The 144179-nt window shown below is 45.4% G+C and overlaps 1 pseudogene; it reads left to right on the top strand.

The window, feature by feature from the left end:
- Window positions 1-51546: 51546 nt before the first annotated feature.
- LOC141735467 (leukemia inhibitory factor receptor-like) lies at window positions 51547-138010 on the top strand (annotated as a pseudogene).
- Window positions 138011-144179: the final 6169 nt, after the last annotated feature.

Raw genomic sequence — 144179 nt, 5'->3', positions numbered from 1 at the left:
TGCTGGGGCTGGTTCTCTTTAATATCTTTATCAATGATCTGGATGAAGGGATCGAATGCACCCTCAGTAAGTTCGCAGATGACACTAAGCTGGGCGGGCGTGTTGATCTGCTTGAGGGTAGATTGGCTCTGCAGAGGGATCTGGACAGGCTGGACCGATGGGCTGAGACCAATGGTATGAGGTTCAACAAGGCCAAGTGCCGGGTCCTGCACTTGGGTCACAACAACCCCATGCAGCGCTACAGGATTGGGGCAGAGTGGCTGGAAAGCAGCCCGGCAGAAAAGGACCTGGGGTTGTTGGTCGACTTGTGTCTGAATATGAGCCAGCAGTGTGCCCAGGTGGCCAAGAAGGCCAACAGCATCCTAGCCTGTATCAGGAATAGTGTGGTGAGCCGGACTAGGGAAGTGATCATCCCCCTGTACTCGGCACTGGTGAGGCCCCACCTCGAGTACTGCATTCAGTTTTGGGCCCCTCGCTACAAGAGGGACATTGAGGTGTTGGAGCGTGCCCAGAGAATGGCTACAAAGCTGGTGAGGGGTCTGGAGGACAAACCTTATGAGGAACGACTGAGGGAGCTGGGGTTGTTTAGCTTGGAGAAGAGGAGGCTGAGGGGAGACCTTATCACCCTCTACAACTACCTGAAAGGAGGTTGTAGAGAGATGGGGGCTGACCTCTTCTCCCTGGTGACAAGTGATAGGATGAGAGGAAACGGGTTCAAGTTACGTCAGGGGAGGTTTAGATTGGATATTAGGAAACACTTTTTCACTGAAAGGGTTATTAAACATTGGAATAGGCTGCCCAGGGAGGTGGTGGATTCACCATCTCTGGAGGTGTTTAAAAAAAGGGTAGATGGGGCACTTCGGGACATGGTTTAGAAGTGGCTTTTGTCAGGGTAGGTTAAAGGTTGGACTCGATGATCTTAAAGGTCCCTTCCAACCTCAGCAATTCTATGATTCTATGATCCAGTGAGTTGCCCAGCGCTAGTCACTCACCCCCACACCTTAGGACTTCCTCAACCAAGAAAGAAAGAAAGGTAATTGTAGTAGGTGACTCCCTTCTGAGGGGAACAGAGGGCCCTATTTGTAGACCGGACCCATCCCACAGGGAAGTCAGCTGTCTCCCTGGGGCCAGAATTAAGGACATATGGAGAAAACTCCCTTCCCTGGTTCAGACATCAGATTACTACCCACTACTGATATTTCAGGTAGGTGGTGATGGTAGGTACCAGAAGTCTAAGGGCAATGAAGAATGACTTCAGGGCCCTGGGACGGCTGGTTAAGGGATTGGGAGCACAAATAGTGTTCTCCTCTATCCCACCATTTGTAGGGGTTGATGAGGTAATAAATAGGAGGAGCCAGCAAATTAACTCCTGGCTCCGAGACTGGTGCATCCGGCAGGACTTTGGCTTTTTTGATCATGGGCTGATCTACAGGAAACCAGGCATGCTGGCAACAGGTGGGGGAAGCCTAACCCGAAGGGGAAGAAAGATCCTGGGACAAGAATTAGCAGGGCTCATTCATAGGGCTTTAAACTAGGTTTGAAGGGGGATGGGGATGAAACCAGGATTACAAAAGTGGTGCCCGGGAGCAGCATACCAGTGCTTCTGGGTAAAAGTGTTAGCAAGGTCTTGCAGTCTGTCTCGGTGATGGTGGGGGATGGTGATTTGTGTGGTAGCAAAGACATGAGGGGTAGTGATAATTTGGGAACTACAGAAGTGTCCGAGCATGATCAGATGCGAATTAGGGCTTGTCCCCCCAAGGAAGTAGCAGGACAGTTAGCCCAGCTGAAGTGCATCTACACTAATGCACGCAGCATGGGGAATAAACAGGAGGAGCTGGAGGCCATTGTTCAGCAAGGAAACTATGATATAGTTGCCATCACAGAAACGTGGTGGGAAGACACACACGAGTGGAGTGCGGTAATCGATGGCTACCAACTTTTCAGAAGGGATAGGCAAGGAAGGAGAGGTGGTGGGGTGGCCCTCTATGTTAGGGGCAGTTTTGAATGTCTGGAACTTAACAGTGTGAATGACAGCGTTGAGTGTGTATGGATAAGAATTAAGGGGAAGGCCAACAAGGCAGACATCGTGATGGGAGTTTGTTATAGACCCCCCAACCAGGATGTAGAAACTGATGAAGTATTCTATAAGCAGCTGGCAGAGGTCTCACGATCATTTGCCCTTGTTCTTGTGGGGGACTTCAACTTCCCAGATGTCTGCTGGAAATATAACACAGCAGAGAGGGAACAGTCCCGGAGGTTCCTGGAGTGTGTGGAAGACAACTTCCTAACACAGCTGGTGAAGGAACCAACTAGGGGAAGTGCCCTACCGGACCTACTGTTTGTTAACAGAGAAGGTCTTGTGGGGGATGTAAAGGTTGGAGGTCGTCTTGGGCACAGTGACCATGAAATGGTAGAATTTTCAATTCTTGGTGAGGCAAGGCGGGGAGCCAGCAGAACTGCCACCTTGGATTTCCAAAGGGCAGACTTTAGCCTGTTTAGGAGCATGGTTGAGAGTGTCCCCTGGGAGGCAGTGTTGAAGAGCAAAGGTGCCCAGGAAGGCTGGTCATACTTCAAGCAGGTGCTCTTAGATGCACAGGAGAAGGCCATCCCCATGTCTCAAAAAACGAGCCGACAGGGAAGAAGACCAGCCTGGCTAAGTAGAGAGAGCTTTGGCTGGACCTCAGGAAAAAAAGGAAAGCTTACATTCTCTGCAAAAGGGGGTTGGCAACTTATGAGGATTATCAAGATATAACGAAGCTATGTAGGGGGAAAATTAGAAGGGCCAAAGCTCAATCAGAACTCAGCTTGGCCACTGCAGTTAAAGACAATAAGAAGAGATTCTTTCAGTATATCAATAGAAAAAGGAAGACTAGGGAAAATGTAGGCCCACTGACGAATGAGACGGGTGCCCTAGTAGTGGAAGACACAGAGAAGGCAGAGTTACTGAATGCCTTTTTTTCTTCGGTCTTCACTGCTAAAGCTGCCTCTCACGAATCCCAGACCCTGGAGGCAAGGGGGAAGGTCTGGAGAGAGGAAGATTTTCCCTCAGTTGAGGAGGACCGGGTCAGAGACCACTTGGCCAAGCTGGACATTCATAAGTCCATGGGCCCTGAGGGGATGCACCCGCGAGTGCTGAGAGAGCTGGCAGATGTTATTGCTAGACCACTCTCCATCGTCTTTGAAAGGTCATGGGGAACAGGAGAGGTGCCTGAGGACTGGAGGAAGGCTGACATCACTCCAATCTTCAAAAAAGGCAAGAAGGAGGACCCAGGGAACTACAGACCGGTTAGTCTCACCTCTGTCCCTGGGAAGGTAATGGAGCGACTCATTCTGGATGTCAGCTCCAAACACGTTGAGGAACAGGAAGTCATTGGAAGTGGTCAACATGGATTTACCAAGGGTAAATCATGCTTGACCAATCTGATAGCTTTCTATGATGTTATAACGGGTTGGCTGGATGAGGGGAGAGCCATAGATGTCATCTACCTTGACTTTAGCAAGGCTTTTGACACTGTCTCCCATAACATCCTCATTAGGAAGCTGAGGAAGTATGGGCTAGATGAGGTGACGGTGAGGTGGATCGAGAGCTGGCTGTGTGACAGAACTCAGAGGGTTGTGATCAGCGGCACAGAGTCTAGTTGGAGGCCTGTAACCAGTGGTGTCCCCCAGGGGTCAATACTCGGTCCAATTTTGTTCAGTATATTCATTAATGACCTGGATGATGGGACAGAGTGTATCCTCAGCAAGTTCGCTGATGATACCAAACTGGGAGGGGTGGCTGATACTCCAGAGGGCCGTGCTGCCATCCAGCGTGACCTGGACAGGCTGGAGAGCTGGGCAGAGAAGAGCCTAATGAGGTTCAACCAAAGCAAGTGCAAGGTCCTGCACCTGGCGATGCACCAGTATAGGTTAGGGGTGGACCTGCTGGGAAGTAGTTCTGAGGAGAAGGATCTGGGGGTCCTGGTAGACAGTAAATTATCCATGAGCCAACAATGTGCCCTTGTTGCCAAGAAGGCCAATGGAATCCTGGGCTGCATAGGGAAGAGTGTGGCCAGTAGGTCGAAGGAGGTCATTTTCCCCCTCTACTCTGCACTGGTGAGGCCACAACTGGAATACTGCGTCCAGTTTTGGGCTCCCCAGTTCAAGAGGGACAGGGAACTGCTGGAGCGGGTCCAGCGAAGGGTAACTAAGATGATTGAGGGACTGGAGCATCTCCCTTATGAGGAAAGGCTGAGAGAGCTGGGACTCTTTAGCCTGGAGAAGAGAAGGCTGAGGGGAGACCTTATTATGGCATACAAGTATCTAAAGGGTGGGTTGAAGGAGGATGGTGCCAGACTCTTTTCATTGGTTCCCAGTGACAGGACGAGGGGCAATGGGCACAAGTTGGAACATAGGAAGTTCCGTTCAAATACACGGAAAAACTTCTTTACGGTGAGGGTGACAGAGCACTGGAACAGGCTGCCCAGGGAGGTTGTGGAGTCCCCTTCTCTGGAGATTTTCAAGACTCGCCTGGATGCAGTCCTGAGTAATGTGCTCTAGGCAATCCTGCTTTAGCAGGGGAGTTGGACTAGATGATCTCTAGAGGTCCCTTCCAACTCTGAAGATTCTGTGATTTTGTGATATAACATTTAACTAAGGAATGACATAGCCTGAGAAAACTGGAAGCTTGTGCCCCACGTTGGGCACCAATTAATCTGTCATGGTTTGGGCCAAGTTGGCCAATGACAAGATGACAGATGCTCTCCCCCACCTCTCACTCCAAGGAGAGGAAGAAGAGAGAGTGAGTTATGAGTTTAGAAAAAAACTAAACTAATGAAAAATTAATAATAAAATAAAAAAATATAATTAAATAGATACAATATAAATAAATATAGACAAAACCAGATCAATTTCCTAGGAAGATGTCACTGGCAGGCACCGGGAAAGTTCCTGACTGGACTCAGTGAAAAATGGGAACTGGAACACGCTGACCAGGATCAAAAGGCAGATGAGCTGACAGGGTCCTCCTCAGACAAAAGACATTGAACAAAAACAGACATTGGAGAAGAGCCAAAGATCCAAACCAACTCCTTTCATCCCTCAGCTTTTATACTGAGCATGACAGATGGGATGGAATACCCCAGTGGTCAGTTTGGGTCACCTGAACTGTCCACTCCTCCCCACAGGTGCGACCCCTCCACAGGGTAAACAACCAAGTCAGCTGACACTGGTTACCACAGCAACAAGGATAAGTAAGACCCTCTCTCACTGAACAGAAAGTTGGCTCTGCTCCACCCAAAACCAGGACACCAGTCTATGATCACTTCCAGAATTCCTGGCCGACTGGGGTTTCCCATTCGAGTTCACTGTGTGATCAGTGCAATCCACTTACTCCATGTAGCATCAGTTGCATGATGCGTGGTGGGGACCCTTTCTTTGAACATCCAGCCCAGCATCAGCAGTCGAGGTGCTAAGAGGAGCTGTGCTTCTGTACCAACTACTTCCGAAGCAGCTCGAACTCCTTCATATGCTGCCAATATCTCTTTTTCTGTTGGAGTGTAGCGGGGTTTGGATCCTCTGTATCCACGACTCCAAAACCCCAGGGGTCGACCTCGAGTCTCCCCTGGTGCTTTCTGCCAGAGGCTCCAGGTAGGGCCATTCTCCCTGGCTGCAGTGTGGAGCACATTTTTAACATCTTGTCCTGCCCGGACTGGCCCCAGGGCCACTGCATGGACTATTTCCTGTTTGATTTGTTCAAAGGCTTGTCGTTGCTCAGGACCCCATTTAAAATCATTCTTCTTCCGGGTTACTTGATACAGAGGGCTTACAATCAGACTGTAATCTGGGATATGCATTCTCCAAAAACCCACAATGCCTAAGAAAGCTTGTTTTTCCTTTTTACTAGTTGGTGGAGACATAGCTGCTATTTTGTTGATCACATCCATTGGGATTTCATGGTGTCCATCTTGCCATTTTATTCCTAAAACTGGATCTCCTGCGCAGGTCCCTTGACCTTACTTTGTTTTATGGCAAAACCAGCTTTCAGAAGGATTCGGACTATTTTATTCCTTTTCTCAAAAACTTCTGCTCCGTTGCCCCATACAATGATATTGTCAATGTATTACAGATGTTCTGGAGCTTCACCCTGTTCCAGTGCAGTCTGTATCAGTCCATGGCAAATAGTAGGGCTGTGTTTCCACCCCTGGGGCAGTCGATTCCAGGTAGTACTGGATGCCCCTCCAAGTGAAAGCAAACTGTGGCCGGCACTCTGCTGCCAAAGGGATTGAGAAGAAAGCATTCGCTACATCAATCGTGGCATACCACTTGGCTGCCTTGGGCTCCAGTTCATATTGAAGTTCTAGCATGTCCGGCACAGCAGTGCTCAGCGGTGGCGTGACTTCATTCAGGCCACGATAGTCCAATGTTAGCCTCTACTCTCCATTAGATTTTCGCACCGGCCATATGGGACTGTTAAAGGGTGAGTGAGTCTTGCTGATCACTCCTTGAAATTCTAGTTGGCGAATCAGGTTCTGGATGGGAATCAGAGTGTCTCAGTTAGTGCGATATTGGTGCCGATGCACCGCTGTGGTAGCAATCGGCACCTGCTGTTCTTCGACCCTCAACAACCCCACAACAGAAGAGTCCTCTGAGAGACCAGGCAAGGTAGACAACTGTTTAACTTCCTCCGTCTCCAAGGCAGCTATGCCAAAAGCCCACCAGTACCCTTTTGGGTCCTTGAAATACCCTCTCCTGAAGTAGTCATAGAATGATAGAATTCTCTAGGTTGGAAGGGACCTTTAAGATGATCAAGTCCAACCATCAACCTAACACTGCCAAAACCACATCCCTAAGCACCACGTCTACCCATCTTTTAAATACCTCCAGGGACGGCAATTCCACCACTTCCCTGGGCAACCTGTTCCAATGCTTGACAACCCTTTTGGTGAAGAAATTTTTCCTAATATCCCTAATATCCAATCTAAACCTCCCTCGATGCAACTTGAGGCCATTTCCTCTTGTCCTATCGCTTGTTACTTGGGAGAAGAGATTGACCCCCACCTCTATACAACCTCCTTTCACGTAGTCTATGCCAAGGATGCATGGAACCTCTGGGCCAGTCACAACGGGATGCTTTTGCCACTCATTCCCAGTTAGGCACACTTCAGCTTCCAATACAGGTAACTCTTGTGATCCCCCTGTCACTCGAGAAATACAAATGGGTTCTGCCCCTCTATAGCTTGATGGTATTAGGGTGCACTGTGCACCTGGTTGTCCCTTTCCTCCACCTGGCCGGAGGCAGGGCCCCTCTAATCCTGGTCCTAGTATCCGTTACTCACTTCTTGCAGAAATGACTTGGAAGTTCCCTCAAGAGGATCAGAAGCAAGATCAGGCCTTCTGCTCTGTCTGGGGAACTGCCTGCTGGAAACGGGGGTGGCACTTTTCCTGGAGGGATCCCCTTTAGTAGTTGTCCTTCCTTGCAAGTCCTGTACCTGTGTCCGCAGGATCCAAGTAGGTTGTCCATCCCACTTCCTCATGTCCTCCCCGTGGTCACGCAGGTAGAACCACAGGGTGCCTCGTGGTGTGTACCCTCTGTACTCTCTCTCTTGAGTGGGGAAATGCCTGTTCCTAATAGCTGAGATGCTGGCCCATACAGGTGGGGAGTAGGACATATTCTCTTCCAGTTGCTGGACCTTCCGGGACAGTTTCTCCACAGCTGAGACAAGGGCGGAAGAGAGACTTTCTTCATATCGCCGGAGCCAGCCAGCCACCTCATCCACCGTTGGTCCCTCTTCACCTTTCCGTTACATCACTGCCAGTGAGTTGGTGTGGGAAAGTAATGGAAGATCGGCAAGGAGGATTGTAAATACACTCAAGTGACTCGCACCTGGGGTGCTGGGAAACACATATATCATACTAGTTATTGTTCAGTCTTATGTGCTTGCAAGTAGAACATCTGCACTTAGATAACGTAAGTCTGCTATGGACTCAGGGACACCTTATCTAGCTGTTGAGAGTCCTGGCCTGTTGTTGAAGAAGATGAAAGCACAGTGGGAATACCATGCCTGCTTGAACCCTTGAAATACTGGCAAGAACAGGGAGTCTGCGTGCTCTCTCTTTCTCACTCTCTTGCTAACAAGGCCTCTCTTGCTAATAAGGAGTCTCTCCTGCTCTGCGGTGCCTGCCTCCCCTGCTTGCATGCCTCTGCCTGGGTGCTGCTTCGGAGATGCCCCAATCCATGAGGTATCAAGATTAAATGTGTTCTTTGCCTTTCATCCGTGGTTTTGTGGTTGTTCCTCCATCTTGCCTGCATCGGCTCACACAGTTGGCATATGACAATAGTGCGCTCCATACAAACTTCCGCCACATGGGCCTTGTGCATTGCACCTCATCAGGATCTGTGGGTAACTGTTGGCTGTCTGGGTCATAATAAATCATCTCCCGCACAGCTAATTCCCTCAGGTACTGGATACCTCTTTCCATGGTAGTCCACTTGCTTGGCTGACATACAACATCCTCACTGAAGGGGTACCTCTCCCTCATGCCTGACAGGAGTCGCCTCCAGAGGCTGAGGGCTTGGGCTTGGGTCTTTTTCCCAATCACCTTGTCAATGCCCCCTTCCCTAGACAGGGATCCCAGCTGCCTGGCTTCCCTACCCTCTAATTCCAGGCTACTGGCCCCATTATCCCAGCACCGGAGCAGCCAGGTGACAATGTGCTCACCTGGAAATCGTCTGAAATCTTTTCGCATATCCCGCAGCTCACTCAGGGATAGGGATCAGGTGATTATCTCTGGTTCTGCCTCTTCCTCCTGTTCTTGTGAATGCCCTGATCCATCGTCATCTCTTACTAAGCGAACTGATTTCTTGGTGTATTTCTTCTTCTGTATGGGGGCAACTGATACCAGCATGGGTTGGTTTTCTGGTTCAGCTGCAGTGCCTGCCACTGGGGTTGGAGTAGCCACAGTGCCTGTAGGTCTGGTTTCCATCTCTTCCCCCTGAGGGTGCTGCATAATATTGAGCTGTGCTTGGTAGATACTGGCCAGGGCCCAGCACAGTGCGAGAAGTTGTGCCTCTCTGAAATAGCCACAGCATTTTCCTTTCAAATATTCTATCACTTTATCAGGGTGCTGTAGCTGTTTGGGGGTGAAGTCCCAGACCATGGGAGGTGAGAAGTTCTCTGGGTACCTGCCCATGTTCTCCCATATGCCAATGCCACCCATGACTATCCAGCCTCAGGGCAGATCTCTGGGTGGTAGTCTTAAATAGTTGTTTAACCCTAAACAGGACCTGGAACACATTCAGGAGACATAACAATAGGATCATGCTGGTTTGAGCATCCCAAGGATATTCAAAATTCTCAAAAGCTGTCATACCTGGCCCGAAGGAGAAAAGGAAGGCAAAAGAGCTGGGGAAATATCCCCCGCTGTTTCCCCCATAGACTGGGTGTGATTATTAATAAATTCCAAGAGACAGCACCCAAGGTATGGGCAGGACAGCAATGCTGCATAAACACCCCAACATAACAGCCTGAAGAGTGATGTTATCATATCATAAGTTGATATTACACAAGACAGCAAAATGATAACCCTGATCCCTCTCCCAGAGGTGATAAACAGCATCGGGGGGAGTACATAGAGCATATAAGAATTTAGATAACACAGCCATGCAAACAAACAAAGCAACATTGTGACCAGTGACTATTTACCTAATACAATAAATGCATATAACAAATTTGTTTTAAGAGCTCTGATCAGATCTGTCATTATCTCAACCCTTTGAGCCCCAGGTTGGGCGCCAAAAAGGACTGTTGTTTTTTAACTCCAGTGGGCAACAAAGAACCATACAGCCACTCACTCAACCCCCCACAGCTGTGGGATGGGGGGGAGAATCAGAAGAAAAAGGCAAAAATCCTCGTGTGTTGAAATAAAGGCAGTTTAACAGAACAGCAAAGAAAGAGGAAAACAACAATAATACTGATAGAGGAATGTACAAAACATGATCAACGTACCACTGCTCACCTGCTGGACTGGGGAAGGCCCCAGCCCGCTCCAAGTGGGGGCTTCCTGCCCCCTCCCCTGGCCAGCTCCCCAGCTATATACTGGGCATGGTGTCACATGGTATGGAATATCTGTGTCCAGTGCCAGATCCTTGAGAAATTTAACCCTATCCCCACTGGAACCAGGACACAATCAAATCAGAGTAGGGTAATGAGAAATAAGAACAAAACTAAAAACACCTTCCCCCCACCACTCCCTTCTTCCTGGGCTCAACTTCACTCCCAATTTCTCTACCTCGTCCCCCCAAGCGGCACAGGGGGACGGGGAACTGGGATTGAAGTCAGTTCATCACACGTTGTCTCTGCTGCTCCTTCCTTCTCACACTCTTCCCTTGCTCCAGCATGGGGATTCCTCTCACGGGAGACAGTTCTCCATGAACTTCTCCAACATGGGTCCTTCCCACAGGCTGCAGTTCTTAACAAACTGCTCCACTGTGGGTCCTTTCCACAGTCTGCAGTCCTTCAGGAACAGACTGCTCCAGCGTGGGTTCCTCTCTCCATGGGGTCACAAGTCCTGCCAGGAGCCTGCTCCAGTGCAGGCTTCCCACAGGGTCACAGCCTCCTTCGGGCACATCCATCTGCTCTGCTGTGGGGTCCTCCACAGGCTGCAGGTGGATATCTGCTCCACTGTTAACCTCCATGGGCTGCAAGGGGACAACCTGCCTCACCATGGTCTTTACCATGGGCTGCAGGGGAATCTCTGCTCTGGTGCCTGGGTCACCTTCTCCCCCTCCTTCACTGACCTTGGTGTCTGCAGAGTTGTTTCTCTCATATATTCTCACTCCTCTCTCTTCTGGCTACTGTTGTGCAGCAGGTTTTTTCCCCCTTCTTAAATATGTTGTCACAGAAGCTCTACCACCGTCACTGATTGGCTCAGCCTTGACCAGTGGCTCTACTGGACATAGGGGAAGCTTCTGGCATCTTCTCACAGAATCCACCCCTGTAGCCCCCCCCACAACCAAAACCTTGCCACGCAAACCCAATGCAGTGACATTTTATATACCCATCTGTCGCGTTAAAAGGACTGTAGTTTCGATATTTGTCTGTCAGAGTCCCAGGACTTTCACTGATTTACTATCAGAGTCCCACCAAAGGACTTTCACTGAATCAGATTCACAAATAATCGAAATTAGTTACTTTATTGAGAGCGACAGTCGCAGATTTGAGATTGCCGTTGATAAATTCACTGACTACAATAGCGCTAATTACTTAAGGTTAATATTGCTAGCAAAAATAACGATAGTACAACAACCCGGGGTAACATTCCCCAGAGGGTGAAAGGCGCAGCGCTTACCCAGAAAGGCATCCCTGCCTGGGGTGGAGGAAGAGAAACAGCCTGTCGACTGGTCCGTCAGGTATCAAGTTTCTTCTCTCCCAATTTAACAGTCATTTTCTACATCCTTTTATCCCCAAAATTACGAGGTTTCCCTCCCCTAGGTGACGTGTAGTATGATTTGGGTGGAGAGACGAGTGCTATAGTCATATATGTTTAGCATGATCTCTAAAATCTTCATTAGCATATACAGAGGTGTCAACTTTAATATGCATTTCACAGGTAATGAGGCAAAGGTCAATTACCAGACATGGCAGCCTCTCAAGGAAACAAAGAGCTACACAAAGTCTCTGTTATCTTGATTTTACTGTCTCTGCTGATGAAAAGCAGGGCTGTCCTGGCTCCCCAAGACTACCCCGTCATTTATGTATTCTGTGATAGCCAGACAAGCCTTCACTCCCCTGGGTTGCACAAGAGATAGCAAAGCCAGTCTTAATTGCTCTTTGAGCACAGAGACTTCACCTCATTATCCAAATTCCACACCATCCTTTAAGCAGAGGAGATAATAACTGAATAGCAATATGATTTTTGTAAAACAAGAGTGGGAGTAAACAGAAAGATTGACTCCTTCTTGTCTTCTTAAGGTGTCCTGGGAGTCATGGCAGAATTATAAAATTTGTGAGAGGGACTGAATTTAGATGATCTTCACCAGTCCTTCTGATGTTACTAATGATTTCGGTGCCTACAAAAGAAAGAAAATATGATATAAAAGATATCTGGAGACTTCAAGGAAGCAGAAAGGAAAATGGTACTTGAGATAAATAAAGATAAAACCAACCATTTGCTGTAATCTTACAAGACGATTTTAGACAATCTTCTCTAGCAGCATCAGCTGCTAGAGCAGTAGATACCAAAACTTTGGTAGATGAAGTACCTCAGAGCACTGACAATCAGAATATCACTGAGAACACTGATATTAATGCCAATACGAGGAGGGAAATAGAGTAGGGATGTGTGTTTGTTTATTTTAAAATAGTTTTTAATCTCAGACAATGAGGAGGAAGACCAGAATTTAGGATATAAGGGACTGACCACTTGGGAAGATTACAAGAATGCAGCCAGAGTATGCAGGGATGAAACAAGGAAAGCCAAGGCCTCCTTGGAATTAAACCTGGCAAGCTCAACAGGAAGGGCTTCTACAAGTATATTGGAAGCAAAAGGAAGACCAGAGAAGTTGTGGGCCCACTGTTGAATGAGACAGGAGCCATGGTGACGGAGGATGTGGAGAAGGTGGAGTTACTGAATGCCTTCTTTGCTTCGGTCTTTACTGCTCAGCCCAGCCCTCAGGAGTCCCAGGCATTGGGGAAAGTAACAGGGAAAGAGGAAGACTTCCCCTGGGTTGAGGAGGAGCGAGTGAGGGATCAATTAGGTCAATTAGATATCCACAAGTCCATGGGCCCCAATGGGACGCACCCGAGAGTGCTGAGGGAGCTGGCGGAAGTCATTGCTGGGCCGCTCTCCATCATCTTTGAAACGTCCTGGAGAACAGGCGAGGTGCCTGAGGGCTGGAGGAAAGCCAATGTCACTCCAGTCTTCAAAAAGGGCAAGAAGGAGGACCCGGGGAACTACAGGCCGGTCAGCCTCACCTCCATCCCTGGGAAGATGATGGAACAGCTTGTTCTGGGCATCATCTCAAGGCACGTGGAGGAAAAGAAAGCTATCAGAAGTACTCAACATGGATTCACCCAGTGAAAATCATGTCTGACTAATCTGATAGCCTTCTATGATGGAACGACTGGATGGATAGATGAGGGGAGGGCAGTAGATGTGGTCTACCTTGACTTAAGCAAGGCTTTCGACACGGTCTCCCACAGCATCCTCATAGGGAAGCTTAGGAAGAGTGGGCTAGATGAATGGACAGTAAGGTGGATAGACAACTGGTTGAAAGACAGAGCTCAGAGGGTCGTGATTAGGGGCACAGAGTCTAGTTGGAGGTCAGTGACAAGGGGTGTTCCCCAGGGGTCAGTACTGGGTCCAGTCCTCTTCGATATATTCATCAACGACCTGGATGAGGGGATAGAGTGCACCCTCAGCAAGTCTGCTGATGACACAAAGCTGGGAGGGGTGGCTGACACACCAGAAGGCTGTGCCACCATCCAGAGAGACCTGGACAGGTTGGAGATCTGGGCAGAGAGGAACCTTATGAAATTCAACAGGGGCAAGTGTAGGGTGCTGCACCTGGGGAGGAATAACCCCATGCACCAGTACAGGTTGGGGGCTGACCTGCTGGAGAGCAGCTCTGTGGAAAGAGACCTGGGAGTCCTGGTGGACAACAGGATGGCCATGAGCCAAGAATGTGCCCTTGTGGCCAAGAAGGCCAATGTTATCCTGGGGTGCCTCGAGAAGAGTGTGGCCAGCAGGTCGAGGGAGGTCATCCTCCCCCTCTACTCTGCCTTGGTGAGGCCGCGCCTGGAGTACTGTGTCCAGTTCTGGGCTCCCCGGTTCAAGAGGGACAGGGAACTGCTGGAGAGGGTGCAGCAAAGGGCTACCAAGATGATTAGGGGACTGGAACACCTCTCTTAATGAGGAAAGGCTGAGGGATTTGGGTCTCTTCAGTCTGGAGAAAAGACGGCTGAGGGGGGGATCTTATCAACATTTATAAATACTTAAAGGGTGGGTGTCAGGAGGATGGGGCCAGGCTCTTTTCAGTGGTGCCCGGGGACAGGACAAGAGGTAATGGGCACAAACTTGAGCATAGGAAGTTCCACCTAAACATGAGGAGGAACCTCTTTCCTTTGAGGGTGGCAGAGCACTGGAACAGGCTGCCCAGAGAGTTGGTGGAGTCTCCATCTCTGGAAACATTCAAAACCCGCCTGGACGCATTTCTGTGCAACCTGCTCTAGGTGACCCTGCTGTGGCAGGGGGGTTGGACTAGATGATCTCCAGAGGTCCCTTCCAACCCCTACCATTCTGTGATTCTGTGATATACCGGACCATTATAATGTATTTTGTTTTATGTAGAAGTGAGACTTGCTCACTTACTAAAAAGACAAAGAAAGAAACTAAATAACTTCAGAAATAAAATACTGCTCAAGGATGTGTGGTTAAGATTTAATTAGGAATGGGGGGGGGTCAATAAATGAATATGAATACTGATTTAATGAAATCCACATAGCTTCAGTGGGCAAAGCGTGTCACTGTTTAAAAAGAAAATCACAGCAGGAGCCTGAATTCTTAAAGCAGTAATTCAGGCACTTTCATGGACTAATGGAAACCTGAGTTCTGGTCCTGCTTAAAGGGCTATTTATGTGAAACAGTAACTGGATTCAGTGCATAAACAGTCCTTGGAGCAGGGGTTAGAATTCTCCCCTTCTCTCGACAAGTATCCAACTTAACACATTTAAAATGTCATTCTCATCATCTCCCCCCATTTTAGTAGGAATCTGGATAAATCTGTGTCATTCGTGTTTTTTATTGGCTATCTTCAGGCATATTTTGCAATGAGAACACTGACCTAAGGCAGTTCCCTGCACTCAGAGCTCAGAGATTCAGTTATGAGAACCAAATGCTCAAGGGCAAGGCAATGTGTGACTTTGAAGTTGTGGCAGTGTGCTCCCCCCTTCCCTTCCCCCCCTCGCCCTCGCCCCCGCCCCTGGCTCTGGCTCTGGCTCCGGCTCAAGCCATAACCATCAGTGGGAGTTGTGATGAGTTGCACTTGGACTTTGGGGGATGGCTGGCAACACAGTCAAATCCACTGTCTGGACTGGGGACTGAGATATTTTGTTCCCATGGGAATATGACTATAAATCAGTTATCTTACTCTATAAATAGTGGACAGCCCAAGAACCCTTTGAGCTCTCCTGCATGGCAGTGGGCTGCACACCAGGATCTCCCCTTGAGTGGGGACGCTCGCTTAAGGTTCTACTCCTTGAGGTTGAGAGATTCCTTGCTGCAACAGATTCTCGGTAAGTGACTAATAGCATGCTAAACTTTGAAATCTTAGCTAAGTGATATAAGGATTGATTGTGCATATATAATCCTTTAGACATAAACCGTTGACCAAGTCTGGGACTAGGATTGGATCCAGCCGCACCTAGACTCCTCTCTGAGAAGGAGTTTAGAAAGCAAGGGGGTCCTTTCTGAACCTCGTGACTCAACGGGAGGGTCTCCCTGACAGCTCTGTCTGACCCTGTCCTCTATGCAGTAAATAATCAAGTGTACCTTTCCATCGAATCTTGTAAAACACTGTCGCATTCACTACTAACTTTGTTAAATCACTGTTTTATGTTAATAAATATTTCACTGCTTCTCTCTTACGAGTGAAATTAATCACTCCACCCATGACAGACCCTCCAACGGGGAAAATGACAGTTAGCTGACCTTGGTTGTTATAGCAATAAGTATAAGCAGGAGCCTCTCTGCATACCATTCCTTGTCATAAATTGCAACTAATCAGGTCGTCTCACTCAGAATGAACGGTATCTCCACAATATGCTGTTAATTTCAGAGGGTTTCAGAAAGTTCATTTAGTTAGAAGAGGCTCAGCTGCAAAGTAAAATTACTGAACAGAAAATTGGTTCTGTTTTACCTGAAACCAGGACAGTTTGTAATAGCCAGAGAAGCATGGAAATCTGCAAATAAAAGATACTGAGTACATCTCAGACATTCATATACTCTTAATATTGCAAGTCCCTCCGTTGGCTCCCCAGCATCAATGTATCACATTCAAACATACTTCCTTACTCTCTGCAACTTTCAGTGATTCTCCTTATTTAGCAATTCTTGCCCCTGTGGTGTTGGCTCTATTTCCAATGCCATACCATTCCTGTCAGTCATGTATTTCTGCTCACCAATTTATCAGTTAGGTATTGCCATGCTTTCTCTATTTCTATGAGATCCCATAAAGAAATGTGTCCTACGCTACAAAACTTAGTAAATTGATTCTTGTGTGATGCTTCAGATTTTCTGTGTTTCAGTCCATAGCCTGAACGTGTCTGATGAATGTCAGATGAATTTGAAGCACCCTAAGCTGTTATGAACTTTACATGCACTTCAGAGCTGATCTCTGCATCAACAGGAGCCATTCAACCAGTATTCCTGTAACTCGGCTGAGCTGCCAGATTCAGTGTATCCTGATTAAATGGCTAAAATCTTCAAAATTCTTCATGCACAAAGTTTCCAGCAAGCAACACCTTCTCGTCCCCAGGGAAAGAAATATTCCTTCTCCCATACTATTCTTGGACTGAGCTGTAAGCCCTCTCACTGCTTGTAACCAAATTTCTGTGCATCAGCGCAAAAGTAGGGAGACAAAGAGAGCCCAGCCAGGGAGGAGGTGAAGACACCTTACAAATATTTTTCAGGAGCAGGGACTGGGAGAATGAGGAACCACCCACTGTAGGAGAAGATCAGGTTTGAGACCATCTGAGGAACCTGAAGGTGCACAAGTCCATGGGACCTGTTGAGATTCATCTGCAGGTGCTGAGGGAACTGGCGGAAGAAATTGCCAAGCCACTATCCATCATATTTGAGAAGTCATGACAGTCCAGTGAAGTTCCCGCTGACTGGAAAAGGGGAAACATAACCCCCATTTTTAAAAAGGAAAAAAAGGAAGACCTGGGGAACTACAGGCCAGTCAGTCCCACCTCTGTGCCTAGCAAGATCATGGAGCAGATCCTCCTGTAAATTCTGCTAAGGTACATGGAAAATAAGGAGGTGATTGGTGGCAGCCAACATGGCTTCACTAAGGGCAAATCATGTCTGACAAATTTGGTAGCCTTCTACGGCTGCATTACAGTGTTGGTGGATAAGGAAAGAGCAACCAACATCATCTACCTGGACTTGTGCAAGGCATTTGGCACTGTCCCAAACAACATGCTTGTCTCTCAATTGGAGAGACGTGGATTTGATGGATGGACCACTCGGTGGATAAGGAATTGACTGGAGGGCTGCACTCAAAGAGGTGCGGTCAATGGCTCAATGTCCAAGTGGTGTTCCTCAGGGGTCGGTACTGGGACCGGTACTATTTAACATCTTTGTTGGCGACATGGATGTTGGGATTGAGTGCACCCTCAGCAAGTTTGCTGATGACACCAAGCTGTGTGGCACGGTCGACAAATAAGATACCTTAAGGTGTGGCCTTGGAGGACATGATGGCAAAATCCATTTATTAGACGCAACTTTATCCTTTCTGGGTGTATTGGGTCTTGCTGAGATGGAGTTAATTTTCCCCATAGCAGCCCTCATAGTGCTGTGCTTTGTATTGGTAGCTAGAAAGGTGTTGATAACACCAGTTTTTTGTCTACTGCTGAGCAGTGCTTGCACAGCATCGAGGCTGCGTCTCCAACATTTTCCCCTTATCAGTAGGCTGGGGGTAGGCAAGATCTTGGAAGGTGACATAGCCAGGACAGCTGACCCAAACTGATCAAAGGGATATTCCATACCATATGATGTCTGCTCAGCAATAAAAGCTAAGAGAAAGGAGGAGGAAGGGGGGCATTCATTATTATGACATTTGTTTTCCGGAGCAACCGCTACACATACTGAGGCCCTGAGGAAGTGGCTGGATGTTGCCTGCTGATGGGAAGTAGAGAATAAATCTTTTGTTTTCCTTTGCTTCCACATGCAGCACTCAGCCTGCTTCCACATTTATGGGCACTGCAGCACTCAGCATTTTAACATTCCTCATACTTTGGTTAGGCTGCTAGTTCTTCATTTAAAGGAAAATTGAGAACTCAAAAAAATCAATGCCCAGACATACTCTTTGCTGGACCTAAAATATATAATTATGAATGCATACAGGCATCTTGTGAACAGGGGAAAAGGCTCACAGGAAGCAACCTGCTGAACACAGGGCACTTGTAGTCAAAAGGAAATTGCTGTTGTCTCATTTCCTTTCTCAGTTTTGCAACGGGCAAGGGTGCTCCAGAGGATGTTTTCCATGTCCACAGGGTGCTCTGACCACCTCATTAGGCTAGAGGGCACTGTCCACTCCGCTTTTGAAGCTTGGTCGTCCCTTAAAAAACAAAAGTGAAGCTATAGAGACAGAAAAGACTGGAGCAGAAGTGAAGGTGATTATGCAAACAGTAGTGCCTGGGTAGGGAGGAGGAAGTGCAAACTTCTGGTCCCCACTCCAGGGCATGCATTTTTTGTGTATTCAGGTGCAGAAGCCATGTGTTTTTCACATAGAACAGTTAGGCTTGCTGAGGGATTTGCGAAGAAACTTGTATTTACCCATGACAGTCACACTATGATTCACCCTATCCCTTATTACAGGCAGCAACTTGACCCATCTTGTGAAATCCTACCACTTTCCTGGATTTCAGAGGAACACAACTCTTTGTTTTGAGTTATTCCAGAATGGCCTGATTCCTCCCACAGAGAAACCCTCACAAGAGAGCCCCGATAGAAAGGCTTTGCTGAAGTTTCCACTCCTTCAAAAGCTTAACATAAGCTGTGCCAGTAACAGGCTTTTCTTTAATGCTTTTTTCACATTTAATGCTTTAATGTGACCTTCAAAATCTTATTTTATTTATTTTTATATTTTAGCCTAACCGGTTCAGAAGACTGAACCTATAGCGTCTAAAATAATCCAAAATTAGTCAGATAACGAAGAATCTATGATATTCCATGAGCAGAAGAGGACCTCCATTGTACTATTTCTATATGACTTATTCATCCAGCAAAACCTGAGGTGCTGACGGCTTGTGAAGAGCAAGAGATGTGCATATCCAAACCTAGAGAAAAGAAAGTGTGTAGAGCTGCCTTAGGCATCAGTAATCTCTGCATCCACAGTGCTCTTTGGAGTGTGATCCTGTTGACATTGATTTTGATGACAAGAGCTTGAAATCCTTACAAAGCATGTCTTTCAGTGCTGATCTCGCAGGTTTGCAAAAGACATATAAAGACATAAAAGACTATGTTCTTTGTTTTCAGATGAAGTCACAGCGCTGTCTTGGGGTGTTCCAGCATCCTTAAGACATTTATCTGCGACAAGCGAGGGAAACAAGCAGTCGACTCAATATGAGTGATAAAGCAAGCTTCAGCTTTATTGCAGCTTCATCAGACTTTTATACTCTTATACTTAAATATGCCTATTTGTCTTACAACTATTGGCTGTGCGCTAAAGATTACATTATTCATACTCCTCCTACATGTGGTTTCTTGGGTCCAGGTTTGTTCCTGTTCTCTCACAGTCTACTTTCTCAAAGTTGTTTATCTGACTTAAGGAAGGTCAGCACGGCCTTCAGCATCTTTCTTATCAGCGTGACTCGGAATTCTCCATGCAGGCAGGCATAGCTTACTTCTGACAGTCCTGCATGGTGCCGTGCCCATTCTCATATAGCCATTCCTCAACAATTCCCCCTTTTTCTTTTTGTACTGATTGTACAATCAACACGGTATTGTTAACATGTAGTAGGTTGTGTAAAATACAATGATATGCAATTTTCACTACAATAATTATCGCTATCAAAATGCCAAGCCAGCGCAATACTTCTTTAATTAAAGCCTCTGTACCTTCAAAGTGTGCTCATGTCTCTCACCCCATCTCTGACCCGAGACAGCCTCCTTATATCCTGCACTGGACTGAGTGGAGAAGTACAGGCTAGAGTCACTGCATGCATGGCCAGTGCACGCAGCGAGTCCCACCAGACTCTCCTGCACTGGATCGAGTAGAAAAGTACAGGCCAGAGTCGCTGCACGCGTGGCCAGTGTATGCAGCGAGTCTCACCAAACTCATGATCCATCTCTGCTGACAGCGGCTGTCTGATACGTGACTACATTGTTGTAATCCCTTCTTGTTATCTTCTTCTGTGAAGGTCGGGTTCTCATGGATACACACATAGTTTTCAGAGCAACATATTCTACAACTGGTACAAGGGTACGATGCAAAGCAGCATTTACAGCTGATTGTATAATGCTTATTAAACACGGCAAACAGCATACTAAACATAACAGACAAATTCCTTCCACACAGGCAATGAGTATAATTTGCTTCAACCAACCCCATCCCCAAGTCCATCCAGCAAAGAGATTTCACCCAGTGGTCTCCACAAGTTGCTGGTTCGGTCGGTGCAGTTCCTGCAACTGGGCATGGATGGATTTGGAGTGGTCACTTAGATTCATACAACACAGTCCTTTAAAATCTTGACAACCATGTCTGTGAGCTGAAAGCAAAAAATCAGTAGCAGTTCTGTTTTGCAGCATCGCGTATCGAATACTATCTACATCTAGCAATACCTCAGAAATAGCTGTACTAGTAGCATTGTTAAACTTAGCCTTGGCAGCAAGAGAGTCCTTGTTATCAAGAATCCTTGGCAGCAAAAGAGTCCTCGTTAGCAAGAGCGCATGCGGACTCCCTGTTCTTGCTGGTACTGTGCTTTGATCTTCTTCCACAACAGGCCAAGATTCTCAAGCAGCTAGATGAGGTGTCTGTGAGTCCATTACAGGCTTATGTCATCCAAATGTTTTTCTTGCCAGCACCCGAGACTGAATAACAATTGGTGTGATATATGTGTTTTCCAGCACCCAGGTGCGAGTCCCTTGAGTGTATTTACAATCCTCCTCGCCAATCTTCCGTTGCTTTCCCATATTCCACCCCCTTGCTCAAGAGACCGCTTCTGCTGGGGTTCATTTTAGTCTCGCAGGGTATAACACAGAGCAATCTACTAAGGCATGCAATAACATATACACATATAGGAAAAAAAAACCCAAAAACATATCTCTATGGTACTGCTTTGAATCAGGTGTCCTATTTCTCTTTTTCTGATGCTTTCTCGTAATGCGTATGGCATACTTTTGTGCTAACGTGGCACATTTCCCATCTAATTGTTCCTGTTTGGTTTCTTTTCTTTTTTTTTTTCTTTTTTTTTCTTTTTTTTTCTTTTTTTTTTCCCCATCACTTACGACTGACATAAAAGTCTGCCTTTGCAACAAGAGCTCAGTTTCTCATTTTTCCTTAAGTTTCTCATTTTCCTACAGAGCATCCTATAGATTTTGGCTCAACTCCTTTTCCCAATCAACCATGATCTTATAGGCAAACAACAAACAACCAGCGATACACCCTGCACGGACGAGCCGTTTCTGAGAGTGTAAATGTGTCGGCTCATGAGAACTCCCCCAATATTTCAGGACTTCCATTGGTTCTACAGCCCATCCTGGTGTATCTGCCTGGGGCGCGCTCGCCTTACGTCTAAACATTGTGTATACACAAACTTCTTCACTTGACGGAGTGTCAGCCCTAGTTGCATACAAGAACAGTACCACACCGGGCAGAACACCTGCTCCAGTGGAGTCACCTAACGACACTGCACACAACAAAAAGCAAACAGTAGCACACATGCTGATCAGCAGGTATAAGCTGGCGCCCACACACACTTACACAGCAGACATACAAAACCAGCACTTCTATCTCAGGGAGACGACTGGGGAGGGGAGGGGGCGAGGCGGGCAATGGCAGGAGCAAACAGCTCCGGCTCTGTCCTTCTCTGCTGACATTCTGCCTCCTCCCTTGGCTTCAGGTGGAGCAGAGGGGATCAGCAGGGGATCGTCCCAGACCTTCGGACCTGGCCTGTTCGATCCCCCTCCCATGGGTTGTAATGCTGCAAAAGCCCCGGCTGCCGTGGCTCGCTCCGCGTTCATATCTTGTAAGGTCGATAACACCAACCACCATGTCATCGCTAACGGTGATGCCTCTTTGTCTCCTTTACTTATCACTTCCCACAGTTTTTTTCCAACAGCCTCCCATATTTCTGATTTAAAAGCTGTCTGGGGCTCTGGTGCGAATCCGTTCTCTCTGCACCAGGTTAACAACCTTCGGAGCATACGCTCATCGTATTTCACCCCTCTCTTAGAGGGGATATGCAGGAGAAGTCTTAATATAGCCCCTTCTTCTTTTGTTACTTGTTGCCCCATCTCCTGCCCTGGCTTAATCAGTTTGAGCAACTGTTTTGCTGGTGTTTCAATCCCTCTCTTAGACCATAGCTGCGCCTAAAGGGCTTACTCCCCGCTTTTCTAAAAAGCATTTTAAAATTTCGAAAGCTACCTCTCTATCCATCGCGCGTTGTGTAGACCTTTTTAATTATCCGGTCACTTGCAGCCTTTCCCTTTTGTGTAGACCTTCTTAATTATCCGGTCATTTGCAGCCTTTCCCTTTGGTAGCCTTCACTCGGACGGCGAACCCCTTCTTTATTATCCTGGGTCCAAGCACGGATCAGACACGTCTTGTCACTGATCTTCTGCTCCCTGGTCGCTGCTACCAGTGCTTCTCCGAGCTCGCTGTCCGGTGGAGAACAAGGAATGGGGTCCCTGTTCGGGCGCCACTTGCGACGAGCGAGGGAAACAAGCAGTCGACTCAATATGAGTGATAAAGCAAGCTTCAGCTTTATTGCAGCTTCATCAGACTTTTATACTCTTATACTTAAATATGCCTATTTGTCTTACAACTATTGGCTGTGCACTAAAGATTACATTATTCATACTCCTCCTACATGTGGTTTCTTGGGTCCAGGTTTGTTCCTGTTCTCTCACAGTCTACTTTCTCAAAGTTGTTTATCTGACTTAAGGAAGGTCAGCACGGCCTTCAGCATCTTTCTTATCAGCGTGACTCGGAATTCTCCATGCAGGCAGGCATAGCTTACTTCTGACAGTCCTGCATGGTGCCGTGCCCGTTCTCATATAGCCATTCCTCAACATTTATCCATGTTTCCACCACTTCAGAACATCAGAACTAAACCCAAAAATTGTCCAGGGAAAATGTGAGTCTACTGTTATCTTGTAAAAAAAAAACAAAACAGCAGAAAGTGGTTTCAAGAAAGATTTGTTTTCCTATCGCAAAAGTTTGTTAGGAGGACTCTTCTGGTATATATTTGTGAAGGTCTGTATAGCCAACAGACAAAAAAATGAGCAGGAAGAGGAAGTATCATGGAAATACCAGATGTCACTGCAGAAGCACTTGCCACAAATGCAGACGAGAGCTCCTGGGAGTGCTGGCTTCAAAAGAAGTAGGGAATTACAAGCAGTGGAAGAGATTCTATCTCCTAGAGACCGGTCTACCCAGGGATACAGGCTTACTAGGTTCTTTGCAAGTAAACTAGACTGTATCACAAAAGGTCTGAATCTGCCACTGTTTTCTTCTCTGAATGGAAATCATCTACAACAGCTTGCATTTTGCGAGTTGCTCAAATGAAACGGAGGGCAGGAGAGGCAATATTACTTGTAAAGCTCATACAAAACTACCCAAAATGACAGGATAAATGCATCTTAGAAGTATCATAGATACAAAGTATAACTACTGAATACTGAACAGTTGCTTAGTGTCCAAAGTGGTTTCACTTTTATCCCAAGTGGTTACTACTACAGACTAAAGAGCAGGCAACCAACCAGAAAACTTACACTTAAATACACAAAGTGTCCAGTGTTCATTTAAAAATAAGTCTTGTGCAAGTATTCAAATTTGAAGAGGTTTGGGGTTTTCTTATTCTTCACTCAGTTTTGAAGTGTCAGTGTATATGGCATGAGAAATAATTTTCACAGGCAATTTCTGTATTGGAAACTAATGGAAAGCATGGGGCTCTAGTGGTTAAGGGGGGAAGATGGAGGATTACTCTGAGGACAATGGTTAGGACTTTGCAAACCCAGCGGTTCCCAAATTTTGTTATAAAATATTGCGGTGGTTTTGTCACTGAGCATAGCCCAACGGGTATAATCAGTATAAAGACAAGGATCTGAATTTTAAAGGTGAAAGGTACCCACCATTCTTATTTGTTTCTGATGAAAGTGCAAGCACAAACAACAGTTCTAAGTTTAAATCTTCCCTCTGAAACAATGTCAGGGGCGCAGGGAGCCTGTATAAGCATCATTTCGACCTTTTCTCCCAATTTCTGCCTTTTCTCCCTGCAATTGTTTTTGCAGCTGTTCAATTCTTAAAGATAGCAGTAACTCAGTTGCCTTCCTGCTCTCTATTTCCTTCCCTAAATCCTACTCTCTCCTATTTCTATTCTCCCTGTCTTTATACACAGCTTCTAAATAAGTGCCTAACATCTTGCAGATAACTCCCTTATCTTTTCCATCCTTTGTGCGGCCCCTAATTGCTTTTAAGTGGTCTTCAACGACTTCCCAATTGTAACAATTATCACGAGTCCCTTCCTCTGAGAATTTGTGGCTGGGGTTCACTCCATGCCTCTGTGATAAGGCATTCCATCCTGCCAAGTATGCCAGGTGTCGCGGGCAGAGTGATTAATTTCACTCATAAGAGAGAAGCAGTGAAATATTTATTAACATAAAACAGTGATTTAACAAAGTTAGTAGTGAATGCGACAGTGTTTTACAAGATTCGATGGAAAGGTACACTTGATTATTTACTGCATAGAGGACAGGGTCAGACAGAGCTGTCAGGGAGACCCTCCCGTTGAGTCACGAGGCTCAGAAAGGACCCCCTTGCTTTCTAAACTCCTTCTCAGAGAGGAGTCTAGGTGCGGCTGGATCCAATCCTAGTCCCAGACTTGGTCAACGGTTTATGTCTAAAGGATTATATATGCACAATCAATCCTTATATCACTTAGCTAAGATTTCAAAGTTTAGCATGCTATTAGTCACTTACCGAGAATCTGTTGCAGCAAGGAATCTCTCAACCTCAAGGAGTAGAACCTTAAGCGAGCGTCCCCGCTCAAGGGGAGATCCTGGTGTGCAGCCCACTGCCATGCAGGAGAGCTCAAAGGGTTCTTGGGCTGTCCACTATTTATAGAGTAAGATAACTGATTTATAGTCATATTCCCATGGGAACAAAATATCTCAGTCCCCAGTCCAGACAGTGGATTTGACTGTGTTGCCAGCCATCCCCCAAAGTCCAGGTGCAACTCATCACAACTCCCACTGATGGTTATGGCTTGAGCAGGAGCTGGGGGAGGAAAAGGAGAGAGCACACTGCCACAACCTGAGAGGACTGGCTATGCGAGAGGTGACTTATGGTGACTGGCAAGTGAACATAGACCCTGATGAAATGCCATACAAATGACCTATGCTGAGGAAGTTTGTGCAGAGTGCACCATCAATGTATTCCCAGACATTGTCAACAATGATCTGTGGAGGATCTGATACTGATACACCAACTGTAAATGAAGTGGCTAACAAAGTATGACAGTATGAAGACAGTCTCTCGTCCCCTCGCTGTGGCAGCCGTGGAATAACTGGCTGAGAAAACCGAGAAAATGATTGAGAAAATAACCAAGAAAATGGCTGAACAAAATGAAACAATGACTGAGAAAATGGCTAAGAAAAATGAGAAACTGTTTGATAAACTGTTTGATAAACTGTCCAGGATGGAGGAAGAATTCCACTCCTCCCCTGAATGGACCCACATTGCAGCCGTTAGGAAAAGATACCCTCCTATGAGACTGACTCAAGAGAGACAGGACCCAATCCAGGAATTCCTGTGGCTTTGCCTCTGCAACTACGGAGAGGACATGAATAAGTGGGATAAAAAACCTACTCCAGCCCTGCAGGCTTGAGTCCTTGAGTTGCAAGGTAAAGCAGATGGAAGGAAGAAGTCTTCCAGGAGGATGGCTGCACCAGTCCATGGTAAGCAGTTCTCTGGTCCGGGTAGAAAGACATCTGCTAATTGTAGATATTGTTCTCAACATTAGGGTTTCCCTGCCTCCATCCAGGAGGAGGAGAGGGATAATAGAGTGTATTGGACTGTGTGGATTCGATGGCCTGGCACGTTAGAGCCACAAAAGTACAAAGCCCTGGTGGACACTGGTGCACAGCGTACCCTATTGCCATCGAATCATAAAGGGACAGAATCTGTCACTATTTCTGGTGTGATGGGGAGGTCTCAAGAACTGACTGTATTAGAGGCTGAAGTGAGCCTGAATGGGAATAAATGGGAGAAGCACCCCATTGTGACTGGCCCAGATGTTCCGTGCATCCTTGGCATAGACTACCTCAAGAGAGGGTATTTCAAAGACCCAAAAGGGTATCAGTGGGCTTTTGGTATAGCAGCTGTAGAGACTTGAGGACATTACACAGCTGCCTACCTTACCTGGCCTTTCAGATGACCCTTCTGTGGTGGGACTGCTGAAGGTCAAAGAACAGCAGGTGCCAATTGCTACTGCCACAGTGCATTGGCGACAGTATCGCAACAACTGAGACTGATTCCCATCCAGAACCTGATTTATCAGCTAGAGACCCAAGGAGTGATCAGCAAGACTCACCCTTTAACAGCCCTATATGGCCAGTGCAAAAGTCTGATGGAGAGTGGGGATTAACAGTAGACTATTGTGGCCTGAATGAAGTCACACCACCACTGAGTGCTGCTGACATGCTAGAACTGCAGTATGAACTGGAGTCCAAGGCAGCCAAGTGGTGTGCTCCAATGGACATTGCTAATGCATTCTTCTCTATTCCTTTAGCAGCAGAGTGCAGGCCACAGTTTGCTTTCACCTGGAGAGGCATCCAGTCCACCTGGAATCAACTGCCCCAGGGGTGGAAACACAGCCCTACTATTTGCCATGGACTGATCCAGATTGCACTGGAGAAGGGTGGAGCTCCAGAACACCTGCAGTACATTGATGACATCATTGTGTGGGGTAATAAAGCAGAAGTAGTTTTCCAGAAAGGTAAGAAAAAAAATCCAGATTCTTCTGAAAGTAGGTTTTGCTGTAAAAAGAGGTAAGGTCAGGGGACCTGCACAAGAGATCCAGATTTTGGGAATTACGTGGCAAGATGGTCATTGCCAGATCCCAATGGATGTGATTAACAAAATAACAGCTGTGTCCCCACCTACTAACAAAAAGGAAACAAAAGCCTTTTTAGGCATTCTGGGTTTCTGGAGACTGCGTATTCTAGGTTACAGTCAGATTGTGAAACCTGTCTATGAAGTGACTCGAAAGAAAAAGAGTTTTATGTGGGGTCTTGAGCAACGCCAGGCCTTTGAGCAAATTAAACAAGAGATTATGCATGCAGTAGCACTTGGACCAGTCCAAACAGGATGGGACATTAAAAATGTGCTCTAAACCACAGCTGGGGACAATGGCCCTACCTGGAGCCTCTGGCAGAAAGCACCAGGGTAGACTCGAGGTTGACCCCTGGGGTTCTGGAGTCAAAGATAAAAAGGCTCTGAGGCTGACTATACCCCAACTGAGAAAGAAATCTTGGCAGCATATCAAGGAGTGAGAGCTGCTTCAGACGTAATTGGTACTGAAGCACAGCTCCTCCTGGTGCCCCCATTACCAGTCCTGGGCTGGATGTTCAAGGGTAAAATTCCTTCTACTCATCATGCCACCAATGGTACCTGGAGTAAATGGATTGCCTTAATCACTCAGCGAGCTTGAATAGGAAACCCCAATCATCCAGGAATCATAGAAGTGATCACAAAGTGTCCCGAAGGCGAAGACTTCACAATGCAGCCAGAGGAGGTGGTGACTCGTGCTGAGGAAGCCCCACCATATAATGAACTCTCAGATAATGAGAAACAGTATGCTCTGTTCACTGATGGATCTTGTCATGTTGCAGGAAAGCATCTGAGGTGGAAAGCTGCTGTGTGGAGTCCTACATGACAAGTCACAGAAGCTGCTGAATGAGAAGGTGAATCGAGCCAGTTTGCAGAGGTAAAAGCCATCCAGCTGGCTTTGGACATTGCTGAACATGAAAAGTGGCCAATACTCTATCTCTATACTGACTCATGGATGGTGGCCAATGCTTTGTGGGGGTGGTTAAAGCAGTGGAAGCAGAGCAACTGGCAGCGCAGAGGCAAACCCATCTGGGCTGTTGAATTATGGCAAGATATTGCTGACCAGCTAGGGAAACTAGCCGTAAAGGTACGCCATGTAGATGCCTACGTACCCATGAGTCGGGCCACTGAGGAACATCAAAACAATCAGCAAGTGCACCAGGCTGATAAGATTTCCCAGACAGATTTGGACTGGGAACATAAAGGTGAACTATTTTTAGCTCGGTGGGCCCATGACACTTCAGGTCATCAAGGAAGGGATGCAACATATAAATGGGCTCATGACCGAGGGGTGGATTTAACCATGGATGCTATTGCACAGGTTATCCACAACTGTGAAGCATGCGCTGAAATCAAGCAAGCTAACAGGTTAAAACCTTTGTAGTATGGTGGATGATGGTTGAAATATAAGTATGGGGAGCCTTGGCAAATTGACTACATCGCACTCGCTCAAACCCACCAGGGTAAGCGCTATCTGCTTACAATGGTGGAAGCAATCACCGGATGGTTGGAAACCTATGACGTACTCTGTGCCACTGCCCAGAATACCATCCTGGGCCTTGAAAGGCAAGTCTTGTGGCGACATGGTACTCCAGAAAGAATTGAGTCAGACAATGGGACTCATTTCAAAAACAGTCCTATAAGTTTATAAAAAAAGTTTTTATAAATACATCAACAAAAAGAGAGCAAGGGAGAATCTCCATCCCTTACTGGATGCGGGGGGAAAGTTGCAACCAAGGACGAGGAGAAGGCTGAGATACTTAATGCCTTCTTTGCCTCCGTCATCAATAGTCAGACCAGCTATCCCCAGGGCATCCAGCCTCCTGAGCTGGAAGATAAGGATGGAGAGCAGAACAACCCACCCATAATCCAGGAGGAAGTAGTCAACGATCTGCTTCTGCACCTAGACGCACATAAGTCTATGGGGCCGGATGGGATTCACCCAAGAGTATTCGGGGAGCTGGCGGGAGAGCTCACCAAGCCTCTCTCCATCATTGATCAACAATCCTGGTCAACAGGGGAGGTACCAGATGACTGGAGGGTGGCTACTGTGACACCCATCTACAAGAAGGGTCGGAAGGGGGATCCGGGGAACTCCAGGCCTGTCAGCCTGACCTCGGTACCAGGAAAGATCATGGAGAGGATCATCTTGAGTGAGCTCTCAGGGCAAGTACAGGGCAGCCAAGGGATCAGGGCCAGCCAGCATGGGTTTAGGAAAGGGAGGTCCTGCTTAACCAACCTGATCTCTTTCTATGACCATGTGACCCGCCTTCTGGATGTGGGGAAGACTGTGGACGTTGTCTATCTGGACTTTGGTAAGGCCTTTGACACCGTCCCCCACAGCATTCTCCTGGAGAAGCTGGAGAATCATGGCATAGACAAGTATACACTTCGCTGGCTTAAAAACTGGCTGGATGGCCGTGCCCAGAGAGTTGTGATTAATGGGGTGAAATCCTCTTGGCGGCCGGTCACCAGTGGTGTCCCTCAGGGCTCAGTTTTGGGGCCAGTTTTGTTTAACATCTCTATCGATGATCTGGATGAGGGGATTGAGTGCACCCTCAGTAAGTTTGCAGAGGACACCAATCTAGGTGAGAGAGTTGATCTGCTTGAGGGTAGGAAGGCTCTACAGAGGGACCTGGACAGGCTGGATCAATGGGCCAAGGCCAACTGTATGAGGCTTAATAAGGCCAAGTGCCGGGTCCTGCATTTCGGTCACAACAACCCCAAGCAACGCTACAGGCTTGGGGAAGAGTGGCTGGAAAGCTGCCCAGCAGAAAAGGATCTGGGGGGTGCTGGTGGACGGCCAGCTTAACATGAGCCAGCAGTGTGCCCAGGTGGCCAAGAAGGCCAACAGCATTCTGGCTTGTATCAGGAATAGCGTGGCCAGCAGGAGTAGGGAAGTGATCGTGCCTCTGTACTCAGCACTGGTGAGGCCTCACCTCGAGTACTGTGTCCAGTTCTGGGCCCCTCTGTACAAAAGGGACATGGAAGGGCTGGAGCGTGTCCAGAGGAGAGCTACCAGGCTGGTGAGGGGTCTGGAGACCAGGTCATATGAGGAGAGGCTGAGGGAGCTGGGCATGTTTAGCTTGGAGAAGAGGAGGCTGAGGGGAGACCTCACTGCCCTCTACAACTACCTGAAAGGAGGTTGGAGAGAGGTGGGCGTTGGCCTCTTCTCCCAGGTGAATGATGACAGGACCAGAGGAAATGGTCTGAAGTTGCAGCAGGGGAGGTTTAGGTTAGATATTAGGAAGAATTACTTTACTGAAAGAGTGGTCAGGCACTGGAACAGCCTGCCCAGGGAGGTGGTTGAGTCACCATCCCTAGAGGTATTTAAGAAACGTCTAGATGTGGCACTTCAGGGCATGCTCTAGTGGCAGAGATTGTGGGTTGTTTTTTGTGTGTGTGTATGGTTGGACTCAATGATCTCAAAGGTCCTTTCCAACCATGAAGATTCTATGATTCTAAGTAATTGGGCAAAAGAACATGGCATTGAGTGGGTATATCATATCCCCTATCGTGCACCAGCTTCTGGGAAATTGGAGCGATACAATGGACTGTTTAAAAACTACCCTGAAGGCAATGGGTAGTGGATCCTTTAAAAATTGTGACAAGCATTTAGCACAAGCTACCTGGTTAGTTAACACCAGGGGATCCATCAATCAAGCTGGTCCTGCTCGATCAGACCTTTTACATACTGTAGAAGGGGATAAAGTCCCTGTGGTGCATGAAAGGAATATGTTGGGGAAAACCGTTTGGGTTTTCAGGCAAAGGCAAACCCATTCTTGGGACTGTTTTTGCTCAAGGACCTGGATGTACTTGGTGGGTGATGCTGAAGAATGGAGAAGTTCAATGTGTACCTCAAGGAAATTTGACCCTGGGTGAGAATACTTAATTCTGAGATGTATGATGTTAACTGTCATATAATACTAACAGTGTTTAATAAGTGTTTTTCAGGATAACATAGTAGTGATGAAACCTGAGGTAACTTCATCAAGTGGCGTCCAGCAAACTCTTTGAGGTGGACATGCTACCCGTGGGCACGAACCAGAATGAATTTCATACCATCTTTCCTGCCCTGAGAGTCTGCTATGATAGATGAAATCCTGCAGTTATGAACTAAATTAACATAACAAACTTTTGTGTATAAAGATAAATCATAAATGAGTGACCTGTGTGTACCTATATATGTGTGTGTGTGTATAGATTTGATAGATAAAAGTAATAGTGATCTGAGCACGATGCAAATGGTATGGAATAAGGGGTGGAATGTCCTGGTCTGTGGTAAAACAGAACCAATTTTCTGTTCAGTAATTTTACTTTGCAGCTGAGCCTCTTCTAACTAAATGAACTCTCTGAAACCCTCTGAAATTAACAGCATATTGTGGAGATACTGTTCATTCTCAGAGTGAGACGACCTGATTAGCTGTAATTTATGACAAGGAATGGTATGCAGAGAGGCTCCTGCTTATACTTATTGCTATAACAACCAAGGTCAGCTAACTTTGTCATTTTCCCCGTTGGAGGGTTGATGAGTCTATGATTTTATGATTCTATTTCTTCTCTACAAAATAGCGTATATTCATTTAGCCTGAGCAGGGAATGTGCAGGATGGCAGAAGACTCTGTCTTTGGGAACCTGAAATCCATCTACTTAGCCAAGATGGGACACAAGTCTGGCCCAGGACCTCCATACAAGTATCACAGAATCACAGAATTGTCTAGGTTGGAAGGGACCTTTCAGATCAGCTAGTCCAACCAGCAACCTAATTCTGACAAATACCATCACAGAATCACAGAATCTTCAGAGTTGGAAGGGACCTCTAGAGATCATCTAGTCTAACTCCCCTGCTAAAGCAGGATTGCCTAGAGCACATCACTCAGGACTGCATCCAGGCGAGTCTTGAAAATCTCCAGAGAAGGGGACTCCACAACCTCCCTGGGCAGCCTGTTCCAGTGCTCCTTGAGCGGGACAAAGCGCGGTTTGCATTCACGTGGAAAGGAGTCCAATATACTTTTAACCGACTTCCACAAGGATACAAACATTCCCCCACTATTGCTCATAATGCTTTGGCTAAAGTCCTAGCAGAGGTTCCTGTTTCAAAGGGATGTACAGTATACCAATATATTGATGACATCCTAATAGGGGGAGAAAACCAAGAAAGTGTTAAAGACATGATGGAAAACATCCGAAAAACATTACTTGATTTAGGATTGGAAATTCCAGACTCAAAGTGTCAGGGACCTGCACAGGAAGTTAAATTCCTGGGGGTCTGGTGGATTAAAGGAGATGCTTCTGTCCCTCAGGATACCCTGGAAAAAATAGAGCATGGACAGAATCCATCCAGTGTGAAGGAGTTACAGCAAGTTCTGGGAACTTTAGGTTACTGGCGTAAACACATCCCTGGCTTTTCCATCATTGCTCTCCCCCTTTATAATTTGCTCAAAAAGGGAAAATCCTGGGAGTGGACTGAACAACATACTAATACCCTGGAATTGCTAATAAAGGAGCTAAGGTTATTCCAACACCTTGGTCCTATACATCCAACTGACCCTGTCCATGTAGAATGGGGGTTCAGTAAACACGGTTCTCATTGTAATTTATGGCAGAAGGGACCAGCAGGACCAGAAAGACCATTAGAATTTAGCTCTCACTCCTTCAATGATACTGAGAGCAGATATTCAGACCTTGAGAAGGGTTTACTGTCCCTAGTGCGAGCGTTGCAACGAGCAGAGCAGATAAGAAGAGAACAGAGTGTGATCATTCGGGGACCTTTCCACCTCCTAGATGTGGTCTGTAAAGGGACAACACCACCAGCTGGCATTGCCCAGAAACCTACAGTTCGGAAGTGGTATGCTTATCTAGAAGGCATTAATGAAATCATGCCAGTCTCTGAAGGCAGTGTCAAAGTATCCAAGCTGCAAAAGGATATAGATGGTGCCCTATTGTTCCAATCCCCACCAAACAGACCATCTCCGATTCGGGAAGCTCCTCCTTTGAAGGAAGGCGGTGATCTTACAGGAGTGTGGTTTACAGATGCATCATCTCACCGGGAGAACAATAAGTGGAAGTACAAAGCCGTAGCACTGGAAGTAGCAACGGGAGAAAGAGCAACCGAAACAGGTGAAGATAGTGTACAAGTAGGGGAACTCAGAGCTGTCCTACTAGCTGCACAACATGGGGCTAGTTACATTTACACTGACTCATATGCTGTTTTTAAAGGAACCACTGAATGGATAGGCCACTGGGCAGCCAATGATTGGCAGGTGAACAGGGTCCCAGTTTGGGAAATCGATAGTTGGAAGCAACTGTTAGAAATAGGAGGACAGAGAACATTGCACATTGGTTGGGTAAAAGGCCATGATCGTTCAAACTCGATCACTGCTCAATTCAACCAGCAGGTAGATAGCCTCACGCGGCTGCAGCAAATTGACATTGTAGATGATGGTCGGGAATGGGAACGCTTACTCGAATGGTTACATGTTAAGTGTGGACACACAGGCCGTGCTGACCTGTATCAGGAAGGTCTAGCCCGGGGGTGGCCTGTGTCAGTTAAGCTGTGCGAACAAGTAGTAACTGCCTGTTCACAATGTCGCCTACGACTCAGCAAAGATCATCCGAGTAAGGCACCTCCCTTACACATTCGGGACAAGAAAACGTTGTGGCATTCCTGGCAAATCGATTATATTGGACCCTTGAGATCATCAGGTGGGAAAAGATATGTCCTGGTAGGAGTGGAGATTATCTCCGGCCTCACTATGGCCACTAGCTTCAAATCAGCTCCTGGGGACAACACAGTAAAAGGCCTAAAAGGGTGGTTCAGCACACTTCCCCTTCCCGAGGAAATCCAAAGTGATGACGGTTCACACTTTACCGCTATAGTGGTACAAGATTGGGCCAAGGAAGAAGGGATTTGGTGGGTATTTCATACTCCCTATTATCCCCAGGCTAATGGCATTGTTGAACGCACCAATGGATTGGTTAAGCGTTTAGCAAAAACTCATGAACCTAGTTGGCATTTGCGATTGGATGATGCCATCTATCAATTAAATAACAGATGGAGTGGAGACGGCTGTCCTAAAATGAAAGCTTTCTGTGTATCTGCCAATATCATCTCTCCAAAAGATCCCAATGAACAGGGAAAATACCTAGGAAGATTTCACCCTGGACTACCTGTGCTGGTGAAAATACCTCAAATTGGAATGGTACCAATGGTGCTAGTTACTCCCAAAAATCCCCATGCATGGGAAGCCAAAGATTGTTCAGGAAAGATATACCGGATTAGTACCCGGTGGATCTCTCTTTTTAACCCCGTCGGTCAAATAAGACCGAGCAGATTTTCTTTTCTTTTGTGTCTTACAGGAACCTTAAATGAACCGTACGTGGACAGACGGATTGGTCTATGCTAACCTTGAGTGCCTCCAGGGAGTCCTGACACTGATCCTGGCAGTAATATTATATTTATTGTGTATGGCTATTTGGAGGTCCAAATTCTAAAATGATGAACCGGCAGATAGAATTGATGCTATTCGGTTTTACCTTTTTATTCCCTGTTGTTTGTAGTCAAAGAGACCCAGAGTGGCCATGGCCTCAAGCTTTTATTAAACACAATGCGATGGCAGGTACAAGAAAGGGAAAATTGAGTTTGGCCACTGTAGTTCTACATGAAAACGAGATGTTCTCAAAACATGAGTGGACCTGGAATAGTTGATATCCAACCCTGAAAGGTAAGACAGGAGAGGAAATCCAAGTAGGATGTAGAATGATCAACGGTTCAAACCATGAGAAGGCCACAAGAATAGAAATCACAGAATCACAGAATCTTCAGAGTTGGAAGGGACCTCTAGAGATCATCTAGTCCAACTCCCCTGCTAAAGCAGGATTGCCTAGAGCACATTACTCAGGACTGCATCCAGGCGAGTCTTGAAAATCTCCAGAGAAGGGGACTCCACAACCTCCCTGGGCAGCCTGTTCCAGTGCTCTGTCACCCTCACCGTAAAGAAGTTTTTCCGTGTATTTGAACGGAACTTCCTATGTTCCAACTTGTGCCCATTGCCCCTCGTCCTGTCACTGGGAACCAATGAAAAGAGTCTGGCACCATCCTCCTTCAACCCACCCTTTAGATACTTGTATGCCATAATAAGGTCTCCCCTCAGCCTTCTCTTCTCCAGGCTAAAGAGTCCCAGCTCTCTCAGCCTTTCCTCATAAGGGAGATGCTCCAGTCCCTCAATCATCTTAGTTACCCTTCGCTGGACCCGCTCCAGCAGTTCCCTGTCCCTCTTGAACTGGGGAGCCCAAAACTGGACGCAGTATTCCAGTTGTGGCCTCACCAGTGCAGAGTAGAGGGGGAGAATGACCTCCTTCGACCTACTGGCCACACTCTTCCCTATGCAGCCCAGGATTCCATTGGCCTTCTTGGCAACAAGGGCACATTGTTGGCTCATGGATAATTTACTGTCTACCAGGACCCCCAGATCCTTCTCCTCAGAACTACTTCCCAGCAGGTCCACCCCTAACCTATACTGGTGCATCGCCAGGTGCAGGACCTTGCACTTGCTTTGGTTGAACCTCATTAGGCTCTTCTCTGCCCAGCTCTCCAGCCTGTCCAGGTCACGCTGGATGGCAGCACGGCCCTCTGGAGTATCAGCCACCCCTCCCAGTTTGGTATCATCAGCGAACTTGCTGAGGATACACTCTGTCCCATCATCCAGGTCATTAATGAATATACTGAACAAAATTGGACCGAGTATTGACCCCTGGGGGACACCACTGGTTACAGGCCTCCAACTAGACTCTGTGCCGCTGATCACAACCCTCTGAGTTCTGTCACACAGCCAGCTCTCGATCCACCTCACCGTCACCTCATCTAGCCCATACTTCCTCAGCTTCCTAATGAGGATGTTATGGGAGACTGTCAAAAGCCTTGCTAAAGTCAAGGTAGATGACATCTATGGCTCTCCCCTCATCCAGCCAACCCGTTATAACATCATAGAAAGCTATCAGATTGGTCAAGCATGATTTACCCTTGGTAAATCCATGTTGACCACTTCCAATGACTTCCTGTTCCTCAACGTGTTTGGAGCTGACATCCAGAATGAGTCGCTCCATTACCTTCCCAGGGACAGAGGTGAGACTAACCGGTCTGTAGTTCCCTGGGTCCTCCTTCTTGCCTTTTTTGAAGATTGGAGTGATGTCAGCCTTCCTCCAGTCCTCAGGCACCTCTCCTGTTCCCCATGACCTTTCAAAGACGATGGAGAGTGGTCTAGCAATAACATCTGCCAGCTCTCTCAGCACTCGCGGGTGCATCCCCTCAGGGCCCATGGACTTATGAATGTCCAGCTTGGCCAAGTGGTCTCTGACCCGGTCCTCCTCAACTGAGGGAAAATCTTCCTCTCTCCAGACCTTCCCCCTTGCCTCCAGGGTCTGGGATTTGTGAGAGGCAGCTTTAGCAGTGAAGACCGAAGAAAAGAAGGCATTCAGTAACTCTGCCTTCTCTGTGTCTTCCACTACTAGGGCACCCGTCTCATTCGTCAGTGGGCCTACATTTTCCCTAGTCTTCCTTTTTCTATTGATATACTGAAAGAATCTCTTCTTATTGTCTTTAACTGCAGTGGCCAAGCTGAGTTCTGATTGAGCTTTGGCCCTTCTAATTTTCCCCCTACATAGCTTCGTTATATCTTGATAATCCTCATAAGTTGCCAACCCCCTTTTGCAGAGAATGTAAGCTTTCCTTTTTTTCCTGAGGTCCAGCCAAAGCTCTCTCTACTTAGCCAGGCTGGTCTTCTTCCCTGTCGGCTCGTTTTTTGAGACATGGGGATGGCCTTCTCCTGTGCATCTAAGAGCACCTGCTTGAAGTATGACCAGCCTTCCTGGGCACCTTTGCTCTTCAACACTGCCTCCCAGGGGACACTCTCAACCATGCTCCTAAACAGGCTAAAGTCTGCCCTTTGGAAATCCAAGGTGGCAGTTCTGCTGGCTCCCCGCCTTGCCTCACCAAGAATTGAAAATTCTACCATTTCATGGTCACTGTGCCCAAGACGACCTCCAACCTTTACATCCCCCACAAGACCTTCTCTGTTAACAAACAGTAGGTCCGGTAGGGCACTTCCCCTAGTTGGTTCCTTCACCAGCTGTGTTAGGAAGTTGTCTTCCACACACTCCAGGAACCTCCGGGACTGTTCCCTCTCTGCTGTGTTATATTTCCAGCAGACATCTGGGAAGTTGAAATCCCCCACAAGAACAAGGGCAAATGATCGTGAGACCTCTGCCAGCTGCTTATAGAATACTTCATCAGTTTCTACATCCTGGTTGGGGGGTCTATAACAAACTCCCATCACGATGTCTGCCTTGTTGGCCTTCCCCTTAATTCTTATCCATACACACTCAACGCTGTCATTCACACTGTTAAGTTCCAGACATTCAAAACTGCCCCTAACATAGAGGGCCACCCCACCACCTCTCCTTCCTTGCCTATCCCTTCTGAAAAGTTGGTAGCCATCGATTACCGCACTCCACTCGTGTGTGTCTTCCCACCACGTTTCTGTGATGGCAACTATATCATAGTTTCCTTGCTGAACAATGGCCTCCAGCTCCTCCTGTTTATTCCCCATGCTGCGTGCATTAGTGTAGATGCACTTCAGCTGGGCTAACTGTCCTGCTACTTCCTTGGGGGGACAAGCCCTAATTCGCATCTGATCATGCTCGGACACTTCTGTAGAATCATAGGGTTGGAAGGGACCTCTGGAGATCATCTAGTCCAACCCCCCTGCCAGAGCAGGGTCACCTAGAGCAGGTTACACAGGAACATGTCCAGGCGGGTTTTGAATGTCTCCAGAGTTGGAGACTCCACCACCTCTCTGGGCAGCCTGTTCCAGTGCTCTGTCACCCTCAGGGTAAAGAAGTTCCTCCTCATGTTTAGGTGGAACTTCCTATGTTCAAGTTTGTGCCCATTGCCTCTTGTCCTGTCCCCGGGCACCACTGAAAAGAGCCTGGCCCCATCCTCCTGACATCCACCCTTTAAGTATTTATAAGCGTTGATAAGGTCCCCCCTCAGCCATCTTTTTTCCAGACTGAAGAGACCCAAATCCCTCAGCCTTTCCTCATAAGAGAGGTGTTCCAGTCCCCCAATCATCTTGGTAGCCCTCTGCTGTACCCTCTCCAGCAGTTCCCTGTCCCTCTTGAACCGGGGAGCCCAGAACTGGACACAGTACTCCAGGTGCAGCCTCACCAAGGCAGAGTAGAGGGGGAGGATGACCTCCCTTGACCTGCTGGCCACACTCTTCTTGATGCATCCCAGGATGCCATTGGCCTTCTTGGCCACAAGGGCACATTGCTGGCTCATGGTCATCCTGTTGTCCACCAGGACTCCCAGGTCTCTTTCCACAGAGCTGCTCTCCAGCAGGTCAGCACCCAACCTGTACTGGTGCATGGGGTTGTTCCTTCCCAGGTGCAGCACCCTACACTTGCCCTTATTGAATTTCATAAGGTTTCTCTCTGCCCAGATCTCCAACCTGTCCAGGTCTCTCTGGATGGTGGCACAGCCTTCTGGTGTGTCAGCCACCCCACCCAGCTTGGTGTCATCAGCAAACTTGCTGAGGGTGCACTCTATCCCCTCATCCAGGTCATTGATGAATATGTTGAAGAGGACTGGACCCAGTACTGACCCCTGGGGAACACCACTCGTCACTGGTCTCCAACTAGACTCTGTGCCCCTAATCACAACCCTCTGAGCTCTATCTTTCAACCAGTTTTCTATCCACCCCACTGTCCATTCATCTAACCCACACTTCCTAAGCTTCCCTATGAGGATGCTGTGGGAGACAGTGTCAAACGCCTTGCTTAAGTCAAGGTAGACCACATCTACCGCCCTCCCCTCATCTATCCATCTAGTCATGCCATCGTAGAAGGCTATCAGATTAGTCAGACATGATTTCCCCTTGGTGAATCCATGCTGAGTACTTCTGATAGCTTTCCTTTCCTCCACATGCTTTGAGATGACACCCAGAACGAGCTGTTCCATCATCTTTCCAGGGATGGAGGTGAGGCTGACCGGCCTGTAGTTCCCCGGCTCCTCCTTCTTGCCTTTCTTGAAGACTGGAGTGACATTGGCTTTCCTCCAGTCCCCAGGCACCTCGCCTGTTCTCCAGGACTTTTCAAAGATGATGGAGAGCGGCCCAGCAATGACTTCTGCCAGCTCCCTCAGCACTCTCGGGTGCATCCCATCAGGGCCCATGGACTTGTGAATATCTAGATGATCTAATTGGTCCCTCACTCGCTCCTCCTCAACCCAAGGGAAGTCGTCTTCTTTCCCTGTTACTTTATTCAATGCCTGGGACTCCTGAGGGCTGGGCCGAGCAGAAAAGACCGAAGCAAAGAAGGCATTCAGTAACTCTGCCTTCTCCACATCCTCCATCACCATGACTCCTGCCTCATTCAGCAGGGGGCCTACAACTTCTCTGGTCTTCCTTTTGCTTCCAATATACTTGTAGAAGCTCTTTTTGTTGTGCTTGATGTCCCTAGCCAGGTCTAATTCCAAGGCGGCCTTGGCTTTCCTTGTTTCATCCCTGCACGCTCTGGTGGCATTCTTGTAATCCTCCCAAGGGGTCAGTCCCTTCTTCCACTTATTATAAACTTCCTTCTTCCACTTGACCTTTTTCTGAAGCTCCCTGCTCAACCATGCAGGTCTCCTGCGTCCCTTGGCCGATTTCTTTCTCTTAGGGATGCACCGATCCTGAGCTTGGAGGAAGTGGTCTTTGAATATCAACCAGCTTTCTTGAGCCCCTTTGCCTTCCAGAGCCCTAGCCCACGGGATCTCTCCAAGCAGTTTCTTGAAGAGGTCAAAGTTAGCCCTCCTGAAATCCAAGGTTGTAATTTTACTTCTTGTTGTTGTTTTGTGGATAGTACCCATGATCCTGAACTCAATCATTTCATGATCACTACAACCTAGGGTGCCCCCAACCTTAACGTCCTCCACCAGTCCCTCTGTGTTTGTCAGTACCAGGTCTAGAAGTGCTCCTCTCCTTGTTGGCTCCTGTACCACCTGTGTCAAAAAGTTGTCATCAATGCACTGGAGGAGCCTTCTGGACTGTGCATGCCTGGCTGTGTGGTCTTCGGGGTGGGATATCGGGGTGATTGAAGTCCCCCATGAGAACCAGGGCCTGCGCTTGCGAGGCTACCTTCAGTTGTCTGTAGAAAGCCTCATCAGTCTCCCCATCCTGATCAGGTGGCCTGTAATAAACACCCACAACAGTGTCCCTCATATTTGCCTGCCCCTTAATCCTCACCCATAAGCTCTCAACCCGCTCTTCATCCGCCCCTAGTGAGAGCTCGATGCATTCCAAATGCTCTCTCACATAGAGTGCAATTCCACCACCACGCCTTGCTGGTCTGTCTTTCGTAGTTCCCAAATTATCACTACCCCTCATGTCTTTGCTACCACACAAATCACCATCCCCCACCATCACCGAGACAGACTGCAAGACCTTGCTAACACTTTTACCCAGAAGCACTGGTATGCTGCTCCCGGGCACCACTTTTGTAATCCTGGTTTCATCCCCATCCCCCTTCAAACCTAGTTTAAAGCCCTATGAATGAGCCCTGCTAATTCTTGTCCCAGGATCTTTCTTCCCCTTCGGGTTAGGCTTCCCCCACCTGTTGCCAGCATGCCTGGTTTCCTGTAGATCAGCCCATGATCAAAAAAGCCAAAGTCCTGCCGGATGCACCAGTCTCGGAGCCAGGAGTTAATTTGCTGGCTCCTCCTATTTATTACCTCATCAACCCCTACAAATGGTGGGATAGAGGAGAACACTATTTGTGCTCCCAATCCCTTAACCAGCCGTCCCAGGGCCCTGAAGTCATTCTTCATTGCCCTTAGACTTCTGGTACCTACCTCATCACCACCTACCTGAAATATCAGTAGTGGGTAGTAATCTGATGTCTGAACCAGGGAAGGGAGTTTTCTCCATATGTCCTTAATTCTGGCCCCAGGGAGACAGCTGACTTCCCTGTGGGATGGGTCCGGTCTACAAATAGGGCCCTCTGTTCCCCTCAGAAGGGAGTCACCTACTACAATTACCTTTCTTTCTTTCTTGGTTGAGGAAGTCCTAAGGTGTGGGGGTGAGTGACTAGCGCTGGGCAACTCACTGGATGGATCATCCTCTCCATCCTCAATCACCTGGTCCTCGATTTCCAAAGCCCCATACCTATTATGCAAGGGCACTTGGGATGGTGAGGGGGGCCGTGAGGGGTTGCGCTTGCCTCTCCGAGGAGGGATCTGACTCCACTCCCCCTTATCCCTTAAGTCCTCTCCTTCTGCCTGGTGACAGGAGGGAAGGGGATCATCTACTTCTGATAGAGCCTCTTCCTGCTGCCTTTGCCTCAGGGTATGGCTCCACCAATCTATTACATTTTCACAGTCTCTAATACTTCTTAACCTTTCTACCTCTTCCCTCAGTTCAACCACCTGCCTGAGCAAATCATTTACTTGATCACACCCTATACAGGCAGTGTCTCTGGCTCCCTGTGAGATCAGTGCTAGGCTCAGGCATTCGTTGCAGCCCGAGACCCACATTCTTTCTTGCAGCGGCTTTTGACTGTTTTGCGGCCATGTTCTTCTCTTGTGCCGGGAGGTGATGAATCTCTGCTGTCATCTTCCCGCACGCCCTGAGTCCGTGCCCCTGCACGCCGATGTTCCTCTGCTTGCGCTTGCCCAGCTTGTGCTCAGCTTAGACGCAAGGCTTTCAGTGACCTACCACTAAACCATATCACCAAGCTCTACGTTTACCCGTCTTTTAAGTACCTCCAGGGATGGTGACTCAACCACTTCCCTGGGCAGCCTGTTCCAATGCTTTGATAACCCTTTCAGTGTAAAATTTTTTCCTAATAATGAATCTAAACCTCCCCTGGCACAGCTTGAGACTGTTTCCTCTTGTCCTATCGCCTGTTACTTGGGAAAAGAGACAGACCCCCACCTCACTACAACCTCCTTTCCGGTAGTTGTAGAGAGAGGTAAGGTCTCCCCTCAGTCTCCTTTTCTCCAGGCTAAACAACTCCAGCTCCCTCAGCTGCTCCTCATAAGACTTGTTCTCCAGACCCCTCACCAGCTTCATTGCCCTTCTCTGGACCCGCTCCAGCACCTCAATATCTTTTTTTGTAGTGAGGGGCCCAAAACTGAACACAGTGCTAAGTACAGGGGGACGATCATTTCCCTAGTCCTACCCACCACAGTATTCCTGATACAGGCCAGGATGCTGTTGGCCTTCTTGGCCATCTGGGCAAAAGTATTTGCAGTTCTTTATCATCTAGGTTCTGAGAAAAACAATCTACAGCAACTTGGAAAACCCCTGTAGGAAAATGTAGGCAGAAAAACAAAAGGAAAACTGAGCAGTTACCTTTTTCTCCCTGTTCTGCTGTTGTTTACTGGGGAACAAGAGAGGAGCCATAGGCTTGCCAACTTTTCTGATTTTATGAGCCTCACAGTATATATTTTTTTAATTGTCTGACTCTTGAGACCGTGGGATTGTGAGGATTTCAAGTTTCATTTAAAAGAGAGGCTGGCATGTAGCTGTTGTGGCTTCAAAGAAATGTTGGAGGACAAATCCTAGACCTCAAAAGCTAGAGGCAAAAATAAAGATAAAATGAATCAAGAATCTCCTGGGTTTGGAGGGCCAGACCCACTGCTTCAAACCCTGGAGGGCTGGCAGTGTTGGAGACATTCAAAATACTTTTCTAAGAAGGATATTTGACCGTGTCACAGAGAGAACCTGAAATGATCAGATCAGATCCCTGACTTCATCTACTCCAGCAGCATATTCTTAATAGCCCATTAGACACCCCCACCCACCAGCCACTAAAGTATCTGTAACAACTTAGTCCCGACTACACCCTGGCAATACAAATAAAGGCGGATGTCAGGCGGAACTGTTATAGATTGAGGCCCAATAATTGACAGGAACCAGTCCAATTAATCAAATTAGTTTATTAAGCAAGCGGCAACAAGCAAAACAGCGCTGGGCGGCCGGGGAGTCTTTGCTCCGCCAACGGCGCACACCCCTTCCCGAAAGTAGTTGATTATATATACTCTTCTGGTTCCCGTATATGTGTCAATCCTGGTATATTCCGTGTCTGAGCGACGTGTTGCTAGGGGGTCGGTCTTGTCCCGCCTCCTGATGGTCGTGAGGCTGAAGGCTCCTCATCTTTATCAGTGTCCTTGGGGAGACTCTTTTCAGCTTATCTCACAACTTAGCTCTTCCCTTTGAAGTGTTAAAACACACCAGATGCCTGTGATTTAGGCCTTGAGGTGTCAAAGTGCCCCAGACAGCACACCGGATGCCTGTGATTTAGGCCTTGAGGTATCAAAGTGCACCAGATAACACGCTGGATGCCTGCGATTTAAGTATGTGAAGAGTCGAAACAGTGTAAGTTTTCACCAGCCTTTAAGAAAGCCTGATTTGGTTAACAAACATGATTCTATCTATTACAATCCCCCCCCCTTTTTTTTTTTTTTTTTTATTTACCATTTTGTTCATCAAATCTTTGGAGTTCAGCGTGACTTAAAACTAATGTTTCTTCTATTGCTGGTTCCTGATCTAATGACTCGTATTTAGCCCTGAGAAGCATTAAATGGGCAGCTTCCAGTCTGCCCTTTACAATTTCAAGTACTCTGTTCAATATACAAGGGCCAAATGTTAATCCCAAAATTAATAGTAGCATAGGTCCCGCAATGGTAGATAATAGCGTAGTCATCCATGGGGAATAATTGAACCAGGATTCATACCAACTTTGCTGTGCTTCTCTTTCTTTCTTTCTTTTTTCTAATCCTTCTCGTAGTTTTGTCATGGTGTCTCTAACTACTCCAGTGTGGTCTGCATATACGCAGCATTCCTCATCCAGAGCAACACACAACCCCCCTTGCTGTGCAAACAATAAGTCCAATCCTCGACGGTTTTGTAATGCTACTTCTGATAAGGATCTCAGGGAGGCCTCTAAAGCACTAATAGATTTCTCTACTTTTTCGAGGTCTTCATCTACAGCTGCTCTAAGGGAATTGAATTGTTGATTTTGTTGAATTAAGGAGGCTGTCCCTGTACCGACTCCAGCGACACCTAAAGCTACCAGCGTAGCCACTGTTAGGGCTGTAAAGGGTTCTCGTTTATTCAAATGATGTTTTGGGACTGTTCGATATTCATAGGCAAATTCCTCTGGGTGATATATAATCTTAGGAACTATTAACACTTGGATACAATAATCCTGGTTTTCATTGAATAATTTCAGCGATAAGCAAGGAGTTACTCCAATGGAGGAGCAGACCCATTTGGTATTCTTTGCTGGTAATAACCAGTCAGCTGGTGGTTTCCTATTTGAGGGGATCATGGTTTTACACAAGTGCTTCTTATTGTGGGGCACATTCCCAATGCACCTCCCCTGCCCGGTTACTTGAGCCAATGTAATTCCCTGGCTCTGACTGATTTCCTTTTTCCACAGACATTGTGAGGGGTTTGACCCATTGATTCGTTTAGGGTTAGCAGTTACCCCAATTGCCTCATAAAAAGGTGGCCGAATGTGATAGCACAGCCAGCAATGCTCTGTCAAGTTTGGATAGGTAGCATTCAATACTTGATAACTGGCTTGCACCAATTTCCAAAGAGAATTGCCCCTAGGTTCCTGGGTGTTAATATGTGTTGCTGTAGTTGTAGTAGTCCCAGTATCTGTTCCATTAGGTATCTCCTCATCTGACGAGAGGGATATTTCTCCCGCTAGTACTTCATTCGGTCCGACCAGATCAGGGTCATTAGGGACTATTTCTTTCTTTATGTATATGAGTCCCCCTCTATCGCTTCCAGGTTCCCAATACCGTATTCCCCATGTTTTTCCCAGAAGCCACCCCTCATCAAGAGGTTGCTGTACAGTTAATTCTAGATGGATGCAATTTCCGAGATTGATAATTCCCCCAGATCGATCACGCTGTGGGGGCCTGCATCCCTGAGGGCCCCATTGAACCGTCAAGTATTTATCCGGCCCTGCTACTGGGTTCCAATTTGAGGCGATCGTTTCACATCCCCAGTACGCACAATAATACTGGTTGGGAGCATTGCAATATGTTCTCCCAGAGTTGGAGCTTGGACACAGATAATACCCCATAAGATTTAAACAGGGTTTTATGGGAACTAACTCACATAAGTGTGTTTTAAATGTCGGTGCCCCAGGACTCGTGACAGTTTGAATCACATGATGATCTTCCCACCTACTTAATGTCCATTTAAATGGTTGGTGAGAGTATCCGTGTACACCTACAAGATTTAGTAAAATCAGAATTAGAGTGTGGCGAGAAGGGTGGAAACCCGGCCGGCTAGTAAGTTTAGTTTGAACACTCATTGCAATTACCCAGTCCTTTTCAGTGCTATCACTCCTCCCGGGGCATTTCGTGCGATTCCCTTGGTTAACACTGAGGCAGTCCTCCCAGTGGCTTTGTACAGTCCCACTCTGCGGGTTCTGTTCTCCACAGCTTTTTACTCCTCTGCCTCGCTCGCCGACTCGGTTGCTTCGAGCCACGAGGGGTATCATCTTCTCGGCAGCAGGGGTAGTCTTCAGGAGAATAAATGCAATTTTCAGGTGAATCGCACTGAACCCCTTTAAGTGTCTTGCGACAACATACTGTAATAATGTCAATTACAAATGGAGCAGGTTCGCTAGGGTGATAGCAATAGTACTCGGGTTTAATACCCCGTGCAAATATCTCCTGCCATTCACTAGATTGCTCCTGGATTTCACCATTAAATATTTTTATGGTTAGAGCCAATTTGGTGAGCTCACGCTCCTTGTCCCCACAAGGTTGGCAAACCCCTCGAGGGGGTATCCCGTAACGGCAATGGGTCCCCCTCCGTTCTCGACACCCTTTACAAATAAAACAAATAAAAAGGATAACAATTACAGCTCAGAATGTCACACTTGATTCTGATGTCCCCTGTATCACCGTAACCGTACCCCACCGATATGCTGTAGTCGCTCACTTGTACCACAGTTATATGTGTGTCCATTTACAACCTCCTGAAGGCCATCTTCAGATCTCCAGGAGGGCTTGTCACTTCCCAAGAACAGTCTTTTAATGGTCCTTTTACGCGGCTTGCATGAGTCCAGCCTCTCTCTGCTGTCCGGGTGGCTGTTTCTGTGGTGAGTAAAACGAGATAGGGCCCTTCCCAACGGGGGGTTAATGAGGACTCTTTCCATGATTTGATTAACACTTTGTCTCCTGGCTTTATGTTATGCATGGCTACATCCAAGGGGGGTCTCTGTACTACTAAGCCCTTATTCCGCAGCTTTTCTCTCCTAGCCATGAGTTGAATTATATAAGGTCTAATTTGTGAATTTTCAAGTTGGGGGTGGTCCTGCGGAATTTCTAAATCGTATGGCATCCCATATAACATTTCAAAGGGGGAAATTCCTACATCAGTTCGGGGCTGTGTTCTTATATTCAGTAGTGCTAAGGGGAGGCACTTTACCCATGACATCTTAGTTTCTAACATCAATTTTGTGAGCTGTTTCTTTATTTCCCCATTTACTCTTTCTACCTTTCCCGAGCTTTGTGGATGCCAGGGAGTATGATATTCCCATTTTGTCCCCAAAGAGGAGAGAGCTTCCCTTGCTATTCTTGAAACAAAACGGGAGCCCCTATCAGAGTCTATTACCTCAATGGATCCATACCTAGGGATTATATTTTCCAGCAAAGTCTTCACTACGGTTTGAGCGGTGGCTCTAGCTGTCGGGAATGCTTCCACAAAATGGGTTAGGTGGTCTATGATTACTAATAAGTATTTATATCGTCCCACCTTTGGAAGTTCAGTGAAGTCTAGCTGGATTTTAGCAAATGGTCTGTGAGCCAGTTCCCTTCCCCCCAGGGCTTTTTCCCGTAACTGATGTTTATTGACCCTTTTGCATGTCATACATTCGCTAACTATTCTCTTTGCTATATTGTATACACCAATGCACATATACTTTGTGGCAAACTGATCCACTAACGCCTGAGTTCCCCAATGGGTGTTCTCATGGAATTTCTGCATGATTTTCAAAGCCAGAGGTTTTGGGAGAACTTCCCGGCCATCCGGGAGTGTCCACTTTCCTTTTTCTGTCTCCGTGATTCCCATCTGAGTCAGCTTATCTTTTTCCTGCACTGTAAAACTCAGGATTGAGTGAATTTTTCCGTGTAGATGGCAATGGCTATACTTGGGGTTGCCACATTCATCATAAATTAGACATCTGCAAGGGACTGCATCGATTCCAAAATCCTTCCAACAGTCATAACATGGGAATTCGTCTGATTCCCTTCCACAATTTATACAGTCCTCCCGAGTTCTTTTAGTCTGGATCACCATTAATGCCGCTCTTTTTGCTTCCTGATCAGCAAGATTGTTTCCTCTGACTAATGGGCTTAATCCTTTTTGGTGTCCTTTTAAATGTACTACGGCTATTCCCGCTGGTCCTCGTAATGCTTGTAAGACCTGGAGTATTAATTCCTGGTGTATTAATCCTTTTCCTTGAGAATTTATTAAACCTCTTTCTTCCCAAATTTTTCCAAAAGTATGCACAACGCCAAAGGCATATTTTGAATCCGTATATATGGTTCCAATTTTACCTTTTAAAAGTTGCAAGGCTCTTAATACAGCATATAGTTCACAAGCCTGTGCAGACCAATTAGGACTCAGAGGTCCGGATTCTATTACACTAAATGTTTTTCCATCAATGATTGCAAAGCCTGATTTTCTCTTTCCTTCAACTACCCGGGATGATCCATCTACAAATAGCTTTTCTCCTTCTCCAAGTTCTTCCTCATCTAAATCTGGTCTGATTTTCGTTTGCTCCTCAATGTTGTAAAGACAATCATGATTTATTTTGTCACCCGGCTCCCCATACAAAAACTGTGCTGGATTCTGCACGCTTGTTACCGCAAGTTCCAGTTTGGGAGAGGAGATTAGGATGCCTTCATATTTTAGGAGTCGGGCGTCTGTTATCCATTTGTCAGCTTTTTGTTGCAAAATTCCCCTGATATTGTGAGGTGATAATACCCTCAATTCTCCTCCATAGGTAATTTTATGGGCTTCCTCTACCAAAAGGGCTGCGGCTACTACCGCTTGAAGGCAGCTAGGCCAACCCCTACTTACGGGGTCCAGGAGTTTAGATAAGTATCCCACAGGTTTCTTTCTTTCTGCCCATTCTTGTGCTAATACTCCAAATGCGGTCCCTTCATCAACATTGATAAATAGATAAAATGGTCTCTTTACATCTGGCAGGCTCAAAACTGGGGCATTTACTAAATCAGTTTTTAGTGTTTCTAATTGTTTATCATCATCCTCCGACCATTTCAATAATCCATCCTTAGTTAATTTGGTGTAGAGGAACTTCACCTTTTTGCTATAGTTCTCAATCCATTGTCTGCAATAGCCAAAGAGACCTAATAATTGCCTAACCTGTCTTTTAGTTCTAGGAGCCGGTAATGACAGTATGCCATTCACCCTTTCGGAGTCTAATTTCTTAGTTCCCTTGCTCAATCTGTGTCCCAGATATTTTACTTCTTTCTCAACAAATTGTAATTTTGATTTTGTTACCTTCAATCCTTGTAAACACAAAAAATTTAGTAACTTAATACTTTCCTGCCTCACTTTTTCTTTGCTATCACTAGCTAGGAGCAAATCATCCACATATTGGACCAGTGTGACTCCTTCACTTAACTCGTACCCCTTCAGGATTTGTTCTAAGGCTTGTCCGAACAAGTTCGGAGATTCGGTAAACCCTTGGGGCAATACCGTCCACCGTAATTGTTGTTTCCGATGGTTATCTGGGTCTTCCCATTCAAAAGCAAAGTAATCTCGGCAATCTTCTTTGAGGGGGCATGCCCAGAATGCATCCTTCAGATCTATTACACTATACCATTGATTATCGGGCCCTATTTGACTCAGGAGGGTGTGTGGATTCGCCACTACCGGGAATCTAGCTATTGTTCTCTGGTTAATTTCTCATAAGTCATGTACTAACCTATATTTTCCATCCGGCTTTTTTACAGGCAGGATGGGAGTATTAAAAGGAGACATACAGGGTTCTAGCAACCCCTTTTCAAGTAATCTTTGGATCTCAGGTTTTAAACCTAGCCTCCCTTCTCTAGGAAGGGGGTATTGTTTTATCCTGACTGGTATTTCTGGATTCTTTATTGTTACTGAAAAGGGTTCAATATCTAATTTACCTACTGTTTCCGGGGTGTACCAGACTTCAGGATTTATTTTCTCTTCATCTATTACTCGTAAGGGACACAGTTTAATTTTAAGTGTTTCATTTTCTACTTCTAAGCCAATTCCTAATTCAATTATCAAATCTCGGCCCAATAAATTATAGTCTGCTTCAGGCATGAGTAGCAGGGACCCCACCCCTACCTTAGAATGGGTTTCAAAAAACACATCCTTTATTACGGGTACTCCAAAAGGTTCTCCTTTTGCTCCAATAACCTGTATAGTCGCAGAGGATATTTTACATCCTTGGGGCAATTTTTGAACGGAAGATCTTTCTGCTCCCGAGTCCACTAGGAACTCAATTTCTTGTTGCTGGGGACCCACTTTTAGTTTTATCAAGGGCTCTGTTTTTTCTCGGGTTCCCAGCAAATAGAGCCCCTGACACCCCTAGTCTTCTTTGAACATTTTCTCATCCATCATTCTCTTTCTGCAGTCCTTTTTAACATGCCCTTTTCTTCCACAATAAAAACAAACCACAGTTCCCCATTCTTTCCCTCTTAAAGGTTTTTGGGTCTCCTGTCTTATCTGGCGAGTTTCAAACCCTTTTCCAGGGGTTGACGTCCTTTGCCCTTCTCTGAATGCAGCTACCAACATTCCGGCTTGTTTCTTATGTATTTCTTCCTCCCTGCGGACATACACTTTCTGGGCTTCCCTTAACAATTCATCCAAACCCCTATCCTGCCAGTCCTCCATTTTCTCCAGTTTCTTTCTAATGTCCGTCCATGATTTAGCTACAAATTGGGTTTTTAACAAGGCTTGCCCTACCGGTGTACTAGGGTCCAGCCCTGAATACAATTGGAGGTTCTTTCTCAATCTCTCTAACCATTCCGTAGGGGTTTCATCTTTCTTTTGATGTTCACTAAAGGCTTTGTTTATATTCTGTCCCCTAGGGACAGATTCCCTTATTCCCTGGACAATTATAGTTCTCAGATCTTGCATATGACCTCTGTCTATTTCGTTTTGGTTATTCCAATTAGGTCTCTGAAGAGGCCATTTAATATCTGCCACAGGACCCTGCTGGTGTTGTTGGTCCCAAATCCTCATCCCAGCTCTCCTGATCATTTCCCTTTCTTCTGCAGTGAACAATATGCCCAATATGGCCTGCAGTTCATCCCAGGTATAAATGTTGGGTCCTAGGAACTGGTCTACCCGTTCTGAAACTCCTAGGGGATCCTCTAACAAGTTTCCCATTTCTTTCTTAAATTCTCTAACGTCCCCGGAGTTCAGAGGGACAGAAACATATCCCATGCCAGGTTGCGCTCCCCCCATAGCAACTTCCCTAAGCGGATATAAGTTACTTTTATCCTCCCCCATCCTAGTTTGACTTCGAGTTACTCGTCTAGTTTCAGAAGAACCAGAGGGAGAATCTGTATTGAAAAAGTCTGGCGCTGTTGGGGGTGGTGAAGGCTGTGGCGGTGGTGCTGGTGGTACGTAAGGGGGGGGTGAGGTAGGGATTTCATCCTCATCCCGGGGTTTTTTCCTACCCCCCTGTTTCTTCTCTCTCAAGTGATATAGATTTATTCTCGTCTCTGACCTTATCCACAAGTGTGCATATTCACTCTCCTCCAGGCTAAAGAGTTCCTTAGAGTTAACATAAATATGTAAAGCCTGGCATATCCAATCTTCAAAGGACCCAAAAACGGGCCAATACAGGTGGTCACTTCTAATTTGTTTCCCACCCCAAACTTCCATACAATAATGTATCATTTTTGCTTTATCCTTACCCTGCCTAGAAGGGTAATCATCCCAATATTTAATCATTAATCCTAACGGACTGTCTGGCGGTATCTGGGGTAACCTAACCTTAGGCACCGACCCACCCATGGGATCAGAAGGCTTGCTTTTCTTCTGTCCCATCTTCCGGAGTGCCTTCACACACACACACAATCTTTTCCCCCTGTTCGTGGCCCAGTCCCTCGCGGGAGATGGGAACCGCACTACTAAGGGGTCCGCACTTGCTTCGTCCTCAAGTGGACGTCTCACACAGGCACACTCCAGGATACCCAACCCCAACCGAACGGATCACCGGCCTATACTTACTCACTCCTGAGTCTTCGTTCGGGTCTTCGTGCACAAAGTTTACGGGGTTGCCGGCTTTTATTTGCTTGCTGCCGAATTTCGAGTTTGTCGGTAGAGGTTTTGGGTGTAAAAACCCCCAACAGGGGCCGCTTACTCAGCGGGGCGCCCCCCCTGTGAGGTTTACAGCCAAATTGCCTCTATCCGAGTCACGGCACCAAATTTGTTATAGATTGAGGCCCAATAATTGACAGGAACCAGTCCAATTAATCAAATTAGTTTATTAAGCAAGCGGCAACAAGCAAAACAGCGCTGGGCGGCCGGGGAGTCTTTGCTCCGCCAACGGCGCACACCCCTTCCCGAAAGTAGTTGATTATATATACTCTTCTGGTTCCCGTATATGTGTCAATCCTGGTATATTCCGTGTCTGAGCGACGTGTTGCTAGGGGGTCGGTCTTGTCCCGCCTCCTGATGGTCGTGAGGCTGAAGGCTCCTCATCTTTATCAGTGTCCTTGGGGAGACTCTTTTCAGCTTATCTCACAACTTAGCTCTTCCCTTTGAAGTGTTAAAACACACCAGATGCCTGTGATTTAGGCCTTGAGGTGTCAAAGTGCCCCAGACAGCACACCGGATGCCTGTGATTTAGGCCTTGAGGTATCAAAGTGCACCAGATAACACGCTGGATGCCTGCGATTTAAGTATGTGAAGAGTCGAAACAGTGTAAGTTTTCACCAGCCTTTAAGAAAGCCTGATTTGGTTAACAAACATGATTCTATCTATTACAGGAACGACTCGGGAGTGTGCCTGAAATCCTGGATAGCTTCGTCCCAATAAAGCCAGGACTACCGGCAGTGCTGCTCCGACCGAGCCCGGCCCCAGCGGCAGGGCCAGGCCGGGCCATGCCGGGCGGCAGGAGGCGGCGGTGCCCCAGGGGGAAAGCCGGGGGTGGCGGCGGCGGCGGCGCCGGGCGGTGCGCAGTGCAGGCAGCCTGTCAGCCCCTCTCCTCCATCCCTCCTTCCTGTCGGCGCTGCGCACTGCTGCCTGCCAGAGCTGAGCCGCCCAGGACCGCGTCGTGAGCAGCCCCGCGGCCCTAGCGCGGCATGAGACTGCTGCAGGGCACGGCGAGGCGGAGGCGGGTGAGTGCCGCCCACCCGGGCCTAGCGGCTTCTCCCGACGGTGGCACCGTGGTGGCGCTCCGCTCGCACCTGGGGGCGGCCCGGGGGGCGCGATGAGAGATGTCCCCTCCATACCTCCCTCCGCCCGCCCCTGGGAAGGTGCCGGCGAGGAGGGGCGAAGGCGGTGGGCAGCCCATCCAGGACCCGGAGGAGGCCACAGAGGGTTGCCAAGACCCTCGCCTGCTTTCCTGCTAGCGTGAGGAAGAGGGGGGGAGTTCGCGGCTCTCCCTGCGGAGCGGAGGAGTTTCGCAGGAGCAGTCTCCCTCCGCAGCGGCTGGGGGTGGAGGACAGCTGGGGGGAGACCGGCGAACCCTGTCTGCCGCTGACCGGAGCCTGCGGCCATGTTTTGTCAACAGCTCATTCTGCTGGCCAGCAGGTTAGTTGTTTTAAGGACTGAACAGTGGGTAAATATTTATGCCTCTTTTTGTGCTTTTTTTTTTTTAAATTTTTAAATAAGTAGCACCCTTCAAAAAAGGGGAGCTTGGAAGGCGAATCCGGAGCCCCTCTGCGGTTGGAGAGCATCTGGATGCACTGTGTGCCTCGCCACACGCCGGCTGTACAGGGACACCAGTGCAGTGGCAGCTTGCCGTGTTGTGTCTATTTTGAGTGATTGAATTTCTGATATGTTTAGAGATTGTGTTTAAAAAAGATCTCTCTAAGCCTCTATGGTGGTTCTGGAAAAAAATGTTATTCCCTTGTTAAAATTCAACATGTGTAAGTAAATTTGATCTGGGCATTTTGTGTTGGCATGCTGTGTGTTGCATTAAGAATTGGTGATATACGTGGTTTTTTTTTTAATTGTAATCGATGGTGGATGCCTGAGAACTGTGATAAATGATTTAATCGCAAACAGGATTCCAATTAGAATTTATAATTTATTAAAGGAATAAAGACAAGCAAACAGCGCTGGGTGTGCCGGGGGTCTCTGCCCAACCAAGACACACACCTTACAGACCCCATTTTTGGTTTATATCTCCTATACTAATACATATTCATAACTGCCTCTAAAATGTTTGGCCCTTGCCAAAAATGGGTGTATCCCCCCTCTTACAGGTCACTATGCAGATAACAACAGGACCGGTTTAAGTTGGTATTCTAGAATGTTCACCAGGTGGCTCCTGCAAAACACAGACACGATAGACACACCGTCTCGTCTGCAGCCATACAGACAAAACAATCAAAGGTCACACTTCACCCTGTGGCCCTAACACTGTCCACACTGACACGAATCAGCTAAGCACATTTCACAGAACTTTGCTATAAATGGGAGTAAAGCTCTGGATAGATATTGTAATCATCTAGTGCTGGGGAGAGTTAGCTGTTGTGTAGGAATTGTCACTTTGATTCTCTTATACAGACTTTCACACTTAAAATCTCCATTGCAAAAATAGTCAAATATTCATATTCCATAATCAAGCTGGCCATGTCCTGTCAAATTCTCTTCAGGGAAGCATGGGCCTTGGGTAGCATTCTGCTGTATTTGAAATCCAGCTTGTTACCGAAGTAAGGCAATGTGACTTACCTTTGTCATCTCACCTGGAAGTCCATTCTGCCTTTTTTCCTTACTGTAAAAGAATTTTTTAAATTCTTCTTAAACCCTTAGTTCGACTCTACAGCATGAATCCAGACTGTTAATCAGACTTAGCAGGTTTAGTAGCTGTGGGGAAGATTAAGGTACATGTCATGCCATGTTCCCTCTCAAATCAGTATGTGGCAATGCCAGCTGAGACAGTATGTCATTTAACGTAGATCCATCAGTACAATATGTGCTTTATAAATAGCGCTTTCAACATCCTATAGGGAAGAATGCATGAATGCCTCAATCTGCAAAAAGTCTGCTTGTCCTTAACTTCTCAACCATTGTATGCTGTATGATTTTGGTGATAAAGATAAGCTTTGATTTCTGTATGTTTTTGGTGATAAAGGTAAGCATGCACATAGAAGTCTCCTGGATTTGGCCCCAATGTGAATCAAGATCAAAATAAAAATTATGTTTGACGAGGGGAAGGATTAGGATGTGGAAGAGACAGAAGCAAATGCAGGGAGTGGATCCACAGAATGAGTAGTGCCATATCTGCACTTGGTTGGTAATGCTCAGCATGAGTTGCCTGTCATTAGTTTAATAGGGGTCTGCAGGTTACTTCTGAGAGGCCTGCAGAGGCTACTAAGAAAAGACAGTCTAGCGTCAGTAGGCTGCAGAGCTATGTATCTAAACTGGAAAATGTTGTAGAAGTCCACAAATTGAAATCTTAAAAATCACTAACTTGGAAATGGTTTGGAGTATAGCTTTTAGGCAGTCAGTAGATCACCAAATTTTGTTTGATTTTGCTTTCTGTTTACTTAGTCTTTGCATCCTTTCTTCTTATCGCTGTTTCACCTATTCAAACTTTTATCGGCATTATTAAGGGATAACAGTTTCTATTGTGCGCTCTCCAAACATATCGGGTTTTGTCACTTAGAGCAATCAGTGGCAAGCACTATATATGAGTTAGATTGTGCAAAATCCCTTTACAGGTGAGCTGAGGAAAGGGAGAGACTTAACCTTTAGGTGAGGGCATGCTCACAGACTTGCCAAAGGCAAGTCAGGAATACACGGAAACAGCCATATGGGTGGAGATGCTCTCTAAGAAAGAGAGAAACTTATTTTCACAGGTGGCAAAGCTGCTGCTGCTACTTTAGCACAGAATTCATGGGGCTTTAATTTTCAAGTGCTTGATGAGTTATGATCTATGGCTATAAGGTCACATCTGTTTCAACATCATGCAGCTCAGGGCTTTAGTAAATGTCCCAAAAAAATCTGTATTTATAAATCTCCATATGTAATGCTCGAACAGAGTCTGTAAATCTATTAGAAGCAGCTCTGTTAGAGCATGAATATTATATTGTTTAATCCAGCAGGTAACTGACAGCAAGTTTTGTGCCATGTGAGAAGATGTATTTAAACTCAGTATGTTAGTAAGAATTCCACCTGAAAGATGAAATGGTACCCCAGGAAGCAAGTGTCTGGCAGTCTTAAACAATCCAGATTTTTATAAATACTGACTCTATCTTGCAGAGTGCAGGCTGATGCAAATAGATTATGTATTTCTGCAAATGACTCAATAGATGATGTGACCAGGTAAATGAGTTTCTTTTCCACTTACACTGTGTACTAGTGCTCAGAGGAATGCAGAGGATGCTAAATTCAGCAGTTCCTGTCGTGTTGATACATTTGTTGGATGAAAATAAAAATGATCTAATACATTTTTAAATGATGGTTTATATTATCTTCTAATGAGCTAATTCAATCTGTTGAATGGCAGCTTTTGGATAATGGAAGGGAAAACAGAAAAAAGAAATCAGGAAACTTCTTGGAATTAGTTTTGTTCCATTTTCAGTAATACGTATTCATCTAGGATGCAGTTATAATAGCAACTCTGGGATCTTAGATTCAGACTGATGTTGAAATACAGAGATGATTCAAGTGAAGGGACGTTAATTAGCAGTACAAGGAAAGGTCTGATGAGGGAGGTTTAAAGATATTCACATAGGTGAAAGGGTTGAGAACTCAGGTGAGATACTGGTGGCTCTTTGAGAGGGGATGCTGTTGCTCTGAGACATCGATTCACATGAAGGGAGACATGGAGAACAGGTATGAAAGTCAGTTTTACTCCTGTTACCATAACTAGCTAGAATTAGTTGAAATTATTTCATGTTTTGGTGCATCTTTTCCCCAAGATTTAGTTATAAATCCTTTTTGACTGTTAAATATCAAATTTCTGTGTAAAAATAAGAAAAATAAATTACTTCCTTCTAGATGAGGCTTGAAAGGTGATTGTGCTCTATGTCCCAAGGCTGGTTGATGTATTTCATTCTATAAACATTTTAATGTAAAAAGATATAAATAATCCTTGGGAGCAGGACCTGGAGCTTGTGGTCCCTCACTTCCAGTGAGTACCCTCTCACAAGGACACAGAGTCCTGCTCTGAGTCAGTGGTTACTTAAGCCGTGGAGAGAAATGCTATCTACAGAAAGTCTGGAGACGTCTCCATCCTGACTCGTCTGTTACTTTGAGTAACCTCTAGGGTGGTCAGAGGTGTTTCCCACATCCCAGCGAGTGCTGCAGTGGCTGGTCTGCCTTAGAAAAGGGAGCACCACTGCTGCTTTCTTTTTCTGACTATGTCTTTAAACAAAAGTGATGGCTTCTGCTTTTTCTGAGGAACCCAATTCTGTGGTTCTGCGCACAGTTTATCAGCAGACACAGGCAAGGTGCTTAAATTTAAATGCCTCCAGGTATCTCTTCCAGAGTTATTAGCACTGCAGTGATGGGGGGTATATAAATTCCTAGATGACTAGAGCTGTTTTCTTACCTGCCTTTGAGGGGTTGAGGGGCAGCTAGGATACCTATCACCAGCAAACGCAGAGGTTCCCGTGTTCTTTGCCTGCCTTACTTACTGACTTATAAACTAGCAGATGTTAATTAGAATAAATGATATCTGGAGGTTCTGAACTGACACTGATAAGAATACTCAGGGACTGTTTTTTCATATGCACCATCAGGTTTTTGCTGATAATTGCTGTCCTCTCTCCTCTGGAAAATTTGCAATCCCTAAATTTGCAGACTGTGGGAGCCTTCCTGCTGTGCGTCTATAAGGTCCTTGCACTTCCTGCAAATACCAGAAACTCTCAGCAGGGGATTTTGCTACTTGCTGCTGTCTGCCTTTCCCTGCTGCTGTCTACAGAGCCACTCCTAGTAGCAGGTTTCACTGCAAGGAGAAAGTGCTTAAACTAAAAATAACTCCTAACCCATTGGTATGAATGTTGGTCAGTGTGTAAGGTTTTGAAGGGCATATGTCTCCCCTCCTTTCCACGTGCAGTCTGGAGCTGGCATTGGAGTGATGTCAAAGACTGTTGCTGCAACAGAAGCAGCTTTCCCTTATCCCACAGGCAAACTGCTGAGTTGTCAGCTGTTGAGTCCAAATTATGCCTTTTACCTCAGGGAGCACAAGTTATAAAAGCACATGTCATGGAAACAAGGATGGCACTGTAGCAATTCCCTGCTCCTTCTGCCTCACTTCCTACCGTGCCAAAAATCAGACCCACAGCACAGTCCACAGCAGCGGATGGGCAGCCTGTGTTGCCAGCTTGGTGTTAGGGGAGCACTTGGGAGCAGGACAACTCCCTGCTCTCTTGGGTCATGTGTTGTCAGGGAGCAGTCTCCTTTATCACCTGTAAACCCAGCAATTTAGGGGCAGCTTCCTGCAAAACCAGAGTGCAGCCTTTCAGACAGGTTTAGCCTCCTGAAATTTCCTGAAGTCTTAAGTAGCTAAAGGAGGGCTTTCTTTGGGTTGCTTTTATGCTGCAGCATCTTTCTGTCCAGCCAAAAAGTTTTGCTGATATAGTAACATTGGCTAGAGAATTACTGTGGGGTTTTTTGATGCTTCTATATGGATGAGCAACATTATACCAGTGTTCTCTGCCAGTATAGCTTACTGCATTTTGATCATCAGGCGAAAGCACTTTTTTTGGGAATATTCCTAAAATAGAGGTATATATTTGTGCTTGCTGTGTACCTATAGCTGCACTCGTAATAGCTTTGTAATATTGACTGAACCTAGATAGTGTCATTTCAAGGTAGCCTGGTAGTTTGTAGTGCATAATCATGAAATTTATATAAAGCAATGTATTTGTACAATGTCTTTTGATGATAAACACCATCTGAAAAGTATGCTGGAATGCTTCTTATGCTTGTGTAATTTTGTCGTTATTGCTCAAGTTGCTTAAAGGTATAAAAAAATGCAAGCAACAGGGGTGGTCGAAGATGGTTTACACTGTCTATCTGGCTCAGAAATGGTCTGTGTTTTACTTCTGAGCCCCAGCCATCCATCTAAGCTAGTTTTGCTCCCTGAATAAATCAATTACTTCCCTCCAAGAGGAAATGCAGGTTCAGTCGACTAGATAGCATGATTAAACATTTATTCTGGATGGTGTGGATATGGCCTATGTCAAGCTTGGGTAGCGTGGTGAGCAGAGCAAGCCAGCTCTATCTATCTCAGTTGTCTTTATACCCTTGAATACCCCCAACGTTGTGCCCTTGGGTGTGCCACACATTTCAGCCTAAAACTTTAAAAACTACTTTTGCTTTATTTCAAACACTTTGAATGGAGACACATACAAAAAGCTGGTTTGGAGCCAGATGGTGACCTGGGACACTTGCTGCAAAGTGGTCTAGTCCAGACTTAGACGTGTTGGTCCCAATTAGTGTGAAGGCAAGCCAGTCTGCAGCGTTTAGGCTGGGGGTGAAGATACCTCCACATTGCAGTCCACCAGGGTGGTTTGAGCATCTCTGATATTCATGCTTTCTGTAACTTTACAAGTTGCATTTCAAATTACTCACAAGTTTGAGAGTTGCACAGCACATCCCACATATCTTGGAGAGCCCAGAGGAGAGGGAGATGAGGTATGTCTCTGCTCAGCATGGGGCTGGCCTGGGGAGGCAGCTGCCTTTTGGGGCTGTCTGGTGGTATCTGCCTTAGCCTGGCAGCCCTTCTTCCTTCCAGTTGGAATTTCGGTGGTCACCCAGAAGCTCTTGTGCCAAGACAGCTCTGCTGCTCATCATGTGATATATGGCTAACCATGGATTTTGCCCTTCTTGAACTGGGTGATCTAATGGCCTCTCTTAAGTATAAGATCAGTGAGGACAGAGCTTCAAAATATCTTTCTCAAATAATTTGCCTTAATAATACTGCAGGGCAAAAACGTTGCTTAACTCAAATACACTTCAGAAGAAAATTATAGTGGTTAGTGGCTTCTGCAGACTCTGAAGCCCAAAGGCGAATGTAAGTTTTAAATATTCTAACTACAACTGATTTTCACAATATTTCATGTTTTGGATCAAGTTCAGCACTTGTGGCAAAAGAGATGTTTGACCATAGAGGTTTTACAGCCACTCCAGAGCTAAAACTAAGGAGACAAGCTTTTAATGTTTAATCCTAGGCAGAGAGCAAGAGAGAAAAAAAACCAAATAAAATCACAGTTTTGTTTTATATTGTAGACTTCAGTGTTGTTTTAAGTTATGTATAACAAGCTAGGATTTCCTCTGGATCTGACAATAATAATATCTGTTCCCTAGAGTCTACCTGTTCCTCTTCCATTTCCCCTCCTTCCCATACTCCCATGCTCCATACTCTTCCAAAGGTCATGGCTATGAGAAGTCATAACCTGAGTATACAGGTTTCCAGGCACATAACTCATAATCTGCTAGAACAGAATTGTCATGATTCCCAATATAGCATAGCCTTTTCCTCCAAATTAAATGTGATTGGCCTGTTTCTTTTCCAAAATGCTAGACAGTTTTCAAAAGAAGATATTTTTTGACCAAATGTTGCCTCGTGTGTCAAATGACAGGATCAGTCTGGATGTCAATCCAGCAACTTGTCATCTGACCCTTATTTTAAATCCTACCTCAAAATTGATAGTTTGTCCTCTGTATTTTGTCTTCCTTCAGTATTTAAACAGTTTTTAATATAAGATCTATGCAAGATTTATACTAATCTAGTCAAACATTGGTGTAACATGAACCCAAGGCTTTAATCTGGGAACACTTATGTTGAGCCCACATTTAGAATTTTTTTAGGAATACATCCAATCTTATTTTTTATTTGGATCAGTTCACCCCATCCTTGAAGAGCTTTGCCAATACTTAATTAGCTTTACTGTTCACAATATGCACTTTTCAGTGAAGGTCTACTACATGGCATTGACCCTTATATCCGATATATTGCAAGCTACGTTTAAATCCTTTCTCTGTGTAGGTAATTCATAGAATAGCTTGGGTTGGAAGGGACCTTTAAAGGTCATCTAGTTCAACTGCCCTGCAGTAAGCAGGGACATCTTCAACTAGATCAGGTTGCTTAGAGTCCCATCCAACCTGATCTTGAATGTTTCCAGGGATGGGGCATCTACCACCTCTCTGGGCAACTGTTCCAGTGTTTCACCACCCTCATTGTAAACAATTTCTTTCTTATATCTAGTCTGAATCTGCTCTTTTTTAGTTTAAAGCCTTTATCCCTTGTCCTATCACAAGCCCTGCTAAAAAGTCTCTCTCCATCTTTCTTAGAAGCCCCCTTTAAATAATGAAAGGCTGCAATACAGTCTCCCTGGAGCCTTCTCTTCTCCAGGCTGAATAACCCCAATTCTCTCAGTCTTTCCTCATGTGGCTCTCATCTGGACCTGCTCCAACAAGTCCATGTCTTTCCTGTGCTGATGACTCCAGAGCTGGATGCAGTACTCTAGGTGGGGGTCTCACCTCCCTCAACCTGCTGGCCACACTTCTTTTGATACAGCCCAGGATACAGTTGGCCTTCTGGGCTGTGAGCACACATTGCCAGCTCCTGTTCATTTTTTATCCACCGGTACCCCCAAGTACTTCTCATCAGGGCTGCTTTCAATCCCTTCACATCCCAGCCTATACTGATAGCAGGGGTTGCTCCAGCCCAGGTGCAGGACCCTGCATTTGGCCTTGTTGAACCTCATGAGGTTCACACAATAGAAAACTGTAATAAGTAACCTCCTTAAACTAAATAGTTGCATTGGTTTAGACTTTGCAACAACAATCTATCTCCCAGACCCAAATTGCTCTAAGTAACCATTTGATTCTGCATATCAATGTCACAGTTTGGGACAGGTTGGCCAATGACAAGACAACAGATGCTCTCCCTCACCTCTCACTCCAAGGAGAGGAAGAGAAGAAAAAGAGAGTTACGAGTTCAGAAAAAACTAAGCTACTTTAATGAAATACTAATAAGAAAATAAAAAGGGAAATAATGAAATACATACAATACATATAAATACATACAAAACCATATCAAGCTCCCAGGGAGGCATCACTGGTAGGCTATTGGGAAAGTTCCAGACAGGCCTCAGTGACAAACAGGAACTGGATTCTAGATCTTGGTTCAGGAACCAACAGATCAGGATCAAAGGTAGAGGAACTCACAGGGTCGTCGTCGTCGTCGTCGTCGTCGTCGTCGTCGCCTCCTCCTCCTCCTCCTCCTCCTCCTCCTCCTCCTCCTCCTCCTCCTCCTCCTCCTCCTCCACCTCCACCTCCACCACCTCCACCACCTCCACCACCTCCACCACCACCACCACCACCTCCACCACCACCACCACCACCTCCACCACCACCACCACCTCCACCACCACCTCCACCACCACCACCACCTCCACCACCACCTCCACCACCACCTCCACCACCACCACCACCACCACCACCACCACCACCACCTAGTGTCTCTTCCTAGTGTCTCATCTAAACCTACCCTGCTCTAGTTTAAAAGAACTGCTCCTCATCCTATCGCTACATGCCCTTGCAAACAGCCCCTCCCCAGCTTTCTTGTAGGCCCCCTTCAGGTACTGGAAGGCTGCTATAAGGTGTCCCCAGAGCCTCCTCTTCTGCAGGCTGAACAACCCCAACTCTCTCAGCCTGAGGTATATATATATAGCACCATAGGAGAGGTGCTCCAGCCCTCTGATCATCTTTGTGGCCCTCCTCTGGACCCCCTCTAACAGGTCCATGTCCTTCTTGTGCTGAGGGCTCCAGAGCTGGATACAATACTCCAGGTGGGGTCTCATGAGAGCAGAGTAGAGGGGGAGAATCACCTCCCTCGACCTGCTGGCTATGCTGCTTCTGATGCAAGCCAGGATGCGATTGGCCTTCTGGGCTGCAAGTGCACATTGTTGTCTCATGTCCAGCTTTTCATCCACGAGTACCCCCAAGTCCTTTTCCGCAGGGCTGCTCTCTATCACTTCATCCCCCAGCCTGTATTGATAATGAGGACTGTCCCAACCCAAGTGCAGGACCTTGCACTTGGCCTTGTTGAACTTCATAAGGTTTGCTCGGGCCCACCTCTCCAGCTCGTCTAGGTCCCTGGCCCTTCTTGTAGATTGGTATCCAGTGAGCTGGGCCATCTCCTGTAAGCCAGGACTGCTGATAAATGATGGAAAGTGGCTTGGTGAGTATTTCCACCAGCTCCCTCAGTACCCTTGGGTGGATCCCATCTGGCCCCATAGACTTGTGTGTGTCTAAGTGGTGTAGCAGGTCGCTAACCATTTCCCTTTGGATTATGGGAGCTTTGTTCTGCTCCCCACCTCTGTCTTCCACCTGTTCAGGCTGGATACCTGGAGAACTGTTGGAGTGGGAGACGGACCCGGAGTAACGATGGAGTCTCAATATGAGTATGATCGTTCTCCCTTTATTCAAGTTTTCACAGAGTATATAGAGACAGGCAATAAGAGCACATGCTAGCGGCAGCTATATGATTGGCTTACAGTCTCCGTTCACGCGCTGTCCATGCAGTTCATTCACAGATCAGATTGGTTACAAGAATTCACATAGTAAATTGCTTAGTCATTAGCACAACATGTTTTCTACCTTCTCAGTTCCCGTTTTTCCCATGTACCAATTCCATCTTCTACCACCTGTTTTGCCCTTAATCTAATCTCTCACAGTAGGGAGGCTGGCTCACATGACCATTTTCTCTCAGACACATTCCTACAATACCCCCTTTTTCTTCTTGAGCCAGCCAGACCTTATGCATGGCATTTTCTATCATGTCAGTCACTTTGTGGAGAACACACGAGGCTACCATAATCAATAATAATATAACCAACAATAGCATGAGCCCTTGCTTTAGGAAGTCTGATAACCATCCCGTTATACCCCATGAGCTTAACCAATCATCGAAACCATTTTTGACCACTTTTAATTTGGACATGTTATCCTTCAGCTCCCGTAACTGCTTATGAATGGATGATGAGTGGTCGGAAAGGTTCATACAACACATACCTTCAAAATCTTCACATCCATGGCCCTGAGCCAACAGCAAAAAATCAATAGCCGCTCGATTTTGCAACGTAGCATGCCGAATGCTATCAGCATCAGTAAGCAAGCTAGATAGGATTTCAGTTGTAAGGTTTATCTGTCTACTTGCCCAACACCCTATCTTATTCAACATATTTAATGCCGTTGCTGTTCCTAGCGAAGGAAGAATACTTAGCCCTATTCTTTGTCCGAGATTCGAAAATGTTATAGGGTCGTCACAGGATGGAGTGAAGGTATGAACTGTTCTCTTGGCTCTGTGTTTACTGTGTGCTCTGCTCACTGTGTCTTTGGCCGTATGCAGGCCTCTGCTTGTAGATCTGCCACATCTCCCCCTTTTTTGTTTAACACCAGACCATTTATTAACAAGGTCGCCATGACTTGTGCTTCTACTTGTTGTGACGCTCTTAGCAGGTTATATACTAAACACAATTAAAAACAGAATCAAAAAGAACCCTGCTAAGGCAATAAATACCCAGATTCCTAAATTTAGCCCAGAAAGCCAATTTCTTTGGATTTACCCACGAGAAATCCTTCTGTAATATTTCAAATACATTGCAGTTCATTAAGTCTTGAATCTTTAGTATTTGAGCTTTTAGCTGATCATGTAAAGGACGAATATTTATTTTTTTTTTGCAACAACATGTCAAATTGTGATAACCAAGGGTCAAGGTCATCCTTTTTGATGGGGATATGTATGTGGCTTGGATCCATTCCAGAAAGCTGCTGACAGCACAAACAACCCTGGAAAAACAATCGTGGTGACATTTCAATCATCATAGTTACTGGTTTTGAAAAGGTATGTGGCAAAAATACCCACTCTAACGCAGTCAGGCTCTTTGCGAGTGCATCATCCCACTGTCCTATCAGGGCATAAAGTTGAAATTCTTGTAGGAAGGTGTTCAATGCATCTTGCAGCAGTAGTAGACTATATCTTATCTTGCAACATACTGTAATGCCTTCGGAGCTGTTGGGGTTAATGAACATAGAACTTATGGGAGGGGCGCGGGGGCAGACACAGTGCTTCAGGGCATCCCCTGTACCTTCAAAGTGTGCTCATGTCTCTCTCCCCATCTCTGACTCGAGACAGCCCCCCTATATCCTGCACTGGATTGAGTGGAGAAGTACAGGCTAGAGTTGCTGCATGCATGGCCAGTGCATGCAGCGAGTCCCACCAGACTCTCCTGCACTGGATCGAGTAGAAAAGTACAGGCTAGAGTCGCTGCACGCGTGGCCAGCGTATGCAGCGAGTCTCACCAAACTCATGATCCAGCTTTGCTAACAGCGGCTGTCTGATACGTGACTACATTGTTGTAATCCCTTCTTGTTATCTTCTTCTGTGAAGGTCGGGTTCTCATGGATACACACATAGTTTTTAGAGCAACATATTCTACAACTCGTACAAGGGTACGATGCAAAGCGGCATTTACAGCTGATCATATAATGCTTATTAAACACGGCAAACAGCATACTAAACATAACAGACAAATTCCTTCCACACAGGCAATGAGTATAATTTGCCTCAACCAACCCCACCCCCAAGTCCATCCAGCAAAGAGATTTCACCCAGTGGTCTCCACAAGTTGCTGGTTTGGTCGGTGCAGTTCCTGCAACTGGGCATGGATGGATTTGGAGTGGTCACTTAGATTCATACAACACAGTCCTTTAAAATCTTGACAACCATGTCTGTGAGCTGAAAGCAAAAAATCAGTAGCAGCTCTGTTTTGCAACATCGCGTATCGAATACTATCTACATCTAGCAATAACTCAGAAATAGCGGTACTAGTAGCATTGTTAAACTTAGCCTTGGCAGCAAGAGAGTCCTTGTTATCAAGAATCCTTGGCAGCAAAAGAGTCCTTCTTAGCAAGAGCGCATGCGGACTCCCTGTTCTTGCTGGTACTGTGCTTTGATCTTCTTCCACAACAGGCCAAGATTCTCAAGCAGCTAGATAAGGTGTCTGTGAGTCCATTACAGGCTTATGTCATTCAAATGTTTTTCTTGCCAGCACCCAAGACTGAATAACAACTGGTGTGATATATGTGTTTTCCAGCACCCAGGTGCGAGTCCCTTGAGTATATTTACAGTCCTCCTCGCCGATCTGACGTTGCTTTCCCATATTCCACCCCCTTGCTCAAGAGACCGCTTCTGCTGGGTTCATTTTAGTCTCGCAGGGTATAACACAGAGCAATCTACTAAGGCATGCAATAACATATACACATATAGGAAAAACCCAAAAACATATCTCTATGGTACTGCTTTGAATCAGGTGTCCTATTTCTCTTTTTCTGACGCTTTCTCGTAATGCGTATGGCATACTTTTGTGCTAACGTGGCACATTTCCCATCTAATTGTTCCTGTTTGGTTTCTTTTTTTTTTTTTTTTTCTTTTTTTTCTCTTTTTTTTTCTCTTTTTTGTTTTTTTTCTTTTTTCTTTTTTTTTTCCATCACTTACGACTGACATAAAAGTCTGCCTTTGCAACAAGAGCTCAGTTTCTCATTTTTCCTTAAGTTTCTCATTTTCCTACAGAGCATCCTATAGATTTTGGCTCAACTCCTTTTCCCAATCAACCATGATCTTATAGGCAAACAACAAACAACCAGCGATACGCCCTGCACGGGCGAGCCGTTCCCGAGACCGTAAACGTGTCGGCTGGTGAAAACTCCCCCAATATTTCAGGACTTCCATCGGTTCTACAGCCCATCCTGGTGTATCTGCCTGGGGCGCGCTCGCCTTACGTCTAAACATTGTGTATATACAAACTTCTTCACTTGACGGAGTGTCAGCCCTAGTTGCATACAAGAACAGTACCACACCGGGCAGAACACCTGCTCAAGTGGAGTCACCTAACGACACTGCACACAACAAAAAGCAAACAGTAGCACACATGCTGATCAGCAGGTATAAGCTGGCGCCCACACACACTTACACAGCAGACATACAAAACCAGCACTTCTATCTCAGGGAGACGACTGGGGAGGGGAGGGGGCGAGGTGGGCAATGGCAGGAGCAAACAGCTCCGGCTCTGTCCTTCTCTGCTGACATTCTGCCTCCTCCATCGGCCTCAGGTGGAGCAGAGGGGATCAGCAGGGGATCGTCCCAGACCTTCGGACCTGGCCTGTTCGATCCCCCTCCCATGGGTTGTAATGCTGCACAATCCCCGGCTGCCGTGGCTTGCTCCGCCTTCATATCTTGTAAGGTCGATAACACCAACCACCATGTCGTCGCTAACGGTGATGCCTCTTTGTCTCCTTTACTTATCACTTCCCACAGTTTTTTTCCCAACAGCCTCCCATATTTCTGATTTAAAAGCTGTCTGGGGCTCTGGTGCGAATCCGTTCTCTCTGCACCAGGTTAACAACCTTCGGAGCATACGCTCATCGTATTTCACCCTTCTCTTAGAGGGGATATGCAGGAGAAGTCTTAATATAGCCCCTTCTTCTTTTGTTACTTGTTGCCCCATCTCCTGCCCCGGCTTAATCAGTTTGAGCAACTGTTTCACTGGTGTTTCAATCCCTCTCTTAGAGAGGATCCCAGCGAGTATCGTGGCCGCAGCTTCTGTTTCCATAGCTGCGCCTGGGAGGTGAGGAGCGACCTCACACCGTTGTCTGCTCCCGCTGATGCGCCCAAGCAGCACGTCTCCCAGCCGAAGTTTCCCACTCCCCTCCTCTAGCTGCTTACCGCAGTCTCGGAGAACTCAGTCGCGCTGAACCATCCTCTGCTACCAGATGTTGGAGTGGGAGACGGACCCGGAGTAACGATGGAGTCTCAATATGAGTATGATCGTTCTTCCTTTATTCAAGTTTTCACAGAGTATATAGAGACAGGCAATAAGAGCACGCGCTAGCGGCAGCTATATGATTGGCTTACAGTCTCTGTTCACGCGCTGTCCATGCAGTTCATTGACAGATCAGATTGGTTACAAGAATTCACATAGTAAATTGCTTAGTCATTAGCACAACATGTTTTCTACCTTCTCAGTTCCCGTTTTTCCCATGTACTAATTCCATCTTCTACCACCTGTTTTGCCCTTAATCTAATCTCTCATAGTAGGGAGGCTGGCTCACATGACCATTTTCTCTCAGACACATTCCTACAGAGAACAACTGGTCTTACTATTAAATACTGAGGCAAAGAAGGCATTAAGTACCTCAGCCTTTTCGTCATCCTATGTCACTGTTTCCCTCTGCATCCAATAAAGGATGGAGGTTCTCCTTAGGTCTCCTTTTGTTGCAAATGTATTTACAGAAACATTTTTTATTGTCTTTTACCACAGTAGCCAGGTTAAATTCTAGTTGGGCTTTGGCCCTTCTAATTTTCTCCCTGCATAACCTCACAACATCTTTGTAGTCCTCTTGAGTTGCCCGCCCCTTCTTCCAAAGGTCATAAACTCTCTTATTTTTCCTGAGTTCCAGCCAAAGCTCTCTGTTCAGCCAGGCTGCTCTTCTTCCCTGCCGGCTCATCTTTCGGCACATGGGGACAGCCTGCTCTTGTGCCTTTAAGATTCCCTTCTTGAAGAATGTTCAGCCTTCCTGGACTCCTTTGCCCTTCAGGATTGCCTCCCAAGGGACTCTGTCAAGCAAGCTCCTAAACAAGCCAAAGTCTGCCCTCCGGAAGTCCAAGGTAGCAGTTCTGCTAACCATGTTCCTTAATTCTCCAAGGATCAAAAACTCTATAATTTCATGATCCCTATGCCGAAGACAGGCTCCAACCATCTCATCACGCACAAGTCCTTCTCTGTTCGCAAACAACAGGTCCAGCAGGGTGCTTTCCCTATTGGCTCACTCACAACAGGTCCAGCGGGGTGCTTTCCCTATTGGCTCACTCACCAGCTGTGTCAGGAAGTTATTTTCCACACACTCCAGGAACCTCCTAGACTATTTCCTCTCCACTGTATTGTATTTCCAACAGACATCTGGTAAGTTGAAGTCCCCCATGAGAACGAGGATTAGCAATTGGGAGACTTCTCCCAGCTGCTTATAGAATATTTTGTCTGCCTCTTCATACTGATTGAGTGGTCTGTAACAGACTCCCACCATGATATCTGCCTTGTTGGCCTTCCCCCTGGTTCTTACCCATAAACACTCAACCATATTGTCACCATCATTAAGTTCTAGACAATCAAAACATTCCCTAATGTACAGGGCTACCCCACTGCCTCTCCTTCCTTGCCTGTCCCTTCTGAAGAGTTTATAGCCATCCAATGCAGCACTCCAGAAGAACTGATCACTTCAATAAGAATTTAACAAGCTTCGGTAATAATTGTCTCCAGCTGATCTCTTCTTTTGAAGTAATGTGCATCAATTTTTACCATCTTTAATGATCGTTGATTGTTTGGGTTTTTTAATTTTCTTATTTGGAAAAAATAAAAAAGATTTGTCAGTTACATGCCTAGTACATATATGTACCTCTGATCTTTTTAATCTCTTCTGCTGTAGCTCACAAAGACTTTCTGTATGTATTGCTCTGAAGTCAAATATTTATGCCCCTGAGGCATTTACATTGTCATCTAAATACATTTTACAAATATGATCCTTGTAGAGATTCAGTGTCTAGCTCTTTAGTATGGAAGACTGCAGAAATGGGAAAAGCAGATTACTCTCTGTCCTGGTTTGAGGTAAAACAGAACTAACTTCCTGTTCAGTAATTTTATTTCTTAGCTAGGCCTCTTCTAACTCTTTGAAATTAACATCATGTTGTGTCAAAAACGGTTCGTTCAGAGTGATAAGACAGTTTGTGCCAAGGAATGGTATGCAGAGAGACTCTTGCTTAGACTTATTGCTATAACAACCAAGGTCAGCTCACTTCGCTGTTTGCCCCGTTGCAGGGTCGGAAGCGGAAAAGCATAGAGGGGTCCCACCTGTGGGGAGGAGCGGACAGGACAGGTGACCCAAAATTGACCAACAGGGGTATTCCATCCCATCTGCCCCATGCTCAGTATAAAAGCTGAGGGATCAAAGGGTCAGGTCTCTTTCTTCAGTGGCCGACATCTGAGGAGGACCCTCTCTGTTCATCTGCCTTTGATCCCAATCTGTGGGTTCCTGACTCCATCTGTGGAATCCAGTTCCCACCCGTGGCTGAGTCCAGTCTGGGACTTCCCCAGTGCCTGCCAGTGACATCATTCTGGGAGCTTAATATGGTTTTGTATATACTGTATTTATTTCATTATTTTCCTTTTTATTTTATTATTAATATTTCATTAAAGTAGCTTAGTTTCTTCTAAACTCGTAAATCTCTCTATCTCTCCTCCTCCTCTCCGTGTGCGAGAGGTGGGGGGAGAGCATCTGTTGCCGGCCATTGGCCAATTTGACCAAAACCACGACAATGGAAAAAAAAAAACCTACGTGGAACAGCGGCAACCAGAGGAGTGAGAATATGTGAGAGAAACAACTCTGCAGACACCGAGGTCAGTGAAGAAGGAGGAGGAGAAGGTGCTTCGGGCACCATAGCAGAGATTCCCCTGCAGCCCGTGGTAAAGACTATGGTGAGGCAGGCTGTCCCCCTGCAGCCCATGGAAGTCCACGACGGAGCAGATATCCACGTGCAGCCTGTGGAGGACCCCATGCCAGAGCAGGTAGGTGCACCCGAAGGAGGCTGTGACCCCGTGGGAAGCCTGTGCTGGAGCAGGCTCCTGGCAGGACCTGTGACCCTGTGGAGAGAGGAGCCCATGCTGGAGCAGGTTTGCTGGCAGGACTTGTGACCCTGTGGGGGATCCATGCTGGAGCAGTTCATTAAAACTGCAGCCTGTGTAAAGGACTCACATTGGAGAAGTTCATGGAGGACTGTCTCCTGTGGGAGGGACACCATGCTGGAGCAGGGAAAGAGTGTGAGGAGCCCTCACCCTGAGGAGGAAGGAGCGGCAGAGAAAACATGTGATGAACTGACCGCAATCCCCATTCCCTGTCTCCCTGCACCGCTCAGGGGGAGGAGGTAGAGAAAATCGGAAGTGAAGTTGAGCCTGGGAAGAAGGGAGGTGTGGGGGGAAGGTGTTTTAAGATTTGGTTTTATTTTCTCATTTCCCTACTCTGATTTGATTGGCAATAAATTAAATTAATTTTCCCCAACTCAAGTCTGTTTTGCCCGTGACGGTAATTGCTGAGTGATCTCCCTGTCCTTATCTCGACCCATGAGCCTTTCGTTACATTTTCTCTCCCCTCTCCAGCTGAGGAGAGGAAGTGATAGAGCAGCTTGGTGGGCATCTGGCATCCAGCCAGAGTCAACCCATCACAGCAAACCATGCGAATCTTCCTGTGAAGCCTGGCCTTGCCTCCAGAGATCGTACAATTTTTTTCCTCTTGAGCTCCACAAGGAGTTCCCTGTTCAGCCAAGCTGGTCTTCTGCCCCCTTGCTTGAGTTTGACTGTGCTTTTAAAAGGTTTTTTTAAATAAATGACTAGCACTTGTGGACTCCTAAGGCCTCAAGAGCAGATTCCCAGGGTACTCTGCTAAGTAGCTCCCTGAATACCTTGAAGTTCGCTCTCTTGAAATCAGTTTGAATCAGTTTATGTTGAGGCACTGGGTTACTAGCTGTGCTGCTATGAGAACTGATCCACAAGTGGACCATAAGTGCCTTGCAGGCACCTGGAGACCTTTGTAAGAGGAGCAGAGTGGACAAGGGGGAGTAGTATTAGCTTCAGACAGCTGGATTTGGTGTGCCTGCATGTCTTTTGGGTCCATGGCTCCAGCAAGGGCTGTGATCAGTGAGAGAATGAGAGGGTACCAGTACCATGAAGGAGTGAGCAGGCATGCATGTGGGAGAGAGAGTGTCTTGGTTTCCAGTAGCTGCGTCCGTTTACATGCATGCACAAGTGCAAGAGTTAATATTTATTCTTTATAGCCTGGCAATGGTCTCTCTTGGGTCTACAAAAGTTAATTAGGAAAGAGACCAACTCTGATACATATCAACTGTAGAAGTAGTCAATATTTGTATTTCTGAGTACTTAATCTTAATTCCTACACTTTGCCACCTTAAAAGGAGGATATGCATGTGTATGCATAAATGAAAAGCTGGAGGGGAATAAGGTACAATTAAAACAATATGTGAAAGAACAAGAACTCGCAAATAAATGCCAACTGCTGTGTAATTATGCATGGACAGACTTGTTCTGATAATGTCATACTATATTGTAGACCTTCTCTGGAGAGGTTGGAAGGGGAATGGCAGCACTTGAGCGCCTACTTGGGAGTGGAGCAGAGAAGAAACCATTTTTGAATGGGTTGAAATACTAGTGTGTAAATGACTCTGAGCAGTTTCCTTCTGTGCAGTACAACAGCCTAGAAGATCAAAATTTCTCTTTTGGCCAGTAGTGTCCCTTAACCTTCACCCCTTTGCTTTGTTCTTTGTTCAGATAATTAGGTGTTTTCCATCTGCATCTCTATGTGAGAAGAATATGTGCTTGTGAATTTGAGCTGACTTCCTAAGTAAGTCGGGTTTATCTGATAATGCTTATCTGTCCTCTTACCCCTGCAATAACCTTTGAACAAGCTGCCTAGCTTCAGTTCACTCAGAATGAGGAGGTGAGGTCTCAGCATACTATGTCCTTACAAGTTTGATGAAACTCCACAGCTGAATGGAGAGACCCTACTGAGGAAATGGCTGCAGAGTGAAGTCAACCTTTACTGGATAGCAATCCAGGCCTCTCTAGCGTGCTTTCTCTGATGTCTAATAAGGCTTAGGGGGTAAGCTTAAATCTGTAATAACATTTGGCTAATATGTAACAACAACAATAAGTCATTAACAGGCTTGCAGATATCCAAAACCTATTTAATCTATTTTTGGTAGTATTAGGATTCACTGTGTTTCTCAGAAGAGTTTGTTTTCTGTTGTTACCATCTGGAGAGCAGTGCTGTGTTCCTAGTAGTGATGAATGTGCTTGTATTTAACCACGTGCTTGGTAGCTAATTGATATGAGCAAGGACTTCCAAACTTGTGAGTTAGACAGCCAATTTTCCTTTGAAAGTGTCTTTGTTCTTCTGAAAATCTCACACTGGGAACATCAAATGCAACAGCTGGTTTGGGGACCACTCTCACATGTTGTACACTGGGCAATGCGTGGCAAATGACTCCAGTAGGACTAACAGTTTCCAAATTAGCCTATGGATTAATTGAAAACAGGAATAGTTCAGTGAGAACAAAAGGCAAAGTGTGTAAAATGTATATTTAGCTTGAAAAAACAAAAAGATGTTATCTAATAAATTCAGTTTTCCTTGTGGTAAAAATAAATCATTGATTCCTACAGCATCTCTTTGCTTTGTTCTGCTCTTTCAGTCCACTGCTCTACCTCTTCGGTATCACTGCTCTGCTTTTTTCTTTACAGCCTGGCTGTCTCAGCAGGAAAATTCTTCCCAAGTTTCTCTATAAGCCACCTGGCTTGTTCTTGTTTGGTGTTTTTTTGTTGACATGAGTAACCTGAAGGAGTCTTACATTGTACTTCCCAAATCCTTCTCAAGATTGTATCCATTGCTATGATTAAACTATTTGACATCTGCTTCTTCTGTATATTTTCATTTTGTTCTAAAGGCAGATCTTAAGGGTCTCGGTTTCTGTATGTGTATGTGCGCTGTGTTGTGCTGTCCAATGGATACTAAATGCTTTTGTAAAATTGCCCTTAAATTGTGATGCTTGTTCACAGATTTCTTAAGCAAATGACTTCAAACCTTTCTGATCCCTATCCTGTATGTAGTTGTCATGCATCACTACTACCCCACCCCCCAAGTCAGGAAATCCTTTTCAAAGAGTTTTCTCTCATCTCCTTGCCAGGTGAGGGTGCTTTTCATGCTAATCACTACCTGGAAGTACCCACCAGCTCTCCCAGTCTGCAGCTTGCTTATTTGTATTTCCATAGTGTTTAACAGTCCTGGGATTGGAAGAAAGGAAGAACTGGAAATACTGGAAAGCAGCTGCACTTTGGCCTTAGACTTAGTGAAATGTTTACTGCTTCAGCTGGGGTGCACCTCTACTCTTGGTAACATTTCTTGCCAAAATGCTTGCCTGTGTAGATGGTGCTCGTGACCAGGAGCTTTCAAAATGAGTTTGTGAAAGTGTCGGTCTTTGTGTTAAGCTTGTGTGTTGTGTCCTGACATCTCACTTCACCTTGCAAAGCAGAAGCAGCCTGGGGTGGCCGCAAGGTAATTGCGGTGGCTTTCCAGCATCTCAGAAGTGATGCTGCTGTTTGGCAGCTAGAGGAAGCAGTGAGGAGGGAGTTTTGCTCCTCATGGTTGGCAGGGAAAAAACCAACAAAACAAAGTTTGTCTCAAAGGACTGAAAATGTGGCCTTGTGCACTCCGTCACATTTACTGTATAATATCTTAACACCCTGTCTTTGTTTCCTTTTCCTCCGCTGCAGATTAGGAGGGTGCATTGGTGCAGATAGGCAACTTGTATTATTTTATCAGCTTCTGGAAAGAGAAATAGCAGATTCTTAGATTAATTCCTCAGAACTTGGGAAAGCCAGATTCCCAAATGGGATTGTCTTCATTTATAAACAAGCTTCAGTGATTCATGTCCTGCAAATCAACGTGGAATACTGCCATATCATAAAACAGAGGGAAACCCTGCATTTAGATTAATAGAGATATTTTTGTCTCAACTTTGTGAATTTTTTTAAGGAGATGGAAGAATGTACTCTATTGAAAAAGAGCCAAGCCTTCTCAAATAAATCTTATTAATTCTACTTCCAGTTTTTTTATTACTCAGCTAGCTTTAAAGTCAAAGATTGAAGGCTGTGGGATCAGCAAAGCTGTTCTAAAGAAAGCCAGTTCATCTTCTGTTTCTGTGTTCATTGTCTTTACTGTCAGCTGTATTGGCAATTTTCACAGAATCACAGAATGGTTTGGGTTGGAAGAGACCTTAAAGATCATCTAGTTCCAACACCCCCTGCCATGGGCAGGGACACCTCCCACTAGACCAGGTTGCTCAAAGCCCCATCCAGCCTGGCCTTGAACACTTCCAGGGAAGGGGCATCCACACCTTCTCTGGGCAACCTGTTCCAGTGCCTCACCACCCTCACAGTAAAGAATTTCTTCCTAATATCCAATCTAAATCTACCCTCTTTCAGTTTGAGGCTGTTACCCCGTGTCCTATCATTACACTCCCTGATAAAGAGTCCCTCCCCATCCTTCCTGTAGGCCCCCTTTAGGTACTGGAAGGCTGCTGTAAGGTCTCCCCGGAGCCTTCTCTTCTCCAGGCTGAACAACCCCAACTCTCTCAGCCTGTCTTCACAGGAGAGGTGCTCCAGCCCTCTGATCATCTTTGTGGCCCTCCTCTGGACCCGTTCCAACAGGTCCATGTCCTTCTTGTGCTGAGGACTCTAGAGCTGGACACAGTACTCCAGGTGGGGTCTCACCAGAGCAGAGTAGAGGGACAGAATCACCTCCCTCGATCTGCTGGCATTACTTCTTTTGATGCAGGCCAGGATGCAGTTGGCTTTCTGGGCTGCAAGTGCACATTGCCTGCTCATGTTGAGTTTCTCATCCACGAGCACCCTGTCGTGGTTTTGACCGGATTGGCCAAGCAGAACGACAGATGGCCCTCCCTCCCCTCTCTCCAAAGACAGGAGAGGAAGAGATAAGGAGATTTAGGAGTTTAGAAAAAGAACTAAACTACTTTAATGAAAATAATGATAAATAAGAAAATAGTAAATAATAATAGAATAATAAAAATTAAAGGAAAAAAGTATACAATATATACAAAACTGTATCCAGCTCCCAGGATGACGATTGCATCACCAGCAGACACAGGGAAAGTCCCAGACTGGAGTCAGCGACGGACAGGAGCTGAATTCCGGAACTAGAGTCAGGAGTGCTCGGATCGGGATCAAAGGCAGACGAACAGACAGGGTCCTCCTCAGACGTCGGCCATTGAAGAAAAAACAAGCCAGAGCCCCCTTGCCCCTTTGATCCCTTAGCTTTTATACTGAGCGTGATGCATATGGGATGGAATAGCCTGTTGGTCAGTTTTGGGTCACCTGTCCCGTCTGCTCCTCCCTGCGGGTGGGACCCCTCTACGCTTCTCCGCTTCCGACCCTCTAACAGGGCAAAACAGCAAAGTGAGCTGACCTTGGTTGTTATAGCAATAAGTCTAAGCAAGAGCCTCTGTGCATACCGTTCCTTGGTATAATCAGGTCTTATCAGTCTGAGAGTGAACAGTTTCTGAACAATATGCTGTTAATTTCAGAGAGTTTAGTCAGTTAGAAGAGGCCCAGCTAAAAAGTAAAATTACTGAACAGAAAATTGGTTCTGTTTTACCTCAAACCAGGACACACCCCCAAGTCCTTCTCCTCGGGGCTGCTCTCAAGCCATTCTCCTCCCAACCTGTATTTGTGCCTGGGATTGCCCCGACCCAGATGCAGGACCTTGCACTTGGCCTTGTTGAACTTCATGAGGTTTGCACAGGCCCACCTCTCAAGCCTGTCCAGGTCCCTCTGGATGACATCCCTTCCCTCCTGCATGTTGACCATGCCACACAGCTTGGTGTCGTCAGCAAACTTCCTGAGGGTGCACTCAATCCCACTGTCTATGTCACCAACACAGATGTTAAACAGCACTGGTCCCAGTACTGACCCCTGAGGAATGCCACTCGTCACTTTCCACTTGGACATTGAGCCATTGACTGCAACCCATTGAGTGCGGCCATCCAGCCAGTTCCTTATCCACTGAGTGGTCCATCCATCAAATCCATGCTTTTCCAATTTAGAGACCAGGATGTTGTGCGGGACAGTGTCAAACGCTTTGCATAAGTCCAGCTAGATGACATCGGTTGCTCTCTCCTTATCGTATATTCAGTACCTCAGCCTTCTCCATATCCTGGGTGACCAGGCCTCCTGTCTCCTTCTGGAGAGGGCCCACATCTTCCCTAGTCTTGCCTTTACCCCTGACATACATATAGAAGTTTTTCTTGTTATCCTTGATGTTCCTGGCCAGATTTAATTCTATCTGGGCTTTAGCTTGCCTAACCTGGTTCCTGGTCACTCGGACAGTTTCTCTGTATTCCACCCAGGCTACCCGTCCTTGCTTCCACCCTCTGTAGGCCTTTTTTTTTTTTGCTTTTGAGCTTGTCCAGGAGCTCCTTATTCATCCATGCAGGCCTCCTGGCATTTTTGCCTGACTTCTTCTTTCTTGGGATGCACTGCTCCTGAGCTTGGAGGAGGTGATCGTTGAATACTAACCAGCTCTCTTGGGTCCCTCTCCCCTCCAGTACTTTTTCCCATGTTACCCTGCCAAGCACGTCCCTCAGGAGGCCAACATCTGCTCTCCTGAAGTCCAGGGTAGTGAGCTTGCTGCGTACCCTCCTCGCTGCCCGAAGGATCTTGAATTCTACCATTTCATGGTCACTGCAGACGAGGCTACCCTTGAGCTTGACACTCCCCACCAACCCCTCCTTGTTGGTAAGGACAAGGTCCAGCATCGCTCCTCTCCTCGTTGGCTCCTCTACCATTTGAAGAAGAAAGTTGTCATCGACACATTCCAAGAACTTCCTGGATTTTTGTGCCCTGCTGTGTTGTCCTTCCAATAGATATCGGGGTGGCTGAAGTCCCCCATGAGGACCAGGGTCTGTGAACACGATGCTGCTCCTATCTGTCTATGGAGGGCCTCATCCGCTCTGTCATCCTGGTCAGGTGGCCTGTAGCAGACCCCTACCGTAACGTCCCCTGCCCCTGCATTCCCTTTAATCTTGACCCATAAGCTCTTTGTTGGGTCTTCATCCATCCCCAGCTCCATGGACTCCAGCTGTTCATTGACATAGAGGGCAACACCCCCTCCTCATCTTCCCATCCTGTCCTTCTTGAAGAGTCGGTATCTGTCCATTCCAATCCTCCAATCATAGGAGCCATCCCACCATTTCTCTGTGATGCCAATAAGATCGTAGCCCTGGAGGTGTGTGCACATCTCCAACTCCTCTTGCTTATTTCCCATGCTATGTGCATTTGCATAAAGGCATTTCAGTTGGGCACCCAATGAAGCTGGTTTCTTGGTTTCCCAGAAACGTGTACTTCTGGCATGGTCTTTCAGATAGGGGAATTTTTGGGAACCTTTCTGTTGGCAATAATAGGACATGTAATTTGATAAATACATTTTTATCTGGATATAGGAGTGTTTTCTTTCACTTTGAAGGTTAAATTAGTATCTTTGGGCAGAGCGTTCTCCACCGGCAAAGCAGAATAATTTTTCTTCTAGCGATAAGATTTTGATCTTGGCACATACTTAGCACCTGCATTTCTGCCTGGCTGTATTTGGGATGATGGCTGTTCAGTATTGCTGAAAATATAGTCTGACATCAGTCTCTACAGATTTTGGTGTTGTGCTATATAATCATTTTCCTTGAGAACTTTTAATGTTCCATTTGATGGTAAATTATTATTGTGATACCTTTAACCGTGGAGGAAAAACAAATAAATTTTAACTTGAGAAAATTTATTGGCAAACAAATTTCTTCTGTTATGTTTAATACATATGGTTTTAATGGTTTCATGGTTTCATCTAGTACCCTCTGCTTACAGTTTCCCTAAATCTTTTGTCTAAACCGACTTTTTAACCTTTTCTTTTTAGGTATCTGCTTGTGGAACGCAAAAATAGGCATGAAAAGTGTGGCCACTGATCCTCAATTCATAGATTATTTTTTTTAAAACCAAATCTGGAGGGTTGTGACTGGCAGATGAGACTGCTGTCAGAAAGCAGGCCAGAAAGATTTTTGATTTTTTTAAAAATCTGATTTGTTTGTTTGTTTTCAAAGTGATTTCCAAGCACTTGACAAGACCAGAAAACTCAAAAGTAGAACAAAGCTTTGGGGAACTGAGCTGTTACAATTGACTAAGAAAATACTTTTTTTTTTCTTTAAAGAGAATTGAGCATTTGGTCAGCTATGCTTTAAAAGATACGCAGAACCAGTTAAGCCAAGAAATACATAATATGGAACACAGTCAGTATGAGAGATACCAGTTATCTTCTGTTTTTTGCTTTGAGAGGTTAAGTCTAAAGACGTTGGGAATGTCTTGGCATGTCAGCATCAAACAGCTGGTGCTGCACTTATTTCCTCAGCTTGTCACAGAACCTTTACCTTCTTTACAGCTGACAAGGTTCTGAAGGAAAGTTGTCCATAGATATTTTCCCAGGCAAACATTATTGACTTGGGAGTACTTTTCCTCTCTTATTTGTCTGATCCACCGGTAGGTGCACTGTATGCATCAAAACATTTTTAAAAGTAATTTAAAAGTCCACAGTATATATTGAGCTATTTTAAATAAGGGCCACCATCCATTGGCTTCAGTAATTAAGAATCTGAATCTAATTGTTTCTTTGTTAGCTTATCTGCATAAAAAGCAATTTAAAATTACTTCTTTCTGACCACAGGCACAAGGGGCAGTTCCTCTGCACAACATAAAGCCCTGAGCAGAAGTCAGGACATCTCCATGTACTGTAGCTTCCAACAGTTATTGTGGAATCCTGTTTTTAGCAGCTGCTCTTAAATATGGGCAATTATATACTGAAGCCTGCCATGTTTTTGCTGTTGGCATGGCATGAATTTGCATGTGAATACATTTTTAGGTACATACACAATGTCGTTTTTTAGCATAGATTTATATGAGGCTTTTTCCTTATTTTAAAATTTCAAAAGTGAAAGATCTTTTCAGGAAAGGTCTTTAAGATGAATTTGCTGTGCAAATATACTCATGCTAAGTCAGGAGGTTTGCAGTCCATTTGAGGATGAGATTGGAGTCTGAAGTACTAGATAAACAGCTATGTGGCAGCTTTATACAGTAGTATCCGGGGCTGGATCCCAAGCTGAAATTGAGTCAACAAGGACTGAACATTGAGAGAAAAGCAAATATGGCATGGGCTGTGTAAACACATACTATGCATAGGTTTGCCTTAGAAAAGTTCCTTCATTGCGCTTGATAATGTTCAAGCCTCAGGGGCAGAAATATTTCAAAGTTGACAATACAGCAGATTTGTTCCACAGAAAAACATTCCAGGAATGATCAGAAATCTAGAAGCTGGGACTGGGAAATGGTGAAAAAAATTGGAGATGTTTAAGGGAGAAGCTAGTAGAGACCTGGTATCAGTCATCTTCTATGTAAAAGGTTGCTGCAAGGCAGATGGTAAACTGCGCTTTGTCTGCTGGAGATAGGACAAAGTAATGTGCTTAAAAGGGAGCAAGAGATAGTTGTGTAGCACATTGGGAACACTAATGATAGTGCCAGTGAAGTGACACAAATAGATTGCCCGGGGAGATGAGATTGTAATGGGATGTACTTTTGCTGTTGGTTTTTAAGATGGACTTCTATTAAAAATGGTTTAGTTACAGTTGCTCTTTCTAGTGGAGAGACTGGGCTGACCCCCTTCATCTCGTTTTTTAAAAATAATGACTTACAATGTAAAGACCTTTACACTTAGCAGCAACTGCTCCTGTTGCGTTCCAGCCAGTCCTGGTCAAGGTTTTGCCTTCCTCTGACAATGTTGAGTTCTCTTGTCCTAAATAAATGTCTGCAATTCCTGCATTGTCCTATGCCATTTTAAGAGTACATCTACCTAGAGGATAACATGCTTTTCATATCTCTCCAGAGTAAGGAAAAACCTCCATGTCTCATTTGAATTAGCCTTGAACTGATGGAAGGCAGCTTTCATTCAAAGAAAGTGAACTTCCTATTTTAAAATTACTTCAATTATTTTGTAACTTTATAATTAAAACAAGCCTATAAATGGAGATCTTTTCTCCTGACCAATGGCATTTAATTATGGGACATGAGACTTTGAATCGCCAACTTTTCAGCAAGCTGTAAAATGTGTATGAGAAGACAAGAGCCAGGGAGCCTACACTTCTTACGAAAGATTGTGGTTTACAAGACACTCATCATGCTCTGTGTGAAAGTACATAGATTCCTTTAGGTGCCTGACTGAAACAGAAACTAAAACTGTGCTTGAGTTAGGAGAATTTGGTACGACTTGAATTTCTTGTAATTCACTGATATAATGTTACTCTTAAAACTTCTGCAGTCAGGGGACTACTCAGTAAACTATGTATTGAAAGAATGTGCAGAAAATCAGAAAATTTTCTTGAACCACACACACGTGTAGTTGCTGAATCTACCTCAGAAACCTGTCATGACCAAACAGGTTTTGCACAATCCTGTACAGATAATGTGTTTAGAAAGTGAGAGGTTTGTGATTTAATTAACTTCACAATGCAGTTTTCTCTCCTTCAAGTGGCATCAGTGCTTTCCCTTTTTTCTATTCTTTCCTTGGCTTTTGCTAGCTAACAGGGGACTGTCAACTAATTTTGATATAAAACTTGAATTTTGATTATGGGCTTTTCTGCAAACCAGAAATGGCCTTTGAAGAAATACCTGAAGTACTCACAAACAAACAGTTATAATTTACACGTACATATCAAATGGAAATCAGTCATTTTGTACATGTAAACCCCAGGTCTGCCTAAGTAGTCTTCACGTTTTTGATGAAGTGAGAGGTTTGTGAGCAAAGTTTAAACCTGGAGCTGACGTGTCGGTTTTTCATTAGTAACATGGACAAATATGATATGAAGCCCCTGAGAGATGCCAAAATGCAGTGGGGGATTCTGGCACTGAGATTATTATAAGTGTTGGCAGGTTCTTGATTCATCTTTACCTGAACATGGATTTGTCAACCCTCACTCTTGATTTGGCCTTTAACAAGTTACACAGCATGGATATTACAGCTTAGGAATATATAAAAAGAAGACCCAAATGTGTCTGGGGGTAGTATAGCTTAAATTATTGTGTGTTTAGCAAGGTCTTCAGGTGGCTTGAGAACATGGTGAAAATAAAATAATTGTTAAGTTTTAAGGGTGTTTCTTCCCTCCAAATGTAACACTGACCTTTACCATAACAGCTCTCAGCTCCTGTGCTGCCTGGGCTTTTCCCTCAGTCTGGTTATTGCAGATAAGAGAAGGGAGAGAAGTGGCCCCTTGTGAACAGCTCTGGATTATTTGACATAGTGCCAATACATTTCTCTTTGCACAGTGCAGACAGATTGGTGAGGGACAGAAGAGCATTTGTGGCATTTGCAGCTGTCCCTTGAGGGAGACTTCCTAAAAAAAAAAAAAGTAATTAAAAATATATTTGTATTGCAAGGATGAGGGAGCATCCTCCTGGTGGTGCAGAGAACTTCAGTGAAGGGAGGCTTCTTTTAAAATTACAGAAACTTTTAGACAAAGTCTGTTATTCTGACAATGATGTACATCTAGTTTTGGAAGAGACTTCTAAGACAAGGTCAGGAGCCTTTCCACTTGAGACTTTTAAAAGAAGTAGCCTGGATAAAATGTGTGTTTTAGAAAACTGCTCTGTAGGAGAGACTGTCTCAGCTATGTTCTTAATATGAAAATGGCCCAGTTCCTGTTGTTTGTCACTGAGAGAAGGCCCCTTGCTGCCTGGGAGTTATGGTCTCTGTGAGGGTACTCAAGTCTTCGGAGCTTTCAGGTAGCAGGGAAACAATGCATCAGGGATTGGGTGGGCTTTAGGAGATGCTTTCCTGCAGTTTTCTTTCTGAGAACAAAAACTGATGGTGGCTGATGTGCGGGTGGAATTGAATGTGTTCCCCAGATCCCACTGAACAGTTGAACTTCTCTTTGGAAAACATGCAACCCATTAATCTTCAAAGAACACATTAAATGTAATATTCTAGATAATTTTTACCCTAAGGTAAATATTTACAGCAACAAGTATCTTTGAGTAGAGAAACGGCTCTCGTTTTTTTTCTTTTTTTTCCTGGGCGATCAGATCTGGTTCTGCAGTGTCTAGGGCATCCCATAGCTTTGAGTAGCAACAATATGAAGAGTGAGCAGATGGGAGAGGAAAGCAGATGGGAGAGGAAAGCAGATGGGAGAGGAAAACAGATGGGCTCTCCTGTCCCCTTAAAGCCATATCCAAAACAGGGGATGTTTCCATTCATGATATACAGGACCATTTGTGAATGTGACATTTCATCTAAATTGAAGAGACCTCTTCTAGGGGAATACCTATTCTGTTCTGGCCTCAGATAGTCCTGAAGCAGGCCTGTGGACAGTTGAATTTTACATGTCTGATTCTTGAGGTTATCTTTGAAATGCGTCGCTGAAAACATATACATGTGGTTGGGACAGTGAAAAAGGTTTACTCGTCAAAGAAAGGAAAGGAGTTGCTATGCCTGGGAGCAGCACTTGCTCAGTGCTTGTTCATTGCAGTATATGGAACAAAAAGTGGCGTTTGTGGAGCACCAGATGGGGAATTTCAAAATCGTTTTTGTTTTTAATTTTAGATCTGACCAGCTTGTTGGAAGCTGCTGTTCTGAAAACAAACAGTAGAAGAATGTGGAAGAATTCAAGCCTCCGCTGCCTTTTTGCACTAGCTATTTTATGTTTAAGAAGCTTAATATATAGCCAAGAGATAGGTGAGTTTATTGCAATGTAATTAGATAATTACTTTTTCTTTGTAGCTTCTGTACTGACACCATTTAATTACGTTGCTTTCCTACCATATGTATGTTCAAAAACCATCACCTCTGTGGTCCCACACCATCCTAGGGATGGAGGTACTACCAGGCCTGGTCTCTGCTTTCCAGCACCCAGTGGCATCTTGTAAACCAGTGCAAAGTTGGGTGTTAAATTCTCCATAATGCAACTGTGATAGTCTGCATATTTGGTTGGTGTAAATATCTTCATTGAGACCTTCTTGCTGTATATGTTGTCTGTCTGCGACAATTTCACACATTATCATTAATTACCTTTCTGTCATTAATTGCCCTCCATGTGGAGGGACAATGGAGGAGAGCAAAAAAACTCATTAAGTTTATCATCAAAGCTGCAGTTCTGCCCCTGGCCCAAAGCCTGCTTATTAGGCTAGGCTAGGAACGGCTATTGCGGAAAGAGACAGCTGCCTGTGTCATTGCACACAAGTATAAACCCAGATTTTAGTTACTTCTAGAAATCTGTCAGTCTGTGGCTGTCTATAATCAGGCACACAAATCATTCAACAGTTCTAAAATATTGGCCAGACATGCATGCAGTAAAAATGAAAAAAGAATGGCTGTATATGTGAACAATAGCAGTTATTTTACAGTTGGTCATTTCTGAACTGCAGTTTGTGACTGTATTTCTTATATGATTTTAGGTTCTCTGGGAGACCCCCAGAATTTGAAATGTGTAACACACAATTTATGTAAAATGGCCTGTACTTGGGTTGTCTCTTCTAAAGGAAGACATGGACAAGAAAGTGGCAGGACAATTAACCCAACTGAAGTGCATCTACACTAATGCACGCAGCATGGGGAATAAGCAGGACGAGCTGGAGGCCATCGTGCAGCAGGGAAACTATGATGTAGTCGCCATCACAGAAACGTGGTGGGATGACTCACATAGCTATAGTGCTGCCATGGATGCCTATAGGCTCTTCAGGAAGGATAGGCAAGCAAGGAGAGGCGGGGGTGTGGCCCTGTATGTTAAGGAGTGTTACGAATGCTTTGAACTTAATGATGGTGACAATGAGACTGAGTGTTTATGGGTAAGAATCAGGGGCAGGGCCAACAAGGCAGATATCGTAGTAGGAGTCTGTTATAGACCGCCCAATCAGGATGAGGAGGCAGATGAAATATTCTATAAACGGCTGGGAGAAGTCTCAAGCTCGCGAGCTCTTGTCCTCGTGGGGGACTTCAATTTGCCGGACATCTGCTGGGAATACAATACAGCAGGGAGGGAACAGTCTAGAAGGTTCCTGGAATGTGCTGGGGATAACTTCCTGACACAGCTGGTGAGAGAGCCAACTAGGGAAGGTGCCCTGCTGGATCTGTTGTTTGTAAATAGGGAAGGTCTTGTGGGGGATGTGAAGGTTGGAGGCTGTCTTGGGAACAGTGACCATGAAATGATAGAGTTTTCGATTCTGCGAGAAGCAAGGAGAGGGGTCAGCAGAACTGCTACCTTGGACTTCCGGAGGGCGGACTTTGGGCTTTTCAGGAGCCTGGTTGACAAAGTCCCCTGGGAGGCAGTCCTCCAGGGCAAAGGAGCCCAGGAAGCCTGGATGATTTTCAAGAAGGAAGTCTTAAAGGCGCAGGAGCAGGCTGTCCCCATGTGCCAGAAGACAAGCCGTCGGGGAAAAAGGCCGGCCTGGCTAAACAGGGAGCTAGTGTTACAACTTAGGGAAAAAAAGAGGATCTATGGCCTCTGGAAGGAAGGGCAGGCCACTCAAGAGGACTACAAAGAGGTAGTGAAGCTATGTAGGGAAAAAATCAGGAGGGCTAAAGCCCAGCTGGAGCTAAACCTGGCTTCTGTTGTCAAGGACAACAAAAAAAGCTTCTATAAATATATCAGCAATAAGAAGAGGACTAAGGATTATCTCTGTCCTCTAGTAGATGGGGCCGGCAACATAGCGACCAAGGATGAGGAAAAGGCTGAGGTACTTAATGAAGTCTTTGCCTCAGTCTTCAGCAGTAGGACCAGTTGTTCCCTGAGCACCCAGACCCCTGAACTAGAAGACAGGGATGGGGAGCAGAATGAAGCCCCCGTAATCCAAAGGGAAATGGTGAGGGACCTGCTTCAGCACCTGGAGGTGCACAAATCTATGGGGCCGGATGGGATCCACCCAAGGGTATTGAAAGAGCTGGCGGAGGTGCTCGCCAGGCCACTTTGCATCATTTATGAGCAGTCCTGGACAACCGGGGAGGTCCCAGCTGACTGGAGGTTAGCAAATGTGACACCCATCCACAAGAAGGGCCGGAAGGAGGATCCGGGGAACTACAGGCCAGTCAGTCTGACCTCGGTGCCTGGGAAGGTCATGGAACAGATCCTCCTCAGTGCCATTACACGGCACATGCAGGAGAACAGGGTGATCAGGCCCAGTCAGCATGGGTTTGTGAAGGGCAGGTCATGCCTATCAAACCTAATATCCTTCTATGATAAGGTGACCCACTTAGTGGATGAGGGAAAAGCTGTGGATGTTATCTACTTGGATTTTTGCAAAGCTTTTGACACCGTTTCCCACAGCATTCTCCTGGAGAAACTGGCTGCTCATGGCCTGGACAGGTGTACTCTTCGCTGGGTAAAAAACTGGCTGGATGGCCGTGCCCAGAGAGTGGTGGTAAATGGAGTTAAATCCAGTTGGTGTCCGGTCACAAGTGGTGTCCCCCAGGGCTCGGTGCTGGGGCCGGTTCTCTTTAATATCTTTATCAATGATCTGGATGAAGGGATTGAATGCACCCTCAGTAAGTTCGCAGATGACACTAAACTGGGCAGCCGTGTTGATCTGCTTGAGGGTAGGTTGGCTCTGCAGAGGGATCTGGACAGGCTGGACCGATGGGCTGTGACCAATGGTATGAGGTTCAACAAGGCCAAGTGCCGGGTCCTGCACTTGGGTCACAACAACCCCATGCAGCGCTACAGGATTGGGGCAGAATGGCTTGAAAGCAGCTCGACAGAAAAGGACTTGGGAGTGTTGGTTGACAGCCGGCTGAATATGAGCCAGCAGTGTGCCCAGGTGGCCAAGAAGGCCAACAGCATCCTGGCCTGTATCAGGAATAGTGTGGTGAGCCGGACTAGGGAAGTGATCATCCCCCTGTACTCGGCACTGGTGAGGCCCCACCTCGAGTACTGCGTTCAGTTTTGGGCCCCTCGCTACAAGAGGGACATTGAGGTGTTGGAGCGTGTCCAGAGAAGGGCTACAAAGCTGGTGAGGGGTCTGGAGGACAAACCTTATGAGGAACGACTGAGGGAGCTGGGGTTGTTTAGCCTGGAGAAGAGGAGGCTGAGGGGAGACCTCATCACCCTCTAGAACTACCTGAAAGGAGGTTGTAGAGAGATGGGGGCTGACCTCTTCTCCCTGGTGACAAGTGATAGGACGAGGGGAAACGGGTTCAAGTTACGTCAGGGGAGGTTTAGATTAGATATTAGGAGACATTTTTTCACTGAAAGGGTTATTAAACATTGGAATAGGCTGCCCAGGGAGGTGGTGGATTCACCATCTCTGGAGGTGTTTAAAAAAAGGGTAGATGGGGCACTGAGGGACATGGTTTAGAAGTGTCTCTTGTCAGGGTAGGCTAAAGGTTGGACTCGATGATCTTAAAGGTCCCTTCCAACCTCAACAATTCTATGATTCTATGATTCTATGACAAACTGACTTTTGCTACACTACCAAGTAAGTCCCCTGTATACCTGGTTGAAAACTACCAAAGTGTGATGAAAGTATAGTTATTCCTCAGTCACTGCCCATGGAATTTGTGATGCTATTGTTTCCCAGCATCTCCCCATGTTTTCTTCAGATGGTGCTCCCTCCACATGGTGTTAACTCAGGCAATGGTGGGGTTTCTGGCAAAGTCTTGTTTCATGCTAACAATTTTCCTGCCAAAATCTCCTGCTTGCTCTCTTCAAAGGACTGGAAGATACTCTCATTTACTCAGACTTCTCTGTGTGTCTGCCTAGCCCTTGTTCACAGTTTTCATAAGGGACATCTTCATACCAAGTTCAATCCAAAAGGAAATGATAGTTGGAAGAAGCAAATCCTGATGTTATGGGTTAAAGCAGTAGAATATACGACATAAGTCTTGAGATTCACATGTGGAAAAGCATGAAAAATCTCTTGGTGGCTGTCTTATAACCTTTATGAATTTAAAGCTGTCTGGAGAGCATTGTATTAGAGGAAACATGAAAAAGATTCCACAATTATAATAGCTTTTCTGAAGTGAGTGCCAGTTGAAAATTTCATGAAATGTTAAAAAAACCTGAAATCTGAAGTATGTTTTTCATTAATGAGAACTACATGTGCAATTCCACATGCTGTGGGTCTGCCAAATACTTATCATGTGCTAGGGATGAGTTCAAATTCTTTTTTCATCTTGATCCTGCCCCCAGTCCAGATATTTGTACTGTCTTTTTTCCTGTAAATTCTGCAGGCAGCCCAGACTTGTCTTTGGGGTCCCAGGGCTTGGCTGCACTTCTTCCACCTACATGCTTGATTTTCTGCATCTAGTTATTCCTCCTGCATTGCCAGCCATCATTTCTGTTAAAAAACCCCAACATGTATATGTGACATTGCGACCAGAGTTCAGGAGCGCAGAGTTCACGAGGTACTGCCCTCTAAACAAGAACAGCCATGTAACTGCTGCTGTTTCTCCTTAGCAAAGCAGAACAGACTTGGGGCCCTGAAGCAGAGAGAGGCTGAGGGCTGAGCTTAGTACAGACCTCCCTGAGGGAAAAAGATTTTGTTTTTCAGCTGCCTAAACATCCTCTAATAATATCTCCGTACAGGAGAGGAATAGCCTTTCCAAGCACTCAAGTCTCAGTTGGCCTTCACTAGCCCAGTCTTGCATGAATCTTAAAAGTTCAGCCCAAGCTCTTGACTCCAGCCAATGGGAGTTCTAGGGTCCTGTTCCAGTTCATAAGCGAGTAACGGTCCCTCAGCATTAAGTCTGGCATTGTTCTCTTTGCTTTCCTTCCTTCCATCATTCCCCTGAGAGGAAGATCTGGATTTTTCCAAACATTTTTCCTTTCTAGTTGCATATTAATGATTATGAGCAAAGGGACTTGACCCATTCATTATTGTTTCCTGTATGTATCTACAACCTCCAGACAAAGGCCAGATCACATTGTGCTGAGCACTGCACAAACATTATGTGCAGACTGTATTTCCATCTGGGATCTTAGCAGTTCTCTCCCCTGCCCTCTGCTCTTTCCCTACAAGCTGAGCAGCAGAAGGGAGCTAAAAGATTGTTCTGAGATGGGGACACAGATGGGTGAGCCTACTCTTTGCACCCATATGCCATCACTTTAGGAAGAAATGAAGGGAGAAGGAGTCAGGAAACATAAAGGGAGGGAGAGGTACTGTTGGGTTTGTGTTTTTTTGGATTTTGCTTATTTTGAAATACTGTGACTGGAGGTTTCAGAAATGTGTCTTTTCGTTAAAAAGTCAGTTTTTCACTTTGAGGTGTTCTCTTAACAACTGGGTAGCTGCATTATACAACTAGTGCAGAGTCTACCACTATGATAAAAGTGACTTGAAAGACAAGGGAATGCCTGTTAATCTGATACTAACCAAAACCCATGAAAGTCTTACTCCTTTACAGACTTGATATAGAGCTCTGTTATATGACAGAGAATTTGTGTTTTATTAGTGTCCTAGGAATAGGACTTAACTTGTCTTAGCTTCCTATCAGTTGAAATACCTGCTTAATCCTGTCTTTTCAGTGACCTACCTCCTCTAATGTGTTTTAAAACTAAGGAGATAAGGGTCGAGATTCCAGTCTCAGAGAGCTCCACCATGGTGACAATAACCACAAACAGCATTTCTGCTGATTTTGCTACCAAAGATTGTGAAATTCATGAGAAAGACATCTGTAAGCATCAGGTTTTATGTGTGTACATAAGGACTTTATACTATGATTAACAATGCTCCAGAAATGTATATGCTTGCAGTTTTCTTTGTCAGTGTTCCTGTATGTAAAATGTTGATGTGATGAGTCCATATGAATCTACCATACATAATAGGTTGGTTTTTCTTCCCCTTCAGGGGAAAGAAAACCTCTTTATCCATAGATCATAGCAGAGAAATCAAGGGCAGAATGTGAGGAGGAAAACAAAGTACAACACCATTACATGCCCCTAATCACTCTTTGCCTTTGTTTTCCTAATTGTAAATTAGGAAGAATTTGTAAACAAGTTCCTAATCTACATACTGAAGTACCTGGATGGAGCATAAAGTGCATTTGCTCAGACTTGACTTGGGAAAGGCAGAATAAACTTCCTAGTGCCTGTTCTCCCATCTTAAATGCTGAACTGCTACATAATTAAGTAGTTTATTCCTGCAATTTCACAACATTTTAAAGGCAGTTATATCATATCTCACTCCTGACAGGATCATATTTTCTTAATATATGACCAATTTATCGATTCTGTTGAAATGTATATGAAACTGAGCAAATACGTTTGTGCTTGTGTGGTGGGCTGACCCCAGCTGGATGCCAGGTGCCCACCAAGCTGCTCTGTCACTCCCCTTATCAGCTGGACAGGGGAGAGAAAATGTAACGAAAGGCTCATGGGTCGAGATAAGGACAGGGAGATCACTCAGCAATTACCGTCACGGGCAAAACAGACTCGAGTTGGGGAAAATTAGTTTAATTTATTGCCAATCTGATTTGATTTGAGTAGGGAAATGAGAAATAAAACCAAATCTTAAAACACCTTCCCCCCACACCTCCCTTCTTCCTAGGTTCAACTTTGCTCCTGATTTTCTCTACCTCCTCCCCCTGAGCGGTGCAGGGAGACAGGGAATGGGGATTGCGGTCAGTTCATCACATGTTTTCTCTGCCGCTCCTTCCTCCTCAGGGTGAGGGCTCCTCACACTCTTTCCCTGCTCCAGCATGGTGTCCCTCCCACAGGAGACAGTCCTCCATGAACCTCTCCAATGTGAGTCCTTCACACAGGCTGCAGTTTGAGGTGCAGTCCTTCAGGAACAGACTGCTCCAGCATGGGTCCCCCATGGGATCACAAATCCTGCCAGCAAACTTGCTCCAGCATGGGATCTTCTCTCCACAGGTCCTGCCAGGAGCCTGCTCCAGCACAGGCTTTGCATGGGGTCACAGCCTCCTTCAGGCACATCCACCTGCTCTGGTGTGGGGTCCTCCACAGGCTGCAGGTGGATATCTGCTCCACCATTAACCTCCATGAGCTGCAAGGGGACAACCTGCCTCACCATAGTCTTTACCATGGGCTGCAGGGGAATCTCTGCTACAGTGCCTGGAGCACCTCCTCCCCCTCCTTCTTCACTGACCTTGGTGTCTGCAGAGTTGTTTCTCTCACATATTCTCACTCCTCTCTTCTGACTGCTGCTGGTGTTGTACAGGGTTTTTTTTCCCCTTTCTTAAATATGTTACCACAGAGGCGCTACCACCGTCGCTGATTGGCTCAGCCTTGGCCAGCGGCGAGTCCGTCTTGGAGCTGGCTGGCATTGTCTCTATCAGACATAGGGGAAGCTTCTAGCAGCTTCTCACAGAAGCCATCCCTGTAGCCTCCCTGCTACGAAAACCTTGCCATGCAAATCCAATACAGTTGCATCATATTTGAGTCACAGATAAATTAGACTTCTTTCTACTTCCTTCCTCCCAAAGGAGGAAGCTGTAAGCTGAAGATGGCATTGACCCCATCTGCCACACTTGCTCATAATTTAGTCTTTGGTTTCAGTTTGCCTGCTTATTCCTTTAGTGCAGTCAAAATCTAAAGTCAATACCACTTCTTATCCATGGCTCAGTTTTCACTTGAGAGCAGATCAGGAACTTTAACAAAATGCAACTCAAAAATATGTGTGAAACACACTGGGTTCTCCAGCATCTTGCTCTCTCAGGTTCTTCGCAGGTTATCTTGGGTAGCACGTTGACTGTGCTGAACACTTTGCAGTCTCTCAGAGCCTTGTCCAGGACCAAAGTTGGCTAAATCACACATTTTAAAAACAAGATTTATCCTGCACCAGGCCCAGTTCCACTTGAACTGTCACAACCCTTGCCTGCTTCTCAGCCTCTCGCTCCTCTTGCTTCACCACCACCCATTCATAGAAGAGATGCTTCTGTTTAATCTCCCTGTCCTGTCCCCATCACCGTGTCATGCCTTTAATATTTCTTGTAGCTTAAAATCACATCCCCAAGATCCTCTTCAGAGTCTCATATGAGCTTCTTCCACCCTGTGCTTCTGCTCTTCTTTCTCCCTATTCTTGCTTTTATGTGAGTCCTCTCTTCCCTGCTGGTCTCCAAAACCTACTTCTTTCCTTTGGGGAAAGACTCCCGAGATGTGTTTTCATGTACACTTCAAAGACTGTCACCCTGTTTCCTTTATCTCTGTGGCATTGAATGAAGGTTGTGAAAGATATGATGTCTTCCTTACTATGCATTATGAAGAGTCATATTCATGATCAGTTACTCACATTTCTGCATGCTGAGATGTTAGAAGAAAATGCTACCTGTGCTTTCCTGGGAACTTTCATGCTCTAGTAATGACAGAGCCCATCTTGTTCTAATTACAGAGGTTGAGTTATATGTTTGTATGGCTACTAGCCAGTTCAGAGCAGAGATTTGACTGTTAAACACCTGTAGGGCTAGTGTTGCTGACTAATGACTTGAATACGGGCTTTTTTTCCCCTCTCTTTTTCAAGCATTTGTTCCTCTCACTCCACACGTTCTTAGTTTAACACCTGAATTTTCAACTTCCACATTAAGTCTTAAGTGGAGTGATAATGAATCAGTCTTCCCATATGGACTGGATGCTTTTTGGCAGATTGAGATACTCCGTAAAGAAGCAATGGAAAAAGTCACACAACTAAGTCCTTTTCTTCCTTTATGAAAAATATATATACAATTTTTGCCCCCGCTAATGTTCTGGGAGGTCATTTGAAGAAAGATGAGAATAATGCAGACTGTAGAGCTTTGCAGAACCTGAGTGTAGTCATACTGCTTGTAGGTAACTTCTTGTTAAGTTTCAAAGTTATGAAGACAATGAATGCTATACTGTCAGTACTTATTCACAATCACAGCATATTTTTTTTTAATTCAGTACAGATTTTTTATATTAGAAATTGCTTATGAATTTGGCAGATATTTTACACCATTATCTCTGCTTTACTTCTCCAACAGTGTCTCAAGTCTTGGTGGTCTTTGAATGTTCAGTTTGCTTTTTTTTTTGCAACCACAGTTTTTCCAGGCCAAATTATAGCTCTGTTCTATAATTTTTAGGAACGAAGAAAAGATAAAATGTGCAGCCTGGGACTAGTATTTAGAAGAGTTTAATTTTGGAAAAGTTGGAACATTTCCCTGCCTGGGAAAGGCACAGAATACTGTGATGCAATATATACTGTTTTAAATGCTTGGCAAACTTCCTGTTCACCCTCAAATGTCTGCCCTCTAGTATTTCTGGCTGGCAGTCTACCTGGCTGGTGGGCTGTTTAACATCTTAGGCTTTTGTCCAAGTAAATTCACAACACAACTGAAAGTTAGATGGGATATTCCAACCATCTATTGGGATTTTATGACCTACTTCACTTAATTTGCCATTCTGTTGACACCTGGGAGGTTATATGTCATTGCTAACAGGTGTTCATAAATTCTGTCTTGGTTGATTTTTTGGGAAAACTTTGTAGGTAACTTACTACTCAAAACTGACTCATGAAGACATCATTCTTTCTTGGAACTGGAAATCAGATATGCCTTTGGAGTGTACATCACACTATGTGAAGATTCACTGTTACATTAATGTAACACAGTTTGTTAGCCACAAGGACTGGAGTGACTGGAGCCCAGTAGAAGAGGTCCCTGGTATGTTTGTTCCCTTGCCACCACATGGACTTTGATTGCTTTATGAAAAGTAAGCCAAAGTCAGAGGAAAAGTGTTAGGCAGTGATGGGATGCTGCTTTTGGGGATGTTTTGATTAGAGAAATAATGCAATTATTAGTTAATGAAACCTATTAAGTATTGATTTGTATATACTAGAGTGCTCCAGAGTCACATTTTAGCTGATCAGCACCATGTTTATAGCAAATTGTTCATGTGGGTTGGTTTGTTTGCTGTTCTTCCTTCTCTGCTAGGAAAAGATACCGAGCCCAATGGGAGTAGGGTGTTTCCTCAGGACACCGTGGTGGCAGTAGGTTCAGATGTGACAAATTGTTGTGTCCATGACGAAGGACAGTGGATACAATGGATTGTTTATGGACCAGAAATATACCCAATGATACATCTGAGCAGTTGGAGCGGTGCAATCAGAGTGCTAAATGCCAGTGCTTCAGATACCAGTGGGACAAATGTAGTGTGTATACTGTCTGAAGATCATAGAATCATAGAATCATAGGGTTGGAAGGGACCTCTGGAGATCATCTAGTCCAACCCCCCTGCCACAGCAGGGTCAAATAGAGCAGGTTGCACAGGAACGCGTCCAGGCGGGTTTTGAATGTCTCCAGAGATGGAGACTCCACCACCTCTCTGGGCAGCCTGTTCCAGTGCTCTGCCACCCTCAGAGGAAAGAAGGTCCTCCTCATGTTTAGGTGGAACTTCCTATGCTCAAGTTTGTGCCCATTACCCCTTGTCCTGTCCCCGGGCACCACTGAAAAGAGCCTGGCCCCATCCTCCTGACACCCACCCTTTAAGTATTTATAAGTGTTGATAAGATCCCCCCTCAGCCGTCTTTTTTACAGACTGAAGAGACCCAAATCCCTCAGCCTTTCTTCAGAAGAGAGATGTTCCAGTCCCCTAATCATCTTGGTAACCCTTTGCTGCACCCTCTCCAGCAGTTCCCTGTCCCTCTTGAACCGGGGAGCCCAGAACTGGACACAGTCTCCAGGTGCGGCCTCACCAAGGCAGAGTAGAGGGGGAGGATGACCTCCCTCGACCTGCTGGCCACACTCTTCTTGATGCACCCCAAGATGAGATGGATGGAACTGTCTTGTTTGTAGGATGTATGTATAATTATGTTTCCTAACCTTAGGAAAATCAAAATGATTTGGGGACTCTTAGGGTTCTGCTAGGAAACAGATACTATTGTGGCTTTTTTTTCCTGGCCTTTGGTTTCTGAGGATGAACTGGGATTTTACTTGTTTGACTGATTTCACCATGGAAACTCCAGCACATGGAGAAGACACCAGGGCTGGGAGGATGAGGAGGTATCCATGTAAGCACCTGTTCTCTTAGAACCTGGCCCAGTGCTTCTCTCCTTGATCTCTTTTCTTAAGGCACTTCTTCATGATTTGGAATACTTAGTAGTTTATTGCCATATGAAGATTCATCCTCAGTCTCTGTTGCTTCAGGTTTACATCTGTTCTAGTTTGGTCCTTGACAAGGCAAGAGTAACAGCAAGAATTGTAAGTGAAAACATTCATTTACCAACCAGTCAAATGAAGACAATAAAACAGTTAGACTTGCAGCAACAACAGATGCTCATCCAGGGCAGCAGCTCCATGGGAGCTAATTACAGCAAAGGAACCCAGCTGACTATTTATCTTTCCTTGAAAATCTTCTAAACATTCTTTAATATTTTCTTTAAAGATACTGAGTCATTGTGTATCTTCTCTGTATAACCATGCCAGCCTCAGAAATCTCTTCCAGATACAGATAACTCTTAAAACAAACTTTTGAAAGTACCTGGTTCTTCTTTCCTGTATTTGGTCGCTTCAGAGCTTTGTGTGTTTTCCCCACAGGGGTTTTGAGAGTTATCATATTCCAATAGCTGCCCATTAGAATCCTGTTTCCCATTACAAATGCCTACCTTTGAACTTAGGGTTCTTGGGGTTGAGGGAAAGGAGAGGAGAGGCTGGACTCATTTTGAAAGTGTGTTCCCAACTCCAGCCTATGCCTCCTGTCATTGATTTAGTGTATTGTGTGATAGCAAATGCAAAACAGAATCCAACCCTTTATGACAGCATCAGTGAGATGCTGTTTTTACATTATTTATGAAGTATTTGCTGTTATGGGAGAATCTTCCAGGTAAATAAGTCAGTGGTTCATGAACGAAGGCTTTGATAATCCCATAGGTTTTTCCCATACAGTGTTTTTTGAAGAGCTGGGATGTGGTGAAGTCTGTTTCCTGACAGTGTTTCTTCTTGTGGTACCTACTTGGTGGGAGGGGGACTTGGCAGGATGTTCTTGCTGATGGAGAGACATTTGGGGAAGAAAAGGTAGAGGAAGTAAATGTGTATGTGCACCACCTTGGTTAAGCCTAGGTTTGGCAAAAGAAGTGTTCTTTTTGGCCTGCTGCTCATAATCTGAACTAAGCCTGCCACTGTGGCCTCTTGTGTTAGTGCCCCTACTCTAGGGCAGCTATGTGGATATTATTGTGCTACCTTTTGGGGAAAAGTGTATGAGACTTGAAATAAGTGCTCTGCTTAGTCTCACGTTAGCATGGTTACCCTCTCTGTTGGGAACACTGTCCATCTTTTCCAGAACGCATTCAACACCGCTCTAGTATGGGAGCAAAGAACAAGATTTAAAAGAAAAAAATGGGCACTTCCAAAGGAAGAGAACAAGCCATTCGGGGCTTGCTTTAACTTTCAAATTCAGGGTGGAATTCATGCTAAAGGGAACATCTCCTTGACATGACTTGCTTGGAGAATTCAAAGCAGTGGTGGGGCTGGCATGTAAGAAAATGTGACGCACAGCTGACAGCGTTCCTTCATTGCTCAGCAGCTAAACTGACACTCAGAATTTTGGAAAAGTCTTGGCAAAGTTTCAATGAAACACTTCCAGGTCAGACCCTGGAGCTTGTGAACATATTTGCATGTGATTTACCAGATTATTCACCCACATAGAAGCCTAGAGAATTGTTAGTCAGATGAGACTTATAATAATTATCCATCTGTTTTATTGGGATTTTTTTGAAGCATATTATTTATATGGTTGGAGCATAATTATTACCATATATTTGTGAGGTACACAATCTAGACCCAGCAGAAATGAATGGTGATGCTTTCAGGAAGTTAGCATCCCAACTGTCACACTAGGATGGCAAAACATCAGCTAACTGTTTTGGTTTCCTTTCATGCTACAGATGCCCCTGATATTCCCCAAAACCTCAGCTGTGAAACATCCAACTTCCTGATAATAAAATGCACCTGGAAACCAGGAAGACCCAGTGGACTATACGGAAAATGAAGAACAAAGTACAGTTTATTTGAAAGGTAAACCAATTCATCACTAAAAGGAGTAAAAAGGTAGAACTGGAATATATCCATTCCTCCCTGTGACTTAATGAACCATGCCTGCTTAAATGACATAGTCTTCATTGTTTAGAGCCTAAAATACTTTTCAAGAGTTTGTGGAAGTTGGAACTAAACTCCAAAACCAAAATTGGACAATCCTAGTCTAGTTCTGCAAAATTGCATTGGAAATTAAGGGTAGCTTTTCCCAAAGACTTATGCCATATAGATTTATGACAAAATAAAGGGCTAAGTGTGTCAGACTGCTGCCAATATGTGGATAGGAATATGAGAATACAGGGAGATGGTGGGAGTCATTCACTGATATTTTTTTATTTTTTTTTTTTATATGCAACCTGTGTCAGCTCATCTGTCAGATATTTACTGAGCTTCTGCTATGCAGGATGACAGAAACTCACTGAGGAACAATTGTAAGACAGGCCATGGGGCATCGCCCAAATGTTACTAGGGAAAATAGTAATAAGCCTATACCCATTTTCCTCCCAACATCAAGAACTAGATAATGTATAGCAGGCAAAGTGCATATTACGTGGAAAACATTGGAAGGGACAAATAACACTGGCATCATACACAGAAAGAAGTGAAGGCTGATATTCCACTGGTTTGTCTAACATTCTAGGCCATGCAAAGCCTCAAAAGCAAAGAATCATTGTTTTAGAATAGCACTTGCAAATAGGATTCCTTGGTGGTTGTGATCAGAAGTTGACGAGGAGTTAACAAAATTCCTGTGTTGAGGAGGCTTCCCCATCATGTCAAAGGAGCAGTCGGGGAAGAGAGCCAGGAGAGGCCTGAGTCACACGAACTGATGGGACATAGAGTCTCATGGCGTCTTTGAAGCAAGTCAGAGGGAATGAGGATAGAGTTATGGTCACACATGTTGTCCAGGATGCTAATGCTAAAAAAGTCGGTGGGTAGGGTGCAAAGAGGTGGACAAACCAGAGCAGGTATTCAAAGGAAAGGAGCTCCAGTCACTGGCTGCCCATATTCAGCTCAAAAACGAGGATGTAGTTCAGACTCGTTTTGCTCAGCCCAAAGCTGCAAGGAGATGAATGTGATGCATTTCAGGGTAGATATTCTCATCCTTGTTCTCAGCCCACACTGAGCTACTGAAATGAAGAGTATGGTGTGGAGAGAGCTCAGCTAGAACACAATAAAAATGCCCAAAGGAAGAAATTAAACTTGTGCTACTGAATGAGAGGTTTATGCAGATTGTAATTAAAGCAACTTCTATATATGTACATACATACAAATATACACTTTGGATTTTACCCCTAAAGATGTAACTCTGTTACCAGACTGCCTCTCCTGCTTTTGATTTAAAAACGGCTAGGACTAGTGGATGTATCCCAGGTAACAAACCTTAGTTTAGATTTGGCAGGGTTGACAGAAAGATGTAATGCACGTCAGTCACATCTCCCTAGTTCAGAAAGCAACTAAGAACATTCTTTAAATGCAAATGTATGCTGATCTGAACAAAGATACTTTAAATCAGAATCTTAGTTTTGACTTGTGAGGTGGTTTTACAGGACCTACCTCTTTTCCAGGCTTTTGAGAAGTGAGAGGATGGAAATGTTATGCTAGTGGAAGAGGAGAGTTTCATGCGAGAACAGGGCAAGTCATGACTGATGCCACTTTAACCTGCGTGGTGGTGTTAGATATGCCTTTGCAATCAAATCATTCTGTAAGCCATGTGTCAGTGAACCCATCATTCTTTACTGTGTTTTCAGTCTAGACTTCTGACTGTTGCTAGAAATTATCTTATTAAAATTGTGTCATACCCACTTTTTACTTTGAAGAATATCTGGTAAAAATGTTTCATGTGAAGTAAATGAAATTAACAGAGAGTGTGTCTGTGACTTTCCAGTACTGGATGATCAAAAAACCTATGATTTCATATTAGGTGTCTCAAATCCTATCAGGCAAACTGAGTCATCACTTTTGGTTGATTTAACTCAGAGAGGTAAGCACCTAAGAATTACAAAGGCAAAAAGATATGTTTACTGCATGCTAAACATTTATTTGGTTTGGGTTCGGAAGAACTCTGACATGGTATACTTGTCATTAATTTGCTTTATTGTCACCAGTGTTTTGCCATTTTCAATAATTTGAACTTAAAAAAAAGAAAAGAAAGCTTAGGACACATCCTGAGGCAAAGATTAGGTGTACAGGGAGATGCCAGTTCTCTACAGCAATGCTACCAGATTGGATACATTGCTGTGTGGATAAATGCTACTTGCAATTGAATAATTAGCCAGCTGATGTTTATGTATTATGTCATATTCTATTACGCATTAATAATTAAAATTTAGGTGTAACTTTATGAACTGTGAATGACCCTGTATTTCAGTGCCTGCTTATAGGGCAAAATATTATGCAGGTTTACAACAGCAGGATTTGGAGTATAAAAAAAAGTAGCACTAAAAGGTAAAAGGTAATAGCAGGAGTGGTTTGTAGAAAGAAATAACTTATTTCAATAGACCTTCAGTATAAACAAGGAAAGGGAGAAGATGACCACCTTTCTGGTGCTGTCTTCCTCGTCCTTTTCCATCTGCCTCCACAACTACAGCTGAGGATTCAGGGGTTCCTAATGGTTACAGCATTCTTTTGTTCTCTCTGAAAAACTGAATTTGAAATTGAAGATGGTGTGATTTTTTGTTCATGTCCCAGTTCAACTAGCCTGAGATTTGAATTGTCGGAGTAAATCGACAGGTCCTAGAAAAGCATAATTTGTTTCTGTTAATTATAAACTGGGATGGTTTTCACCCAGTCAATATGACTGTTATTTCCTATTTGTTTCCTTTCCTTTCTTTCCCTCACTGTGCACTTAATTCCCAACATAGAGTACATATTTCCTTAAGGGTAACTGGACCAATTCCAACAGTAAAGATATTTTTTCTCTGATAGCTACGAATAGTAGTACTGTATATACTTGAAAAGTTCCATGAAGGGAGTTTTGGGGAGGGAGAGGTCATTCAGGAGTCCTACCCTGTCCCAGTCTGCAGATTTTAAGTTCTGACTTACAAAGTTCCCAGAAGGTGAACAAAGTTGGGCGAATTTCATCTGTCACTATGGTCCTCTGAAATAGCCCACCTTTCACTTTTTTGATAAAGTCAGTAGGAGGGGAAATGTTTTTCTGTGTCTCCAACTCCTTATCATACATGCCAGTACACTCATCCTTAAGTAAATCTGTTCCCGTGTTTGATAGCTGAGAAGAGCATCAGGAATTAGACTGCTTGCGGGTGCCTTCCCAGCACCAGCTGTCCTAGTTGCTGACTGGATCATTTATTTATCCTTCTGATTCTCTTTGAGCTTCTAAAAACAGATTTTTCTGAACTAAAATGAATGTTTTTTTTTTTCTTAGAACTGAAGGTTTTTTCTTTATTTTTTTTAAGTTCATCCAAAAACTCCAGAAAAGTTGACTGTTTCTGGGAACAGCTCTACAAGCATCCTTCTGGTTTGGTTTATAAATGGCAGCTTTGCTGAGATCAGGCTTCTGTGTCAAATTGAAATTAGCAGTGGTCACTCAACAAAAGATGGTTTTAATGGAATTTTTGAGGGCTCAAATGTTAATCTTTTTCACTGAACTAATCACATTTCTGTCCTGGTTCCGGTGGGGATAGGGTTAACTTTTCCTGGTATTCCATGCCATGTGAGCCACGCCCACCCTGAGCTGCCGGGGGAGGGGGCAGGAAGTTGCTGCTTAAAAGCGGGCTGGGGCGTCCTGGGTCCGGCTGGTCGGCGAGCGGTGGGGAGTGGCGGTCCCGTAATCGTGTTTGTATATTCCCCTATCCGTGTTGTTGTTGTTTGCCTGTTCCCTTTGCTGTTTTGTTAAACTGCCTTTGTCCCAACCTAAGAGTCTTGCCTTTTCTTACGATCCTTCCTGTGTTAGGAAGGCACGTGCGAGCGGCACGTGGTTCTTTGTTGCCATCTGAGGCTAAACCACGACAGTCCTTTTTGGCGCCCAACGTGGGGCTTGAAGGGTTGAGATAATGACAGAATCCAACTAGAACGTGGAAAAAACGGTTTTGGTTTTTTTTTTTTCTTGTATGCATTTATTTTATTAGGTAAGTAGTCACTGGTCATCATGTTGCTTGGTTTGTTCTCATGGCTGTGTTACATAAATTCCTATATGGCTTATGTACTCCCTGCGATGCTGTTTACCATGTCTGGAAGAGGGATGAGGATTATCATTCTGCTGTCCTGTGCGATATCTGTTTATGATATGATAACATCACTGTTCAGACGGTTATTTTGGGGTGTTTATGTGGTTTTGTTGTCCTGTCCGTACATTGGACACAGTCTCTCAGAATTTGTTAATAGTTTCCCCAGCCCTTTTGCCTCCCTTTTCTCCTTCGGGTCAGGTATGACAGCTTTTGAGAATCTTGAATATCCTTGGGATACTCAAACTAGTGTGTTCCTAGTGCTATGTCTCCTGAATACGTTCCAGGTCTTGTTTAGGGTTAAGCGACTATTTAAGACTACCACCCGGAGATCTCCTCCGAGGCTGGATAGTCAGGGGTGGCATGGCATGTGGGAGAGCATGGGCAGGTACCTAGAGAACTACTCGCCTCCAATGGTCTGGGACTTCACCCCTGAACAATTACAGGACCCTGATAAAGTGGTAGAATATTTGAAGGGAAAATGCTGTGGCTATTCTAGAGAGGCACAACTCACCGCGCTGTGCTGGGCCCTGGCCAGTATCTACCAGGCACTGCTCAGAATTATGCAGCACCCTCAAGGGGAAGAGATGGAAACCAGACCGGCGGCCCCTGCGGCTGCTGCAGCCCCTGCGGCGGCCCCTGCGGCTGCTGCGGCCCCTGCGGCTGCTGCAGCCCCTGCGGCGGCCCCTGCGGCTGCTGCGGCCCCTGCGGCTGCTGCAGCCCCTGCGGCGGCCCCTGCGGCTGCTGCAGCCCCTGCGGCGGCCCCTGCGGCTACTGCAACCCCCGTGGTAGCCACTGCCACTGAACCAGAGAACCAACCCGTGCCGGTATCAGTTGCCCCCATACAGAAGAAGAAGTACACAAAGAAATCAGTTCGCTTAGTAAGAGATGATGATGAACCAGGGCCATCACGAGAGCAGGAGGAAGAGGCAGAACCAGAGATAATTACTCGATCCCTATCCTTGAGTGAGCTGCGGGATATGCGAAAAGATTTCAGCCGACTTTCAGGCGAGCACATTGTCACCTGGCTGCTCCGGTGCTGGGATAATGGGGCCAGTAGCCTGGAATTAGAGGGTAGGGAGGCCAGGCAGCTGGGATCCCTGTCTAGGGAAGGCGGCATTGACAAGGCGATTGGGGAAAAAGACCCAAGCCCTCAGCCTCTGGAAACGACTCCTGTTAGGCGTGAGGGAGAGGTACCCCTTCAGTGAGGATGTTGTATGTCAGCCAAGCAAGTGGACTACCATGGAAAGAGGTATCCAGTACCTGAGAGAATTAGCTGTGCGGGAGATGATTTATTATGACTTGGACAATGCCGACTTACCCACAGACCCTGATGAGGTGCGATGCACAAGGCCCATGTGGCGGAAGTTTGTACGGAGCGCACCATCGTCATATGCCAACTCCCTGGCAGTAATGGAATGGAAAGGTGAAGAGGGACCAACGGTGGATGAGGTAGCTGGCCGGCTCCGGCGATATGAAGAAAGTCTCTCTTCCCCCCTTGTCTCAGCTGTGGAGAAACTGTCGCGGAAGGTCCAGCAACTTGAAGAGAATATGTTCTACTCCCCACCTGTACGGGCCAGCATCTCAGCTATTAGGAACAGGCATTTCCCCACTCGAGAGAGAGAGTACAGAGGGTACACACCACGAGGCACCCTGTGGTTCTACCTGCGGGACCACGGAGAGGACATGAGGAAGTGGGATGGACAACCTACTTGGATCCTGCGGACACGGGTACAGGAGTTGCAAGGAAGGACAACCACAAAAGGGGATCCCTCCAGGAAAAGTGCCGCCCCAGTTTCCAGTGGGCCGTTCCCCAGACAAAGCAGAAGGCCTGATCTTGCTTCTGATCCTCTTGAAGGAACTTCCAAGTCATTTATGCAAGAAGTGAGTAATGATACTATGACGAGTATTAGGGGGGCCCTGCCTCCGGCCAGGTGGAGGAAAGGGACAACCGGGTTTATTGGACGGTGTGGATTCGATGGCCTGGCACATCAGACCCACAGGAGTATAAGGCTCTAGTGGACACGGGTGCGCAGTGTACTTTAATACCATCAAGCTATAGAGGGGCAGAACCCATTTGTATTTCTGGGGTGACAGGGGGATCCCAAGAGTTGACTGTACTGGAGGCAGAAGTGAGCCTAACTGGGAATGAGTGGCAAAAGCATCCCATTGTGACTGGCCCAGAGGCTCCATGCATCCTTGGTATAGATTACCTCAGGAGAGGGTATTTTAAGGACCCAAAAGGGTACCGCTGGGCCTTTGGCATAGCTGCCTTGGAGACGGAGGAAGTTAAACAGTTGTCTGCCTTGCCTGGTCTCTCGGAGGATTCTTCTGTTGTGGGGTTGTTGAGGGTCAAAGAACAACAGGTGCCGATTGCTACCACAACGGTGCATCGGCAGCAGTATCGCACTAACCGAGACTCTCTGATTCCCATCCATGAGCTGATTCGTCAACTAGAGGTTCAAGGAGTGATCAGCAAGACTCGCTCACCCTTTAACAGTCCCATATGGCCGGTGCGAAAATCTAATGGAGAGTGGAGGCTAACTGTAGACTATCGTGGTCTGAATGAAGTCACGCCACCGCTGAGTGCTGCCGTGCCGGACATGCTAGAACTCCAGTACGAACTGGAGTCCAAGGCAGCCAAGTGGTATGCCACGATTGATATAGCGAATGCATTCTTCTCAATCCCTTTGGCAGCAGAGTGCAGGCCACAGTTTGCTTTCACTTGGAGGGGCGTCCAATACACCCGGAATCGACTGCCCCAGGGGTGGAAACACAGCCCCACCATTTGCCATGGACTGATCCAGACTGCACTGGAACAGGGTGAAGCTCCAGAACATCTGCAGTACATTGATGACATCATTGTATGGGGAAACACAGCAGAAGAAGTTTTTGAGAAAGGGAGTAAAATAGTCCAAATCCTTCTGAACGCTGGGTTTGCTATAAAGCGAAGTAAGGTCAAGGGACCTGCGCAGGAGATCCAGTTTTTAGGAATAAAATGGCAAGATGGACGCCGTCAGATTCCAATGGATGTGATCAACAAAATAGCAGCTATGTCTCCACCAACTAGTAAAAAGGAAACACAGGCTTTCTTAGGTATTGTGGGGTTTTGGAGAATGCATATCCCAGATTACAGTCTGATTGTAAGCCCTCTGTATCAAGTAACCCGGAAGAAGAATGATTTTAAATGGGGTCCTGAGCAACGACAAGCTTTTGAACAAATCAAACAGGAAATAGTCCATGCAGTCGCCCTGGGGCCAGTCCGGGCAGGACAAGATGTTAAAAATGTGCTCTACACCGCAGCCGGGGAGAGCGGCCCTACCTGGAGCCTCTGGCAGAAAGCACCAGGGGAGACTCGAGGTCGACCCCTAGGGTTTTGGAGTCGTGGATACAGAGGATCCGAAGCCCGCTACACTCCAACAGAAAAAGAGATATTGGCAGCATATGAGGGGGTTCGAGCTGCTTCGGAAGTAGTTGGTACAGAAGCACAGCTCCTCTTAGCACCTCGACTGCCGGTGCTGGGTTGGATGTTCAAAGAAAGGGTCCCCACCACACATCATGCAACCGATGCTACATGGAGTAAGTGGATTGCACTGATCACGCAGCGAACTCGAATGGGAAACCCCAGTCGCCCAGGAATTCTGGAAGTGATCATGGACTGGCCAGAAGGCAAGGATTTCGGAATGTCACCAGAGGAGGAGTGACGCGTGCAGAAGAGGCCCCACCATATAATAAACTGCCAGAAAATGAGAAGAAATATGCCCTGTTCACTGATGGGTCCTGCCGTATTGTGGGAAAGCATCGAAAGTGGAAGGCTGCTGTGTGGAGTCCTACACGACGGGTTGCAGAAGCCAGTGAGGGACAGGGTGAATCGAGCCAGTTTGCAGAGGTGAAGGCTATTCAGCTGGCTTTGGACATTGCTGAGCGAGAAAAATGGCCAGTACTTTATCTCTACACTGACTCATGGATGGTGGCAAATGCTCTGTGGGGGTGGTTACAGCAGTGGAAGCAGGGCAACTGGCAGCGCAGAGGCAAACCCATCTGGGCTGCTGAACTGTGGAAAGATATTGCTGCCCGGATAGAGAATCTGGTTGTGAAAGTACGCCATGTAGATGCCCATGTACCGAAGAATCGGGCCACGGAGGAACATCAGAACAACCAGCAGGTGGATCGGGCCGCTAGGATTGAAGTGGCTCAAGTGGATCTGGACTGGCAACGTAAGGGTGAACTATTCATAGCTCGGTGGGCCCATGACTCCTCAGGCCATCAAGGGAGAGATGCGACATATAGATGGGCTCGTGACCGAGGGGTGGACTTGACCATGGACACTATTGCACAGGTCATCCATGAATGTGAGACATGCGCTGCGATCAAACAAGCCAAGCGTGTGAAGCCTCTTTGGTATGGAGGGCGATGGCTGAAATACAAATATGGGGAGGCCTGGCAGATTGATTATATCACACTGCCACAAACCCGTCAAGGCAAGCGCTATGTGCTCACAATGGTGGAAGCAACCACTGGATGGCTGGAAACATACCCTGTGCCCCATGCCACTGCCCGGAACACTATCCTGGGCCTTGAGAAGCAAGTCCTGTGGCGACATGGTACCCCAGAGAGAATTGAGTCGGACAACGGGACTCATTTCCGAAACAGCCTCATAGACACCTGGGCCAAAGAGCATGGTATCGAGTGGGTGTATCACATCCCCTATCACGCACCAGCCTCTGGGAAGATAGAACGATACAATGGACTGTTAAAAACTACACTGAGAGCAATGGGTGGTGGGACTTTCAAACACTGGGATACACATTTAGCAAAAGCTACCTGGCTAGTTAACACCAGGGGATCTAACAATCGAGCTGGCCCTGCCCAATCAAAACTTCCACGTACCGTAGAAGGGGATAAAGTCCCCGTAGTGCATATGAAGAATATGCTAGGGAAGACAGTCTGGGTTAGTCCTGCCTCAGGCAAAGGCAAACCCATCCGTGGGATCGCTTTTGCCCAAGGACCTGGGTGCACTTGGTGGGTGATGCGGAAGGATGGGGAAGTCCGATGTGTACCTCATGGGGATCTGATTTTGGGCGAGAATAGCCAATGAATCAGATTGTGTGCTGTTAATTGCTAAGTAACACTGTCACTGTATGTCCTCATTGCTATAATTGCTATCAGTTGTACTACAAGTAAGGCACAGGGATGATGGGATAAGAACTGATCTCAGCAGCTGGCGCCCAGCAGTTTCCTCAAGATCTACATCTTCAGCCCACGGACTGCGTGCATGAGCCACACCGGGTGCACCAGTCACAAGCTCCGAAAAATACAGCATGCAACAGACCAGCACCACCCAGCATCTCACCTGCCCTGAGAGACTGTTCTAACAAATGGAGCCCAAAGCCGTGGATTAAAAGAACTCAACGGACACTTTGGAGGGATGACCCATAAACTAAGGGCATTATATGTGTGTATAGATATATATATATAACAGGGGAAAGTGGTGGCAATTCATTGGAACCTGCTGGGCATGGCATAGATGGTATGGAATAAGGGGTGGATAATGTCCTGGTTCCGGTGGGGATAGGGTTAACTTTTCCTGGTATTTCATGCCATGTGAGCCACGCCCACCCTGAGCTGCCGGGGGAGGGGGCAGGAAGTTGCTGCTTAAAAGCGGGCTGGGGCGTCCCGGGTCCGGCCGGTCGGCGAGCGGCGGTCCCGTAATCGTGTTGTTGTTGTTTGCCTGTTCCCTTTGCTGTTTTGTTAAACTGCCTTTGTCCCAACCCAAGAGTCTTGCCTTTTCTTACGATCCTTCCTGTGTTAGGAAGGCACGTGCGAGCGGCACGTGGTTCTTTGTTGCCATCTGAGGCTAAACCACGACAATTTCAAATTCTTTTTTCTTTAAGAGCTTCATTCTCATCATCTTTTTAAATGATTTATGTGGTAATAGCTAGAAGTTCATCTACTAAAATCAGAAAAAGTTCTGCTCATCTCTGTTGTTGCCTGCTTTTTTTTTTTGTTAGTTTTAAACAATTTAGTGGAAAGTCAAATCACTCACCATATTATTTTGTACTTGGAGAAGGTGCATAGCGCTTTATGCTGACCCTTTAGGTAACAGTCCTTGTGCTTTGTCCTTCCTGGTGCAAACTATATTAACACACGCTTGTTCCAGAATGTGCTGCTGCCCTGCAGACTTCCACAGTGGTTGTTTCAGATTGCCTCTTGCAGTCTGTAGTTGAGTTCCCCTCCCCCAAAGAATAGTTAATTTGTTTGCTGTCAGCAATTGACATGCATGTGGTTGTAATAGGGAGCTGCTAAACCTGCTTGTATGTCAGTGATGAAGAGACAGGATAGAGAAGGATTCTCCCACTGGGTGTGTCAGTAGGTAATCTCCAGTGAAGACTTCTGCAGCTGGAGAGAAGGTGGTATTTCTGTGTGGGGTTCAGATTTTCCAGCATTCAGGCTTCCAGCTGCTGCCCAGCTCTGGTGCTCTGTGTCACTGATGGGAGCTGCATGTTTATTCTGTTGACTGACAGAGGAGCTTAGGATACTAATTTAGACACTAGCATCAGATACTGAGTGTAGGTGGTGTGAATATATATTCTTCTTCCGTATTGCCTAACTTAGTGTGGGTGGTGATCTGTGTCACTGGGGAAGCCTAATGGCAGAACTGCATGTTCAGTTGGCCTGAGGCTGACCCCCCAAATTCTCTGTTTGTGCGTTCAGATGGAGTATTTCCGACCAGCTCAGGTAGACACATGCTGAATTACCAGGTCTTGGTGCCCAGAGCCTGAATTTGTAATTTGAGCACATTAACCTCAGAGGCTGCTTTTCACAATGCTTGTTCCTCAGTTTGATTTTTAGCAGTATTCTATTACCCAGTTACATTTAGTTGCATGTTTGGCACTTGAATAAAGTCCCTCAAGCCACAGAAGCAATGCAGCTAAGATTGAATGTAATCATTATATACATTGTCTCTAAAATAATAGGGTGGCAGTTGCTTTATAATAGGGATGCATGCTCTATAAGAGTATTTTTTAAATACTTTCAAAGCACTTATAGAGTGTGGAAGCTTTAAGCTTTTATATTTTATCTGTAGTGACATGTGTTAAGTAATACCCAGTAATACCCAGAGATTAGGAACTGCAAAGAAAACCATAGACATCTTGGGAATTAACAGAAGGAACTGGCTTTTAGATGTAAATAACAGCTCTGACAGATGAGCTGTGTTGGATTTTGGTGTAGTAGTCTGAGATACCCTCAACCACAGTTGTCTGCATTTCTCTGCTCCCAACAGTTACTGCTTCTGGAGCAGTCAGCAGGGGAAACAAACACCTGAGTGTCACCTGCCCCCAGCTCAGTTAGCTTAAACTGCTAAAAAAGTAGATTTGCACATTTCTGTCTATCCAGAGTTACACTGCTCGAGGCCTGGGGCACACACTTGTTTGTGAACTCTGCTACCAGGTCAGTCATCTAGGGCAGTGGGAGATGGTAAGGTCTTACGTTGCCACAGCAGTTTGATTGACTGCACCTGTATCAGTGCCCTCAGTTACAGATACTTTGAAACACAGCAAACAGCTTGGTAGAAGCTTTTACAGCATTGTTATGTTGTCTCTGGCTGCTTAATAAAAAATGTCCAAGAGTTCTCTATAATAAACAAAAGTAGCTGTGAAATTGTTATGGGGTTTTACATGGCATTTTGAGGATGTTTTCAGAAGCTTTTCCATCCATATGAGAGATTGTTGGCTTTTTTGATATTTTTCAAGTTGTCATTTGGCTTTAGAAATGCGCAGTTAGTTGCAGCTTAAAGTCACTTAGAGTCCAGGTTTTGGCAACTGTGATGCACATGTGTTATAATTAGATTCATTAAAAAATTTTACCAGGCTTAGGGTTTCTTTAAGTAGTCACGAAACTGAAATACTACCTAGATTCATGCCGTTTTAAGAATAACAGGAGACTAGTCCTGTAATAAGATCTGTGAACAGAGATCACCTAGGTAAGACTTGGATACTATCTTTTGAAGGAAAAGGACTGCCTGGGAAGAAGACTTCATGATAAGCATCTTGTTCAGACAGACTGTCTTTAGCATGCTTCTGTGCATGTGTCTTAGGAAAAAGGCCTTTGTCCACCCAGTTTGATGTGAATGTGCACAGTGGAAGTGCAGGTTCTGAATACCAGAGGTGAAATCCTGGTCTGCCTCATGTGAGCAGAAGTTTTGCTGCTCACAGGAAAGAGGGGGACTAAATGGGATAGATGGGAAGCAGCAGTCTGCTATTGTGTGCAGAGCTTATCCTGTTGAAGGCTGAGTGTTCTCTCTCCTTTTCATGCTTTACATCTCAAATGTGCTACCTAATGTGATATTTCAATTTCTGTGCTATATATGAATTTGGCAGACCTCTGAAAATTTTTCCTTTGTTTAGGGTGACTGCATAGGAAATATTTTCCTTTTTCATAAATTTCTTTGTAGGGCTTCATTTCAGCTTTTTTTCACTCTGTATTCTTGGGGAAAAATATCACCTTTTTAGGTGTTGACTTTCAGCATAATCTAGGAGCAAAAAATATATAAATATCATGTCAAATTCCATACATTTTTAACAGCACAATGTCTCCATGCCTGGTGGAAAATTCTCAACTTACATGGCTCAGCTGAACACATTGCACCCATATACCACATATCAGTTCAGAGTGCACTGTTCGGCTGATGACCACTTCTGGAGATGGAGTGACTGGAGCAGGACAGAGGAACACACAACACTGGAAGCCCGTAAGTTTATTTAATTCTTTGATGATAAAATGTTGAACTTGTGAAGCCATATATTTTAAAGTTAGCCATCTAAAAAGCTTACTTTTTGATAGATAGTAAAATTGTCTACTATGTAACTTGGAAAAAAAAAACTTTTTTTTTTTTTTTTCCTTAGCTCCTGCAAGAGGACCAGATATCTGGAGAGAGAGAAGTCCTTCTGGAAAAAGTCTAAATATCTTTTGGAAGGTAGATAGGACGCTTAAAGTTTTAAAATATTATGTACTTAACTATGAAAAAAACTTTTTTTACACATTTGTAAATGAGTGAAGTTTACAGTCAATAAATTGGATTGCTTTTCTTAACTTTTTATAGAACCATCCATTGAGACAAATATTTTTCCACAAATTAGAATGTTATTAAAGTTTTATGATTTAAACATTGCATTGAGAAGCATTTCACATGAAGGATTAAATTTTTAATACATTCTGTCTGAAAATGAAAAACTTACAAACTTATGCGTTACTTCTCAAAGTCACACTGAGTAACTGTCTTTTCTGCCTTGTAGTCCTATACATTCATCAGACTAGATCAGGACATTAAATTCATATTATCCTATGTCTTCTTTTGTTTATTTCATTTGGGTTTTAATGTGCTCTTTGTCCATTCATAGCCCTTATCCCTTTCTGAAGCCAATGGAAAAATAGTGTCTCATGAAGTGTCCTGTTACCTGCTGGAGACACCACTGGAGTATAAAGAAGTCACCGAACCCTCAAACAGTACTGAGATAAAACTTGGAAAAAATGACTGTGTAATTACTGTTGTAGCCAAAAACCATGCAGGTTTGTCTCCCTCTTCAAGGATAACGGGCGTGGAACTTCCAAGTGGTGAGTGCTTCCAGCAGAGAGCTAAACACCTTCAAAGCTTGGGGAATATCTGAGAGAGTGTGTTTATTGAAAAATAAGATGATACATGCTTTGTTTGTTTGTGTTTGGTTTCTGTTTTTTTCCTCACCCAAATCTACTGGGTGGGGGAATAAAAAAATTGCTGCTTTACTTTTAAGGTAGCATCTTGCCAATTAATTGTGCTCCCTGCATAAAAAGGAGGGTGATAGTGTGCAGTCTCTGCAACTATGTTGCACTTTTCTGGAGACCTCCCAGGAACAAGGATGAGGCTTCAAAGCATTAGTGTCCATCTCTGATGTTTAGGGAGCTCAGTTTATTTCTGTGTGTTCTTGTTGAGATGTTGAAAAGTGTTATATGTTAAAGAGAATCAGAATAAATTTTTGGTGGTGTTGTGTGGCTTTTTAAGAGAACCGTCAGTTCAATACCTCTGAGCTCTGCAGGAGAATATTAATTGGGCTGGTTGGTAAAGTATTGGCATCCTTGTACTAGGAGCTGGGGTCTGAAAAGGAGATAGGACTTTAGCTTCCCTATTAAAACACTGTCATTCTTGCTGTGGGCTTTTCTAAAGGGAAAATAGCTGAGCCAGATAATGATTTTCTGCTCCTAACACTGAACTTGGGGAGAAGATAATATTGCATGTGGCTATTGAGAGTCCATGCTTTCCTGCACACCAGGAAGAGTGTGATCTCCCAAAGCCCAAATCTTTAGCTCCAGATCTGCCCAATGCTCTGCAGGGAGGACAGATTTACACAGCGAAGCTCCTCTCTGCTTGTTTGCCAGGAGCATGTACAATGCTGCTTCTCCTTCCCCACCCAGAGAACAGGTATCACAGTTGCCTGTCTTGCAACTCAGGTTCTGATAAGACAGTACCATCTCTCGCAGGAACAAATGTTGACTGAGATTCACTTTGAGAGAAAAACTGAGTTTGTTTCTATGCAAAGGAAAACCATTGATCTTAATGTTTCTTGTGCTTCTCCAAAACACCAATACCTAAAATATATTCTCAATCTGCTCCTTGGAGGAAAAAGTAATTGTATGGGACAGTTGAACGAATGAAAATGCTTTTATAGCTCTCCTTCAGCAGTAAGAGACCAGACACAGAACTAGACTCTGGGAGTCAAGGAGGTCTCTGTAATAGGTTTGTGGTGTGGGACGGCTGATAGTAGCTTTGTGTTCAATTATAGTTTGCTCTCTGATGTCTGAGGTTCCCTTTGGTGTTACCCAACTTGCACTTGTTGAAGATTTGCTCCCAATTTGGTTATAGGAATTATCTGAGTCACTGACTGGAGTAATGAAAGATGACTCATTTGCTGAACTGGATGACATTTCTGCCCAAACATCTTTTCTGTCTGCTTCCTGTGTACAGTCTGTAAGTGCTTTTAATGTCCATAAGAGAGCAGTGGCTCTGAAGCTTGAGATCTGCTGTGAAAACACAAACAAAGGGTAATCTGCCTTAATTAATTTGTCACCATCTCTGAAAAGTGCTCTGCAGAGAGTCGGGGCATATAATCTGGCTGTTACAGGCTCTCCTACCACAGTAATACTGGAGTAGTTATTTCTACTAGTCTAGGTTGCAGCTATAAATACACCAAAATGACCAGTACTGCCCTGGGTGAATTACTAGTCATCTAGCACAGGAAATAAAATTGAGAGTTGTGTATTTAAGCATTTTTTAGAGAGTATGTGCTCACGGTCAGTAAAAAGTCTTTCCTGTAAATAGAAAAATTAAAGCAGTCTAAATAGAAATATGCTCTCTTACAGCATCATAGAACTGTGGTTTCACTGGATGTGCAATAGTTTTTTAGGGAAAAGTATTGAAAGACTTCTGCAGTTGCCTTTCTAATCATGTGTGTCTGTCTTGCCATTATCAAGCTAGAAAAGGATTGTATACTTAGCTATATGTTAAGATTATTTAGAAATAGCCAGTCCTTCAACATTCACAGTAAGAGTAAAGTTTTGGCAACATTGCTTCTTAAAAACTGCCCTTGCCCTTCAGCCTTCCATAGTTTATGGCTTCAATGACATGAAATAACAGACTCAATAGGGAGCATAAATGAGAACACTGAAAAAGGAAAAACTGAAACCCTGAGATTTGTTTTTTCAGATCTGTCATGGGGCCACAGCTGTAATGGTGGCCTTTGGAACACATCCCTTGGCTCTGCAGGGTCCCATCTGACAGACATCCATGGAGGGAAGCTGCAGGAATCAGAAGTCATTCCCAGATCTGATCACTTCAAGGGAAACTAAACCTTTGATAATAAGAAACAAAAAATAGACTAAATAAAGGAAAAGTGGGAGGAGGGGGTATTTACACTGGGTAGACTGGAGCCTCTGTAAAGTTCACCAGGGACTTGACTTTTGCTGTTGATTCTCAGTGAAAAATGGTAGTCCGTGGTCAGGCGAGTATTATCTGCTGTTTTATCACAGGGAGAGACCATGGACTCTCCATTCTACTTCGCCCCCCGTGTTGCTTTGCAAGCAATATTGTACAGGGAATCGCAAATGTTTTCCACCTGATTGGTCCTCTTGTATCACCAAGTGGGATACCAGCAATCCCACTTGTCGGTGATACAGTGCTTTGTTGTCATTGAGCGTGGATTCTTAGGGCGAAATATTAAAGGAAAGCTTACATTCTCTGCAAAAGGGGGTTGGCAACTTATGAGGATTATCAAGATATAACGAAGCTATGTAGGGGGAAAATTAGAAGGGCCAAAGCTCAATCAGAACTCAGCTTGGCCACTGCAGTTAAAGACAATAAGAAGAGATTCTTTCAGTATATCAATAGAAAAAGGAAGACTAGGGAAAATGTAGGCCCACTGACGAATGAGACGGGTGCCCTAGTAGTGGAAGACACAGAGAAGGCAGAGTTACTGAATGCCTTCTTTTCTTCGGTCTTCACTGCTAAAGCTGCCTCTCACGAATCCCAGACCCTGGAGGCAAGGGGGAAGGTCTGGAGAGAGGAAGATTTTCCCTCAGTTGAGGAGGACCGGGTCAGAGACCACTTGGCCAAGCTGGACATTCATAAGTCCATGGGCCCTGAGGGGATGCACCCGCGAGTGCTGAGAGAGCTGGCAGATGTTATTGCTAGACCACTCTCCATCGTCTTTGAAAGGTCATGGGGAACAGGAGAGGTGCCTGAGGACTGGAGGAAGGCTGACATCACTCCAATCTTCAAAAAAGGCAAGAAGGAGGACCCAGGGAACTACAGACCGGTTAGTCTCACCTCTGTCCCTGGGAAGGTAATGGAGCGACTCATTCTGGATGTCAGCTCCAAACACGTTGAGGAACAGGAAGTCATTGGAAGTGGTCAACATGGATTTACCAAGGGTAAATCATGCTTGACCAATCTGATAGCTTTCTATGATGTTATAACGGGTTGGCTGGATGAGGGGAGAGCCATAGATGTCATCTACCTTGACTTTAGCAAGGCTTTTGACACTGTCTCCCATAACATCCTCATTAGGAAGCTGAGGAAGTATGGGCTAGATGAGGTGACGGTGAGGTGGATCGAGAGCTGGCTGTGTGACAGAACTCAGAGGGTTGTGATCAGCGGCACAGAGTCTAGTTGGAGGCCTGTAACCAGTGGTGTCCCCCAGGGGTCAATACTCGGTCCAATTTTGTTCAGTATATTCATTAATGACCTGGATGATGGGACAGAGTGTATCCTCAGCAAGTTCGCTGATGATACCAAACTGGGAGGGGTGGCTGATACTCCAGAGGGCCGTGCTGCCATCCAGCGTGACCTGGACAGGCTGGAGAGCTGGGCAGAGAAGAGCCTAATGAGGTTCAACCAAAGCAAGTGCAAGGTCCTGCACCTGGCGATGCACCAGTATAGGTTAGGGGTGGACCTGCTGGGAAGTAGTTCTGAGGAGAAGGATCTGGGGGTCCTGGTAGACAGTAAATTATCCATGAGCCAACAATGTGCCCTTGTTGCCAAGAAGGCCAATGGAATCCTGGGCTGCATAGGGAAGAGTGTGGCCAGTAGGTCGAAGGAGGTCATTCTCCCCCTCTACTCCGCACTGGTGAGGCCACAACTGGAATACTGCGTCCAGTTTTGGGCTCCCCAGTTCAAGAGGGACAGGGAACTGCTGGAGCGGGTCCAGCGAAGGGTAACTAAGATGATTGAGGGACTGGAGCATCTCCCTTATGAGGAAAGGCTGAGAGAGCTGGGACTCTTTAGCCTGGAGAAGAGAAGGCTGAGGGGAGACCTTATTATGGCATACAAGTATCTAAAGGGTGGGTTGAAGGAGGATGGTGCCAGACTCTTTTCATTGGTTCCCAGTGACAGGACGAGGGGCAATGGGCACAAGTTGGAACATAGGAAGTTCCGTTCAAATACACGGAAAAACTTCTTTACGGTGAGGGTGACAGAGCACTGGAACAGGCTGCCCAGGGAGGTTGTGGAGTCCCCTTCTCTGGAGATTTTCAAGACTCGCCTGGATGCAGTCCTGAGTAATGTGCTCTAGGCAATCCTGCTTTAGCAGGGGAGTTGGACTAGATGATCTCTAGAGGTCCCTTCCAACTCTGAAGATTCTGTGATTCTGTGATTTCTATTCTTGTGGCCTTCTCATGGTTTGAACCGTTGATCATTCTACATCCTACTTGGATTTCCTCTCCTGTCTTACCTTTCAGGGTTGGATATCAACTATTCCAGGTCCACTCATGTTTTGAGAACATCTCGTTTTCATGTAGAACTACAGTGGCCAAACTCAATTTTCCCTTTCTTGTACCTGCCATCGCATTGTGTTTAATAAAAGCTTGAGGCCATGGCCACTCTGGGTCTCTTTGACTACAAACAACAGGGAATAAAAAGGTAAAACCGAATAGCATCAATTCTATCTGCCGGTTCATCATTTTAGAATTTGGACCTCCAAATAGCCATACACAATAAATATAATATTACTGCCAGGATCAGTGTCAGGACTCCCTGGAGGCACTCAAGGTTAGCATAGACCAATCCGTTTGTCCACGTACGGTTCATTTAAGGTTCCTGTAAGACACAAAAGAAAAGAAAATCTGCTCGGTCTTATTTGACCGACGGGGTTAAAAAGAGAGATCCACCGGGTACTAATCCGGTATATCTTTCCTGAACAATCTTTGGCTTCCCATGCATGGGGATTTTTGGGAGTAACTAGCACCATTGGTACCATTCCAATTTGAGGTATTTTCACCAGCACAGGTAGTCCAGGGTGAAATCTTCCTAGGTATTTTCCCTGTTCATTGGGATCTTTTGGAGAGATGATATTGGCAGATACACAGAAAGCTTTCATTTTAGGACAGCCGTCTCCACTCCATCTGTTATTTAATTGATAGATGGCATCATCCAATCGCAAATGCCAACTAGGTTCATGAGTTTTTGCTAAACGCTTAACCAATCCATTGGTGCGTTCAACAATGCCATTAGCCTGGGGATAATAGGGAGTATGAAATACCCACCAAATCCCTTCTTCCTTGGCCCAATCTTGTACCACTATAGCGGTAAAGTGTGAACCGTCATCACTTTGGATTTCCTCGGGAAGGGGAAGTGTGCTGAACCACCCTTTTAGGCCTTTTACTGTGTTGTCCCCAGGAGCTGATTTGAAGCTAGTGGCCATAGTGAGGCCGGAGATAATCTCCACTCCTACCAGGACATATCTTTTCCCACCTGATGATCTCAAGGGTCCAATATAATCGATTTGCCAGGAATGCCACAACGTTTTCTTGTCCCGAATGTGTAAGGGAGGTGCCTTACTCGGATGATCTTTGCTGAGTCGTAGGCGACATTGTGAACAGGCAGTTACTACTTGTTCGCACAGCTTAACTGACACAGGCCACCCCCGGGCTAGACCTTCCTGATACAGGTCAGCACGGCCTGTGTGTCCACACTTAACATGTAACCATTCGAGTAAGCGTTCCCATTCCCGACCATCATCTACAATGTCAATTTGCTGCAGCCGCGTGAGGCTATCTACCTGCTGGTTGAATTGAGCAGTGATCGAGTTTGAACGATCATGGCCTTTTACCCAACCAATGTGCAATGTTCTCTGTCCTCCTATTTCTAACAGTTGCTTCCAACTATCGATTTCCCAAACTGGGACCCTGTTCACCTGCCAATCATTGGCTGCCCAGTGGCCTATCCATTCAGTGGTTCCTTTAAAAACAGCATATGAGTCAGTGTAAATGTAACTAGCCCCATGTTGTGCAGCTAGTAGGACAGCTCTGAGTTCCCCTACTTGTACACTATCTTCACCTGTTTCGGTTGCTCTTTCTCCCGTTGCTACTTCCAGTGCTACGGCTTTGTACTTCCACTTATTGTTCTCCCGGTGAGATGATGCATCTGTAAACCACACTCCTGTAAGATCACCGCCTTCCTTCAAAGGAGGAGCTTCCCGAATCGGAGATGGTCTGTTTGGTGGGGATTGGAACAATAGGGCACCATCTATATCCTTTTGCAGCTTGGATACTTTGACACTGCCTTCAGAGACTGGCATGATTTCATTAATGCCTTCTAGATAAGCATACCACTTCCGAACTGTAGGTTTCTGGGCAATGCCAGCTGGTGGTGTTGTCCCTTTACAGACCACATCTAGGAGGTGGAAAGGTCCCCGAATGATCACACTCTGTTCTCTTCTTATCTGCTCTGCTCGTTGCAACGCTCGCACTAGGGACAGTAAACCCTTCTCAAGGTCTGAATATCTGCTCTCAGTATCATTGAAGGAGTGAGAGCTAAATTCTAATGGTCTTTCTGGTCCTGCTGGTCCCTTCTGCCATAAATTACAATGAGAACCGTGTTTACTGAACCCCCATTCTACATGGACAGGGTCAGTTGGATGTATAGGACCAAGGTGTTGGAATAACCTTAGCTCCTTTATTAGCAATTCCAGGGTATTAGTATGTTGTTCAGTCCACTCCCAGGATTTTCCCTTTTTGAGCAAATTATAAAGGGGGAGAGCAATGATGGAAAAGCCAGGGATGTGTTTACGCCAGTAACCTAAAGTTCCCAGAACTTGCTGTAACTCCTTCACACTGGATGGATTCTGTCCATGCTCTATTTTTTCCAGGGTATCCTGAGGGACAGAAGCATCTCCTTTAATCCACCAGACCCCCAGGAATTTAACTTCCTGTGCAGGTCCCTGACACTTTGAGTCTGGAATTTCCAATCCTAAATCAAGTAATGTTTTTCGGATGTTTTCCATCATGTCTTTAACACTTTCTTGGTTTTCTCCCCCTATTAGGATGTCATCAATATATTGGTATACTGTACATCCCTTTGAAACAGGAACCTCTGCTAGGACTTTAGCCAAAGCATTATGAGCAATAGTGGGGGAATGTTTGTATCCTTGTGGAAGTCGGTTAAAAGTATATTGGACTCCTTTCCACGTGAATGCAAACCGCGCTTTGTCCCGCTCAAGGAGCACTGGAACAGGCTGCCCAGGGAGGTTGTGGAGTCCCCTTCTCTGGAGATTTTCAAGACTCGCCTGGATGCAGTCCTGAGTGATGTGCTCTAGGCAATCCTGCTTTAGCAGGGGAGTTAGACTAGATGATCTCTAGAGGTCCCTTCCAACTCTGAAGATTCTGTGATTCTGTGATGGTATTTGTCAGAATTAGGTTGCTGGTTGGACTAGCTGATCTGAAAGGTCCCTTCCAACCTAGACAATTCTGTGATTCTGTGATACTTGTATGGAGGTCCTGGGCCAGACTTGTGTCCCATCTTGGCTAAGTAGATGGATTTCAGGTTCCCAAAGACAGAGTCTTCTGCCATCCTGCACATTCCCTGCTCAGGCTAAATGAATATACGCTATTTTGTAGAGAAGAAATAGAATCATAAAATCATAGACTCATCAACCCTCCAACGGGGAAAATGACAAAGTTAGCTGACCTTGGTTGTTATAGCAATAAGTATAAGCAGGAGCCTCTCTGCATACCATTCCTTGTCATAAATTACAGCTAATCAGGTCGTCTCACTCTGAGAATGAACAGTATCTCCACAATATGCTGTTAATTTCAGAGGGTTTCAGAGAGTTCATTTAGTTAGAAGAGGCTCAGCTGCAAAGTAAAATTACTGAACAGAAAATTGGTTCTGTTTTACCACAGACCAGGACATTCCACCCCTTATTCCATACCATTTGCATCGTGCTCAGATCACTATTACTTTTATCTATCAAATCTATACACACACACACATATATAGGTACACACAGGTCACTCATTTATGATTTATCTTTATACACAAAAGTTTGTTATGTTAATTTAGTTCATAACTGCAGGATTTCATCTATCATAGCAGACTCTCAGGGCAGGAAAGATGGTATGAAATTCATTCTGGTTCGTGCCCACGGGTAGCATGTCCACCTCAAAGAGTTTGCTGGACGCCACTTGATGAAGTTACCTCAGGTTTCATCACTACTATGTTATCCTGAAAAACACTTATTAAACACTGTTAGTATTATATGACAGTTAACATCATACATCTCAGAATTAAGTATTCTCACCCAGGGTCAAATTTCCTTGAGGTACACATTGAACTTCTCCATTCTTCAGCATCACCCACCAAGTACATCCAGGTCCTTGAGCAAAAACAGTCCCAAGAATGGGTTTGCCTTTGCCTGAAAACCCAAACGGTTTTCCCCAACATATTCCTTTCATGCACCACAGGGACTTTATCCCCTTCTACAGTATGTAAAAGGTCTGATCGAGCAGGACCAGCTTGATTGATGGATCCCCTGGTGTTAACTAACCAGGTAGCTTGTGCTAAATGCTTGTCACAATTTTTAAAGGATCCACTACCCATTGCCTTCAGGGTAGTTTTTAAACAGTCCATTGTATCGCTCCAATTTCCCAGAAGCTGGTGCACGATAGGGGATATGATATACCCACTCAATGCCATGTTCTTTTGCCCAATTACTTAGAATCATAGAATCTTCATGGTTGGAAAGGACCTTTGAGATCATTGAGTCCAACCATACACACACACAAAAAACAACCCACAATCTCTGCCACTAGAGCATGCCCTGAAGTGCCACATCTAGACGTTTCTTAAATACCTCTAGGGATGGTGACTCAACCACCTCCCTGGGCAGGCTGTTCCAGTGCCTGACCACTCTTTCAGTAAAGTAATTCTTCCTAATATCTAACCTAAACCTCCCCTGCTGCAACTTCAGACCATTTCCTCTGGTCCTGTCATCATTCACCTGGGAGAAGAGGCCAACGCCCACCTCTCTCCAACCTCCTTTCAGGTAGTTGTAGAGGGCAGTGAGGTCTCCCCTCAGCCTCCTCTTCTCCAAGCTAAACATGCCCAGCTCCCTCAGCCTCTCCTCATATGACCTGGTCTCCAGACCCCTCACCAGCCTGGTAGCTCTCCTCTGGACACGCTCCAGCCCTTCCATGTCCCTTTTGTACAGAGGGGCCCAGAACTGGACACAGTACTCGAGGTGAGGCCTCACCAGTGCTGAGTACAGAGGCACGATCACTTCCCTACTCCTGCTGGCCACGCTATTCCTGATACAAGCCAGAATGCTGTTGGCCTTCTTGGCCACCTGGGCACACTGCTGGCTCATGTTAAGCTGGCCATCCACCAGCACCCCCCAGATCCTTTTCTGCTGGGCAGCTTTCCAGCCACTCTTCCCCAAGCCTGTAGCGTTGCTTGGGGTTGTTGTGACCGAAATGCAGGACCCGGCACTTGGCCTTATTAAGCCTCATACAGTTGGCCTTGGCCCATTGATCCAGCCTGTCCAGGTCCCTCTGTAGAGCCTTCCTACCCTCAAGCAGATCAACTCTCCCACCTAGATTGGTGTCCTCTGCAAACTTACTGAGGGTGCACTCAATCCCCTCATCCAGATCATCGATAGAGATGTTAAACAAAACTGGCCCCAAAACTGAGCCCTGAGGGACACCACTGGTGACCGGCCGCCAAGAGGATTTCACCCCATTAATCACAACTCTCTGGGCACGGCCATCCAGCCAGTTTTTAAGCCAGCGAAGTGTATACTTGTCTATGCCATGATTCTCCAGCTTCTCCAGGAGAATGCTGTGGGGGACGGTGTCAAAGGCCTTACCAAAGTCCAGATAGACAACGTCCACAGTCTTCCCCACATCCAGAAGGCGGGTCACATGGTCATAGAAAGAGATCAGGTTGGTTAAGCAGGACCTCCCTTTCCTAAACCCATGCTGGCTGGCCCTGATCCCTTGGCTGCCCTGTACTTGCCCTGAGAGCTCACTCAAGATGATCCTCTCCATGATCTTTCCTGGTACCGAGGTCAGGCTGACAGGCCTGGAGTTCCCCGGATCCCCCTTCCGACCCTTCTTGTAGATGGGTGTCACAGTAGCCACCCTCCAGTCATCTGGTACCTCCCCTGTTGACCAGGATTGTTGATCAATGATGGAGAGAGGCTTGGTGAGCTCTCCCGCCAGCTCCCCGAATACTCTTGGGTGAATCCCATCCGGCCCCATAGACTTATGTGCGTCTAGGTGCAGAAGCAGATCGTTGACTACTTCCTCCTGGATTATGGGTGGGTTGTTCTGCTCTCCATCCTTATCTTCCAGCTCAGGAGGCTGGATGCCCTGGGGATAGCTGGTCTGACTATTGATGACGGAGGCAAAGAAGGCATTAAGTATCTCAGCCTTCTCCTCGTCCTTGGTTGCAACTTTCCCCCCGCATCCAGTAAGGGATGGAGATTCTCCCTTGCTCTCTTTTTGTTGATGTATTTATAAAAACTTTTTTTATAAACTTATAGGACTGTTTTTGAAATGAGTCCCATTGTCTGACTCAATTCTTTCTGGAGTACCATGTCGCCACAAGACTTGCCTTTCAAGGCCCAGGATGGTATTCTGGGCAGTGGCACAGAGTACGTCATAGGTTTCCAACCATCCGGTGATTGCTTCCACCATTGTAAGCAGATAGCGCTTACCCTGGTGGGTTTGAGCGAGTGCGATGTAGTCAATTTGCCAAGGCTCCCCATACTTATATTTCAACCATCATCCACCATACTACAAAGGTTTTAACCTGTTAGCTTGCTTGATTTCAGCGCATGCTTCACAGTTGTGGATAACCTGTGCAATAGCATCCATGGTTAAATCCACCCCTCGGTCATGAGCCCATTTATATGTTGCATCCCTTCCTTGATGACCTGAAGTGTCATGGGCCCACCGAGCTAAAAATAGTTCACCTTTATGTTCCCAGTCCAAATCTGTCTGGGAAATCTTATCAGCCTGGTGCACTTGCTGATTGTTTTGATGTTCCTCAGTGGCCCGACTCATGGGTACGTAGGCATCTACATGGCGTACCTTTACGGCTAGTTTCCCTAGCTGGTCAGCAATATCTTGCCATAATTCAACAGCCCAGATGGGTTTGCCTCTGCGCTGCCAGTTGCTCTGCTTCCACTGCTTTAACCACCCCCACAAAGCATTGGCCACCATCCATGAGTCAGTATAGAGATAGAGTATTGGCCACTTTTCATGTTCAGCAATGTCCAAAGCCAGCTGGATGGCTTTTACCTCTGCAAACTGGCTCGATTCACCTTCTCATTCAGCAGCTTCTGTGACTTGTCATGTAGGACTCCACACAGCAGCTTTCCACCTCAGATGCTTTCCTGCAACATGACAAGATCCATCAGTGAACAGAGCATACTGTTTCTCATTATCTGAGAGTTCATTATATGGTGGGGCTTCCTCAGCACGAGTCACCACCTCCTCTGGCTGCATTGTGAAGTCTTCGCCTTCGGGACACTTTGTGATCACTTCTATGATTCCTGGATGATTGGGGTTTCCTATTCAAGCTCGCTGAGTGATTAAGGCAATCCATTTACTCCAGGTACCATTGGTGGCATGATGAGTAGAAGGAATTTTACCCTTGAACATCCAGCCCAGGACTGGTAATGGGGGCACCAGGAGGAGCTGTGCTTCAGTACCAATTACGTCTGAAGCAGCTCTAACTCCTTGATATGCTGCCAAGATTTCTTTCTCAGTTGGGGTATAGTCAGCCTCACACCAGTGAATTATAAGGCAAATGAGCCCTTTTAATGATGCCTCTTTTTTCCAATTCCAATACCACCCCGTCAACTCCTGCAAGTGCAGCTGCAGGCAGTGGATATTGTTGAACATTGGTGATTTTAGAGGGAGGTAAAGGCATGGAAGTTTCCAATAGACTCAATTTCACTGTGTCTAATCCTTTTTCATGTCCTGCAAAACTCCACACAGTTCCATCTGGGAATTTCCACATTCCATTCGCCCACGCAGCACGTCAAATCCTAGGAGGTTAGTACACGAGGCACCCACTAACACTTCTGTCCTAATCAGTTGCTGTTCCCCTGGCAACCAGAGGTTAATTTTTGCAACGGGGCATGTTTTTACAACACCATCAATTCCTGTGAAGTTGACTCTGCGTCGGGTGGGATTTATACCTAGAAGTTGTGCTGTTTTGTTAGTGATTGCAGACATTTGGGCTCCGGTATCAATAATAAAGTTTACTGACATTTTCCAGGGTCCAACAGGAATGGCAATAACAGGTTCGGAATCTTTATGAGAGAGCCATTGAATAGCTAGTACCCGCCGGACAGGGTGGCTCACTGCCCTCCCCGGGGATAGGAGTTTTTTGGCTGGAACTCTGACAAATCAATCAAGTTACGCTCTGGTGCAGAAGGCACAATTTTCTCACAGCTTGGGGACTCTCTGGTTAGATTTTTCTCCCCAGCCGCATTATTCTTTCTAGTTAGAGATTGGACCAGTGTACAGAGATCTCCTGTAGGGACACCGTGCAAGAATTGTCGGGGTACCCCCAGTTCTACGGCTTTACGCCACAACTCATTCCGGTCCTTATCGGGCTTAAACCTTCCATCCGATTTAGGGTTTTGAGTGTGAGTTCGGACTTGGCGAACCTTTTGGGGGCGATCGGAGGATTTTTCACTAGTTAGGCTGGCCCAGCCCATTCGACGCCCGTATTGGTCTATTTCCTGTACATATTCATTCCAGGTGGGTATGTAGTAATGCCGACTCTGCCTATGATTACCCCGAACATCTCATATGCGATCTTGAGTGCTGACAACAAACAGCTTCAGGCAATCAGGAAGACCACGGATGGGGATTTCCGAAAGTCTTCTCTGTCATACATGGCTTGCAGACAAGCTGCTTTCCATATTGCCGCAAACAGATCAGAGTAGCCTGTAGCTCTAATCTCTAACAGCTTCCCCCCTCTCTCGTGGATCCATACCACCTGCCCAATAGGATGCTCAAGCGGTTAGGGAATAATTACGATCTCCGGGCATAGTGGTTAAAAACACTTCTGGTCCCCAAGAGTCTCCTGCTTCTTCCTCACTCAACATTCAAAGTATTCAAAGACCACTTCCTCCAAGCTCAGGATCGGTGCATCCCTAAGAGAAAGAAATTGGGCAAGGGATGCAGGAGACCTGCATGGTTGAGCAGGGAGCTTCTGAAAAAGCTCAAGTGGAAGAATTAAATTTACAATAAGTGGAAGAAGGGACTGACCCCTTGGGAGGATTACAAGAATGCTGTCAGAGTGTGCAGGGACGAAACGAAGAAAGCCAAGGCCTCCTTGGAATTAAACCTGACAAGGGATGTCAAGCTCAACAGGAAGGGCTTCTACAAGTATATTGGAGGCAAAAGGAAGACCAGAGAAGTTGTGGGCCCACTGTTGAATGAGACAGGAGCCATGGTGACGGAGGATGTGGAGAAGGTGGAGTTACTGAATGCCTTCTTTGCTTCAGTCTTTACTGCTCAGCCCAGCCCTCAGGAGTCCCAGGCATTGGGGAAAGTAATGGGGAAAGAGGAAGACTTCCCTTGGGTTGAGGAGGATCGAGTGAGGGATCAATTAGGTCAATTAGATATCCACAAGTCCATGGGCCCCAATGGGACGCACCCGAGAGTGCTGAGGGAGCTGGCGGAAGTCATTGCTGGGCCGCTCTCCATCATCTTTGAAACGTCCTGGAGAACAGGCGAGGTGCCTGAGGGCTGGAGGAAAGCCAATGTCACTCCAGTCTTCAAAAAGGGCAAGAAGGAGGACCCGGGGAACTACAGGCCGGTCAGCCTCACCTCCATCCCTGGGAAGATGATGGAACAGCTTGTTCTGGGCATCATCTCAAGGCACGTGGAGGAAAAGAAAGCTATCAGAAGTACTCAACATGGATTCACCCAGTGAAAATCATGTCTGACTAATCTGATAGCCTTCTATGATGGCATGACTGGATGGATAGATGAGGGGAGGGCAGTGGACGTTGTCTACCTTGACTTAAGCAAGGCGTTTGACACTGTCTCCCACAGCATCCTCATAGGGAAGCTTAGGAAGTGTGGGTTGGATGAATGGACAGTAAGGTGGATAGATAACTGGTTGAAAGACAGAGCTCAGAGGGTCGTGATTAGGGGCACAGAGTCTAGTTGGAGGTCAGTGACAAGGGGTGTTCCCCAGGGGTCAGTACTGGGTCCAGTCCTCTTCAATATATTCATCAATGACCTGGATGAGGGGATAGAGTGCACCCTCAGCAAGTTTGCTGATGACACAAAGCTGGGAGGGGTGGCTGACACACCAGAAGGCTGTGCCACCATCCAGAGAGACCTGGACAGGTTGGAGATCTGGGCAGAGAGAAACCTTATGAAATTCAATAAGGGCAAGTGTAGGGTGCTGCACCTGGGAAGGAACAACCCCATGCACCAGTACAGGTTGGGGGCTGACCTGCTGGAGAGCAGCTCTGTGGAAAGAGACCTGGGAGTCCTGGTGGACAACAGGATGACCATGAACCAGCAATGTGCCCTTGTGGCCAAGAAGGCCAATGGCATCCTGGGGTGCATCAAGAAGAGTGTGGCCAGCAGGTCGAGGGAGGTCATCCTCCCCCTCTACTCTGCCTTGGTGAGGCCGCACCTGGAGTACTGTGTCCAGTTCTGGGCTCCCCGGTTCAAGAGGGACAGGGAACTGCTGGAGAGGGTGCAGCAAAGGGCTACCAAGATGATTAGGGGACTTGAACACCTCTCTTCTGAAGAAAGGCTGAGGGATTTGGGTCTCTTCAGTCTGTAAAAAAGACAGCTGAGGGGGGATCTTATCAACACTTATATATACTTAAAGGGTGGGTGTCAGGAGGATGGGGCCAGGCTCTTTTCAGTGGTGCCCGGGGACAGGACAAGAGGTAATGGGCACAAACTTGAGCATAGGAAGTTCCACCTAAACATGAGGAGGACCTTCTTTCCTTTGAGGGTGGCAGAGCACTGGAACAGGCTGCCCAGAGAGGTGGTGGAGTCTCCATCTCTGGAAACATTCAAAACCCACCTGGACGCATTCCTGTGCAACCTGCTCTAGGTGACCCTGCTCTGGCAGGGGGGTTGGACTAGATGATCTCCAGAGGTCCCTTCCAACCCTATGATTCTATGATTCTATGAACATAATTCGATCTCCTCCTTCAGAAGAAACTCGCCACACATACTCAGCCGCTGACTCTCCTGGCCGCCTTGAGTATTTCTCCCTTATTTTCGCCAACTCTGTTGGTGTCTGCGGAACAGTACGCATAGTGGTATGGACTTCATCATCATCATCAACCGCAGTTTCAGTTTTAACCAGAGGTCATAAAGGAAAGACTTGGGATTTCAAAGTAAAAGTCCCTTCTGCCTCATCTTCTTCATCATACTCACTGTTAGACCAAAAATCTCCGGTCTGGGTTCCGGAATTTGGATAACACGTTAACTTACAAATTTGTTGGACCTGGGCCAAGGGCTACATTTTATCCGAGAGCCCAGTCACCCTTTCCAATAACATTTTAAGTTGGTGATTTTCACCTTTAAGTTGGAGATTTTCACTCCCAAGTTGAGCATTCCGGTTTCCTAAACATTCATTCTCACTCACAAGCTTATCAACTTGAGTTCTTAATTTTTCTCCTGTCTCCTTTTGAAAGGCTAGTGATGACTTCAACACCTCATTCTCCGATTTCAGGGTTGCATATTCTACAGCAGAAAACAGACTAGGAGCAGGGGTTTCCCTAGCTTCTAGTTGTGCACAAGATAAACAGGTGCCTAACACCACACAGATCGCACCCTTGCCTTTTCCCACTCTGAGCTTTAGTGAAGCCCGACACTCTTCAATACGTTCCACCACTTTCTTCATCCTTCCAAAGTTTTTGGGCCCACTCCTTCCCAGCCTGGGAAGGGGCACAATCATATTTTTGCAGCAGTTTATCCATGGCAATCCTGATGGCTACACCAGATTTTCTGTTGCATGAAAGGGGCAAAGTGGTTTTGGCAGAAGATAAACCCCCTTGCATTCTAACACTCCTCACCGAGGTGGGAGGCTAGGTGCGGTGTCGTGGTTTAGCCTCAGACGGCAACAAAGAGCCACGTGCCGCTCACTCGGGCCTTCCCAATACAGGAAGAATCAGAAGAAAAGGCAAGACTCTTGGGTTGAGACAAAGGCAGTTTAACAGAACAGCAAAGGGAACAAGAAAACAACAACAATTACACGGACAGAGGCATATACAAACACGATTACGGAACCGCCGCTCCCCGCCCGCTCACCGACAGGACCCGGGACGCCCCAGCCCGCTCCAAGCGGGGACTTCCTGCTTCCTGCCCCCTCCCCCGGCAGCTCAGGGTGGGCATGGCTCACATGGCATGGAATACCAGGAAAAATTAACCCTATCCCTGCCGGAACCAGGACATGCGGCTAGGTTTAAATTCTGAGTGATGCCCAATTCACCACTATCAGTTCAGTCGCGTTTAATATATTAAACTGTTAGGATTTGGATACACTAATAGTGGACTGCACCTTCAGTCTAGTCATGCTCATGAACTAGCACGGCCACTCTCGAGTCTTTGGTCGCGTTCAATGAGGAACCAAAATGACTAGCTACTTAAACAGTGCAGTTTATTTAAGCAACAGATATATAGGTTCTTAGGATTGCCGGTGATAAATACACTGTCTGCAAAGCACGTGCAAATAAAAGTCTTGTTAATTATACAAAACACATGACAAAGTTATGAACAATGCGGCCTGGCTATAAATGTAGGAAAGAAATTCTCTAAACAAATTTCTAAGTTTCCCGAGAAAGCACTCAGTATAATCTAAGTCTTACCCAAAGGCGTCCCTATGGCAGGGGGAAGAAAGGCTCAGCCCGTCAACTGGTCCCGGAAGTCAAAGGCAGTCAGTGATGGAGTCCTCCTTGACTTGTTCACGATGGTGTCTTCCCTGATATCCCCCCTTTCTTGGGCTATTTTTATACTATTTTTTACCTTCAAGGTAGAGTTTGAGTGACTCTAGTCATAAATATTTTTATTATGATTGGTGTAAAATTCTCTCACTTCACATTTAAAGGTATAGTTTATGAAAAAGTCAGGGCGCAGACTCAAGGAGGAGTAGCTGCACCTTGGAGGCAGGTAGCCTTTGAGATAGAGGTGTGTTTTGGTATTATAATGACATTATAATGAGCAAAGTTTGCACAAAGAACAACATTTCATCAAAATTGGACAGACTGCTGGCTCAGGGTAGCAAGTATGCAACTTATCAGTTCCATAGTACCATCTCGTTCCCATATCTGCTGCATTTATCACAGGGAGAGACCGTGGACTCTCGATTCCACTTCACCCCCCGTGTTGCTTTGCAAGCAATATTGTACAGGGTGAAGTGAGGTTTCATATATTTAAGCTGTAAACCAATTGAAGTAGGGGCTTAATATATTAGAACTGTAAATTAGAGTAGGAGCTTAATTTAGGAGACTGGGTGCCTTAAAGCTGTACAAAGAGCAGACGCAACAGTTGCAGTACTAAATGTCAGAACTTATCTCCTATTTTTTAAGAAAGAATGCTTTAGGACAATATAACCTCGTAGTAGAAGCTTATCTCTCAAAACAAGGGGCCCAGGATTACTGAGGAATGCAGAGACTAGTCAAAGCTAACACTTTTGATGCGCCAGCAAGAATAAAGAAGTAGAGGCCTGCAGTTCACCAGAAGGTCACAACGATGAAGAGGAGTGGAGGAAGTAAACGGCCACCAGATGTCTCTGAAGACCACCGAGAGACTCTAGTGCGCATGCGGGAGTGGGCAGTAACCTGTAATAATGAGTTAATGAATAGGTAATCATTTCTTGGAAAACTAGTGAATATGCATACATAGTATGTATTTAAACTGTACATCTAAATCAGTTGGTGCACACATTAGGTGGACCAATCCCCTGTGCGCCCGGCACTGCAATAAAGAATACCTGCTCAATAGTCACCAAGGCTATTGAGTCTTAACTTCGGCATTTCACTGCATTAAGGGAATCGCAGATGTAGTGGATTCTTCGCATACCAGCTGCAGCTGTATTCTACCCTAGAAACTTTTTGATTTTATACCTTTCTTTAATGTGTGAACAATGCTGTATTTTTGATCATTTTAGTGACAGCAAGACACTGAAAGAAATACAAAGCAAACTGATGAAATGACAGCAGGAATTTATGGCTGGAGGCTCATGACAAATTGGTGTCAAGTCAGATTTGAACCTGACATCTGCTGTAAATCCTTACCTTGAAAAAGTGCTTTTTAGCCAGTCCTGAACTGTGGCACATCTCTTCCACTTAAGACTGGATGAGGGATTTGCTGCAGGTTACGTCTGATTTCCAGCACTTCAGAAAGCACAGTTGAGTGCACCACTTCAAATTTCACAGTACCAGGAGTGCGTCTCTCATTCTTAGAAATGACTGCAGTTTATAAAACCCTTGTGCTGTGGCTGGAAGGCTTTCTTCCAGCTTGGACTACAGATAAGTGTCTGCTCTCTGATGGATTTTTGTGTCGTCTTTGTTGCAGACAATGTCAAAACAGATCGGGCTGTGGCAATGGGGAATGGAATTTATATTCCTTGGAATTATTACCCCAACATGACCTGTGGCTACATAGTAAAATAGTGTCATTCATCTGTGTCTGAACCCTGTAGTGTGAACTGGCAGAAATTTCCTTCAAATACAACAGATACAGTGATAAAATCTGGTAAATCGGAAATCATTTTTTGTAAGACTTTCTGGTTGAGAGCCTGAACGAGTGGAATGAGAGCAGCACCAATGCTATAGATCAAGGATTGTTGCACTGCTGTGTGCTTATGTACATAAATGATTCCCTTCTTGGTACTGTGTTTATTTTAATTTCTTACACAGCCTTGCCAAATCCAAATATCAGTCTTGACTTAACCGTTATCATCCTATGTTTATTAATTGTTTTGAAATTACCTCTTCTAGCTACACCCAACAACTTCCTAACTCAGCCTAATGCATAATGGTTAATCTAGAGTTTGGAGTTTTATTTGGATTCTAAACATAAACAGCGCTGCTCAGGATGGGGGGAAGACTAATCCGTTGTTTCTACATGAGGCAGATTTTTTTAAGTGTGACCTCCATGTGTTGGCTTGCTGTCAGCAACTGAAATTTCCTGGAACAGGGCACATTCTAGGTCTCTATATGCTGGTGGGCAGATCAGGGAAATGAAACTCAGCTGTGGTGTGACTAGTAGAAGCAGAAGAGGAAAGAGATGACCCAAGAAAGATGTAGGATTTTTCCCTGCTCTCTAAAAGGGTATATATTTGCTTTTTAGAAGAGTTGAGTATATAAAGTCTCCATTAGGAGTCTTCCCCCAGGGGTCCATATTGAGACCAGTACTGTTTAATATCTTCATCAATGACAGAGACAGTGGGATTGAGTGCACCCTCAGCAAGTTTGTGGACAACACCAAGCTGAGTGGTGCAGTTGACACACCTGAGGGATGGGATGCCATCCAGAGGGACCTGGACAGGCTCGAGAAATGGTCCCGTATAAACTTCATGAGGTTCAACATGGCCAAATACAGGGTCCTGCACCTGGGTCAGGCCAACCCCTGGTATCAATACAGGCTGGGGGATGAAGGGATTGAGAGCAGCCCTGCCAAGAAGGACTTGGGGGTACTGGTGGATGAAAAGCTGGACATGAGCCAACAGAAAGCCAAAGCCGACTCACAGCCCAGAAAGCCAACTGTATCCTGGGCTGCATCAAAAGAAGCGTGTCCAGCAGGTCAAGGGAGGTAATTCGGCCCCTCTGCGAATCAGGGCTTGATAACTTTTAAGAGTTCATTCTTTCCTCTTTAAAGGATTAAAGAAATATTTTATCCAGAGATCCTGAATCCTGAGAACAGTAAGGCACTGCAGTTTCAGAAGAACATCTGTGAGGTAACCCTCATATTAAATCTAGTATTTTAAAGTTCTAAAAGGTATTGTGAGTAAAGAAGTCTTTTGTAAACTTTGAGTCTTCTGCTCCAGTTGTAAAAAAAAAAAAACAACCAAAAAACCCCAAACCTCTGTGGCAGGGGGGAACAGGACAAGCTACTGAGTAACTTTTGTCAGGTGCTATCTAGAGCTGTCATGTTGTTAATGTAGTTACTTGCAAAGTTTGAACTAGGAAAGGACTGCTGCATTTCTTTCCTCACGCACTAATGGGAAGTCTTACTACGTGATAACAATGTGGGAGTAACGTACCCACCTTTGTCACAGTGTTTAGGAGAAGTAGAAAGCATGGAGAAGCATACATGCTGTATCTCCAACCTTCTGGTAGACAGCAGCTGGAACATAGCATAACATTTAAATAACCTTCTGGAATGGGTTATAGAAAGCTGAGATTTGGGGAAAAAGTTCTCAAACACTTACTGCACGATCTGGAGTCTCTTTAAGTTGGCTGAAATACTTTTAATGTTAACAGGAATATGTGATGAGCCAGAAAATGAAAATCAAAATGCTTTTTTAATATTGTACTAATGGCAGTGGGATGAATGCAAGCCACAAGCCAACATACTGATTTAATTTGGGCAAGTTGTTTTCAGGATTTCCAGGTCTTTTGGCTTCCCCCTTCTCCTTTTTCTCACTTCAGGGGAATAAGACACTTAAAACACTGGAAATGAACCCCTGTACCCCCAATAGTGTTGAAGTGGTGGAAACATGGTCTGCAGCTCCCAAAATTGAAGACACAGAAAGGATGTCCCTGGCAGCAGACACCACTGGGCCTGAAGATGGCTCTGACTCAGAAATAGAGAACCACGTGGTTGCGTCCTACTGCCCCCCTATCATTGAAGAGGAGATCTCAAATCCCCCTATGGATGAACCTGTGGGGTCATCTCAGGTGGTTTACATTGACGTTCAGTCAATGTATCAACCTCAAATTAAACCAGAGGAGGAGCCAGAAATAGACTTAGTGACTACAGCAGGCTATAATCCACAAATGCAGCTGCCTATCAGTGCTCTGAAAAGAGGAAGTTGCTCGCCTGCAGGTTAAAGACCTCAAACAAACACAAATGCCTGGAACGTGGACACTCCAGACTCTTATGGATCAGTTGAAAGCAACAATGAAAATGCATCATTTGGGAGCCCATGCTCCATTAATTCCCGACAGTTTCTGCTTCTCCCCAAAAATTATGAAAACTCTCCCAAACCCAGTAACATAAGGTGGTCCTTTACACACTTTTTTTCAGAACAAACCAAATGATTAACAGTGAGTCCTCATTGCACCTGAACCTGCCTTCTAAATCAGCTCTTATTCCTGATGCTGTAAAGAAAGGAGGAAGAAAAGTGGAGAAGGCATGAATTATTCTTGGAGACAGTCAGCAGAGGTTCTAGCAAGCTGGATGTTACCATGTTTAAGTTAGTGAAAGTGTTAATGTTCCATTTTAATAGGGGACAAGAGGCCAAATTTATAGCAATTTAGCTATTACTCTGGTAAAATATATTGGATATAAGGGGTATTGAGTTTAGAGCTCCTGATAATCATAGTTGAAGAACTTTTCCTAGCTTCACATAGTGCTCCAAGATTAACATGGTCTCATACAATTTATAACTTGGAAAGATTGCTTTGCTTTGTTGTAGTTGTTCTCAACTGTGCATACTCAAATGATGCAGCTACAACAGGTTTACTTACTGAAGGTTTCATTTATCACAGACCTCAGCCTAACACATGGAAACATTTTGGTTGGGAAACTCTTTGAGATCTTTTATCTAGTCATAAACTAAGAACAAATCAGAGTGCTACTTTTTTTTTCCTTTTTTTTGTCACTGTTTAACACTTCTGAAGCAATGGCCATTCAAATCTGTTGCTTTTTAACTAAACACTAGTTTCTGTACCTACTGCACAATGTTTATTCAGTGTTTGACTCGGGGTACAAACTTGGGGAAAAAGTGTAACACTGCTTTAAACCTTAATGAGAACTGCATAAAGTTTAAAACTATTTTTTTAAACCTTAAAATGCTCTATATTTTTTCTGTCCTTTGGTTAAAGAGTTAATCTTTCCTAATGTATTGCACTAATGCATTTTGTATTTTATAGCTTCAGATCCAGATCTCATGCTTCAAAGTGGTACAGTACTCCATTCGCCCCCCAGTGTTCAGCAGTCTTTGCACTATACAGTAATGTAAGCCATGGGGAAATCTCTGTCTGCTAACATTAGCTGTCCAAGCAGTTTGGCATGAGAAATTAGAGGTAGTAGTACTGGCTCCTTGAGAGCAAATTGCTCTTTGGATGGTCTTTATCATATTAGCTTTGCTACCTGCTGCCTGGTTGTTCTCCAGTGTCTACCCAACAGGACCTTCTCTACAAATCCTACCTGGGAGTACAAGGTGGGATTTATCCAGTAGCAGGAAGAAACCCAAGGAGGTTTTAGTGCCACTAATTCTACCTTTCCTTTACCTGACGTGTGATGCAAAGATAGTTTTAATGATGTACATTTGTGTGCTTAAAGAAGTGTTCAGAACAAACATCTTTGAAAATGTTTGTTTTCACATATGCATCTCTAGGCAGCTGTAATCGTAACATTTCACTGTGTAAACTTGACTGTGGCACACATGAATTCCACTAGTTTACAGGAGAAAGTGCTTTCTAACTTACCTGTTCCTTACTGTAAAACACAGTGGTGAGAGGTCAGATGTTAAAATACTTGATCAAAAAGGGTCTCCATGAACTCATAACTGAATCTTTTTTTTTTTTAGATTTCGATTTCCTTAACTAGTTTGTGGCTTTTTGAATAAATAAGATGAGGGAGTGGATTTCTAAACAAGATCCTGAAACAGATAAGGAGGCTGAATTGGCTAAGCTGCTAGTTGTAAAGGTGTGAGAGCAGGCCAGGAGGATGGCTAGCTTGGCAGGCATTTGGTCTCCAAACCATGTGGCCTGGCTATCAAAATAAAACCAAGCATTAGGTTAAACCTAATCGCAGCAACAGATGGTGCAGTTTCAGATGTTAGTACATCTTTGCCATCTCCATAGAATGAAAATACAGAGGGATTTCAAAACTGACAAAAAGGCAAAACACTAAATAGCATCCAAATCATCATCAGTAACAACTACCTGTATTCTGACTTCCAGGATGTAGGGCAGAAGAGTCCTGTTAATAGCAAAGGCTTACCATGTGCATCATCTTATATCAGTAGCACTAGAGTGGGGTGAATAGGGGAGAGACACAGACTTGTGCAGCATATGTAGCATCATTTACTGTTGCTTGATGGTTATGAACCAGTAAGCAGTTGTCATTCCAGCACTTGAAAGCTCAGTTGCTTCACCTCTGTGGTTTCCTTTGAGCTTAATCAGTGCTGCCAGTGAGGACTCCTTTCAAATGCCCATCTTAAATCTTAAACAGCAAATCCAAATACCAGATGGGTAGTGAGAGGAGCTGTGCTAATTTAGTGATCATGTGAAGACACCCCTAGGTGCATGGAGCAGTAAGAATGAGTGACAAGGACTGTCAGGGAACAGACTTGCTTTCTGAGCCCAAGTGACATGTTAAACTGGTGAAGCATCTTTAAGAATGCCTTCCATACCAAATTCACTTTCAAAGCATGGTGCTATTTAGCCTCTAAATGCATTGATAACAATTGTAAGACTAAATTGTAAGACTAAAACTTTGGGCTTCAGAGGGGATCATACTCCTTGTACTAGTGCCTTCAGGCTTCCTGGTGAGCCTCTTCAGTCAAATTAGATATCCTTCTGCTTGTTTCTGAAAATGTCTTAGGAAACTTAAAGTACTGCATTTCCTAACCATCATTTTCTGAAAGATCTTATTACTTTCTTGAACATCTATTTTGGTTTAGTTCTTTTGACTTTTTGCTTTTTTTCTAGAAAAATAGAAAGTTCAACTTTTTTTAAAACAAAAAAACAACAAAAAAACAAAAAGAAACCAACTTCCAGAAGGGATATGACCAGAAGGGATTGTCTCTAAAAAAATGTTACTCCTAACTCAGTGCTTCAATCTTCCAGTTGGATCAGTGTTCAAAGATGTAGGGTGTTAATGCCAAGCAATTTCTGAAGCAAATCATTGGTGCTGCTGCTTTTTATTTTTGAGCCATGCCTGTCATATGTCTTTTTTTTTTTTGTAATGGGTTTTTGTATTGTTCGCTTTATGCGTGGAACATCAGTTACGTTTGATGTAAAATCATGCACTCTTCTATTTTGTTCTGACATGTGGGGGGATCTGGGATCTTGGTTTTGTATGTTAAAATTTGGGATGGTACGTGATATACCTCACAAAACTACTAGTAAATGTATCAACAAAATAGTAAACTAATATTACAGGCAGGCAGTGAATTACCTACCCTGCTACGCAAGCGGCTGCACAAAGACTTAGGACCCAATGACTGACATTTGCTGTGGCAGCTGTCTTTATTATCTGCTTTCGTGGGTAAACCATTTCCAAAGGGAACCAGTAGCCATGTTGTCCATCGCAGCATGATTGGCAAGTGCAGTGTGTTTCTTCATCTTCGGTTTATGTGGGGGACCAGAGCTTTCCTCTGCTGAGAACACGGCAGCAGCAAGCTTCTGCTGACCTTGAGTTTTAGGCTGCTTTGAAGAGGCACGTTCAAGTCACCTTTTCTTTTTTTATTTTTTTTATAAGTTCAGCTGCATAAAGCTTAGGGCTGTGGTGTTCCCTGTGATGCTGTCCTACAGAACACTCAGTTGAACATGAATAGTAGCAAAAATGAAGGCAATCGGGTGCATTGGAGGGAGAAGGTGTTTGGATATCCCTCCAAAAAGACAATGAAAAACCGTGTGCTCTATTTTTAGACAAGTATTGCTTTGTAAATAGAATATTTGTACCTATGAGTAGATAGAAATACAGTAAAATAATTTCAAATACAGAGGAAAAATGTAATGTTTGAAGAATCAGATTGCTAACAAGGTACCACATACCATAAATCTATCAAGAGCTTCCCATGTAAACATCATCCTCTGTTCTGCCACATACTTAGATGAAGACTTCAGTGCAAATGGCATTAATATTTTTAACACTAAGAAAAGTCCTAACCCCTTATGCACATATGTGCTTACATCATTATGTACCTAAGTGCATATTGTAGAGGATGTTGGCTTGCAATTCCCAAAGCGATTTTTTTGGAGCCCTGTACTTGAATAGATGCCTTCTGAGATGCAAATTCATCTAGAGGAAACAGCTGCCATCTGCACTCCTCCTGACACACTACACAGAGTTTGTGCTGCTGTGCATTAAGCAGTGCCCTGTGTGGCTGATGTTCAGAGATGCTGTCGGCAGTTCGCAAGATTTGTTGTTGACTTTTTCTTTGCCTTTTCCTTAGCAAGCCTGGAAACACAGTCCCAGACCCCAAATGCCAGACACAGGATCAGAAATGTTGGAGCATTTAAAACCTAATTTCCTCATGCTTAAGCCTGTCTTAAATTTTTAAATATCTTCTTAGAAGCTGGAAAACACTTTCTTCCATAGAATGGTTTAGGTTGGAAGGGACCTTAAAGATCATCTAGTTCCAACCCCCCTGCCATAACAATTTTCTTTCTCCTCCTCCCCCACCATTTATATAACTCTGGATTTTCCCCAGTGTTTCTAAGATAGCCAGTGTTTGTTTCCTTTTTGCATGTTATGCGAACAAACCTCAGATGATATTGGCCAGGGGGTTCTGTAACTTTACAAATTGTGCCAGGGTGCATAACAATACTTTTTCCCCACAAAAATGTCTATTACTTCCTTTCACTTTTACAACAAAAAAAGTCTCCAGAGAACTTTTGTATTTCAGAGGGTAGGGGCTCAGCATCCCAGTGCAGGTGAGCTGGTCTAGCGGCAGGGTGCTGCGTGAGAGGATGGGGTTAATCCCTCTCCAGTCTTGTGCCATCCTTGTACCAGCACTGCCCAGGTGACTTCGTGGTGTGCCAGAGCAGATAGCATCCTTATTTTTTTATGTGTCACCCAAAAGAATCTCTAGGTAGGTTTTTGGACGGTCACAAATCTGCACTTCGACTGTTGTTACATGAAAGCAAGCTCCAGTGGAAGTGCATGGACAACATCCGTGAGCATGCTGACTGCCACAAACTTCAACACCTTTGCAACTCATTTGGTCTCACGTTGTGCAAAATGTAGTACCCAGAGAGTAAAACCTATGAGAGATTGAGCAAAAAAATGAAATGAGAAAATCTCAAAAAAGAAATAGCTCAAAGAGGGAAAAGTAAAATAGAAACTGGTATGGTCTCACGCTTTTTAGTAGTAATACAATTAAAAAAAAAAGAGTATGTGAACATCACTTTGACAATGTTTCCTTAGTGTAATTTAAGAGTAGCTTAGGATGAACAACATTTTATGCTTTATAGCATGTCAGAAAAGTTTGTAAAGCAGGGGATAGCCAAAAAAGAAGATAACTGAATTGACTCATGTCTGAAACCCTGTGGTGTATGAAGGCACAGACTCTGGCTGTGATAAGCACGAAATCATTTATTGCTTCTCAGGCCTCGGCATTTATACCCGAGCTCTAAAACTTTCCATGCACCTGCTAGGCAAGTAAACACATATTTCAGATCACTAACCCAGTCGCCTTATTCAGTTCCCACCAAGATAAGCACACGAAGCTGCTTTCTTGTTCCATGTTTATATTGGACCAGTTCCTCTTCGTTCCATCCGTATTGACATCTGCGTTCCTGTTTCTGTGTGCTCTGCTCACTGTGTCCTTGGCCGTACGCAGGCCTCTGCTTGTAGATCTGCCACAAAACCCTACCCGAAAGGTAACAGTAATTTGAAAGTAATTTGAACTTTGATCCTGTTATGGCACGCAGAGCAGCAGAGCTGGTGGAGTCATAGAGGTCACCTGAAAAAAAACAAACCACATTGTACTATAATACTATAACTTTTAAAATATATACTGTGAACAGCTTCAATGGTTTTTTAGCTCTTTTTATACCATATTTTTTACAGCATAAATAATTTGTTTAGAAACATTTTTATGTTCTGTTTTTACAAAGTTTTTAATGGACTTTTGTTTAATACTAGTGAAAATATTGTTTGCCAATTTGAAATGGTCATCTACAGAAATTAGTTTTGAGAATAAATCAAACTAACAAAATAGTCATCCTAACACACTAAATCTAATCATTTAACATATTTCTGTTGCTGAATGATTCTGAAGTTTTCCAGCTTCCAAATCTGTTATTAAAAAAATATTTCTTTCACAACTTAAGCAAAATCATCACAAAACACTTTAATGAAGTTGTAGCATACCAAATAAGTTTTCTTGTTGATACACTTTGAATCATTATTTTATTAGCTAAGCAATTAAACAAATGCATGCTTGAAAAAGGAAGCATAGGATTATGTCGGGGAAATATTCCAGTGAGGTAGATGACATTTAAGACTAACCTAACACTAAGATACCAACTTGCTTATGTCGTGGTTTAGCCTCAGCCAGCAACAAAGCACCACGTGGCCGCTCTCTCAACCCCCCCACGGCCGTGCGGGAGGATCGAAAGAAAAAGGCAAAAACTCTTGGGTTGAGACAAAGGCAGTTTAACAGAACAACAAAGGGAACAGGAAAACAACAACAGTAACACAGATAGAGGACTGTACAAACACAATTACAGTACCAGGACGACCCAGCCCACTCCCCAAACAGCGACTTCCTGCCTTCTCCCTCTCCCCCCCCCGGCGAGCTCCCGGCTATAGACTGGGCATGGCGTCACATGGGATGGAACACCTGTGTCCCTGCCAGAGCCTGGGAAAATTAACCCTATCCCCGCCGGAACCAGGACAGCATACATTTTAAACCTAGTTTGCTTGGCTGTTGTAACTCCTGTTGTATTGCTTGAGTGTCTAAAAATATGTATGTATTTAACAATTTTACCATAGTATTGCCATGGAATTCAATAAATATATTTTCTTACACTCTTACATGTTTTGATATTACTTGCTTGCATGCTTATTTTTAAGAGTTAAATTCTGCTCATACTCCAGTACAGAGTTATTTTAACTTTGTGACAGAGTAAATAACCACAGGATCTGGCAAGCATAACCTTAGCTTCTTGATCGGCAGAGTGCTTAGTAACGCAGGTATTCTCTGAGCAGCTTCTCCTAAGCACAGCATGCCATAGTGCATACATACATGGTTCACTGAAGCCCTCCTGGTTTCTGCCATGTGATGTGATGATAGGAAGGCCAGTTGACTTTACTTACCCATGTCATCCCCAGCATATGGCTCTAACACAGCTGGAGTTTTGAGATGTGATTTCCTTGCAGGCTTGGGCTGAAGGCTTGCAGAGATGAGCATCTGGAGGCTCTCTGTGGTGGATGGGTCTGTGGTGAACATCCCTATTCCGGGATGACATAGCAGCAGGAAGAAGGGGTCCAAGCTGCACACTGTGGGGTTGGCTTGGGTGATGTAGGACACTTTCTCAGTGTGTTTTAGAGAAATGGAGATGATCTACTTCTATGGTGGTTGTAACACTGGCCTTATGTTTGAGGCCGTTTATGTCACATCACTTATTTGTTGTCCTAGTGACAGCCAAGGAATTTTTTGCTCGGCTAACCACAGTGTCTGAACCAGGGAGTGTCCCACAGGCTTATCAGCGTGCAGACAGACAAGTGCCACATCACAGTATGTCATGTGAAGCCATCATTTCATGGTGGCACTGTGTTGTCTCCATCTCCTCAGAGGCAGTCTCAAAGGTCGGAGAGTCAATTCCTTGTCTCACAATACCAGGTTGGTGCAGTTTATTGGGATAACACCAGCTAGCCAGGATGTGTGAGCTCCACTGAGCACTGGGGAGGTGTGGGACCAAGGGGGCTAAGTCCTTTAAGCAGTAAAAAGACTGCAACATGTAGAGCTGTGGAAATGAGGAAAGGCTTTGATTGTTCTAAAGGTGAAATCCCAATAGCTGCTCTCTCAAGCCCTGAGACTGCTTTGGCCGGTGCAGGAATACCAAGGATGAGTTCAAGACAGGTCTCACTCTACCATCTAGACCTTAGGTTTAAAAGAAGTGGAAGGATGATGGTTTTGCAATATCTTCTTGTCCTGGTTTGAGGTAAGAGTTCATCAGTTATTCAGATATAGCTCATTCAAATCTTGGTAAAACCAGCCTGTTCGGTTTGGTATTTAACACAGCTCAGAGACAGCTGGGGCTCACCATGCCTTGGTGTGGAGGTATTGTGAAACATGGAAGTAGCAGGTTTCTTCACAGGGAAAGAGCTGTGCTAAGTCCACAGAGGATGCAGACCAGTTAGCCTGGGCTGTGCTTTGCCACCGCAGAGTAAATGTGCGAGAGCAGCTGAGAGCTTTGGTCCTTGGAGATGTGAGATGGGTCTGACCCCTCCATGGACACCACTGTCTCTGCCCTAGCACAGGATGCTCAGGTGCGGTGAATGGCCCCACTGCATGCCTTGTCCCACATGCATGGTCTGGGTGTGGGTTACACAGGTGCACAGCCTCACACCTGTGTGGATTTACCCCCAGGGTGGGGCATTTGTTTTCTAGTCACTATGCCAGCACAGAAATCAGTTACTGACGATATCATGCCATGTTGCATTTAGAAAATACAGATGCTGTGGATGAAATACCTCAAGCCACTTGGGAGCTGGAGCTTTTAATTTTGAGTGCATTTTTGGGGTACCTGGTGTCCTGGTTTGAGGTAAAACAGAACCAATTTTCTGTTCAGTAATTTTACTTTTTAGCTGGGCCTCTTCTAACTGACTAAACTCTCTGAAATTAACAGCATATTGTTCAGAAACTGTTCACTCTCAGACTGATAAGACCTGATTATACCAAGGAATGGTATGCACAGAGGCTCTTGCTTAGACTTATTGCTATAACAACCAAGGTCAGCTCACTTCGCTGTTTGCCCCATTGGAGGGTCAGAAGCAGAAAAGCATAGAGGGGTCCCACCTGCAGGGAGGAGCAGATGGGACAGGTGACCCAAAACTGACCAACAGGCTATTCCATCCCATATGCATCACACTCAGTAGAAAAGCTAAGGGATCAAAGTGGCTCGCTCTCTTTCTTCAGTGGCCGATGTCTGAGGAGGACCCTGTCTGTTCATCTGCCTTTGATCCCGATCTGAGCATTCCTGACTCTAGTTCCAGAATTCAGCTCCTGTCCGTTGCTGACTCCAGTCTGGGACTTTCCCTGTGTCTGCTGGTGACGCAATCGTCATCCTGGGAGCTGGATATGGTTTTGTATATATTGTATACTTTTTAAATTATTGTTTTAATTATTCTATTATTATTGACTATTTCCTTATTTATTATTATTTTCATTAAAGTAGTTTAGTTCTTTTTCTAAACTCCTAAATCTCCTTATCTCTTCCTTTCCTCTCTTTGGAGATGGGTGGGAGGACCATCTGTTGTTCTGATTGGCCAATCTGGCCAAAACCACAACACCTGGGAACTATGGATACAGGTACTTCTAGAAAGTAATTAAAATCACAGAGCCAAGAGTAGTCTCAGTTTCATGTAGTGTTGTATCCTTTTGAATAAAATAAGTTCTTCTAAAATAACTTCAGACCCGGTCTATGGGTTTGGTTAATGACAGTGTGCTTGGATTACCCCATTTTTCACCAACAGGATGAAGGTGGAGAGAGGGACTCAAACGCTCAGTTTATCTTCTGCTTAACTCTCTTTCCTCTGTGCTGGCAATGCTATCTGCTCCTAACGTGACATTGACTGTAGCATTAGTGTCCACTATTTCCTCGCATTTGCAACTTATTCTCAACACATAAATAAAGGTTAGAGAGTCCCTGTGTATGAGGCAATTATTAGTGCTTAAAAAACACCCACTGTGTTTTAGTAAGAGCAATCAAAAGTTGAAATGAAAACTGCCTAAACATGATGATAAATTGGTCATTGCATTTTTGAATTCTGCTTTGTTGACAACAACATTAAAAGCTGTAGCGAGGAAAAAAAAAGGAAATGAGAAATTGTAAAGAAAATATTAAATATTGCCTCTCTGGTGTCTTCAAAAGACAGGAACATTGAGGAAAATTCAAACGTGTCCAGAAATAATGACCATATATGCTGTTGCTATTGCCACTAGAAACTATTTGAGGGTTTGCAAACCAAAAAAAAGGTTGGAAAGCCACTGGTGTTCTGGTTTGAGGTAAAACAGAACTAACTTCCTGTTCAGTAATTTTATTTCTTAGCTAGGCCTCCTCTAAATCTCTGAAATTAACAGCATGTTGTGTCAAAAATGGTTCGTTCTCAGAGTGATAAGACAGTTTGTGCCAAGGAATGGTGTGCAGAGAGGCTCTTGCTTATACTTATTGCTATAACAACCAAGGTCAGCTAATTTCATTATTTGCCCTGTTGGAGGGTCGGAAGTGGAAAAGCGTAGAGGGGTCTCACCTGTGGGGAGGAGCGGACAGGACAGGCGACCCAAAATTGACCAACAGGGGTATTCCATCCCATCTGCCCCATGCTCAGTATAAAAGCTGAGGGATCAAAGGGTCAGGCCTCTTCCTTCAATGGCTGACATCCGAGGAGGACCCTGTCTGTTCATCTGCCTTTGATCCTGATCCATGTGTTCCTGATTCCAGCTCTGGAATCCAGTTCCCACCCGTGGCTGAGTCCAGCCTGGGACTTCCCCAGTGCCTGCCAGTGACATCATTCTGGGAGCTTAATACGGTTTTGTATATACTGTATCTATTTCATTATTTTCCTTTCACAACTGATTTGTGAGCCTGAACTTGGAGTGTCTGTGCTCAGCAGCCCCATTTCTTCCACCCTGTCCCCGTATGTCAGCTTTTGTGGCCTTCTGACCTATACAGTGACTTCTGTGACCTTCCCACTCGCATTTCTGATGTCTCAGTAATGTACATTGCTTGAAAACACAGCCTGTGGGGACCACGTTGAAAGAACTGGCACCATTGCTTTCTTGGAAAGGAAGACCGAGGGAAGCTTAAAAAATAAATATGGGGGACAGGGGGGAGGAATAACATCGTCTCTGTCCCGTGCACAATAAACAAAGAATAATGCTCTGACAGTGAAAGAAAATTTGAGAGAAATAAGGGCAATCAGTCTGCAGTACTGCCAGGCAATCTCCGTTGCAGGGGGTTTAGGAAGAGGGCAGCCACAGACGAGTCGGATCATGTCCCTGGGGGGCAGAAAGGGACTGGACAGCTGAGTTTTTAATTTTTTTTGCACATAAATCCTGGTCATATAAATCATAAATCCCCCTTGCCCTGGCGAGTGATGCTTCCCGAGCGCGCAGCTCCCAGGTCCGCAGAGTCCATCCCGGCAGGAGTAGGGTCTGTCCCAGTCTGCGCAGAAGAAAGACTGATGGCAGCTGCCTGCTGGCCAGCCGCTGACTGCCAGGCTGGGTGGAGAAGCCAGGCCCTCGCAGAGCTGCGCCAACCACATGTAATAAGTAACTAAAGGTGATTTGCTGATCAAACAAGTTAAGCAAGAGGAACGAACCCATTGTGGCAGTCTTGAGAACTCCCTGTTTAACCAGAAGAGACATGCCCACAATGTTATCTTGCTACACCAACATGGGAACTCCTGTTTGACAAAAAGCTTAACCACAATGTTATCGGAATGTATTGTTTTGAGCTGATTCTGTGACCAACATTTTATCTAAACTACCTCAAGCAAGAAGCTACGGAGGGGCGTACCGAAGATGTCGAAACCGACCTCCGTGAAGATAAAAAGAGCTGCTCAGCTTGCTTGAATTTGCGAGCCTTTGGTGGAGCTGCGACTCCCCGGCCGCCCAGCGCTGCTTTTGCCTTCCTACCTCAATAAATATTTATTGAATCTATTTCGGACTCGATTTATTTTAAATTCAACTATAACACACAGGTGCCAGCACCGGGCTGTTACTCATGTGTGAGACTCCTGAGCTCAGGGGTGGGGACACATCATTGCCTGACAGGGGGGGTGGGGTGGGGGATGGGGGTGCCCACGGTGACTCAAACTGCTGGAAAAACAAAGCAGGCAGAAGGGCTGTGCTCACTGGAGCAGGCGATGGCCTGACTCGAACAACCAGGGCAAGGTGTTGCTTCAGCACCCCATTGTGTGCACACCCCTCCCTGCCCAAGAAATAAAATGCTGATAAAAGTACACATCTGGCGGATGGGATGTGACTGCTGCTCTCCGTGAATAAACCAATATTTTATTATTTTATCTAGTCCTTTAGAGTGAGAAGATTTGCCCCTTGAGGGGTGATGCCACTGCGGAGGTTGCTGCACATGCAGAGCTGGGCAGTAATGGGGCGATGCATTTCCCATCTGGCTTATTTTGCTTTATCAACAGAATGAAAATGTTTTCTCAAGAACAAAGCCTGGATGACAAAATAATAACTTTAACAGACATTTGTGGCAGGCTAACGCACCAGCGGGGAATGGGCAGCTTCCCATCCCCAGCATCCCCCTCTTCCTCATCGCCTCTTTGCTCCTTGGGGCCAGGCTGGGATGATTGGGATGGAAAAGAGCTCCTGGCTTCTCACCTTTGACCACCTAGGACACACCAGTGCAGCAAGAATTTGCCTACCATAGGGACCGTTGCTACGTCTTGGCTGGCTTTAGTTCCCTTTGCTGTCTCTTTTTGCTTTTTTTTTTTTGCTTTTTTTTTTTTTTTCTTTAGGATAACCTGAGTAAACCTAACTGGTGACTCCCAAGTGTCTGGTCTCCAGGGAGGTGGACCAGTGGTGGAGTGCAGTGAGATACGTTGTGCCCTGGGCAGGGCAAGGGGGGCAGGTAGGGAGTAGCTCTGCCTGACTGCTTGTGCCTTGGCACAAAGCCTGACTTGGCCTATCCAAGGCTGCCACCAAGGGGGGTGTTTAGCCTAGAAAGTGGAGGGGAATGTTTTTTGGGATGAATGCGGAAAATCAGGAAGCAAGCTAAAAGCTGCGATTTTAGGAAGGGGATGAATGGGAGCACCTGGCTAAACCGGTTTCAGAACACAAAAGGTGAGATGCAGGGAGTTGTCATTCAACTCAGCCTCATCTCACCTCGGGGAATGCTTATTGATCCCTATCTATGAAGAGGTAACTTGGGGGGATCTGTGGAAATGGCTCAGCCCGGGGTGGTCTCAACACTGCATTACAATAAGATCCCAAATCAGAACTGAAACCCAAATGGTGCCTTTAACAAACAAAATGCCCTGAGTCAGGTCCCACCACAGTTCAGTGAGTGTGAGACCAGACATCACAAAATAAAC

The sequence above is a fragment of the Larus michahellis genome, chromosome W, assembly GCF_964199755.1.
Source record: "Larus michahellis chromosome W, bLarMic1.1, whole genome shotgun sequence".
Classification (NCBI taxonomy): Eukaryota; Metazoa; Chordata; class Aves; order Charadriiformes; family Laridae; genus Larus; species Larus michahellis.
Note: the sequence above shows the minus strand (reverse complement) of the source record. Positions and strands in the feature narration are given on the sequence as shown.